Raw genomic sequence first — 137,829 nt, 5'->3', positions numbered from 1 at the left:
TTTAGACTCTTGAGCGATTATGAGCAAGAACAATGTGCCACAGATAAACAAGCCCTCACATCTTGGAAGTCTAAAACGTTTGAAACGTAAAAAATATATAAAAATAAGACGAGCCTCCTTATCGTCGGCATGTGTTTTCAGCATGTGTACCGGCACAGACAGCCTAACCCCATATGCACCCACTCCCTACTCCATTCTGTCCTTTGCACAAGCGTACTGATAGAAGCGCTGCTGCCGTTGTCTAAACGGAGGTATGCCAAACAACTCATTCTCTTTTTCCCTCTCGTTTCCTTTCGTGTTGAGCCAATCTGACCCCTGTCTTGCACCAGGTGTGCATTTCCTTGATCCCGCTCTCCTTCAACCCTCCCCTTCATATTTACACCCCTGCCGCCCGCAATGAATGATTCACTTGGAGAGGCTCCCTTCCTCCATCAGAAAGCTTTGCAACTATACACTACAGCCCAGCCTCCATTTCTCTGATCTCACTATGTTGTGTAACGCTTGAAAAACCCTTGCGTTCTCGTACTTGTTTCTTTTTTTCCACGCTCTCTCTCTTGCTCTTTCTCTGAGTTACATTCAGTATTGACTGTTTATGCTTTTTAATGTTGTGGAGAGGGCCCGGGGCTTGCGGATGGGGGAAAAGCGCTCTTCTTGACACACTTACGCCCCCGTAGTGAACTCTAGCTCCCAGCACTCTAGCAAGTACACAGACCTTCTTTTTCCTCTCCCTCTCTCCTCTGTCTCTTTCGCTCCCTCTTTCTTTCTACAACTGGGAGCTCCTCTGAACATCAGCACCCCGTGTTGCTCCACTCCAAAGATCACCTTATGGAAGATTAAGATGCTCAAATGCTCAAGCAAAAATATTTACACAATAACCCCCCTTTTGCATCAAAGCGGAGGCAGTAGAGTTGAGTGGAGTGATCTCAGGGGGGAGTTGGATGGCGCCAGAGAGTGCAACAGTCACCTCTGTGCAGAGAAGGCCTCGGTCAAACCTGACAGGGAACAAAAGTGATCTCTCCATCTTTAGGTCCTCCATGTGTCTTCCATCTGTCAGCCCACCTTCAGATCCCCTTTTGACTCATACTCTCTTTCACACACTTACTTTACCGATCGATCTGCTGAAATCTCTTCAGCCCAGTTGTGATGAGGAAAGACAACTGCAGATGATGCCTAATGTGAACATGCAGACTATAGCAGTTATGTTTCTGCTGGTATATTTAACTCGCTTATCTTCTTAACTGGCTGCCAGAATATATTTTTCCTTAGTCAAGCATCTTCATTTTGTGTGGGTATTCTCAGTAGAGCTGTGTAGAAAGAAAGTGCAGCGTACGTATACGATGAAGCCAGAGCAGGTAGCCATGTGATGACCGCTGTGGGCAGCGTGGGTCAGCCTAGTGTGTCTTGGATAAGTCTCTGGGCTCCCTCTGCACGGCTAACAGGATCTAAATACAACGCGAAGTGTCGTCGTATCCCTGCAGCTAATGCGGAGCGACAGCTAGCTGCTCGCTGAAAGGCCGGTGTCTGCTCTTTGTGTCGGCGCTGATACTTGTGATGGCCATCTTTAACCGTCTTCAGTGAGTGTGGGCAGCCCGTGTATTATCACTGGATTTTCTTGCGTGTCCCTGCTGCTTTGATATCCAGTGATTGACTCCTCACTGGCATTTTCAAGAAGGAAAAAAAAAGAAGGAAACTTCAATTCCCGTTTATCTTTCAAGTCCCGTTCATCTGCTTAAAGAGCATTTCATGGTCAAAAATTGCGTTCAGGCGCCTCTTGTTCTAGAGGCAGCCACTAATAGAATCGGTTTGAAGGCTGTTTGGAGTGTGTTTAATGAACACTGTTACACAGTCAGATCCATCAGCGCTGGCTCTTTGGCGTTGACAACCAGATCCTGTAATGTCGATGTTTGGAGATAATGCTACAAATTAAACAAGCACATCTGTCCCATTGTGCCCACAAGGGAATATACGTTACAGTTCAGGAAGCAATGAAATACAACTCCATCCCAACATGTGACCAGATAGATAGCTATGATAAGAAACACTAAATGGGATTCTAATGTGAATAAAGACGGGGTCTGTTTCTCTTCCTTAATCACAGAGCCCGGTGACAGACCAAAGAAGATGCTTTCACCGTCAGACAAAGAGAGAGGCTGAATTTGTGGTGGCTAGCTGGGACACAGACACAGCCCCCCTCTTCCTGCACCCTCCCTTTTCAACTAAAGGAAGACATCATTATGAGTAAATGACATGAGGCGGTTGGTTCTGTTCCACTCCTGGCCCCCCAAGGACTCTTTTGCCCCACTGTGTAGCCCGTTCCCATCCAGCTTTGCTGCTGGCCACAGGCCTTCAGAAGCCCGGGCTCAGGCTGCAACTCAAAGAGATGGACGCTCGCACATTATTGATTGGACACTCGATAAAAGGTCATGGGGGCCCTCCTCTGCTGTGGGGTCCCGCGCTGTGAGTAAGCCCCTCTTCATCCAACCACACACACACACACAGCCCTGTCCCCTGCATCAACCACCTGGGGGATAAGCGTAGCCTGCAAACAAGCTAATCATTCTCTCCCTTTTTCTCACACACACACACTGAACACACACACACACACACTGAACAGCGCCTGAGTGGCTGACAAATGTCAGAATGGCTTGTATGGGATTTTTAAGAAAATTATTTATTAATTGAACTGGTTAATTAGGTCCCTGAGGCTTGCACGCTAATTGAGAGCCACAGAGCTGGCGAGGCAAGAAAGCCAAAACAAAAGCGATGGCTCAAACAAATAGACAAGCGCTTGAGAGTGGCTAACGCTCACACTCAACACACACACGCACACACATGCACACACATACACACAGTCGCCCATAAATTAACGGAAAAAATAAACAAACAACTGTTTACATTTTTTCTTCTTGGGCTTCCCCTTTTCCTCGCATAATGTTGTGACCTGCCAAATGTTCTCCTCTTCTTGATGTTCCAGCGATGGAGAGAGGCGCGCAGCCACTGAAATCTGCCACATTGCACAAAGCATCTGTCTCCACACAGCGCCCTGCATTCATTAAGTTTGCACCAATTAGCAGCCATAGCTCATAGCACAAACATCCATTTGTGCCTCCCACTTTGAAAAATCTTCCTAAAGTGAATGTGTCCCTCAATATGCCCTTGTGTCACCCAACTTTATCTTCACAAAGTCTCTGTTTCTTGCATAATTAGAGAAGAAATCCATTTCTTCTCCTATCTTCTTTCAGGCTCTGTCTTTGTCCCTTTTTATATCGCGCTCGAGTGCACCTTGAGAGCGAGTGTGCTTTTGTCAAGAAATCACACCAAGGTTGTCTGAAAGACTTATGAGATGGAGTCATAGGCGGAGGTTTGGTTCGGGGACCAGAACACAGAGAGAGGCACACTGACACTTCGACAGTTACACCTGTTTCAACAATTATCCGGCTCTCTGATAAGAGCTGAACTCCTTGGATGTGTGCTTCGTCGAGTTAACTGAAAGTTTCCATTGGTGACAGAGTCTTGTGTATTCTAACTTCCAAGCCCCAGTTCCATAGCATTTGAAGGTTGGGTTATTGTGAAGGAAAAAAGAAAAGTAGCGGATGCTGAACATTATAAATAGATCTATAAACCTTTTTGTATTTTAATTTAAAGTGCAACATAGGAACATAATATTTTGATCTGTGGAGCAGACTTAAAAGACACATGGAGCTTAATTGGTAACCTCACTGCAGTATTGATTCTCCATGTCAAGTGATGGATGATTTCTGGATTTCTGGTAAAAGCTGTTGACAGTGAACATCTAGGTTGGATGGTGTTTTATAGGGCATATACTTCAAATTATTTCCACGAGTAGATCCTATTGTTTCAAATCCCACACAGCCGACATTTATATATAAATATACTATACTTTTGTTTATCCACACAAAACACATTTGAGGGGGTTATAACACATGTTTCTCGATGTGAAATTTGGCAAACCCGCACACATTGAAATTCTAATTATCGTAGCATGTTGCAGTTTCTACCAAAGGTCAATGTTTGATATCAGGGGTAATTTTGAAGGCCTTTAAACCAGTTCTCCTTAACATTCATGAGCATACATGAACCCAGCAGCCAGAGCGCTATCACATTATGATTACCCGCTTAACACTACCACGTTGTGAAAATTGCCCCCGCCCCCTCCCCAAGTAAACTCTGCCTCTGACCTGCATTCCCTCACACTTGAGGGACCGCTTGAGCTCTGTCTCGGAAGGGAGAGTCGGATGATGGGGCACTGGGGTCAGATGCTATTGAGCGAAGCTTCAAATAAATGTATGAATAAATTACTCGATAAGTGAACGGCTGGACTGAAATCACTGGAGAAAACCATAGATTTGAACCTTGCAGAGTAGTCATAGAGAAAAAGGAGAAGGGAAAAAAATTGCTCTTTTCTCAGTTTGGAAGCTTAAGATTTACATTTCTGAGCAGAAAAGCAGTTTTTTTATTAATAAAAAATCATAAGATAAAGTCTCGATTGAAGTCAAATGTGTAGTTGTGCAGAAAAGGGAAAGACATCCTAAAATTGGTCTCTAGTCTCAGTTTGATCAACTAAAAATCAATTGTCTTGGTAGAGAAGCAAAACTGCAGAAGATAATAAAGTCGAGCCTATCGTGTGTGACCCAAAAGTCAATACAACACTTTTAGAGATAGGGTAAGGAGTTCCAACATCCAGTTGTCTGAGGAGAGTCGCTGCTCCTTCGTGTCGAAAGCAATCAGTTGAGATAGTGTTGGCATCTGATCAGGAAGCCTCTTTTGGAGGTTCTCTGGGCTCGTCCAACTAGTAGGAGACTCTGCGGTAGACTCGGACCACCCTGGAGACTTCATGTACCTCATCTGATTTGGGAAGATCCCCCAGGGGGAACAGGAAAACGTTGCAGGGGAGAGGAAAGTTTTGACTTAGTCTGCTGCCATTGCGATCCCGGATATGTGACAGAAAACAGATGGAAGTCACAACATACATGTAATACAAAGGCCTTCAATGACAAGTCCAATTACTAATTCTATGGCGTCTGCTTTCTTACATGTTTGTAACCTGCAGACAAAAGGAAAACATCACCAGGATAAAGTCTTCTAACATGTTCAGCATCCGGAGGCTAACTTAAAGGCAGCAAACATATTAGAGCCAGAAAGTGAACACAGCAACTGCCTTGCTTTAGCCTTTAGGGCTTTGAAGTCGCTGAATCCAAAGGCATGCTACCTATGATACAGATCTAGTGCTTCAGCCGACACAGCTTGCTGCGTGTGTTGATCATGGATGTATGGCGGTGATTCATTCTTGTCCCACAACTGTGACTGGCAGGTGCACAATGTGAAACAAAATTTAAAAAAAAGAAAATCTAAAGAACTTTGCTCCTGTGAAAATTGTTCACTGTGCCACAGCAGTCGTGAAAGATGATTATTGTTTACAAGCCACTGAGTCAAAGTCAAAAATGGATTCCATAAAAGATGATTAGTAAAAGCAATTCAAGTTGTCTAAATCCAGTGTTGCCAACTCAGCCCGATTTCCTGCCTAACTCCCATTAAAGTGTGTTGTATACAGCTGGTGTAATATGCATGAGAAGGCCAGGATTAATATTTGAAAGGAGCAAACCGGAGTGGCGTACTGCCAGGGGCTACAAGGTCCTCTACGCTGGTCCAACAATTACCATATGGACAGCAATTTTATAAGTGCGGTTATATTTTGTATCAGTCTTTAGATGTTTCTCTATGTGTTGGGGTGTAAAACATAGATACATTTAAATCTGAAAAAAGAAAGAAATCATTTAATTATTAAAACAAATGTGTTTTTATATAGACTGCAATACCTACTATAAAATCAATTTATATTCAGTGTGATTGTAGCCTAAATTAGACTATCAATCCTGACAACAAGGCAGCATCAGAGAATATGTCAGCGAAGCTGATCTTAGTGGAGCTGGTAGACGCCACAATAGAGGAAGTCATGAGAGACCTGATCCTGGCTTTGTACTGTATTTTTCTCAAACTTTACTGTAGATGTGTCAAAATATAGCATTTTCCTTCAACTCAAAAACAATGTAGCCGTACGCATATAGGACAAGTATCTACCGACACGGTACATGCTTTTAGGATAATGTTTGATATCACTATTAAATGTAGCATAATTTGCAGAAAAGTTTCAAAGTTTTTGCGATCGAGCAATTATTGTGTGAGCAGGATGGAGTGCTCCAGTAATCCTGTCAGTGATTAACTCCAGTAGCACAGTTTGTGAAACTTAACATATGAGCATGTTTTCAGGTTTTCAGATTTCGGTACCGAGTCACAGACGTGTGAGCTTAAAAAAAATAATGGCTCTTGCTGTTTAGATTTCAATCGCGACATTGAAATGAGAAGAAAACATCTATCCATAAACATCTTTCCTTTTTTAGTTTGACATCAGCCACAGTGTCATCTACAGCTGTGTCCATGCACAACAGATTTAAGGGTGTGCTGTGACTGTGTCTGTGCCTCGGCCTGATGAAAATCCCCTCTCCACAGCGAGGCCCCGCCGTCCCAATCCCCCTCAGACTGGCAACGATCGATCTCTGGTTGTTATTGACATGACACCTGCCGAGCCGGGCTTTAAGCTATCGAAAACCGATGTGGCAGATCAAAAATAGGACGCCAGCTTTCATGTTTGTAAACAGTATCGATTTGCATAATAACCTTAAAAATTAGTTCCCCGGATTAGGCAAGGACAAACCTGTTTCAGCGTTTGTTATGATGCTCGCAGCATATGCCTAATTAGAGAGAGAAAAAAAGGCAGAGGCTGTGATCGGCTTGAAAAGCAGGCTGTGATCGGCTTGACAAGTCGGTGCATCGCTGTCAACACCTTTTGGTTCGCCACTGTTAATGAAAGCCATTTTCCATTAAATAATAAAATAAAAACACACCTCTAGACTTCCTCGGCAGACAAAAGCGCTGATGCGTCACTTTTACATGGATGCAAATTATTGCTGCGTGTCACAATCATTTATTCATGAGGAGGCCTTCTATCTCTTGGCGGGTTTACCTGCGCCGTGGAGGTGCTCTTTCCTCCATCGTGCCACGGCACTGAGATAGACGTCAGCCTCCAGGAGTGACGAGGAGACAGATGTACTAAAGAAACAACACGAGCACCACTCGCTTCACCAGACGGGTCCAGTTTAAAAGCACTGAATTATGTATCTTAGCGGCTGACACAATCACAGAGTGACATGTCAGCATTGAATATCTCCATTTCCTGTCTCAGACAAACCGTGACCTTGTTGGCTACCAAGGAGCATTGATTAGCGGCAGATGCCGACAGATATTCAACTAATGCCAATTATATTGACATTTATAGAGAGCTCGTTAAATGCCAGAACCATCAACTTCATCCGGTGCCTTTAATAAATAGAATACTCACATTATAGTATCAAGAATTTAAACCTGCAATTCTATAATTCTTGTGTATTTTGATACGTTTGCACTCCAGTGCTGCAACACAGGCATCACAACAAAAGATGCTGCAAGGCAGAGATGAAGGAGCCTTCCATTTCAACTCCCAGTTGTGGACATTTTTCGTATAATCCGTTGTAACACCATTCCTGCTGCAGGAATTCCCCAGTGAAAAATGCAAAAGATTAAAAAAAAAAAAAGCACAAGTTTATGGAAAAATAAAGGGCTAGTGGTGTCTGACAAGCCTTTAAATCTAGGACAGTCATCCCAAAGAGGACTGCACATACTCATTGCAGGGACATAAAAGCAGAGTTTTAACTGATCTACGAGGGCGATGGAGATGGTAGGCCATTAGTTGGATGGCGTTCTTATAGCCTGTGAAGACGTCTACAGCACCCCACGTGTTTGAAAAATGTTGCACCGGTTTTTATACTAAAAGCTTTTTTTTATAAGAACCAAACATATTTATTCTGGACGCGCAGATTCAGGGCGTCAGAAAAGACTTCGAGGCAACCGGATAGAAAGATTTCATCGATTCATACAGGCGCGGTTTCTAATTTGTTTCTTCACATTTTCTTACAGCTTTACTATTAGCTATGAATCAAAGGTCAACAACGATACATGTCAAAAGCAAGATGAATCCACGGAGAGCAGACAGAGTGTACATATAGATGTAGAAGGAAAGCTGAAGAAAAGCAAGAATCATAACAACATTCAAAACCTCATGGCTGGCTGTGGCAGACTACCACAGCCAGAATGGTTCTCCCAGACCCACCTTAAGAAAACAATACCATATGTGCAAGCTTATTTACGAAGTGCTGACACTAGGGTCTGAAAGAATTAGTATTCTGTTCGGTAAATGTTTTCCTCTGGGCTCTGTCTTTGCAACAGCTTACAGATGTTTCAGCCATGCAGAGAACGCAAGACTTTTCCCACCACGGCATGAATGAAAAAGCATGTTGAAGGTTTTGCCCCGGCCAAGCTCAGAGAGTGATCTACAACTTATACTGTGGTGCACTTTGCTAAGTACTATCTCCTGCACCGGCCAAGGTTTCAGCTGACATGGACGCTGTTTAGTGCTGCTTCCATGGACTCCGGTGCATATTGTTCGGCACAGCTTTGTCAGGCTGGCGAGTCTCCAGCAACAGATACTGGAAGTAGTGAAAACAGACTACACTGCAGGAGTGTAAACAATATGTTAAAAGCATTATATGTCTGCTGATGAATTTGATCCTAAATCCTACTAATTGTTTGATGTTTGCTTGTAAAAAGGCTATATGTGTTTCTCTGTCCGCCTCTCTCACAGGCACACACAATCGAGGAGTCATAAAATGAAACGGAGCCAATCTTGTTTACAAGGACCAGCTGACTGCAGCGGCTGCTGAGTCCCAGCCCTGACTCCCATTTACTAGTGTAACAACCCGTCATGGAGGGGAGGGAGGCAGGGGAAAACATTGTTATCAGCAGGCCAGATAAACCCCCTCCAGAGGTAGCGCTGATAGAGAGGCAGCCCCGCCGCTGGGCAAATAGAAAGATCATATCTGGTCTTTGCACTGACGCGGCCAATCAGCCCGGCAGAAGCATTGAGGCTTCCTTGAAAAGGGGAGATGTGTGGAAAGAGGAGACCAGAGCATCACCGGGTCTGCTCCTCTTTTTAGATGGACTTTTAGAGGAGAAGCTGGATCTCAGCCGCCTTGTAGAGACGGCTGAGAGCAGAGGGTGCCTTTGCTGGAGCTGCAGGGCTCTGGGTTGGGTGATGCTTGTGTGTTGAAAGAGGTTGCTTTTACAGGTGGAAAGGTTTGAGTTTGGGTTCTTAGATCCTCTATTGGTCACCATCTCTATATAGCTTCAGAGCTACTTTGCAGAACCAAAAGTTTCTTAATTTAAATACTGCTGTGTTGATCGACTGTTTCTGGACATCGACCCTATGATCAATAATAATTGCGGGTTGGCAAGATTTTATATTGATTGTTAGTATTTTTCACATCTCTGGATATAATTGCACCCATGCAATTATAGTTATTTTAAATGACTGGTAAGTAAATCTTGACCGTGACCATCTGCCACCAAAACTGGCCTGCAGTATTTGATGAGATCAGTAATGACATCAGTTCACCAGCTTCAGTCCGACAGTATATCATCACTCCTGCAGACTTCTGTTTTAATACTTTTCAGAGAGACTTTGAAGCACCTGTGTTTGTGATAGAATATGGAAAACACACTTTTTGAGGTTTGAAAATTTACTGCCCTCAAATTTACGATGTTTTTCCTATCGTCCTTGCTGTAATTTGTAAATCCAAGATTTCACTGCTAAATGGAATTTATTCTTTATTTTTTTATTTCCAAGCATTGGCTTTTGTGGCTTTTATAATTGAATTGACTAAGGTCAATTAAATTCTCTATGTTTTTTTTAACATCAAATTAAACAGACCAATAAGAAACATTTTATTAATGTTATATATTACATTTTCTTGCTTTCTATCCAGCAATCCTGTCTCTTACGTTCCCTCCCAAGATTACAGTAATTTTCATGCTTTTCCTTTGCTTACATTTTTCATGAATGTGCCAGAAAGAAGGCAAGCAATGTGTCCTCTCTCCTCATCCACGAGTGAATTAAAGCTTTCCTTTGGGGCAAATACTTTGGAGCATCAGCCTGACATACCTCATTCCCCTCTTATCCAGTGTCTATAAGATACACTCAAGACCTGAGGTATAAATTAACTAGTTATTTCATCTCGTTATTAGTTTTGAGAGCATAATTTTAGTGTAACATAAACTTTTTTCTGATCCTTTACTGCCCGATGATTCATTTTAAAAGCGCTTTTCTATCATGTCATTCAGCTCTTACTGAAGTCAGCTTTGCGACCGCGTTAGAGACGGGCACTTATGAAGTTGCAATGATTGTACTTGAGTCAAATATTTCAACACTCTTTGCACTTCTATTCAGCAGTTTGATATATGATAGTGAGAGGCCAAGCTCCTCTATGACAAGCAGGAGGCACATTTCTAGAGGCGGAAAGGAGGGCTGCAGGGTGAAGAGGCTACAGCTGTCATTGCTCATCTTAATGGCATGCCGGAGTGTGCACACACATGCACATCAACACGCGCAAACCCTACACACACACCTGCAAATATGGGGTAAACGAGGAAGCTTTGGATGTATGCGGATGTATGCCAGAGAGGCCTCGCACACACTTGCATACACATAAAACTGCGCTCTTTCACGCGCACACACATGTAAAATGTGCAGGAAATGAGGAGAGGAGGCTTTAGATGCACATATAAAAACGTAAGTACTCGTGTGTGTGAATGCATACTCTCACAGACATTCAGATGGAATCACATAAACACACACGTGCGCTGGATTTGTACACAGATATACAACGCTCTTGCACAGGATGAATTCATATTCCTTAACATTCAGAAGCGAGTATACACGGATGGCACATACTGTATAGCGCACAGACACACCTTCACACACCGAGCATTGCCTGTGACAGATGTTGGCAGGAATATTGCCAGGAAGAAAGCTCTTTCATTTATTTTTATTCCCTCTGTATTTTGGCATGCCTATCTCTGTACACAGTGTGGCCATGTCACCGAAGCTGTTTCTTTTCTCTTCCAGTTCCTCTGTGCACGTCCCCCCCTCCTCCCCACAATGTTATCATCATGAAATTGAAGTCATTTGTGCCAAGAGAGATTAGAAGAGAATCGGGGAAAGCGAGGGGGACATTAGCAAAGATATTTTTGTCAGTAATGAGCTAACTCTTTGTTATGCGCTGGGCTAAGGAGGTCTAATGATGACGTTTGTACCAAGAGGAAGAAACTGAGTCTCCAGAGTCCACACACACTGCCAGAAAGCACGGGCTTTGGTGCAACTCTTAACTCTATTCAATTATGCAGATGAGCCTATTGGGCTAGTGTTGGCCGTCACTTTAATGATGACGTGGGTAAACAGACATAGCTTCCTTTTCTGTCTGTAAAAGTCCCACCCCAGCCCCCCTGAAAGCCCCTTTATTTCTTATTTTGCACCCGCAAGAAAGTTAATTGTCTTAGTCATTAAAGAGGTATCAGCTGTCATGCCACTGACAAAGACCGAAAAGAGAAGGGAAGGCAGAGGGATGTGAAGAAGAGAGAGTTGAGAGGGATTTATTTTTTGCCTTCCAGGCTGATGGCAAAGAATCTCCTAAGATGCAATCATGATATTTTGATGCGGGATGAGGGCTCATCAACCTCTAAAGGCGAAGCCTCTTTGGAGATGTTTCTCTTTTCTCCCCAGCGGCCACCGGGTGGCAGAAGAGCACAAGGAACAGGCCGCTCTTTTCAACAGCTCCGCTTCACTCACCAGAACATCGAGGGGAGGCTGTTTGCCTGCTCTCAAACCAACTAAGAAACTGCCCCAACAGCCTTGGAAATTATTGTTAGACTGCAAGAATGCAGATATGCTTCATGATCAAATGGCTGCAATTGTATAGATGCAAATGCATAAATATGCAAGTCCTTCATTCATCTTTTTTTTTGAATAGTGCAACAATAAACTAAAATGCAAACAGAGTCTTGTGAAAGTGTGGACTTAGATAATGAAAGGCATAACTCAAAGCAAGCATAACATTCAACCCCATTCAGATACATTGATTATACTATATACCTTCAGCATGTGATCAATGCATTAAGCTGAGGACTTCTTCAGCCAATCTGGCTGACAGGAGTAGGAAAGGATAAAAGTGTAAATATATGAACTTGATACAATTTATGTGATGTAGTTTGTCAAAGAAAAAAAACAGTTTTAAGTAGAATTTTCTTTAAGTAGAACTAGTATAAAGCAATCATATTTTGATTTAGATAATTGTTTTGATTCGTAGCTCATAGCTGATAATTTTTTATTTATTTGATGAACATGAAGCAATAGGGTGGTCTACAATGTTTTATACTGTGTATATGTTTTGGTTTTAAATTATATGTATTTAGGTGTAGCTGACATATTACAATTTTATACTTTGTAATGTATTTTAAATACTCTTAATAAACATGAAAGCTGTTTACATATCCAACAAAAGCAAAAATCTGTATTGACATGTGTCAGGTATTACTTTCTCTTTGGCAGCTGATACTCACTATCTGTGTGCATGTGAAGTGCATCTAGGATTAAGAGCAAAGTAAAGAAAATGATTGGTGATATTTCATTACAACAGGCTCTGTCGGATGCATTGTCTTTAAGGACCATAATTTACAGTCTAGCCTTGAGGTGGGCACCGATCAACCTGCAAATCAAAGCGAGACGTCATTCAGAAAACATTTCTTTTCTGTAGTGTTTTTGTCTTTCTACTGATTGCACACCAGATGCCTTGAGCTCTTGTGACTGAAGACAAATTAACTAGGGAATGATTGTCACATCAAAGTCTCTCTCGCTCCATGCTATTCATTTTAAGTCTCTGGGCACTGAGACCAAAGTTGTGTCCTTAACGTGAAAAAAAAAGAAAATCTGACTTTGGCATTAGCTCCATATTTTTTCGCTTGTTCCAATTGTCTGCTCATGTATTTTTCCGGTCTGCCCGGAGGAACTGGGGCCACTGAGTACCAACGGTCACCACAATTCACCCCTTAGAGACATCCTTTATAAAGTAGCCAAGAATCAGGGCTGCATTTCTTCTGCTACAAAGGTGTATTGTATGAAGGTATTGTCACTCACTGTGTTCGTAAGTGGATTCTGGGTAGAACCAGCTCCTTGAAAAATGTCCTCATGTATTTTGGTCTAGTGTCAGATTGTGTACAGGGGGAGGGGGAGGGGGATGTACACAATGCAAAAGCTGCAAACTACTTCTCTCTTTTTTTCTAGTCTGTTCTGTCTTTATCATGGACCGACATTACAATTTCTTAGTCTCGAGATGTAACAGCGTACCTGCACCCAGATTTGCATCACACCAGTAGCCACACAACAAAAACAAAACCGCATTTAGGTGACATCTTCCAAATCAGAACAACCTCCCCTCCCCGGCTCCCCTTCATAAAACAACCCTCCAGGGAACAAATACTAAGTGAAAGCATGTAGGTAAGCGAGACAAACTGTGCGGGAGAGATGCGGCCATTGTGAGTGTTTATTGGACGCCATCTTCTTGTGATGTGACAGGGGGTCCGAGCCTCATCTCTACATCGTGCATCTAGGCGCTCTCAGCAGGAGGCTCGCGCTCCCCTTCTCCCCGGCGCCACTGCCAGCCGTCTCTGCCGAGGTGGTGTGCTAATAATTTAAACAGCCCAATCAAAGGCAATGCGATGTTTCACACAAGGGAGAAAAAAGGAAGGGAGGAAAGTGATTATTAGTGTTTGGGAGAGGCAGCCAGAGTGATTGAGCTGAAGGGGGACTTTGATTCTCGGGCCTCTCGTTTTTCAGAATGGCATTGGGTTTAGCCGCCAGGCTTCAGGAATCTGGTGAGCTGTCAGCGCATGATGGTTCTTTTTTTTTTGTTACTGCACGCTCAAAGCCACACAAAGAGATTCACTCTTAACAGTTTATTGAAGTAAGCCAATACCATGGCCATCCATCTGAAGGGAAGGAAATAGGTTTTGTCTTTTAGGACTTTTTCTTAAAATTCTATTTTTGTATTGTTGTTATTGTTTTTATCCTGCGCTGCTCAAGAAGAAAAGTAGAATTTTGGGAACAGTTTGAAAGAAAAAAGCCACTTTGAAAATCACTTCTGAAGAGTAGTTAAAATAGTTAATGTTCAGTTTGGTTTGTTGTTAGGCTACATTAAAATCACTAACTGGAACGAACACACACACACACACACACACACACACACACACACACACACACACACACACACACACAGTAAAGATGAATCACCTTGGCTTGTCAAAAGGTTGGTTAATAGACACATTTGATGTCACGCAAAGCCCAATGGTGTTGAAAGGGTTTTGTTAGTGTGTTGATATCACCTCCTGTGCATAAAGCTCCTCTTAAAACAATAAATAGCAATGAACGCATCCAAAGCCCCTGCAGTTTAAACTATATCCCTTTGATATAGGATACCTATTACTGTTGGCTTTATCTAATGGATTGGATTCCCACACCTCATCCCTCCGGTGTTTCAAAGCACTGAAACCTTCAAATGTAATGTGTTATCAGCACATTAGCTGCTCCAGAGTCACTATCAATGGCATTTTTTTCTGCAGGGGACAATGTAACACAGTTGGAAAAAGGGGAACAACCTTTGAACTGACTCAGACTTAAACTTGCTCATTGGAGTCGCAGCATTCACGTTGCTATTTGTTCAATTTGGTTGATACTCAAAAGAAGATGTTTCTTGTTATTGATTGGAAACTTACTGTTTGACTAAGAGTAAATTTTATTGCTTTATTCTTGTCCAGTTGGTTTTCTAAATCAAGCCATTCCCCCTTCACTTGTAGGTTTCCTTTGCTGTTGGACAATCTCAGTGAACATTTTCCTTTAGTTATTCATGAAATGACCATAGCTGCAGAGTACTAGTCACCTAAATACTGTTGGATCTCAGGGAAAAAATAAATTCTCAAAACAGTTGTTTGACAAATAAACCTCATATCTACCATGTTAAAAAATTGCTACGGGGTCAACATTGGTCACTAGCCATTATAAAGTCTCAATGTGATACAATTTGTAATCAGATCCTGTTACATTAACATAATCATACCAAATGTCCATTTTTTTCGCCAGTTCCTGCCAATAAGCCAATTATCAGCACATTTTGGATGACAGCAGCATCGAGAATTCACATCTGCAGTGTCTGCATTTCCCTAAAGACAGTTTGCAACTTCTACCAGAAGGCATCTGGATCAGCGGCGCAGCAGTAGCTTTCTTTACAGCGCCTCCTATCCTCCAACAGCTGTGGTTGGTTACATCTTAGCTTACCTGCTAGCTGCAGCCAAGTTACATGGTTTGACAATAGCTTTGATATTTTTAGGGATGTGATTTATTTAATTGTTTGCTCACATTTGAAATGCATTGAGTGAACACGGCACAGCAGACTGCCGATTCCCTAATCTGAGTGACTGGAGGTTTGTTAATTGATGTGTGGCAGCAGGGTTTAGTTGTTATGGAATTATACTAATTCAGTTCATGCTAATTTTACACTACTAACTCAAATTGAGAATGTGGTGATAATGTCTTTTGTCATTCAAACACTGGCGATAGTGTATTGAATTGTGAGTTGAGAGGCTACAGTTGTATTGCAATAGCCGTCAATTATAATTACTTTACCAGACTGGTTTGTCAATATGTTGCCAAGCAGAAAAATATGACCAAAACCAAAAACAATTCACCCTAACCAAAGTAAATTATGTAATTCCGCTATCACAAAAAAATACAAAGATTAATGTCAGAGCAGTTTCTTAGTTTTCTAATAAATTAGTAGTAGTATTGCAAAAAACAAAGCTGTCCGTTTTTGCAGAATAGTATACAGAAATGTGCTCTTTTCATCTCATGTTTCCGACCAGATTAAATTGGACATGACATTATCCAGTAGCATGTTGACATAACTTATTACCCTGGATTCCAGCTGTTTAAGCATCGAGCCAATTTAAACAGTGGCAGCTGTTAATGACCATCTAACCCATGTCATCTGCTGGCCACAAAGGCATTGAAGTAGACAGCACACAGATTAAATTGTCCACCACCTGTAATTTTCCGCAGAGGGAGGCAGATGTTTTGTATCTTGTCTGGTTTTGTAGCGGCGTACCACAGATATGTCTTGTTGAGGTGGCAGAGGAGCGCTCCATTTGATTCTGTATGTATCATAGAGTACAGTTCCCTTCCCACCTTTCCTGACTTCTATATTTCTCTGTCCCTCTTTTTTAAAATACAAGTGGTGAAAATGGCCCTACACACTCCAAATTTAGCACCACTCCGTACTTTTGGTTAGCCTCAGTGGCCCACTGATTCACTTTGAAATGTTCCAATTAAAATAAAGGGCTAATTGTTAGTTAGCTCAACAATTCTGCGTATGTGGGCTTTCTTCTTCCTCCGCAGACAGAACAACCGTCTCCTTCACGTCTATAGGCCAACGCAGCTAAAATTATACGTGGCGTGTCTGAATGTATGCGTTATGTTTATCCCCTTAGAGTTGTCATTAGGAAGTATGCAGTGCATGTGAGGTCTTGTATGATAACAGGGTTAGTTGCTGTGCTGTGTGTATATTGCACTCTATATAGATCATGTCTGTGTGCACTCTTCTGTGATTGTGCTTGAACGCTGAAGCAAAGCGAGCAGACATCTCCAGCAGCAGCCACCAAACAGCTCCTGAAGGGGCGGTCAGGCAGCAGCTGTTTGTTTATTTAGATCTAACTTGTAATTACGTCTGCGACAGACTGCACCACGTAGAAAAGACTTATTTGGCTCCACTCACCAGCCAATCGTCAAAGGGCGTTCGCTGTCCCTCTTGATTACAGTTGTGGACTGTAGCCGTGCCATCCCAACGGCTCTGCGGAAAGTAAGCCTCAAGATCTCATTTAAGTAGCAACTGCATGTGACTCAACTGTTGTGAATGTGTTGGTATGCGTAAACATTTCACATGACAGAACAACACTTTTATCTCTTACTATTAAATGGGTCTCTGCTAAGTGTGTGCCTCTGAAAGTGGAGGTCTATAACTAACGGGAGTAAGTGTGATTGTAGGCTAGGTTAGCACATAATGCTTTTTATTGTTAAATGTGTTGCAGAACAGTCCGGTGATGTGACAAGACTTTTGTCCAGGTCGAGGAGGATTTTTGCTTATGATACAAACTGTATGTAAATGCCCCGTCTACAAGCGCTGGATGCTTGCTGTGTTCCCTCATTTGGCATTCATAAGCAGTTGTGACGACCTCATCAGTTAGATGGAGCTGACTCCAAGACGGAGACGAGACAAAACCACAGACCTCAAAACGAGGTGAGCAAGAAGACAGAGACTCAACTTCACAGGAAAGCGCGCAAACTGAATCCAATTCTCCCTCTCTCTCTACCCCGTCTCTCTCTTCTCCCCATCCCCTTTCTTCCCTCGCTAGTTTAAAGTTGTCCTGGCTTTTATTTTGAGAAATATTAATTTGGTAGAAGAGTGGTGTGTCGTGTCTGAAACACAACACAAAGCAAGAAAAAAGAGAGAGGGAGAGTGAGAAAAAAGGGGGGGAAAGAGGGGAGAAAGAAAGAGGCGCAATGCGTGCACATTTCTCTCGCTTGACGTTTTGCTGAAGTTTGTACGCCACTTGAGCCCGCCGTTTCCCTCGCTAATGATACCAGCGGAGCCTCTCTGGGGAATGGCGTCCGTCGTGCGCCTGGCTTTCACATTTCCAGCACCAGGTATTTTGGGATACGCAAGCGGGGACTATGAGGCACATCATTCCAAGAGCTCATCGGGCTCTCTCTCTCTCTCTCTCTCTCTCTCTCTCTCTCTCTCTCTCTCTCTTGCTTCCCCTCTCCTCTCCAATCGGCTTCACTCCTCTCCTCTTTCTTGTTGTTGTTGTACTTCTGCATACGCAGACATTCTCTGTCTCACTCTAGTTCTCTGTCTTTCTTTCTTCCTACCTCTCGTCCTCCCTCTCTCTCTTACTTTTTGATTTGGTAAGGATGATTTCAAGTGTGGAAGGGAGAGAGAAAAAAAATGCGTGCACAGGAGAGGGGAAAAATCTTTTTATTAACTTATTCATTGTATGTGAAATCAAGAGGTTTTTTCCTTTCTCCCCGCCGCTCCCTTTCCCCCTTCCTCTTGGTTAAGGCAAATGAATGTTTAAAGAGGTAATTTACTGGGCCCTGGCAGGATCCACATTGTGTATTACACAAACAGGCGGCAACAAAAGGAAATTCTAATCTAGACAGTAACACGACTGCACAGAGGATCCTCGGCAGGGGGTCCAGATGAATTATACAACAATCTGTGTTCTCCCTCGTTTAATTTAAAGGTCTGTTTTCAAGGCTATTGCAGGCTCTCACTTCAGAGGAGAGACTTGGCCCGTTGAGGTCAAGCCCATATTGACAAATATCAAGAGGCAAGAAAGGAGCGCTCAAAACGCAGATATGAATAAGTAAAGGCAAACAGATAAGCAAACATAAAGCAATAAGGGAGAGGGGAGGCATTAAGGCATTCGCACTACACTTGCCATGAAACATGGGGGCCCAGACAAGGGTTTCCAAGGAACTGAAAGAAACATAAAAACTGTAAATGTGAAGGCACTTCTTTTTAAATGGGAAATAATTGTTTGTTTGATGGCACTGCATGGCTGTCAGGGTTTTCACACAAATATACAGTAAAGAAGGTGTCATTTAAGACACCGCTGTGCTCGAAGGCCTGTTGGACCTTGGCCTTGAGGTAAAAATAGATTGCGTGCATAAATTTGTTGAGATGCTGCTTCCAAAAATGGTACAGGGCATTTCATGAATTTTAGTTTGTTACATAATAGCTATGTGATTGTGCCAGGTACCTCATGGTGCTTTTATTTTTAACTTCCACTGATGCATTTTCAAATAACTCTGAGTGATGTATGAAGGCTTTGAACACAAATATTCTTAGAAGAACAGCCCCCTGCTGGACAAATTTTTTTTCCACTCTTTTTCCTTTTCAACCGTCTCACTTCCTCCGCAGCTTTAGAAAAGAGAGTCAGATGGTGACAGAATTGCCCGGCCACCCTGAGTCACCTCTTGTCGCCACTGATTTCCTTCATAGTTCATGGGAGGCCACACACTGCAGCCTCCGCCTGCCCACCTCCCAGTTCATCATACCTCAGACAATCAACAGGTCACCGCCCCCTCACCCCTCCCTGTGGCTGACCACCAGCCTGCTTCTGACAGGATGAGTTTGACCTCTGACCCTTGAGCAGACAGCTCAATCAGCTTTTTATGGCACTAGTCATAGCAGTGATAGAGAGAGCATAGCCACATCACATGTTCTGTGGGGGAAGAAAAAAACAATGGCAGCCCCGTTCTCAATCTCTTTCACCCGTCCTTTCTCATTTCACATAGCTGCTATGGTAGGTATTTATTTAATAGCATGACACGACAAATCACCTTCACTCTCCTACGTTACTCACAGCCTTTATTTTTCTCATATCGAAAACTGTGTTCTTAAAGAGGCTTGTGTAGCTTTTATTTTGCTTGCCCATACTTTGAAAGTCACAACCCAATGTGGAAGACGATGATTTGATTGAGGACGTATTTAAAAAACAGGAGAACTCTGATGCAAATTTGGCCCCTAGTTTACAGCAGAGCTGCTAGTGATGTTTAGTCCCCTAAGTCCTCTGAGCACCACCGCTGATTTAACCTCCAGGGATGAGCAGCCCGTGATCACAACGCTCAGAGGAAGTTAGCGGCCTCCACTCTCCAGAGGCCAGCACTTCCTCTTGATTTTGCCTGTTCTGTCAAAAAAGAAAAGGAAGGTAAAGATAAAAAAACACCCCTGCTATGCTGTGTGTGTGGGCTTCACACAACTGTAAAAACTGCGTCATCAGCACAAAGATGAAACTCTGAGTGTCTGTGTGTGCGAGTGCATGTGTGTGCATGTGTGTATTTTAGACAAGGTGCCTGCCCTGGAGCTAGATAATGTGAACAGAAGCAGATGGGGAAACTTAAACGCACACCCACTAGGGTATAGCAGAGCTGGCACAAAGTAAGAAGAGGTCTTAGAACATCTCCCAGCACTAGTGGATGCCAGCACTCTCACTAGCACTGAGACTGGATGACAAAGAGAGTGAAAAAGAGAGAGAAAAAGAGAGCAAGAAAGAGAGGATCTATGTGTGTGTGTGTGTGTGTGTGTGTGTGTGTGTGTGTGTGTGTGTGTGTGTGTGTGTGTGTGTGTGTGTGTGTGTGTGTGTGTGTGTGTTTTGTGCAGCACCTCTACTTTTTGTTCTTTTTGCATATTTATTCTTCTCTGGCGGCCCTCTGTCCTTCTGTTTCGTGTCTCTGTGCCCCGACATGAAGCATATCTGAGTTTAACAAATCCAACCCAGTACAGTCCACATAAAAACATTGCATTTTCTGCCATTTGTTTTTGTTTGTTTTCTTCAAATGCAATGTTAAAAAATAAGCAAAAGTAAAAATGTGGAACTTGGATGCTGATTGTGTCCAAATGCAGCATGAACATGATACATTTGACTTTAACTGAAGACCATGATCATCCAGTATATTTAAAACAGAAAGCAAAAGCACAGACTTTAACGTTACTCAATTGTGAATTAGCATATAGTAAGTTTGTCGAGGAGGATATGCTCCATGCCTGTGTATAATCCCATGAAACTCTGGATCAAATGAGTTTACACATTATAAATAGTTGATTTGCACTCACTTGATCGGTTAACCCCAGATAAGTAACATGATTTCAGTCCATCATGCAAACACACATTGGGCCTTCACTGGAATACAACTAGGCCTTACCGTTAATTACTGGATTATTTGAATGTGAAAGTAAAAATAAAAAAGGGGGTGTGTACTGTTTCACTGTATATATACTCAACAATTGTGTAATACATGTGATTATGTTGCTCTGGATGTCTGTGTTGGGGCAGATTCTCAACTCACTGCCATTTAATATTAAATTAAAAATCAAAGTGTTTTGAATCAAGCCTCCAAATGGTTCATAAAGGTGTCCTTCAAGAATCGGTATTAGGCCCACTGCTATTTCCACTGTACATCAATTATATGTATTTCCCCACTCAGCACTGTAATGTTCTTTTTTATGCTTATGATACCATATTTTGTCCCCCAGCCCCACCGCAAACGATACCCTCCCCAGATGGCAGTCTGCTTTTGATGAACCTCAAGGCCTCGCTGTTTGTTTTAAGCTTGTTCTTCACTCGCAATGCAGACATTTCTCAAGAGCTAATGTTCCTTAACCAATCCATGCTCTAAATGGAGATCTAATTGAGTACAGCATAATAAATATTTAGGAATTTGGTCATATCTTGCTCCAAAATTGTACATTTTAATTTGATTCTTAGATTAACAAAGAGTTTCCTTTTGAAAACCGAGACGCTAATATACTATTCACCATACTGTGTGCATTGGATTATGGAGATATCCTGGATGCTGCTTACCCTCAAGCCACTGGACGCTGTCTACCACAGTTCCATTTGATTCATTATACAAGATAGCTATCGCTTACCACTGTGAGTTTTATGAAAGGGTTGAACAGTCATCAGCATTCCTGTGTCTTTATTTAAAAGGCTTTGCTATTAAAGCTGCAGAGATCCACCGTCCTTTGTTGAGTTCAGAAGACACTAATTCCCCTTAGAGCCTTTAAAGCCTTACTATTCTTTAATTATATACATATTATAATATTTGTGACTAGTTTACTTTGCCATGTGTGTGGTGTTTTTCTCGAATTAATAACCTTGTTTTGATCTTCTGTATATGTCATTTGTTCTCAGTCTCTATTGCGAAAGAGACTTGATCTCAATTAAATTTACTCAATAAATACAGCATAGCTAACTAACTAACTCTGCCTGTTCAGCAACCATGCAAAAAGCACTTGTCCAAACCTTTAGTCATGCATCACATTTTGCAAAGCATCCGAGTCACTTGGGACCAATCCGTTAGGCCCATAAATCAGCTCTGGTTCTCCACACGAGTCAGCCGAAGCAGGCCGGGGGTAAAAAGGAGGCCAATGAGTCCTCCTCCCACAATGAGATGCACATGTTGCTGCCTGGTGGGTGGGTGCTGCAGAGGTCAGAGGGGGTGTGTAGGTTAATAATGAGGTGAACTTGATCTTCTCCAGTCCCAGAGAAGACTGGTCGCTCTTTCCCCCCCGAGGGGAGGAGACCATTATCTCAACAATGTAAGGAGAGGAAAGTGATGAGGGAGAGAGTGGTGTTTTTTTCTGAACTGCTGGGTCAGATAATGGTTGGGAGATTAAAGAAAAATGGGTTATTAGTCGTCGTAGTAATGACAACATTTGTAAAAGTCAGAGTCATGCTAATAATATGCAGAAGAAAAAATAAAAAGGGAACAAGGTAACCAAGGCCATACTATATAATTTACAAGTTTTAGTACAGAAAGAGAATACAACACTTTACCAAACTACAAAGCATACAAACATGAACACAAATGTTAAACACAAGCAGCTGTACAATAACTTTGCTTGAATGAAATGATTTAGTATGAGAACAGTTTTGCTTTAAAGAAGAAAACCATCTGTTCAAAGTGGACAAGATTACAAGTAATATATGTAGTTCCCTTTGAATGTTCAGAATAATTGTATTCTGTAAACTCCATTGTCGTACTATCACTGAGTATACCTTGACATGATATGTCTTTTTATGTCATGCCATGAACATAATGTGGAATGTCAATCCTGTATAGTAAGCCTAAATGTATTGTTATGTGATACAAATGTCAGCTATAGTTATTGTACTAATTTTAGCAGTTTTAATCCAATCATTCAAAGAAATGTGGAGTTAAATCATTTCTATAAACCTGCTCCTATATGATGTCATCAGAGCGACCAAGCTTTCTGGATTCTGGGATTCCCAGCGGTGTCTTTCCGCCATCATCAGCGTCCAGTTATAAGCCAGTGGGCAAAGGTGATCCCAGTGCTGATCTCCTCAGGCACATTGTTCCTGAGCTTAATGGTCCTTATACTTTTAACACACTTGACCTTCAGTCTAGACTTTGGAATGACCAAAAGGGTCTCGGTCTTATTCACACATTGAGCCACCCTGCTTTTATTAAATCAAATATTTGATATTTATTAAACTATCTGTTTCAGGGCAAACCATTCTGCACTGTTAATTCAGTTTATGAAGAGATTACTTAACACACATACTGTATTTTTTCTACTGAATTTACAGGTTTCATGAGCTAATTACAATAACATTTTAGGTATTTTAAGATAGAAGCTTCCAGTAGATGCTGAGACAAACAGGATTCTGAATTGGCTTTTTCAAGAGCAGTTGAACTACTTTATGTTTAAGTGTATACAAACATGCCAGTGGCTAAGTAGCTGTTGATATTAAATAAATAAAAAATGTAGGACTAAATGTATTAGGGAGCGCTTTTGTGAATTTAGCAGGATAACATCTAGTGGTCAGTTAGAAGATCTTATGTGAGATACAGTATAAGAGCCAAAGGCACATTCAGTTCCAAGCAGCTCAACAGCTGAAGGCTCTGAAGTTACTGATAGCAGGGCAGCAGGAGAGAGAGCCATGAAGGCAGTTTGGGAAGAAAAAAATGATAAAACCCATAAGTCTTCTGTCTACTCTCGCAAGGTTTAAATGGTATGATGAATTCAGGGGATATTTAAACTGTAGTAGTATATTTCCCAATGGCACAACAATGTATTTGAACAACATCTTGGACATTTGCAGTAAATGCAATAACTCATTTATTGTATCTATAGTGTTTAATTCAAATGAAACAGATTATAAATCTTAGTTATGGATAAAAGAGCAGTGACGCGGATTGCTACACTCTGTTGATGCCTCTTAATGCCCTTCAGGTAAGGTCTGGAGATTGCCAATGCTCTCTGTCACTAAAAGCCAGACATAAATGTGTACACACACACACACACACACACACACACACACACACACACACACACACACATATACACATATCCCACCCCCTTGTAAGAACGCTCAAGTTTGATTGATGAGGAAATAGAGGGCAAATTGCAGTGTCCATCCTGATGGATGACATCATTTGGCCCAATGTGCTGATCATGTATGCCAAACCAGCGCTGGTCCCCCTCCCTTCCTCCACTCCTTTTTGCTTACAATTGATCAGTGGGAGTTTTGTACACCAGGCTCCTTTGAATGTAATGCATGAGGAGGGAGAGCAGTTGACACCGCTCTTTACTGCCTGTCCCAGTCCCTCAGCCCCCTCCCTCCCTTCCACTCTCCCATCCATCTTTATCTAGAGGGGTCCAAGCCATGACAGATCCAGTAGCACTCTGTTTGTTTACCCTCATACATAGACCATCACTCTGTGTTAAATGGCCCTTCTGCTTTTAGATGGATTATTGTTTACACAAGTTCAATTATAGGGGGTGTTAAATGGAGACTTATTGAAGGGGCAACTAAGAAAGATGGGCAGTGATTGTCAGTCCTTGATATGTTCTGTCAGTGTTTGTTCTCATCATCAATCTAGAGCAAACATTGTCAAGCCTTTCATTTCTAGCCACCTTGTTTGCCAAGGAATTTAGTAAAAGCCTGTTCAAACAATGAGTGTCAACAATAGAGACACATATCCCAATTGATTTGAAGCAGCCTTGACTTTTTCCACAAGACGATGAGACAAACCTTATAATGTGGGAATAAATCTGGAGAAGACCTCTGACTGAGGTGAGAGGGGTTGTCACATCCTTTGGCACGGGAGAGCGATGCATATTCCTCAATCAAAATACCTACACGTGTAAAACATCTTTGCCAGGCCTTGTTCTCCCAGAGGCTTATTTTGTGGAAGCCATCCAAGCGCCACCTCATATTCAAATGGGATGACAGGTGAGGAAGAGTTGGAGGAGGAGGAGGAGGAGGAGGAGGAGGGGGGTTGGGAGTGGAGATGTCTTGATTGATGGGCCGATGGCACGCGGTGGCGGCTGAGTTTATGAGCCAGAGCAAATCTGAATATTGAAAATTTGGCCATCGTGTCACACTCGCCATATTACGAATTATTTGACAATGCATTATGTTGGAGATCTGTCACGCAAAAAAGATGAGCATGCCCTCCCCTGTGGCTGAAATTACAACCTGCGGTGCAGTGAGGAGTGGCTCCCCGCCCCACTTTGGGAATTCTCTGTGGACAGCTTTGACACGGGGGCCATTGACAGGGGCCCTCCTCACTTACTCAGAGTTAGCGACTGCCAAAACAAATGATAAAGAACATCAGTATGCATGGATTCCACTGTCGTCAGATTTGTACTGTATTGTTTGCATGCATTTATTTCCATCATAAAAAAAATGACTTTTCAAGGCAAAAAATAAAATGTACATCCATAGATGCCTCAAATTAAACCCCATGTGACAGCAGAAACAACTGTTGCGTAATCTCAATCCAAGAAGAAAATATGAGGTCTTGGTGACATGTCACTTTAAGCTGATGCTTCCACAGCTCCTCCTTCTTGTCCAGCGCTTTACTGTTCCATGGAAACTATTTGGCTTCAACATGCCACCCCCATACCCAGGTTATTTTACACTGCAACGACATGGTGCTAACTAATGGCTTCCACCTGGGCTTACTGGATCAGACTTGTCCTTCTTGGCTCTCCACTGCTGCTAATCTTAGCTCTCTGAGCAGCACGTGACCATGTATTTCCCATAAAGGATGCTTCATCTGGTTACCAGAGACCTGGCCAAACTGCTGTAATGTGATTCATGTACGAGTGATCTTTGACTGCCGTGTTTGTGTGTGCAAAGCATGTGTAAATATCTCATTACAAGGTGTCAACCTGTTTCATAGTTGGACATTTTAATGAGAGAAATGAACCCCTAGGCTGTTTTCCTGTGTTCTTTGTTCACTAGATGTAAACATAAATTTAAAAAAAATGAATAAAATCCTGAGCTTCATAACACTTCAGCTTGTTTTTGTTGTGTGTTTAGCTTGTTGTAGTGCATGGACTGAACATGACGATAAAGGGTGCGCTGTAATGACTTCAAGGTATTAATCTGACATTCATTTAGATGTGGGCCGTGGTCCTCCAAATGGTGGAGGAAACAAATCATTGGCCCTTTAATAATAATCAATGCCTGATCCCCCCCGCCCCCTCCTTTTCCCTGTGCATCATCTGGTGTGCTGTTTGTGTGTGTGCGTGTATATGGTATGGTGTGTGGTGTTTCTAGGTGTACTCTGTGAGCCATGTTTTTTCCTCTGGGGGTCTCTTTGGCTGACCCCCCGACCCTTCTTTCTCTAAGGACAGCCAGCTAAGAACCAAGCAACATATCAAAGAGTGGGGGGGGCACAGCCAGGCCACTGGGTTTCTGGCAAAATCATCTCAATAAATAAATATCACAAGACACCGCTGGAGGGAAAAGCTTTGATGTGGGGGGGTTGAGCCCCATTCTCTCTTTTCTCTCTCACTCTTTCTCAACTTTAATACAGGCGCTTCTACTCCAGTGTCTTCACTCACCGCCAAACCCTCACTTGCTCTGACAAAATGGCTCATGTGTGCTCCTGTATACACATCTCAGCAGCGCCAAACGTTCAGGGGCTTGTGCTTTTCCTCTCAGAGGAGGTGAGAGTTGGAGAAGCACAGTTTTGTTATCAATAGATCCAGGGCGCTGGATTGGTTGCGAGTAGCTGGCAAGTGAGTTGGAGAAAAGCCTTTATTTTCTTCAACAATGTCGAGATGCTATGGAGAAAAACAAGTCTTCGCACTTTGCAAAGATAAATTAACTGTAATCTGCTCTTGTATTTAAGACAGTCTGGAGTTAAATCATCTGGGAACGTTTTCAGTCTTGGAAAAGCTAATAGCTGAAGAAATGTCCTGATGTAAGTGTCCCAAATTTGTTCAAGGGAATTGCAACACTTCTGCCGGCTGTTGCCTCAGTCTGTCACCAGACAGAGATGCTTTTTTTTATAGGGTGACCCCTTGGGGATGAATCACAATTTCTACTTTATGGACGAATAAATACACACAGTGGACACAATGTACGCTATTATGTTTTTCCCTTGCAGAATTGCCTCATGCCTGTGCCTGCAAACACTGAACTTAAGAGCATTGGAAATAGCCGACTACCCTAAAACATGTGTGGTGCACTTTCCAGCAAAAGATGTGAAAAACTCTTCAACGTCAAATGCTGTCTGCAATGTGAATGGCCGAACACACAGCTGACAGCAGCATTGTCAGGTATTGTGTGTGAACTAAAATGAAAATAAACCAATAAAATGTGATGTTGTGCCGGTCTCTAAATACTCTAAATAAAAAAAATATTAAATTATGTAGATCACAGTGAAAACTCACAAAATGTATGTTTTTGTCAGCTTTTCTGTTGTATAATTTAAACAAATTACTTTAAATACATCTTTAAATGCATACGCAAGGTATGTCAAATTGATCAATCTATATATTAGTATAAGGCAATAATTCAATATAGTTATTTATCCAGTTTGAGTTAAATTGTATGAATGATGGTGTGATCATATTTTGTCACTATTTTACAAAATCCCTGTCCAAATTAATGTTTGCAAATTGAAACACATTAAATTAAATATTGTTTGCACATGTAATGGATTTATCTGAACGTATTACTGCTGCACTCAATTCACTGCATTAAAATGATTATTTTGTGATTATGCATACATTTCCCATATTAATATACAAATACAAATATTCTTCATATGATTATCATAATAACGATTTTAAACACATGTTTCGATGTTCATGTTTTAGAATGATCATACCAATAAAGTGCAGTAAGAAAAAACAACATTTAGTCTTCAGTCAAACCCAATTTTGATTGAAGGACTAAATAAAAACACATCTTAAAAACAGTTTGTTTTGAGGTTGGTCTTCACTATGATAACTATCCAAGCACAACCCTCAAGACTGTTTCCTGTCACTGGAAAATCTTTGTCTAATAGTGCAACATGAATAAAAGACAACATGATGACATGACAACCCGATGAAAGCAGATGGAGGAGGTGAGAGTGGATTGCCTGCAGGGTGAAATGCAGGTACAACTAAGCTCAGAAATTGGTCAATAATGCTTTCCTCTCACTATTGAGAGGCAACTGAGTGGAATGTGGATTTGAGTGTGTGTGCTCTAATACGCTGAGCAGTGGGGGGTTAAACTGCCTGTCCCTGGGGAGCATGTTATTGACTGTTGACCAGCCCAAATTAATTTTCAACAAGCCTCTTCAGGGGAACAATGGAGATGGATTATTGTTGCAGAGGGAGGGCCTCATGTGCTTTACTCCAAGGTACACTAAGTGGATGACTGCCCTCTTAATAAGCCTCCACCTCAGTTCAGCTACCGCTTTTGTTATCAATTGTTGTCTGTTGCACTTTTTTGTTGCGAGTGTAAGCCATGCACAGTCGCTTTACATTTGAACATGGAAATGTGTTGACAGAAAATAGCTTTCATTTTCTTCTTTCCCCTAATATTCTTTTTCCGATGACGCTGAGTGCAGTCGTTATTTCCAAAGTCTCGTCCTCATATGGATTTAAATGTGCCTGTGTAGTTGATGCGCCTCAGCTGAGGAAGTCAAGCAGCTGAGTTAAACAAGAGGCCTCATTGTTAATTTGAGCATCCTGGCTTATTAGTTTGGTTTTGATCTATCGGAGGCGGCTGGGTGTCATCCCATCGCTTGTTTTCCCTCTCCCACTTTGAATGGTACAAGTGACAAAAGGCCTCCCACACACAGTCGCTGGCGCAGTGTGATCACTGCACGCTGAGACACAGGGAGGTGTCAGCACTAATCTCCTTTAAAATGGCTCTCTTGTCTTACATGCGATGCTCGCAGCATATCCTCAACACTGTAATTGTGTCTACTGGATGAGACTTGCCGTCCCACTTTTGCAGCACTTTTGTTTCATACAGTGCGCCACTGAAGTTTTGATACATTGTACTTGACTGAGGAGTTGAAAATCAGTGAAATGTTTTTACCTGCTATTCTCAGCCACATCAGTGTGTCTTGTGCTTTCTAATCTCCGATCACTGAAGGAGGTAATAAGAAGCAATATGCAGTACAAAAAATACAATCTGCTCCCATTGTCAGCCTTGGGATGAAACCCTCTTGTTCAGCATGTACTCAGGCAAAGTGATTGTTACATTTCACAAGGGTTTAGGAATATTAATTGTTTTTGAGGTTTTTCTTTGGCAGCTACTTTAAATTGATTGCACAGAGGTTTTACATCCAGGTCTGCACCCAGTGCATTAACGCTTAACTCTCCCTATGTCACTGTTAAGTTGTCACACACTGATGTATCTGCTGCAGTCTTTTTTCAATAGCAAGTAATTCTCTGTAAGGCCACTCTGTTCATGTTTGCTTGCAATGCGTTATTTGACAGACAAACTACAGTATGTTTGGATTTTTGTGTTTATAATATAATCTAATTTGAGTTTAATTTACTGCACATTGTTAAACCACATTGCAGCTTTCTTTGCCAATGTTCCGTCTCAAAGGAGCTACCTTGGTTCCATGTATTTCATGTCCCCTTAGCCTCTCAGTGTCAGCCAGGTAGAGAAAGAGGAACATATCTTCCACATTGACAGTGTCCTCTGTGTTATTACACATGTGGAGCGGGGTCAGCTCAATAGCATCGCCTCTCATGCAGAAAGAAAACCGTTAAAGAGAGGACAATGCAAGCCGCTCCATTAATTTAACACAAACAGAAACTCAGAGATGCAGCCGTTTGGCATTAAGATAAGACCTTTTTAACTGTGGAACTTTTGACTTGTAATCCCTGAGCAGCGAGCGTGGTTGGTGGTTCTCTGCAGTATTCTGTAAATATGAGAGCCCACGGCTGAGGTAGTTTTCCCAAGGTCACAGCCTGTGATGATGAGGAGCAGAGCTGACTTGATGCATCTGGACTTCATTATAGGAGGCTGGAACAAGCACTGCTATCATTCCTGCTATCTGCTGAGGGATATGGAAGACAGCTGCAGAATCCATCTTAGCAGGGTTTGTCTTCCATCTTTCCTCATGTTTCGGGGTTCGCCTTCCATCTTCCTCTCATTTTCCCTTTTGTTATTCGACTAACTTCATCTTTATCTCCACGCCTGTCTCTGAAGTGCTGTGTGTTTATGCAAAATCCATGTTTGGCATACTTGTCGAGACTGAAGTGAAGATTGAAGTGCACGTCAGTGCTTTAACTTCAAGTCTGCCTTACTTGGATGATTCCCCCCTCCGCCACACACACACACACACACACACACACACACACACACACGCACACACACACACACACACACCAGTTTCCCCCTTTCACTTTGCTGAGAAAGTTTTAGCTTCCTCTCCCATGCCTCGTTGATGCCCCGGAAAAGTCAGCGCTAAGTCAGAGCTCTCCCCGTCTCGCCCCCAGGACAGAGAGCACCTAGCCACATGCCTCGTAGGCTCGCCAGAAGCTCATCGCCTCTGAACTGACTGATTGCCACTCAGAAAAGAAGAGAAAAAAAACTCCCACACTGTTGCCATTCTGTCATTTGCTGCCATGTGCGCAAACATGGAGCACATCAATAGAGCATATTCACTTACCCCCTCTCCACACCTTCATCAAGCCCCAAAAAAAAACATTTCCCGAATGTCCCCCCATGCGCTGCGATTCCTCCTCCTCCTCCCTATCTACCGAGCCTGCCTCTCTCTTTGCCCGTTGTAAATTTCGCAGATGAAATCAAACAGACTCACGTTCGTTGGCGTGACAGAAGCGGAGCACTGGACTGTGTAACTAAGACAAAAAATCAATGCAGCCCTAAGTGGGAGATCAAACTCAATCTGTAGGTTTGGATTGAGCCATAGTGTCTTCATTCATATCTATCATTCATATCAAGAAACAACAGGGATCCATTATTGATATCTGGCAGCTAAAGTTGCATCACCTTGAGAGTTCCGAAGGTGAAAAACAACATAGCACGACTGGGTGTTTTTTATATTTCTTTATTTATTTCTGTTTCACTCTAGTGAGATGTCACTTCAAACACAACCCGACCAAGGAATGTTATTATGCTGAGAGAATGTCAGCCAGTTACAATAGGCTGCTTAATGAGGTAGTGTGGCAAACTTTCAGGCAGGCCATAATATGAATTATTTGTCATTGGCTCTCTCTGTATGTGTGTGTGTGTGTGTGTGTGTGTGTGTGTGTGTGTGTGTGTGTGTGTGGTGTGTGTCTTTGGAAAGGGCCCAGTGTAAAGCGGGATGAAGGCAGGCCTTGATGGAGAGATGTGGCACTAGCCTGGGGGCTCGCTCCACTGTGAGGGTAGTTAGCTCGCTGCACACCGCCATCATTAGGGACTAGGGCACTTGTGCTGGGAAGGTGACACACACGCCTACATGCAGACAGCAGCACACACACCTAACACCTGTATATAAGCAGCACCTTTACTTACTCACTCTCTTAGTCTTGGCCTCTCAAGTTATTTGTGTTCTGTAATCACTACCTAGTCCAAGTATGAAGCACTTTTTAGTCAAGATGCCGATGAGGCTGTTAACAATGGACAATAAATACATTTGAATATGATCAGACTGTAAGTAAACGTAACAGTATATTTCTGTAGATCATCCATAGGGTGACCTTTATGTGACCTTATGGTGACTTGTCAAAGTTTCTGGCTTTCCAAATGCATTTCAGTCCCATTTTCTCTGCATGGCTGTTTTTGGCATTTTTATGAGATTTCTTATGTCATAATGTACTATGATATTTTCAATGACAATTTCATGACATGTTTTATCGTGACCTTTTCTATGACCTTTTCTACACGCTGACATGTGTTATTACTTGTATGTGTCATACTATACTGCAGCAATTTTTGTTGCTGTTGTTGTATAGAATTTTTATGGCATACCATATTATGACATATTTAATGGCATTTGTATAGCACAAAAACAGTTTTTATGACACTCATTTATGGCAATTGTTTTATATTCTATAGCTTTTTTATGACATTGCCAAACTATAAACTATGATATTCTTTATAGGATACTATCCCATGGCATTTTTTATGATATACTCTAATATGATATTTTCACTTTTACATACTATAATATGATATTTCTACGAAATAATTACATCTTTCTCATGATATATAATACTATGAAACATTGTATGATATTTGTTATGACACACTATACTAAGCCTTTTTACGATATGTTATGGCATACTAGACTATGACATTTTGTATTGCCTTTTAATGTCATACTATAATATGACCGACTCTGTGATACCTTTTTATGGCATTCTATACTCTGACATCTCTCTGTCGATAATAATATTTTGTCGATGGACTCATGGCTTTTGACTGGAAGGAAGGCTTTGACATGTAGCTTTGTGTAAAACACTGTCTCCTCTAATCTTTCTTAAGATGTCTGCCCCTCCACCCTGGTACCCCAATCACCCTGGCAACCAGAGAAAGACACGCAGTGTGTGTACGTCTATATGTGATCATATAGGCCCTTTCCATAGATGGAATGCTACATTTAAAAAAAAAAAAATATATATATATATATATATATATATATATATATATATATGGCAAAATATAATACTTTATTCATGACATTATTTTATAACATGCTATGATATTAATTATATAGTATGACATTCTTAATTACATTTTATGGCTTATGGTATTTTTCATGGCATTAATGATGACATGGTATATGATTCTTTTATGGCATACTATATGGGATTTTTATATCATACCATATTAGAATGACATTTTTATTGACATTTTTCATGATAAACTATTGTGTATATATATATATAATTATATAATTATATAATTATATTGTTAGGGCATACTATACTATGATTTCTTTAGGACATATGACATACTATACTATATAGATGAAGCATGGTGTTAGTTCATGCAGGACATCACACGCCCCGGGTGTAACAAGCTAACAGCCGGCTGATTGAATCCTTGTTTCTAATCGGTCACACGCCAATCACAGCCCACTCTCCCCTCAAGGCGGTCCATTCAAATATGACTCCCTCCTCCCTGATCCTCCCTGGAGCTTTGCCAACCTCCACTCTGTTTAGTTCAAAAAGGGTAGAGGCTTAGATGCTTCATCTTGCATAGGATTGGTTGAAATGGTATTCAAAGTCTTACTTTGGGCTCATTCCTGTACACACAGGGTGCTCCCTGTTGTGGCTTGGGAGCTGCTTGGTGAATTTAGGGAGCATTTTAAGAGCAGAGCCACCACCGCCTAGTATAACCATGTGTTGCAAAAAATGAATTAATATCTATGACGACAATGTTCTTGACTGAATTATATTTGTAGTTAGAATAGACTGCCATTCCTCAAGTGGCTACTTGAGGCTGACTCGATCCAGCGAGTCAATCCCCAGAGACCACGATGTTAAAATGCCTTTTACGTGAGAGCAGAAATAACCATGTTTTCAGCCTGGTTCCAAAAACTGTTTTGGTCTCCATAGCTAGTATCCTCCTCCATGTCAACTCTACAGGGGGATGAGGTTGACTTTTATATAACTCGCCCGTTTGAATAATATTCAGGCTTAAAGTTAGGCATAACTTTGCTCCTGCCAGATACAGTGGTAGAACAATTCAATCAATCAGTCAATTCAATCTATAAATAAGCAATGTTCATCCACAGGTGGCATTGATTTCCACTGACAAGAACATTGGGAAAGGTATAACAAAAAGGATATAAAACACAATGTTCTTTCTCACAAGTCTTTAATTTTCACATTGCATCATGCAGGTGAATTATACTAGCTAGCAAGCAACAGACACAGCAACTATGTGTTTGTGTTTCTCTCTGACTGAGCTCATAATTCACGAGAAACTCCTGTTGTTTCTGTGGTTTTCCTCCAGCCTCTCTCCTTTTACATATTCCTCCATACGCCTTGGTGAAGGACAGGTATCATGTCAAAAAGTGATTGTCTGCTAAAAACTGATCTATGATAGCGAGAGCATGCGCAGCTTCTTAAATCTGTCTTGCCCAGTTTAGAGTCGACAGCTACTTTTATCTGGAACAAACAGTCATAACTATATGTCCGTGGCAATAAAAGCAAAAGAATGTCTCTATGAAACTTTTATGTTTTTCTTGTAGCCAAATAAAGCAAAACCATTGTTTCAATAATACATGTTTTGTTTGTCAAATATCCTTGTTTCTATTTGGAAACTACACTGAATTTAAAATAAATAATAAATCATAATTTATATTACTGATGGGTTATATAAATGATCTCATTTCCATTGAGACTGCATTATTTGACCTGATCAGTGACCAGATAACAGCCACATTGTTGTCTAGTCATAGCTATAAACTGATCATACATGTGAGGGTGCTTTTAAAGCAATTGGTTGTCTGTCCGTTCATGCAGCATAATGTAAGGAACACGATGGATATTCAAATATATGTCTTCTCTCTGTGCTCTTGATCAACTGTTGCCACTGCTTGACTTTTGGTTTCATACATTAGATGTTGTGGCATTTGATCTTAAAGGAGAACAGCAGGATTATGAGAGAGACTGAAGCTGAAAAATAAAAAAAAGGCTCTCCATGTTGTGGTCTGAATTGCTGAAATGTTCTCTGATGGAACATCCCTTCACTCTCTGTTGCTTATTCCTCTCCTCTGTGTACTCAAACGCTGCTTTCATTGTCCCTTTATTCAGAATCTATTGTTGTGCAATACACACAATATGGCCTTAATGGGTCCAACATAGTTCTGATTAAAGATGGCCTTGTTACTGGCACGCCACAGGATAGTCCTTATGGGAAAGTATTGTGCTCCAAATTGTACCAACATTTCCCTTGTGTATAACCCTTAGTTATTTCTTAGATAAAAGAGGCTCTTTCAAATTGGAGGAAAGAGAAAATCTCTCACCAAATGCCCACCTTTCATGTTCATCATTTTGTTCTTCAAGGTTAGAGGACAATTGTTACTGAATAAAGAGTGGGCTGATTCTTTAAAAAAAATTGTTTTGAAAAAAAAAGCACATTCAGTCTACAAGTTACTCATCAGTATGTATTCAAATCGCCAACAATGTATATATAGACAAGTTGTTTTCATTGTAAAAACTAATTACATATGAGAATGAGTAACCACTAACAGTTCTAACGGCAAAATGCTTTTCCTTTTACAGGCTCCTGCCATTCGAGAGTTATGTGGTGTTAACGCGAGAGCGAATTAAGATCAAGATTTATACCTCATATAGAAACATATTGCAAACATGTAGCAACAGATTATGTATGCATGTATATAATATTATAATTACATGTATAATGTCAGACCTTGCTGTACCGTGTGTTTTTTTACCATCACCTCATTGATGATCTCCTCTTTCTCACCCTCTTCTCCAAAGTGTGAAACCATAATAAGTATTGACATGACCTAAGAATCCTTTAACTCTGTGTTTTTTTCCTACAATCCTGCAAAAAAAAAAAGGATTGATCCCAGTTCATCCTTGGACACACACGTTAAATCTTGAGATCATGAGATACGGTCAAGAGCAGCACAAACGGCACTGGCTTAGTATTCCAATTCCCAAACAATTTCTTAAGTGCTTTTTGAACCAATGAATGTTGTTGGCCGAACAATGGTCCTCTTTAGGGAGCAGCGCATCAACGTGCATGAGGAGGGAATAAGAACGTTCTTCTCCCTGATGAAGGTCGCAGCAGAGTCTCAATGCATTGGAGTTGATTTTAATATGTTCTCTTGAGCTATCCATGCAATTCAGGCACTTCAATTGTTTTGCATGAAGAGCGCTTCGAGAACTCCTTTCACATAAAGCAGCCAAAATAAAGAGCACCTCCGAGAACTCGCCTGCACACAGAAACCGAACAGTAACCCTCTTTCCTCTTTTCTTTTAACTTCATAATACACTTATTTGGGGTGAAGAGAGGAATGTCATTATGGAGGACAACATACATCTGTGAATATGAAGGAGATGCTGTGGATGTTGGCGCTATACGCTGCGGCCATTCCTTCAACCTTTCAATTTCTTCTACTACAGTGATCAGGGTCAGTGGTATATACATCTCTTTTTTTTTAATAACATCCATGTTTTTTTTTTAACCTATTTAATGTTCTGCAATGTCTTCTGATTTGTATGCTTGCCTGCAGCGATGGCCTTCAACATTGTTCCTCCATGCGACAGTGACATAAAAAAATGCAATTTCTTTACTCAAGCCTTTCCTGCTTCTTGAAATAAATTAGAACCGCCACAGACGCTCCCGTGCTATACATCGCTGGTCTAATGGTTTATAGTTCAAGGGTATGGCCCACACAAATGCATTACATGTGTATATTGTATACACTCAAAGAGAACAAAAAAGAGTCCTGCGTTCGCTTGATGACAACTGAACCCATCCCCTTGGTTTCACTTCTTCTTGGCTTTGTATTCTTCACTAAAGGACGGTCTATACAATACGGCCCTGTTCGAGTAAAACACGCACACGCTTGTATTTCAGCGACACTTTATTGCTTTTTTCATAGTTTGCTTGAATGCTTCGTAGACTTAAGCAAACTTAATAATAAGTTAATGAAAATACATCCATGCTGCTCTCCTCAGCATACGGAGTGAATCCATTAAAATGATCACTTGCCAGCATATACAATCAGAGACTGTTTTCTTGATTTATTGAAAACATCATGAGACAAGCTTGCTTTGACTGCAATGTAACGCCTGTGTGCTGCGTCTAATACAAAACATGTGTACACGAAATCCCTGACATACCTACTGATAGAACTCTCATAGCTAAATTAAATGATAACTATGATAAAGCATCCAACGACCTATGAGCGGTTTTGACGTGCTGAATGTGTTGATGTCAGAATACAAATGGCCAGCCATAATACACACAGAAGATAATACACAAGCCCCTTTGTCAGCAGCCTTGTCTATGTGTTCATCAGCAAGATGCTGAATCTCCTCCAGCTCCAGAGGTGCTGCTCTGAGCGAATATTGAACTGAAATGAGTTGCAGTGTGAACATAAATCGATCCCACACCACTCTAAAATATGTACTGTGCATTTAGCACAATGCAGTTCATTTGCCTGTACTTCAAACCCTCCATCCATACCTGACAAAGAGTACCACATATTGATCATGATCCTCCTCTCTGTTTGGATGGCCTTGTTCAGGTGTGTAGCGCTTCCTCTTTATCAGTAGTTGGTGATTGCTCCTATAGGTGGAATCCACACTGAGCATAACATGTAATCACAAGCGGTCACACAAGCTACTATTGAGATGCATTTAGAAGCACGTTGTGAACTGAAGTCTGTCTGTTTGTGTTCTTAATATTTAAACAGACAACATAAGGCTGTACATTTAAATTAAAAAAATGGGACACTTGCCTCACTGATACATCTGTTAAAAAGGGGGAAGAGCCACTGTAGTGAGTGTAAGTTATCCCAGGAGCACTCGAATGCTGGTAAAAGGACACGATAGAGAGAAAACATGAGTTTGCAGTTCTCTTGGAGGACGTTATAATGTAATGTGGGGAGTAGAATTAGATTTTCTGATACAGAAAATCTACACAGAATAGAAACTGAATTGCTTTTCTTAATGTACTATTTTGAACCAACATATTACCTGATAAGACATATATTCCAGTTGGTTTTGTTATCTAAATTCTTGATTTGCCAGCAGACTGAACATAGAGATCGAGGGGAATTCGCTTGTGTCAGATGTCTCCTGCAAAGAGGAGACAGTATTCTCTTTTAGCTGATAAAGTCAATGTTCACTTTAAAAATTCCACAGATGTCAGAGTAAATATTCACACCAGGAAAAAGGTTTGTATTTAAAATAACCAATAAAACGGAAATGGCTAAGGATCTGGACTCTGGAGTCAAGAAAACACTTGAGCCGAACTCTTAATCCTGAAGTGGAATACTGAGTGTTCAATTGGTTGAAAGCTGCACTTAGAATAGCTCATATGAAACGTGGTGTTCAGTTTCCATGTGTGCAAACACAAAGTAGTGAAAACAGTGGAGTTACTTGAGCTGAACTGTTCTAAAAGTTCCTCTGTCTGAACTTTTTTTTTTTTTTTCACCGCATTACATTTTAGACAATTAGAGTTACGACTACAATGACCTTCTCATTGATTATGTCTTGCTATCCGTTGGTGCTCACATTAGTAATGCTGCGTGCACTCTGTTTACAAGGTTGCTGGGTTTGAATATAGTTGCAGCAAATTGCATTTCATGACACCTGATAAAGTATTTATAATGTTTAATTATAATGGCATGAATCTCTATTAGACTATTACTTCAAGGCATCTTAATGACTGGTGTTATTTCATGACTCTGTTATGAACTAGAGGACAATTGAAGCTGAATAAGAGCTACTTGCCGAGATGCTGTTGCAACAGTTTCTCTGCCAGTAAATTTCCAAATAAAAGGAGGACACAAATGTGCACATACTAAGTTGCTTTTATTAATACAGAACTGCATGCTACAGAGACTGTACAGCATAAACATTTATTCATTACAAAAAAACATGGTTTTGGAACCATTTAAAATAACAGGAAAAACAAACAAACAAAAAGATAAGAGCATAAAATAGAACAGGAACATCACAGCCGTTAAGGAAACATTCAAACTATTTATCATTAGCATCTTAATAAACCAGAGAAGAAATCGACAGATTACAGTCGCGTCATGTCAACTACAATGGCACCGAGTGGATGGTTCTCTTGTAGCTTTTTTTACAGCCTCTTGCAACATCAACATGCCTATTTTTTCCTATCTACCTATATGTAGTAGTGTACTTAAAAGTGGCAGTTTGTGTATTTTTTTGTATTTAATAGTTTTTTTATGAACTTCCTAATATACATAATTTGGCCCTTGTGGGTTTATACAGTATGATGTCCGCCTTTTTATTAAGTTTAAATTTTTATATTTGACAATTTGCTACCAAACACATTTGTTATAGCAACATTTATACTACATACATAGCAATCTATGTAACGTCACAGCAAAGAATGGTATCGAAATAAAAATAAAAACGACAAAAAAAAAGGATCCCTACAGCATGGTTTAGAGGGGCAGAGAAAATTATCACAAAATTTGGCACGGAAAATCTGTACACGAATCTACAGTCTGAGAGATGTGACTGTGCAATAAAAAAGAAGGGCTTTAGACACTTTTCCAACTACTGAAGACACGGCACCCACTGTCTTGTTTCAAGTTTTCTTTTCTTCTTTTTGTAAAATGGCTTATAGACGCATTTCTTGAAATGAAGTTGTGCATACTTCTGTTCATGAGATCTACACATTACACTGAGTGGAATCCAGGTTTTTCAGCGAGGAAAGAAATCAATAACAAAAGATTTGCCTTTTAAAACCTCCTTGTAAAAATGGATCATTCATATATAAGTCGCTTACCTTAAGAAAAAATATTTGTACAATGTATTAAGAAAAAAAAAGTCAAAAAGAGACACATACAAGATACAACAAGCAATCTCTAAAGCAATAAATACTACTGGTCCTAGCGTTGTGACATTTTGAATTTAATAACCCTCAACCCTCCCACCCCGACCTCCCCTCAAGCCCACCCAACTTGCCTGACTCCGCCCCAAAGGTAAACAACAAAGAAAAAAGACAACGCAGTGGAAGAATGCATATTTAACACAGTAATCCCCCCTCCCCAATATTCTGTACATTTAAACAAGAACAAGTAACATCACAATTAAAGTTGTTCCTCGAAGAGGTGTCGCCGCCAGCCTCATGCCCTCCTAGAGTTTGAACAGATGTCAAATGATTGGTTCGCAAGCTCGTATTTAATACAAATAAAGAAGGAGAACCAACTCTTTCAAGAAAAGGGCTCATTGAATAATCTAGCCTACCTTTTTATATCCGTCTTTTAAACATTTTTGAAGTTGAACTAGATAATTTTTCTGTTTGCACTGTTTAACACTACAAAAAAGACAAAACAAAATCCATAAAAATGTTGGCAGATTCACAAAGCTATACTACAGCTCATTGTATCATTTCTTTATAATAATTTGATTTTCTTTTTGATAATGATGGGTCAAATATTGACCAATGAACTTCAATAAAACAAAAAATAAATTTCAAAGCCTCATGGCACAGAAACATAAAGAGAAATGAACCGACAGCAAGTGAAATATAGCAGAGAGAGAGAGCCTAGAAGTGTGTGTGAGCGCATGTGTTTGTGTGTATGTGTGTGTGTGTGTGGGCAGAGATAGAAAAGAGGAGAAGAATAGGGTAGACTATTCTATAGACTTGGTCACTAGCGACAGAGGCTGGGGGCCCGTGGAGGAGAGGAGCGAGTGGGAATGACACAGCGATGCTGAGGGCCGGGCCATTGAGGACGCCACAGAAGAGCCCGGCTGCCGCGAGGATGAGACGTCACCATGCTCCAGGGCTCCGTTGTGGGAGGAGGCGCCGGGCGTTTTCCTAGCTGCAGCAGAGTTTTCCAGCTGAACCAAAGATGGCGGTGGAGGCCCAGCCAGGCGGTGCGGGTGGTGGAGTGGCTGGTGGGCCGGTTTCATAGTCAGTGAGAGAGGTTGCATTTGTTCAGTCTGAGGATTGGACTCTTTTGAGGAGGGGGAGGGAACCACTGAGGAGGGGGAGGAGGGGGGGGAGTCTAGTAAGCTTCCGTCCGTAGAGGGAGGACTGGCACAGCTGCCTTCACCTTGGATGTAGCGAATGCACTTTTTTTTTCTCCTGAGGGACAAATCGAGAGAAGGAGAGCGTCGTTTAGCATCGCATCTTCAAACTGCATTGCCTCTCAGAACCGTTGCTGACTTAAATGCACCGTTGCCTTTTATTATTTTTTTTTTTGAACAATCGTTATTTCAAACTGGTTTTACATAACATGTCGTAGTTTGCGGGTGCATTTAAGTAGCTCGTGCTAAGACCAAAGGTGGTAGAAATGACAGTCAATTATCCAAATACTAAACCATCAAACAGGACAGACATGAAGGAGAGATCACAGGTGAAGCGGCTGGGAAATGAAAAGCACAGACAGAGAGGATGATGGCGATGAGGAGAGAAGATTAGATGTAGCGATGGTTGCTCTCTGGATGTAAACTCAGCCTTTCTTACAGCTACAGCTGGGGATCAGCCTGTTCTCTCCAGCAACACAAGGTTACTGGACCTGTCTCCCTCGTCTACCTCTATCTGGCCCTCTTACTCTCTCTTCTCCTGAGGGGACGGAGTTTGGATACGAGGCAAAAAAAAAAAAAAGTCAACAAGATCCACACTACTCCGCATCTGCCCCACAGACACGAGTGTGTGTGCGCGAGGGGTCAAGGCATCATGTTTGCATTCCTGCCCGAGGTCGGGACCCTCCCCCTGCCTGCTGAGTCCTGAGGCCAGACCCGTTGCGCTCAGTGGAACCCGATGAACGAGCATGGGAGGGCGGGGGAGAGGGAGATGGGAGGGAAGGGGATTGTTGCATTTGTCTGCGGCGACTCTGCTGCGAAGGCTGTGTTCAGATTTGGTTAAGGGGGAATCTCTGCCCACCTCATCTTTACCCTGACCCTGGCAGTGACCCCTCTCTCAGCTCTCCATTCTATCACGAGGATGCCTGAAGGCCGTGAAGTATTAGTAGTTAAGACTCACAGGGACAGGGAGTCGGCATAAAGAAGACTAAGGTGTTTAAACAAAAGAAAGAGTGGGGCGTTTGGATCATATGAGGCTGTTACTGTTTAATTAAGGTTGTCAAATCAAACCTTTTCCTGTAATTCTGAAGGGGGAAAAGTCTACAAACAAAGAGAGCCGACTACTGAGAATGAAAAGGATGAGGGACATCGACAAATCACATAAAAAAGGGCTCACGAAACCTTGATCTCATGCTAGGGTGAAAGACAAGCATGCATTTCCCGAATAACTCGACAGTACAGGCAAACAACACCGGACAGTATAGAACACTAGAAAAGTCTAGAAAAGAGGGGGATACGGCCGTTAGAGCTTTCTACACCGATACTGCAGCGCTGGGTGCTGCGGAGCATCGAGCGGCCGTGAAAAGGTATCATTTGCCACTACATAGACATCGTGCTCTGGATAACTGTCTGTCAAACTGCAACAAATGAGCTAATATCCATTTTTTAACAGACATATCGATTCATAGTATGTGCCTGTGTATGTTATTGATTTTTCCGTCTCGGGGGAAATTACACCAGATGCATCTTTTAGGAAATGGAGCCCAGAGAGAACTTTTAACCTCTCGGCTCCGAAAAGGAAGACGGAATTATCGCGCTGTCCACCCTCCTGATCTCCTGTTATTGTTATGGGGAATAATGTAGTGTTTTTGATAATGTGTGTTACAGCCGGGAGGGGAATAAGAGAGCCAAGTGGAATCGCCAACAATGGCGGACTGTGTGGAGGAGGTGGGGCAATTGTGATGCCCTTCTTATTTAAAAGAACATTTTAAGACATAGATAGTCTCGGTGATGTGTCAAATTATTTTGGGACATTCAGCACATTCGCACAAAACTAAGAGCTGTCCTTTAAAATAGGCTTATGAACTGCTAAGAGCGACCTCTCGCAAAGTGCGGGAAAATTCAAAAATATTCAGACTAAATTTTGATTTAAAGCCGCCCCATGTAAACGATTAAAACGATACAAAGGAAACGTGTAACAGCGGAAACAAACAATGTGTTGCAATGGTGGGTGTCAAGAAAGAGGTGGGGCAGGGTGTGGTGCAAGCCAGACACAGAGAAGGGTATTACTGAGCAGAAACAAATACCTACCATGAAAATATTCCCAATTCAAAGACTGCTTGTGTCAGAACAGAAAGACAACAGGTAGGGACTAAGTAAGGGTTATTGAAGAGGAGTTTGGAGGAAGAAGAGGTGGAGAAGGAGGAGGAAGAGGGCACAGAAAAGAGTGTCACTGAGCAGGGCCTCAGAGAAAGCAGGGCTTAATTTGTAAGCATTACATTGTTATTCAAAGGACGCCAATTAGAACATACATGACATGGAGAGAAAATGGATTTCAACCGGAAACAAGTCCGATTGTAATTGAGATGTTTTTTTTTCTCCAAATTACACTCGGAAACCGTGATCTGGCAGCACGATGTTTTTGTTGAGATTAAGTATTCAGTAATCTTATTTAGAAATCCATTTTCTGCCACTGGGCTTGAACCGAGTTCAATGAGGAAGAATTGCTGTGAGGGAATTTATAGCAGGAAGCTCCTCATTAAGGAAAAGGAGCAGAGCAGTTTGCCATCTGTCACCACAATGATGGAAACACGTTTGAGAGGGATATCTGAGCAAATAATCAAGCAGAAGAAGCTGCTCATTGTGGATGTCTTCCTCCCATTGGTTCTACAGCAGTTATACCTGCATGGTTTGCACCATAAACTCAGCTGGTCAAGCCCGAACAAGGCACGACACTTCTTTGGGGTATTTGCATCTGTTAGCCAAAGAGGTAGACACAAACATACACACAAAGACAAATAACAAAAGAAAAAGAAAGAAAAAACAAAATGGACACGTCATTACACAGACAAAAACATGTAGCCAGGGCTTAGGTTTAGGCTGGCAACACTGGGATGTCCTCCATATTGAACAAGCCATCAGGCTCCAGATCCTCCAAGCCCCGACCTGCCAGTTTAGGATTTCTGACCAATGTCAGTGAGGCTTATTGTACTGTACATCCTGCAATGAAACCCCTGTAACCCCCCCAAAAAAATGTTGTCTCATCAAAACATACGCACAGGCACCATTCATACAAACATTCTAGCATATGCTGTTAACACCCTTCAACCCATACGGCAGGTAAAAAAAAGAGTAAAAAATCAAATAGTGGGAACCTAAAGATAGACCGGCAGGGCGTGGCTGGAGGAAGCTGAGAGGTCACGATAGCCTGGCAGGACAGACAGAGGGAGGGGAGAGAAGAGGAAGAAGAGGCGGCAGCAGCAAAGAGCGAAGGAGGAAGTCCCAGTGTAACGTTGCACAGCCTTCACCTGGCCCTGGCCAGTGCAAGCACACACCATACACACCTGCACGGGCCACACCAGTTATTCTGTTGATCGAGCCCAAAGCGCGCTCGACACTTCTTAGGAGCGCTCAGGTCTGATGCCGCAACAGTGAGGGGAAGCCAGCAGAGAGAGGAGATAAAAGAACCAAAACCAAAAACAATAAGGAACAGAAATCAAAAAGAGGAGAGAAATAAAGAGGAACAAAAAACAAGTAACAGTGAATCTATGAAGCTTGGCTCATTGTGCAAGAAATCCCCCCCACCCTAAAAAAAACACCCCAAAAGCCATTCTCAAGTGTGCCTTTAAAGACAGGGCTGAACACAATTAGTGTGTTTCAGACATTAGTAAAATCAAAATGCATGCAAATTATAAAATCAGGACATTAATATAGAAACAATTGCTTTTAGTAACCTAAATTCTGACTGGAGTTAAAGCTGAAGATAAGATGCTTATTTAGTTGAGACGGAATACTAAATGGAGCAAACGCAGGTTGGATTATTTACTGCTGGGTGTTATCAGTGCACTATGGTTTTAAAAAGACACGGTTAAAGGTGGTATAACTAGGCAGCAGGAGCAGACTGCTAAAAAAAAAAGCACAGTCATAAGTTAGCCTTATAGCCAGGGAAAGGTTTAAAGAGGCTGGAACGGGAAGAGGGAAACTACTCCTTAGACCTGGCATCAAACAGCATCAACACTGGCAGCTCAGACCAGTAATTGTGATTATTATTATCAGAATTAGAGCTGAGTGACAGCAGAATATTGTGGCGGAGGGATTGAGACCAGGTCTTGGTTGAGGAGACGGATCTAAAGGGAGCTGCAGCTACTGAAGCGTACAGATTAAGGAGGTTCACCCTGACATCCCATCCTTCAGGTCATACTCCACGATGATAACTTAACTTCATGTAATCAGTTCCTCAGGCATACTGCACAGTGATTGTGTCAAAATACAGAAAACGCTCTAGACTAATGAGCAACATGAGTAAATTTAGTTGAACTAAATTAAATATAATCTAGTTTGAAGTTGTATAAACAATAGCAACATTTTGAGAAAGGGAAACAGCAAACAAGCAGCAAGAGTATATTTAGATTTTTTTTTTTTTTTTAAACCTGCCTAATATTAAACACCATTTGATAAAATATAATATACATTAAGAAAAAAAGAAGAAATAATAAAACAAGTTAGTAATTTAAGACTCAAAATGACATTAGCACCTGTAATCGGAGGGAGTGAAAGGCAAGGGTTTGGAAAATATTCTCTGTGTTCTGAAAAAAAAGAACAGATAGAGAGGCCTTCAAGAAGAAATCCGTCACCAAACGAGCGCAAAATACATAATAACAAGTCGCCATTGCTCCTCACAATACGATCAGAAGAATATGAATCATAAGAATAAAAATGGATAAATCATAGAATAAGCAAACCTCCTTAATTTTAAGATGTAAGTGATTTTTCTTATGTTGATATAAAAGCATGCATGAAAGCAAGCAAAGGGGCAGTCCAACAAGCACACACACACACACACACACACACACACACACACACCCAGTACTGTAGTGCAGTCTATCTGCAGGGCACAGGCATTATCAAATAGAGCCACGCACACAACACTAGCAAAGTTAATGGCTCTCACAATGCTTCAACTTCACATTCTCAAAACATACATATCACAATACCAGAACGCTAAGGGGCAAAGTGGGGAGGGGGTGTCAAGAGGGGAGGTGAGGAGGAGTGTGTGGGGGGGGTCATGCATATTCAGTTGTTATTAGCTGGGGAAGGCTGGGGGGAAATGGGGCAAGGGGGGTATTACAAGCAACTCTACCATTTAAATATTGCATTGGGAAGCATAACTATACAAAAAAAGAAAGAAAAAAGCCAGGCACAATAACACACACTAAAAAAAAAACATAACACAAAAAAAACTAGCTTGACTTTTATCTTGCAAGATGTCACATCTGCCTGACACATGATGGGGCTCTTCTAATATGAGAGATAATTGCAGCTCACTTACCATTGCTCTCTGCTTGCTGCTTTTCCCTTTTTCTCTTCTTCCTTTTCCCCTGTTGGTTAGCCGCCAAAAAAATAGAAAGAAAAAATAGACACAGACAGGAACCTTAGTTATTATATTGCAGAATGCCCAAAACATGAAACAGAGAATAGGACTCTTCTCTGTGTTTACTTATTTATTCATTCTGTCTCTGCCTTTTGTTTCTGTCTCTGCCCTCCGGTTTGTAACAGCCACTGCAGGCCAGTTCAGAATCATCCCTCCTCTTTCTGTTTTCTGCTCTTTTATTCTTTCTCTGTAATCTTTTGTCTTATTTTCCTCTGCTCTGTGAACATCTAGACATCGTGACAAGCCTCTGTTTTGGAAGACCGATTTCTCAAAGGCTGCTCGTGGAAGACTCTTGTCGGCTTGATCCCAAAACTGGGCAAAATTGATGAGAATCCGAGCACTTAAGTATCAGAACAAAGTGTCTGAGGCGCAACACATTCACAGAGGATTCATATAAACAACATCACGGTCGGACTTTGTTCCAAATATGTCATAAAAAGGTGGGCTTGCCAATTTGCCCAGTCTCAGATATACATATCAAAAGAAAATTAGAAGAAGAAAGTAATCTCTCAGGTTAAAAGCAAAAGAAAGAACTCTTCCTGGCCATGTCACCTAGTGAAAGGGGAAAGACCAGCCCGTTACGACTTGTAAACTTAAACACTTACATAGTTGTCTCGTGCTGACCAGCCGGGATACAGCTGCATGTGAAGCTGTCGCTCTTTCCTGGCGAGCTCGTAGTACTTGGCCTGCTCCTCCCGCGTTAGGGCGTGCCACTGTGAAACCACAGACAAGACACAGGAAGGAGATTGTTTTACAATGAATTCAAAATGAGTTTAACTCTACAAGGCTGTGAACTGCATTCGCCTTGAATACAATCGGCAGGAAAGATGGATGGGGAATCCGCTGTGATGAACCCTTCAGTTGGACCATTACAGGTGTCGCTGTGTGTTTAGTGTTGGGTCTTACCCTCCGGCCCAGGATCTGGTTGATGGCAGCACTTTCCTTCAGTGTACACTCAGCCACCACCTTGGCCCGCATCTCCTTCATGTAGAGCATGAAGGCATTCAGAGGCTTCTTTATGTGGACCTGCTTCTTCTTCTCCTCTTCCTTTTTAGCGTCTGACTGTTTCCTGTGGAGCGGCAGAGGGCAGAGAGGTGAGCGAGATAAACTCACGACTGGTTTTTAAATCCTGATGTGTGGGACTGAACCGTGTTTGGGGCAGCAGAAGTGTCTACTCACGAGCTGAGAGAGATGTCACTGTGGGAGGACTCCTGCTTGACGTTGGATGTGACAATGGCTGGGTGTGGGATGCCCGTGGCGTGCAAACTGTGGTGAGAGGGCACCATGTGTGGGGGGAACCTAGAGGACAGAAGACTGTGTAAATGGACACGGGTGAAATGAGGAGATGGAACACATGTATACACAGGACGAAAAGGGGCTAAATTCCATTTCCCTCTTTCAATGACACAGGGATTATTCAATTAATTTCATATAAATGGAATTGGCCTTTAGCTACAAGAAAAGACATGCATGCACATACAAATATCCGCGTGAATATCTACTATTCAAAATGAGTGTGAGATCAAATGTCACACACATTTAATTTGCGAGCTGGAGCTATACACTTTACACATGAGTATAACAGCAAACCACCACCATCAGTAAAAAAAACACGATTTGGAAGCATGAACGCTATATTGTGTGGTAATAATTAAGTGCAATTGCACAAGGGTGAATCTCTTAAATGCTATTTTTGAACAAAAAAAGCCATACAGGGAACACTTGAGGCAAGTGCCTTTCTTCACCTTTATTTAACCACAACCTCATTGAGATTTGAAAATTCTATCAAGAGTGTCCCAACCAATACAGGCAACAATTCATGTAATAGATTCAATGAAGCGTGTTAGCTTGAGGGCTCGAAGCACCTTGAACTTCTCCATTCATAGTTAAGGAGAGACTGTGTAGGCTGAATATATCAGTGCCACGCATAACTTTTACTGGAGCCGTAGGCGCAGAAGAGGTTTATATTTGCCTTAACAATTGGCATCTTACGGTTGCTGCGGGATGAGATTATAATTTCATCCGTAAATGACAAATGCTAACTGCACAACTTCAAGTCATTGGTATATTTGCGGAAAACTGCATTTCGAGCATTTTAGCGCTGATATGAACATGCTAGGTCTTGGAGCTTGAACCATTCTGTGTTATCAAGGAATATTGCAAACTAGATTAAAATGTTCTATCAAAGTCTAGTATCACTTCAGGAATTGGGGCTTTTATTTGCTTTTCTGCCAGTTCAGCATTGTCAGCAGCACAGACGTTTTTATCTTCATCCCTCTACGGCTCCTATCATCACTCCATCGTCTCCGACCGCTCCGCACATCGAGGCCAGAAACCCTTATTTATGAAATCGTTGGCCAGACCCGCCATGAGACACTGCTGTGCTGTGCGATGTATGACACTAATTATTTGTGTCAGATTATTTCAATGTGTACGCTTCTTATCTGCATGTGTATGTTTACGGCGCGGTTCCACATGACCACACACAGATTTAAGAAGAGAGGAGGATGAAGGAGAAGGGAAAAAAGGAGGAATAATTCTTTTTTTTTTTTTAAAGCAGCTCATTATCTGGCAGTGTCTGGCTCCATGGCTCCGAGCCAGAATATAATGATGAGGATAAACTCGCCAGGAACAACTACTTTCTGTTGGAGGCCATCTCAGGGGAGTGCCAGTGCGCTCCCCCCTCAAACTCTTTCCCTCTTTTTCTCCTTTCCCCTCTTCTCCCTTCATCACTGACACATTGGTGTTTGTGCCATGTCATCCGTTGATGGGGAGCTCGGCAGCAGTGGCTGCATATCGCCCATCATTAGGGCTGCTGCATTTTCCTCACTCACTCTGCTTCCTCTCTCCCTGTTCACCCTCCCTCCTCTCTCTGTGCACTTGTTAAAATTTCCTCTGTTCCAAGTTCTATTTCTTCCTTCTCTTCTTCTTCTTCTTCTCTACTCCTCCATGTCCCCTCACCACCTCCGCGCTCCTTTCGCTTCCTCTCTTCGCCCCCATCCCCTCCTCCTGCTGCTGCTGCTGCTGCCACTGCATGGCCCAGGTTATGGTTTAAACATGACGGCCGTCCCTTTGAAGCGTGGGGGCAACATCATCATCATCATCATCCGGGCTAATCAGCAGCAAGCAGCACCTTGGACCAATTTAACCAACACAGAGAAGGAGACGCAGCAGAGACCCCCACCCACCCACCCACCCTGGGGCTTCTACGTCTCAATCTAAAAGGTAAGAATGGCTCGCGGTGTTGGGGAGAGGGTGAGGGGGGGGGTCACTGGCGCAGCGAGCCCAGTGTCAGCCAGTGCCATTTAATTGCCAACGCGAAGCAGTAGCCCCCGTGCCTGTTTAATGTATAATGACCCGGACGGTGCGCTTCTCCCGTTCCCAAGGAAAAGAGAGGGAGCATGATGATGGGGGAACATATCAAAGGGCAGGCTTAAGCATAAGAGGCAAAGGGGCCTTCACGTCCTCCTACCTGTCACACACACATTCACCCCCCGCCACACACACACACACACACACACACACACACACATCCTGGGACCTGCACTGGCTCCAACAACATTATCAAAATAATGTCTTTCATTTGCTCCGCTGACTGTCTCTACTCTCCTTGGCTTTTTTCCCCTCATGTCCTAAAAGAATGCATTTTTTAACAGGACCTAGGTGTAAGGTGCTCATTGCAGGACTACGAGGTACCAGGTTCCTTTCCTGAATCCTAAAGCAGTTCGGGCTACGGCACAGGGGACTGATACTGAAGCAGCGCACTCCTGCAAAGAACTGGCTCCCGACAAGAGTACAAGGCCAGGATGTCTTTTCTCTCCGATTTCATCCAGTCAGCCATCTCCTTACAAATCGTTTGAGCTATCACAACAGTCTAGTCCATTCTTTGAACAAAACCAACTGGCTGAAGGCTATGTATGAAAGGATTCTGCCATTTTGCTGACACAATTACACCGATTCTTTACTAGATATTGTCAACAAATTGATTTATTTCCTCGGCCCTGTCCAAGACAGACTTCAGGTTTTTCAATGGAGATGTGTTAAACACTCCCATTCTCCAGAGAGCTCCCAGAGCCCTCCCTCTATTCGGTTATACTAATTCAATTAGGGGCCTCATCACAGGGCATTAGCTCTTCCCCATGGCCAGTCCCCCCCCACACCCCAGCTAGTATATTCAATTAGCTCCACTGGAAATAAGATGATCACAATGTAGAGGCTGTCATTAAGGGACCAAATTAGCAGTCACTTAAAGCCCAGGTTGGCTGGGCACCGCTGCCAGATGCCAATGTCTGGACAAACCCATTGTCTGACCCTGTGCACCTGAGACTTTCTCTGGAAGGGCTGGGAGGGGCGAATCGGACTCTAATCCTTCACCAATCTCCAGAACGAGTTTAAATGTAACATTTGATGCAATTAGGTATTCATATTTAAATGACTAATGGGACAGTTTAACAGCTAAAAAACTAAATTGTCTGGGGGAGCTTACAAGCCCAACTTTCCCTTATTCTCAGGGCTGGGCTTTCAAACATGTCCCCCTTGCGTCTCCTCCCTCCCTGCATCTACATGATCCATCAATGTCACAGAGGTCTAAACACGCCGCCCTCAGGAACTGCTTTTCCAATCAGGCTGTAATTAATCTGAAGCTTGGCCTCATCCCTAGACTCTACACCAGCCTGGCTCACAGTCCCCTGCTGCAGGGGCGTGTGGAGAGGAGGAGGAGGAGGAGGAGGAGGAGGAGGAGGAGGAGGAGGAGGATGGGGGAGTGGAGTGGCAAGCTGTTTGTTTTTGTGTTGTTGCTTTTTAGGGCTTTTAGTCATCTAAAATTAATTATTTTCGCTTTCCACACAATATAGAGGACACGCATCCCTCAAGGGAACAGTAAGTAGTTTAACACCAACTGACAAACACACACATGTATACAAGATGGCAACAAATACACATACCCCCCATGGGTGCACGAATGTCCACAGCAGCACTTGAGCTGGACCCTAATGGGCTGAACCAAAGCGCTAGCCAAGTGTCAGGCCACGGCTTATATCATCTAGTCCCCATCAAAGTGTTGCTGTGTTTGTTTATCTGTCTGGCTGCTCAAACTCACAGCATGGACATGCCCCAGCTCATTTCAGATCTGCCTGACATGCAGTGGGGGTAAATGTTCTTCAGGGGCCTCATTAGAAAATGATAAATATAATTAATATTTGAGCACACTAGCTGGAGCCCCACACTAGAGAATTAGCCTTTTGAACACAGAGATGTGGAGTGTGAGCTCTCCTTAAGGGATAAGTTGCTGCTCACGCGAGTGTGCACGTGTTGCTTGTGCATTGCCCTCACAGCCAACACAAACACACACAGATGCACGACTAAAGGTGTGAGTAAGTGTGTGTGTGTGTGTGTGTGTGTGTGTGTGAGTGTGTTTAGCTCCTAGGTCTCAACTCACCTTGACATGGATGCGTTGACAGTGAGCGCAGTTGGGTAGGGGTGTCTGAAACCCCCTGCTGAGATTGGATAAACAGGTTGACCTTGCCTGGGAAGGGGGAAGAAAAGAAGAAAGGCAAAAAGGTAAAGGAACAGGGTTGATGGAAGAGGAGAAGTTAAAGCCCTCTGTCTCTCCCTTCTCCCCACCGTGGGTCTCTTTATTCTCATTTGATCAGGACAAAAATCTAGGGGATTGCAGAGCGCAGATCAAAGGGAGGAAAACTCTGAACAATTTGAATGCCACAAATCTTGATAGCGATGGCTAATTAAATTTCATAACCCTTCGCTCTGTGTCGACAGAGCGGGGCCCGGTTCCTCCCCGAGCTGGAACTAGGTGTTTTGTTGTGATAATTAAAGACGAAGCGCGGGTCTCTTTAATGGAGCCATCACGCTAATTGAGGTCTACACATCCAAAGACAAACAATAATGAATGTAAATTTATACCAAAATAAAGTGCAGCAAATCAAAGGGCGCCATGGCTGTGCTCGGGGCCTCTCTCGGTATTTAGATCGCGGTGAGAAAACATTAAATTAACAGAGCTTAATTTGTAGCCTTTTGTCATATTAACAAGTGTTGACAAGAGTTACCAGGGGAGAGCCCCCGTGTGGAATTGTGGGTAAAATACGGGCAATCACAGTTCATTACTCTAATTGGACCTTACAGGGACATGCAAAATAGTATTTGCCTCAAAGTGGCAAGTTGAGGTTGGTGAGGGCCCGAGGAAGCTGCAATGGGCTGCTGTGGTCCAGGAGTGTGTCAGAAAGCTAAGCGATCAGTTTAGAGTTTTCGAGGCCTTGAACAGAGAGAAGACCCACCCTCGGGACCGGGAGGAGACAGAGACAGCTTCCATAATTTACTTTGTGTACATAAAGAACAACATCCTGCTACTATTGTTTGCCGTTTCTCTCGTTTTTGATCTGGCTTGATGTAAAGCGTATTAATCGTGACAATAGGTGGGTGTTGGTAGCCTTTTTTTTACACAGCTATGCAGTAGAAAGAGGAATACAAAAAAGGATTTGCTTACTGTGGTACTAGCCATCCTAACGGATGGGGGATCTGGCCGACAGCGCCGGGTGACAGTGGGTAATAAGGAGATATATCCGGAGGATGTGGAGGCCTTGGGATTCCTGTGGAAGAGAGAGGATAACAGGAGTAGGTAGGAGGTGGACAGACAGGATGATGACAAGAGAGAAAACCAAATCTTTGTCAGCGCTGAATTCATTCTTTGTTGAGAGTTTCACATCTGAACGGGGCGCACATCACAGGGGTGCAGATGGGAGGATGAGGAGGAGGAAGAGGGCTTGTTGCTCGCATGTACACGGTGCTAAATCACACTTCCTGATCAAAGGCCTTTGAGGCGGCGGCGCCACAATGTGTTGGAAGAGGCAGAGGGGAGAGAGGTGAGGAGAGAATACCAACACGATTCTTCTTGTCACATTTGTTTCTGATTCAGAAGATTAATTGTATAAAATGTCTGAGGTTTAGAAGTTAACAAAACAGAACAATATAATTAAAGCCTTGTCTGTGATCAGAGTGAGGCTAATACAGGAATCCAGGTTGAGTCAGGCTGGTTTACATTGACTCACTGGCTGGACGGATATGGGTTTCATCCGATATTAAACATGAAAAAGCAAATATTAAAGGGATGCAACTGTTATAGATCATGAGCACAAAATCAGCATCAATGTAACTACCTGCTTTTAATTGAGGATGTGAATGTATGTATTGGCTCGTTGGTCTCCATTCGTCCCAACTGATCCTCAGATTTAACATAAAAACAGTGCAGACTTTTGTTTGTTATCTCCACAGACAAACAGTGACAAAGATGTCCGATTAAAGGACAGTCCGCGCTGAAGGAATCACAGCGTCCACGGTGTTGCTCGTGCTTCCTGTGGCAGCTGACAGGCTAAGAAGCTGCATCGACAAGCTGCCCTGAACGAATGCCTTGAAAAGGTCTCGTACACAGCCGGGTGTAAAAATAACTTTCTCTCTCATGGCAAACTTAAAACAGGGAACACTTGACATGTGTAAAAGCACAGCAGGGAGGTGTGTGCGCTCAGGAAGTGGGGGACTTTCATTCTGGCTGATGTGCGTTTCTTTCACAGCTGGCTCGCCCGTGCAGCTGTTGTTGCACATATTTCGACCAGTGACGAAGTAGAACAGATCGATCTTCACGGATCAGAACTTGGCCGGTGTTGTTGGTTACACCCAAAAACTCTGCAGCTGATCCAGGTCATCCAGGAACTGGCTTTTGAGGAGGATTCTCTTCCCGATGGACAATGCGCTGCGCTGCAGTCTGTGTCTCAGCGGTTAACGTTTTTCTCGGAGTAGCGCTCTAACAAAAGAAAATTCAATAAGAAGGAAAGCCTTTCAAACATTATGCCATCGCCACCCAGCACTGAAGACCTAATATAGCTCATTAATTAATTAAAAACTGAGCCCAATTAAGCAGCCCTATTAAGCACTACATTAAACAGCAGCTGGCACATTATTTCCCCTTTGTAAGGACCATCATAATAAGGGAACATTATTACCTAAAACATTGACTGAATCCACCCGAGACCACTGAAAAGAAAGAAATTATGCCTCGCACTGAAAGTGCATTAACCTGAAAGGATCGGCTGATGAATGGTTGTGGGAGAGATGCGTGGGCAGAATCTGACTTCTAAACGTGGACAGTCGATTATGAAAAAACGGTATAAATCCCAGCGCTTGGGTCACGTCTTTCATTTCGAGGATTTTTGCACACCGAGTTGAAGACATCGTTCCGAGCAGAGGGTCGTGAGAACTCAGGTATTGAGATGTGAGGACCTCCACCTACAGTGGCTGTCTTGTTTTGAGTCTTGGCAAATGGAGTTGCGGTCATAAGAAGTCGTCCTGGTGGTTTGCTGAATTCCATGTTTTACGAGGTGGTTTATGGGTCACTGTTCAGGTTCTTGTTCTCCAACGTAAGACCACTTTCCACTGAAGCCGTTAATGAGTGTCAGAGCCAAATCACTCAGTCGCAGATGAGAGTTGTCAACAAGAAGTACTTTAGCTGTGACTTTGCCTCACTTTAACTAGCACAGTCTTGTTAACAGTACTAAATATGTTTCTGAGGTCAATAAATAAGCACTAAAAGGACACATTTGACATTTCTAATACTTCCTTTCATAATACTTCCTCACAAAACACATGTGTGATATCCATATTGAATAGTAGTTTAAACTAGCCTACGCCATAGAATACCTTTATTGTAAACATGCCAATTTAATTATCTTTTAAATCTTGAATTGTTTTTACAGGGCAGACGGACAGACAGACCGACGCCATCAAGACAAACAAAGTCCTGCATATGAGAAGCCATGGTGGCAGGGCATAATAAAACATTTACACACCCATCGGTGCAAACACTATTTCAGAGCTGAAGTGCCCTCATATGAGGAGAGCTGCTTCTGTGGTTTTCACAACTTCTTGAAACGTATCAGTGTTCAGAAGATTCATCCTGACACCTTTAAAACACACCACTGTTTTCTAAAAGGTGTGGAGGATTGCTGACTTTAAATACAACAAATACACAGCAAAAAAAATACCTGTTTTGGGATCCACGTCTGTCTGTAGGTGAGGTGGGGGGTTCCCCGGTGTGAAGTGCTCATTGCTGTAGGTGATCAGAGGCGTGAGAGGGTGCACATGGTGAGGGTGCTGTACCACTGGAACCTTATTAGACTGAGAGAGAGACAGAAAGGGGAAAGAAAAAGAGGCCAGGGTGTTAATATTTGGGTTCGGGGTTAGAGATTGCAGGCGCCTGCCACAGAATTACAACTTGGTCGGAAGGCTCATCAAATAAACGGTACTCTCGAGGCGCCAAACCGCCAAGCCACAGGGAAAACAGTGTGGTTTGTGATAAAAAAAAACACTTCTGTGGTGTCACCCTGGAATCCTGTAACACAATCTACAAGGCTTGGGGGGTTGCCAGTTCAGATTTGGGTCTGATGTGTGATGAGGCACTTTTAACCACGGTTGCAGTCAAGTAATCGATCATCTGTAAACCACAAAATCAAGGCAGCGCGTGTAAATCCACAGTCATTAGCAGCTCCAGTCGGCGCTCGGCTCGCCTCTCCTCCTGGTCTCCCCTCTTCCCTCATCTATTCCCCCAGGGCCCGGTTCACGGAGGGTATGGGGTGTATTGTAATAAAAGGGTTCGGAGAGAGGAGGTGGGGCTGAAAATCCATTTCTGCATTTTTGCCAAATTAGTTTTAGCTATGTAATCTTCTCTTTGTGCTCCTAAGTGGTGCAGGCCCCCTTTTTTCAATTACCCAAAGATTACAGTGGAGCTTTGGGGTGTGCTGCCGTGGGCCCCTTGCGTTAACCGGAGCTCAGCCCCTCTCATCAGGCCAGGCTGAGACAGACACTAACACACACACAGTCCCCCGACCACAAGATAACCAGATTAGAGCTCTGCTGTAGATTAGGCTGGTGGAAGAGGCTGCTCTCGCCTCTTTACCCACACATCCTTATCCTGCCCTCAGCAGTCAAAGAAGCAGCACTAATCAGGCTTATCATAACATGGATGATATGTTCAGGGGGAGCGGAGAGGCGACCAGGAGAGCTGCTTATGTGTGTGTGTGTGTGTGTGTGTCTGTGTGTGTGTCTGTGTGTGTGCTCAATCTGCTCTGATAGGCCACACACCCTCATTAGTGACATTAACCCATGCAAGAAAGGGGAGAAAAAAAAGCGCTCCACTGTGGCACATTTCCAAAAGACTTTGAAAAACATTAATAGGACTAGATGTTGGCAGGGGGGCATACATACAAATGACGCTCCGTTGCCCGACGCTCATTGACAATACAAATGCAAAGCCGTGGGCCCACGGCGAGACAGATGAGAGCAGAACTTAATGCTGCAAAGTAATCATTTGCCCGGCCAAAGTTAATTTCGGGCCCGTTCAAGAGCTAAATACACAAACAGTACATCGTACTACATTTTCACTGCGTAGTTAAAGCTGTCCATCTGTATGCCCCGTAAAAAGCCCGGCCATCTAGACTTCTATTCTGTAGTGGCAGTGGTGGGGGAGTGGGGAATGGGAGGAAGGGGGGGGGGGGCATTCCCTATTGCCATGGTCCCAATGAAAGATTAATGAACCCCAGCAGAACTCCAGGGAGGCAGAGAGACTCCTGGGACTCATTCACAGCCCTGAGCTGAAAAGGCTATGGAGAAGAGAAGCAGAGAGGGGTGTGTGTGTGTGTGTGTGTGTGTGTGTTTGTGTGTCGGGGGGCTGGAAGGGGCGGTGGGTGGAGTGGGATTCGTTAAAAAAGAAACACAACCGAGGCCCTCCTCGTTGCGTAGGGGCTCCTGATCTGATCTGCACATCTAGAGTAGTGCCAAATGCAGCTGATGAGTCTGCAGCTGAATGCAAGAAGATGGTCTCGGCCTCCGTCCCTCTTGCTCTTGCCCCCCCCCTTCCTATATCTCACCTCCTAACCTTCTCCTTCACGACTCCCTGCTCCTCCCTCGGGTAATGATGTGAAAGAATGTTGTCAATTCTTCGTCTCTTGGTGCTGAAAAGCTTTAGTGGCCATTTAAATGGGTTCTTTTGTCCAGGGGCCCCGGCCATTGAGAAGACGGTTCAAAATGCCCATCCACTGAGTCCACATTTAGACAGAGGGTGTTAGAGAGGGTGTGTATGGGACTGCGAGACACGGGGAGAGCTAGAAGCCAGCAGATTTACATCATAGTCACTTGTGGTATACCCCCCCACTGAAAAGCCCAGGCCAAGGCAAAGAACAACGGGCTGGGCTGACCGCTGCCTCCAGTCGGCTCACGCTACAGACGGGGGCTGGATGTGAAGACAGGAAAGTGCTTTGGTGGCTTTTGCTGCTTTCCAATGAATTGTCACCCTCCACCACCCGCCTTTCATTCTTCCTTTTTACTTTCCTTTAGGTGTCTTTCCTTCTGCTGGCATGGGTGAAAACTATCACCCACAGTGCTTATCACCCAAACACATACACGGTCAGTCAGCCGATGTGGACTTCATGGGGTCTGATGTCTTCACTCAGTTCACCTGCTCACTCTACATATTACGCGACCATCGCACACGTAGTAGCAACCACTTTGTCTGCCGCTGACGTTGAGGCAGCACCCGGTGGTCCCTGCGTAAAGGAGGCCCAGCACCTGCCCCGTGGTCGCTGCGGGACAATACAAGCGCAGGACTCGTCTGGCAGGCTGCTGGGTGCTTCAGCCGCACAGAGCCCAAAGAGGGCCGAGAAACAAAAGCAGGCAACGTGGGAGGCTTTACTCTCCCTGCTCAACAAAAGCCAGGGGAAAAGAAAGAACACTTCCTGCCCCTACACCCCCGCTGACTTGCATCCTTCCCACCACCTCCGTCATTACAATAAACAAATATAGCAGAAGACAAACAAACGCCCTGCTCTGCAGTCATAAAGAGCAGGTTCTCGAGCCTCAAAAAGAGATTTGGCATTCAAAAGACCCTGCAGAAAAATTTAAAAGCACACTCTTGTGAGAACATCAATGAGCACATTGACTCTTTCCTCATCCAGGACACATACAGCGCCTTCTGCTGAGAAAGGCCAACGCTGTGAAGTGCAGGCAGCACACAAGTACAGCAGACACAAACAGAAGCAGTGGTTTGCCGCCTCTGGTTATGTTATTGATATTGCCATGGCTCTATTTATTCTGTTCTTCTATTTCCAGCTGCAATGCTCACATGCTCAAAATGCTTATATTCCTGAATATGTTTTGTTTTGTGTCGTTAATCTACTAATCATTAATAGCGAACAAGCACCACTATTTTTTTTTGGGGGGGGGGGCGTTTAAAAACTTTGAACAAAGTAACTCTGCAAGTGTTAAACTCATGTCAAAAGCTGCAGCGCTGGTTCGACCTCATCGCTATCTTACGTGTGAAATGCTTCCTATGCCCGCTGGTGACTAATGCTGTTGCGCCATCGCTTGAAAAGAGCCAAATGAATGAGCTGCTTCAAGTCGGACCTCTGGGGAAAGTGAGGGGTGTACAGGAGAAGGCAGAGGGGGTGAGAAAGTGACAGCAGGACGGAGTGAGACAAAGGGAGGGAGACAGAGAGGTGGAGGTCAGACAGGAAAAGCTGTTGGCCTTGCATTTCCTCCTGGTGGCACCTCGCAGGGCCAATTTGAGCCCTAAATGTGAAGGTGGTGACCTTGCGGGCCCTGAAGGGTGGCCGGGCGGGGGTGGGGTGGAGGGGGCTTGAGCCTCTGTCTCTCTGCTTCATGTCATGATATGATGAGTTGTCACAACAGCTTGCGGGGCGCTAATGAGCTGTAGTGGGGCCGGGGCAGGGAAGGGAGGCCAGGGAGAGAGGAGATGTGGGGATGACAGTGCTGTGATGGATTGGGGTCCTCTCAGGCCTCCAAATTCCAAAGCAAGCAGAAAAAGCTGCCAGAGCGCCTTGAGCCTCTCCCAGAGCGTGCAAGTGGCCCACGTCCAAGGCACATGGAGTGACACCATGCAGAAACACACACACACACACACACACACACACACACACACACAGAGCAATACTGGGGAAAGTGTCAGAGAAGAGTAATTTGTATGTGTGTGCGAGTATGTGCACATGCTTGATTTGAGTAAAAGTCAAAACTGTGCTGCCACCAATCTAATGAATCATCTGGTATCATTCAATGCCCTCCTGTTGAAATCTGTTTACACATATGACTGTTGTTTTCCTGTGGGAGGTATGGAGTGACCCCTCCAGGCTACAGATCTATCAAACTAACCATTCACACACATACACGCACACACACATATATATATATATATATATATATATATATATATATATATATATATATATATATATATATATATATATATATATATATATATATATATATACCCCCACACACACACACACACAAGCCCTGGTTGCACTCAGTCAAATCCATCCACAGATTCAAGCAGACAATCTAAAAGGAATATTTGGAGATTAACGGCAATGGGATATGAAATGCTCCGACAAATTAAAAGGCTTATCAGAGCCACGATCTGCCAGCGTACCACGCTGATGAAAAAAAAAAAAAACCCTGCTACATTTCAGAAATAATATTTCTTGGTTAATCACTGGAGAGAAAAGAACTCTCCACAATATTAAGAACCTGGGAATTGTAGAGGGGGAGCAAAAGGATTTAAAAAGCAGATATGGAGGTGTTGATCAGTTTTCTCTTGCAGAGAAGATGCGTCTCTGAGGGCAAGGGGCTCCCGAGACCACAGTATATTTAAAAGTTAATCTATTCACTTTGCTGCAGTGACATGCCGACTGCTTGATCAGAGCGCTGAACAAAAATATTATGTGGGCCAGAGCCTTTGCTCCCCTTCCTCCTGCTCTCTTCGCTAGCACTCAAGTCGTTCGTCACCATTTATTTTTGCTTCCCATCTTTGATAGTCGGCACATCAAATAGAATCACAGAAAGGACATGTTCTGATATGTCACAGACAAATAAAACTGCGCACAAATAGCTTAACTATGAAGTGGTATTTGGTAGAACTGTTGTGCTCTGTGAAGACAAATCGCCTCTTTAGAAACACGTGTGTTAAAGCTTTTCCTTTTCAATGTAAACAGCCTCTTGAGCTCTCGTACCTGAGTTAAAGGGCTTCTCTGAGAGGTGATATTGTATCACAGTGTTAAGAGCCAGACTGAATTCTGCCTTTTGAAATGCAATCAGCCCCTCAGAATTTCAGTTGAAAGCCAGGCAATTAAGAATTTGAATTGGATGGCAACATTAACAAAGAATATGTTAATCTGTGAGGTTATTGAAATCTTATTTTACATTTCATGGTTAAGACATGAGCTTGATCAAATGATGTTTTGTCCAATAAATAATATTCCTCTTGCGAGAACCGTGTTTCTGAAAATGTACTTCTTTTAAATTAACTTAGAGACACTGTTCACAACATTCATTAGTTGGGCCTCAATCTAAGATTATTGATGGCATTTAGGGTATTTTTTAAAAGTGTGTCAATTACTAAAGTCTGTGGAGCATCAATCCATGGTCATGTGCATGCATAATTGATATAATTATCACAAAGCAAAAGCCAAGTACAAAAGTTTTCTATATGGCAGCACATTTTAAACACCCTCAAAAATCAGATGGCCACGACTCTCCACCCAAATACCAACCCCCCCTCCCTTCCCTTCCCTTCCCCTCCACAACAACAACAACAACAACAACAACAACAACAACAACAACAACAACAACCTGTCAGAATAATGCTAAAAGCCTTCCGTGGTAAGAAAAAGCCGAGACGGTGAAGAAGCAGGGGAGCAGGACCGCGTTACTCACCCAGCTGCTCAGATTGAGGTGCCAGCAGCCCACCTGCTGGAGGAGCGAGAGCCCGGGGCCCAGGACTCCTGCCTCGGCTCCCGTCTCCTCCGGCCCGGCTGTAGCTCCATCCCGCGGGTACATGACCCTCTCGGTCCCACCCCCGCCCCCGTCTCCTCCTCCTTCCACCTGGCCCCCCCAGCTCCTCCTTCCCTCTCTCTCTACGCCGCTTGCTTCTCTTGGACGCTTCTCTCCTCCACTTCTCCCCTTCTTTGTCTGTTTCTGCCTTGGCTCCTTGCTCCGCTGTGTGCGAGTGTTGTGCTGGGCATGTGTGTGCGCGTGTGTGTTTATCGTCCCCCCTCTCTTTGCTGTCGTTGCCGTGACCGACTGAACATTGTCCCCTCAGGTTTCCGACATGAGAGAGTGTGTGTCTCTTAAGACGTCTAAAGCAGGTTCAGGGTCTGAGGCCTAGTTTCCCCGTAAACACACAGTCACCACAATCCTCCCCACCCACCCACATCCATCCTTAAAAAAAAAAAGAAACCCCTCACTCTAACAAAAGAAGCTTTGCAGTCTCCTCTGCTTCTCGGTGAAAAGTTTGATGCCGGTGACAAGAAGCTCAAGAAGCCAGAATGTGGACAGAGAGAAGGATAAATTACTGTGAGCAGATTTTCAGCACTGCAGCAGTCTTCCCACAAGCAATACTCCAGAAGAAGAAAAAATACTCACAAACACACACACACACACCCAGAAATCAGTTATTACCCAAATCCCTGCTGTACGTTGGGCCTGTGTATGTGTTTCTTAGAGTATGTGTGTGTATGTGTGTGGGCTCTGCTGTGCCTCCAGGATGCCCAGAGACGAACTGGCAGCTTGAAAAGCTTTGGCTACAAGGTAAAGCGAGCAAGGCGAGAGATGGAGACAAAGAGGAGAGAGCAGGAGAGGGAGAGAGATAGAAGGGGGGGGGGGGGAAGGAACAAGACACAAGACACAACAACATCCACAAAGGGAGGGCAGGCTCAGCAAAGTGTGGCCAACAGTCACTTTATCTGTGTGATGCTGACAGTCCCCTCTTCATACTCACTTTCCAGGGGAGGGGGGGGGGGGGAAATTCTTCACTCTGACACGGACGTGGCACCTTTCTCCGCAATCCTTTTTATCCCCCCCCCCCCTCACCCTTTTCCTAAACAATACCTTAGAGTGGAGAACAATCTTTCTCTTAACTCCCCCCTCGACTCTATTCAGGGTTCATGTGAACAAGGCCTCGAGCCCTGCTCACTGCCCTCTTCTCCCTATTCTCTTCCTTTCTGCAACTGTTTCACCTTCAGATCCGCCATTCTTCTCAATACTTAAGTCAAATGATAAGCTTCGCATGGTCAAGACTTCCTTTCAACAGGCGCAAAGAAATTCAAGAGATCTGTTTGACATCAGAGCACACAGACACACACAGGGTGCATTCAAGGAGATTCCATCAAACACATGAGTTTTGATTTTTGGGAAACTAAACATGTTCCTAAAATCTGCCACGTTGTTTTCAAGAAATGTGGGTCAATAGAAAAATCTTAGGGTGGCTGAGAGAAAAGATTTGTTACCACATTCAATGGCAATATTAGGGAAATATAATATGCTCTAGAAGCGACATAAAGGATCAGAAATGTTAAACCCCCTCGGATAAAGACATTGTATTTTTTCACAGCAATTTAAAATTGTCACAACAGAATAAACCGTTTCAAATTTTTATTTTTGCATTCTATGATTAACAACCGTATCAACCGTTTATTATCTTTTATAACCTCTAACAACCCAAATTAAGACTAATTACCATGACAAATTAAATATTTATAAAAAGAAATAACCCAATATAAACACAGTAAGATTTCATATGTTTTCAATATAACCTGAAGGTTATTGAAGGAAAATACTAAAGAAAAAATATTCAACTAAGGGAATTAAGACATTTTATGAGGCAAATAAATCAAAAATATGAATGTTTCCCAGCTGAATTAATGCATTTGCATTTGCAAAAATGGCCATAGAAACAACTAAAAACATAGAGACTTTTCTCTCAATACGCTGCTCCTTTCTTTTGCTCGTGCACTCGTTCAGCCTCTCTGTCACTGTTAGGACCCGGCTCTTCCCCTGGCCTGCAGCAGGCAGTCCCGAGGCCCATAAAGCCAAAACAAAGCCCTGGGAATGTCCTTTACACAGCCTGGACAATAGCGTCGCGGCTCCAGCTTGACAAGTAAAAGAGCTCCGACAAGGCGGTGGCTAATTGCCTGCCCTCCCTCTATTCAGCCGGCCTGCCACACTCCTGCCATCTCCTTTTGTCCCACGTGTACTTTCTTAAGTAAACTGCCAGTTCACCAGCAAGTGATGGACAGCTCCCAATCACCCGGCGACAATGGCATCAACGCCAGAACACAAGCGAGCACGGGGGGGGGGGGACGAATAAAATACTCTGTCCCACTCCACTGTCTGGGATGTTCGCACGAGACCAAAAAGTGTGCAATACAAAAAAAAGAAAGAACAAAAACTTTTACAAAACAAGGAATCGGAACGGCCTGTGACCTTAATAAATTATTTTTTTTTCACAGATAAATTTGAACAATGCAGAATAAAAGCGAAGAGAGAAAATGCCTTTAACTAACTCGTCTTACTTTCAAAGTCCTGGTTATCTTCTTTTAGCATATGCTATAATAATTATGGTATAAGTATGTTATTTCCAAAAATCAGATACTAAAAGATTTTAGATATAAACTATAAAAAATGTTAACCCTGAGTTATTAATGTTAACTAAAGCACAGAAATAGCAGATGCAATCAAAATCCCTAAAATCTAGATGTCAATAAAACATATATTTGAAACTGCTTCAATATAAATAATGGTATTTGTCAGTTAGATTTAATATAATGGTGTTATACCATACAATAAACAATAAAAATATTTAGTTTGAAGTCTTAGAATAATACAACCCTGTCAGCCTGTCAAGACAAAGCAATCAAACACTGCCTTTCATTATCCAAATTGTCAATCTGTCACTTAGCAACATAAGTGTTATAAATTGCCAAAGAAGCCAGAAAAATATCCATGAACACATGCAATCAAAACATTATATTTAAAGCCAAATAAGCACCATAAAATAAAGCCCAGCTGTAATTAAAATGTTGAAAAGTCTTACCATTTAAAAGAGCTGTATTTGGGATGCTGCTCTCTTCTCTTCCTGGTTAAAACAAGCATGCTGGCACTCGTGGTGGTGCACAGACTCCAAGCAGACTCCCACCACCATGTCAGCCACTAATCCACTGGGGGGCAGCACCTCGTCTACGGCAGCGCTCGCTAACACCCGATGGGTTAAGCCGATAAGAGAGCGGCCGGAGGACCGGGCGAAAGCACTGACTTAGGACGGCAGCCCTTCAGGTCCCAGGGCGAGGAGGACCACGCTGGCCGGAGCGGGCGGTTCACTTTCAGCCCCCTCATGCATTCAAACGCACACTTAGGCTGCGCTGCGCTGCTCTGCTCTGCTCTTCTCTTCTCCGAGTCTGACCGGGACCCCCTCTTTCCCCCTCGCCCATCTTCATATCCCCCCTAATAAGCTCTTTTGTGTCCATCTCTCTTTCTTTGATAAGTTGAAAGAACAACAAAAAGAGGCAGCGAAAGAGAGAGGCTTTCATTCAGCGGCTTGGCAGAAATAAAGGTAGTGGAGTGCCGTCTATAGGAGTTGCCCTAACTTGGCTAAACTCAAGCAGCGGGGTGTCTCTCGTCATGTCATTAATCCCCAAAACTAGCCACGCTCCATTCACCGCAAGTCACACTAAATTAAATACAAAATCAAAAAACACAAATGCCGGGCAGGAAAAGTGCCAGAGAGAAAAAGGCGAGAGAAAGCGCTCCGATCCGGGGCAAAGGGTTTGTGGTGTCGCAGCCACGCTGCCCCTCGGTCGCCACAATTTTTGATGTAAGAAGTCACGGAGAAAACAGCCACAGAAAAGACAAAAAAAATCACCGAAAGAGCAGCTTTGTAGTGCAGCTTTCGCACCTCCAACTATCCTGCCTGAACTCTCTGAAGACAGCTGAGAGGCGAAAAGGAGCCCCACTCCAAAGTCAAACCTGCCCCACAACAAGCCAACAACAGCAGTTAAAACAATACCCAAAATACCGATAAATGGTTACAAGCCCTGTATGGTTTTAGGGAGAGCTGGCAATAGAAAATTCAACCCGGCCAACTGGTGGCTTTAAGAGAGGAAGCCCACTCTTAAAGCCGTGATCCGACCATCCACCATACCACCGCTGTGAGCCTTTTAACCACAGCAGAAAAAAATGACTATTGATCTTCAAATAGCGATAATTGAAAAGATCAAAAAGATTAAACAAAAAATCAAGAATGTGCTGACTTACCATGTTGTGCTCCCCGTTTGTTGCAAGTTTTTGTTTAAATAAAAAAAATCTTTGCTCAAAGATGCAGCATTGGAGGTGTCAAATTGTTGTAGCCGTCTCTTGATCGCATTACTTCCACAGTCCTGGTTTCCAATGCGTCTGAACTTTTTCCCTTTCTCTTTTATTTTGTTTGTGGTACCTAGCCTTTTTTTCCCCTGCTTAAGACTTTAAAAGCCTTCAGCTCAGCAAAGCAGCACAAATTATCTTGCCACCTTGCTCAGCTCTGATGCTTTGGCCGCTAACTTTGGAAGGCCCTTTACTACTGCATCAAAATTAGCATTGTCAAAGCAGTTAATGAATATTAATATTGTATTTGTCATTGGAGCTGGCCCATTGCTGAACTCCAAGTCATCCATCAGGGACAAGATTAAGCACACAATTATTTCTGACTGACAGGGACCAAATCTGGAAGATTTTTTTTTCCTCCAACAATTTAAAGAAAAAGACACAACATCATCTTAAGGTACCTCCCATGAGACGAGACAAGATTAATACACTTTTAATGAAGCAAGATTTCATGGTGCATGAACAGCGGGAACCTCAAGAAAGAAAGGAGAGGAATATAGAAATATTTTGACTCTTAATTTTAACAATTTTTTTAAGGATTGAAATCATAAATTACAAATAATTTTGATGACGGAAGACAAAATTAAAAGTCAAAGAAGATCTTTTTTTTGTCTTTCTTTCTTTCTTTCTGTCTTTTGATCAAATACAACGGATTTATTCTCCTTGATTTTCTTTGTACAAGAAGATCTGCATTTGCTTCTTTTTTTTCCACCTTTGCTGGAACATTAATAGAAAATAAGACGTACAAGCGCTACACCGTGAACATCGCTGGCGCTAAATTTAACATGAAACATTCATTTAAAAAACCCCGGACCGCCACGCACGGAGCACCGACCGCTGAGGACCACACAGAGAGCCTCCATCAGCACCGCCCGCTGCAGCGTTCCAGCGCTGCTCTCTCCCTGCTCCGCCACCCGCTTCCCACAAAACAGCTTCACACCGGGAACACCGCGGCTGTCAAACACGGCTCTCTGCACAATTTCCCCAACCTTCATCAAATATGTCACAATGCACAATTCTAAATACTTCCTACATAATGATGTCATTCCAATTTACCTCGTAACAATTATGCCAGGAACTGTTTAATAAATATAAACTCTCTCTCGTAGGTGGAATAGTTGAAGCAAAAGCATTCCTACCGTAAACTGTCTTGAAGAATTAAGCAGATGACGTGCCATCATCTTCACTCCTCTCTATCCAAAGCTGCACTGTATCGTGTGCGTGATTTTTTTTAAGTAAAACCCTTTTCTCTTTTCTCACATTTTGTATAATCTGAGCAACACAGAGTTGAGCTTCGAATCAGGATCCGTCCCTTTTTCCACAATTATCGGATTTGTTTTCTCCGTTCATTGATTTCCGTCAGAGGAGCGGCTACATGAAAAATCGTATTTGGGTCAAATAAAAACTTATTTTCTTATTTCCTTCTGAAGAATACTACTATAAAAATAAAGGGAAAAGCACTGAGGGGGGTCGCGCAAAAAAAAAAAAAATGGCAGATGTGGGGCACTAATGCCAGCAGCCCAGTGAATTGGTGTGAGTGCGGGGGTCAAGCTGCGGGCTCACCTTGGAGCGCCGGGCCCCTGCCGACCACCATGCCGGCTCCCTAATACCATTAGCAACCCCTAGATGAACATACTAAATTGGCCTTTTGTTCTCTAGGTGCTGATCCACCCTCACCGACTCAATGGTGTCACGGACCCAAATACAGATGGTGCCTTTTTCTGAAATGAATAGCGCGCTTAAGAAAGCGCTCCGTTTTTACGGATTCTCCCAATCTCCGAAAGCCGTCGGCATCGGCTTTTTTTTTTTTTCTAGCGCTTCATTCTCATATATAACTTTAGATATCACTTTGTTATATTTTTCCTCAATTTTATTAATGTTAAAATGTCCCCTAAATATGTATTATTATATTCACATACTTTGCTCTTACAATTCAGAACGTATACTTGCAAGATCTCACAATGAGACGTCTCGTGAATTAGACTTGATCCAATTCAGCAGCAAAGAATGATAAATGTAATAAAATTAGGGAGCCAAACCAGAATTTAATCAAAAATAAATTCAAATTTTATAAACATTAATTTGAGTCTTAATAATTATAACACTTATTTTGAGCCTTACAAATGAATACATTTGCTGGCCAAAATTTCAGAGAAATAAAAATATCTGCATTGACGGCATTAATTCACATTAACAAATAACATCTTTATAATACAAAGATTAAAAATATGAATCTAAAAAGCAGATCTCACAATTCAAAACGGCAGCGTAGGAATGCTAATTATTAAACTGTAATTACACAAATGACGGTTTAATTGTTGTGACACGAGCACAGACACTGATTAAGTGTTTCACAGAAGGTTGCCTATGAAAACAGGCACCGAACACACACAATCCCAGCGCGGCTTAATTCGAGTTGAGAGCCTAAAACAGGTCCAATCTAGGTGAGGAGGAGAGGAGGGAAGAGAGAGACGAGAGGGAGCAGGACAGGCGGCTCTGTGGCCCAGCGTGATCACATCAGCGCTAGTATCAAATTAACTCTCTGACTTTGAAAGTTATTGATCTGCTATTAAGACACTAGTGAACTTGATGAAGTGAGTGCTGTAGGTGACTCTGAGACTTCAAAGTCTCACACCAGCCACATAAAACAAGCCACTTTGATCCCCTCTCCGCTCCTCGGATCTGGAGAGGGGGCTTCAGAGGAACCCCCCAATTCTACTCTCCTCTCTTCTCGCACTCACCCCGGGCCCGAGCTGCAGCTCCAGCTCTCCCTTTTCCCTTTTCCGCATCTGCTGATGCCCCGAGAACCGGCAAAGCTCCGGTGCCAACACAATGTTTAATCGCACCACGTTTTTTACAGAACAGTCAGCAAGTTGAGAGCACAAGCAGTGAACAGTGGCGCAGACAGATCTCCTTTCTGATTCACCAGGAAATAATAAACCAACACAGAAAATGCAATATGATGTCAAAACAACTACGGGAATAAGACGGCCACGCGAGCGCGCTCGCATTCAAATTCAGTGTCGATAAGAAGGGGATTCTTCATGCCAAATACGGCATGTAATAAGGTTGGCGATGAGAGAGACAATGCAGAGTGGGAGATAGCAGCACCATTGTGTGGTGAATACATCCCCCTCTTTGCTTAAGGCAAGTCTTCCCACTACATTAAATACTGTGTTCTGCCAATCACACCTGCCTTTTTTTTTTATTTTTTTTTTTCATTTTGTGCCACTGGGTGGAGGTAGTAGTTAATGTTTTCAACATGCAGCGCATCACTTGAATACACTGAAGCAGGCACAAATCACAACCGGCCCACAGAATTATTCCTCTCTACCGGCTAAAACCACTATGGGACAAATTTAACAAAAACAAGAAGAAAAAAACAAGAAAAAACTCAAAGAAAAAATACATCTTTTGGTCCTCATGTTGCAGACTGCGAAGACTGAGAAACTAAATCTCGTGCTTGACCTCCACTGAGCTGCTAACTTAGCAGGACTGAGTAAAATAAATATTAACGGCTAAATTAATCATCGGCAAGACAGTGTTTGCGCTCAGGCTCCAGTGCTCTCAGGCGCTTTGTGTGTGTGTGTGTGCGTCTGCATGCGAGTGTGTCTGCACTTGGAGTGCCGGTACTAAGCTGCGTCTGTTTAATTAAGAGGGGTAAAACAGATGACAAATGCGAGACAGTTAAACATTTAATGTGTGCTTATCTCCCCCCTCATTTATTTAGTTGGGAGAGATTCAGAGTGGGTGGCGTTTGAGAGCGATGTGCCGGCAAAACGCTGGTGGAATTAGAACGCAGCCCCGTGCACCGTGACAAGTCAGCAAGCAACACACAGCCTGACAATTGTTTTGACATTTCCAACCTAATTCTGTTTGATGAGAAAGAAAGGGATTACGAGATAAATCAAATAAACACAAATACGGATTCTGCTATACAGCTGCTTGTGAATAGCAACACAAAAAAATGTAATAAATAAATGAGTTTCAACATAAATGACACGGTGTCACTTAATTATGGATGGAGTATTTATAGCACCCGTGCCTAAATTATCAAAATAAAACCGTGCAATTAAAAAATATTCTTTTTTCAAAAGGGTCTAGTTTCTCCTTCATTTCACCTGAGAAAGATTAAAAAACATTTTTCTGTATGATCCCCATTGTGTATCTGGTGCTGATGCACATTGCCTAGAGTCAATGTCAAATCCCAGCTCCGGTAGTCCCGCAAAAAATACAGAACGAACAGTGCCCGCGGCACACACACCCCTTTACTCAACCCACTTGCAATATCTCCTCCAAAGTTATCACTTCCAATGTGACAATGTTAAGATTAAAATAATAAAAAAATAGATATTATATATATATATATATATATATATATATATATATATATATATATATAGGGAGAGGGAGAAATAGATAAAAATGGGTGGCAGCAGTGGGGGTATGGCTGGGGAAAGAGAAGCAAAAAGAGGGAGAGGGAGAAAAGGAAGAAAAGGAGGAGGAGGTGGAGGAGAGAAAAAAGCCCTGTGCCACGAGCATATATAAGAGAAACCTTCACCAATTAGTGGGGAGAAACGGGAGAGGGAGCTGCCGCGGCGTCGGCACTCAAAGAGCCAGGCCTCGCGGCGAAGCTGTCATGTCGGCAGGATTGATCAACAGGCCTGCTATTTCTAATGGCATGTTGTCATGAAGCTGCAGCCATGGGGAGCCACCTGCCTCAGTCCTCGCACTGTGTGTGTGTGTGTGTGTGTGTGTGTGTGTGTGTGTGTACTGTATATGTGCAAGTGTGTTTGTGTGCATGAAAGATGGGGTTGGGGGTACTGCAGCAGCCATACCTGTTCTGTGCCCATATATCTTTTACTAACAATTTAAAAACAGCCTGGAATCCTCCTCCCACTCTCTGGCAGTCTACCTTGCCTTTCCCTGAAGGTGGAAGAAATGTGCCAACCTGGATTGTTCTTTATTCTCACACAGCAGAGCCAAGCTATTGTAAAATCCAACACAATGGATACAAAATGTATACTGTGTTGTGTAGAGGTTGAAAATGTAAATGAAAGCAAACGGTTTTGGTTGTTTCCGAATGATAAAACGAATAGTTCAGTGCAAATACAAATTATAATTTTTAATCAATTTCACACCATTCAACAAATTAATTCTTCCTCAGTCGTATTGAAACAGTGCATTACATGCATAAAACTATCCTGAGTTATCATCTGAAAGGCATTGCATTTGATTATCGCCCATTTCCTTTTTACGAAGAAGAAGAAGAAAAAAAAAGCTGTCAAATAATCAGCGGACAATAGGAACTCGTCTGCAAAATGTCATCGCAGGAAAAGCACAATCAAATGCACGGAAATTGCTTTATAGAAAAGAAACGGTCGCGTTGTCCTCGTTTTTCAGTAATACGCCAACAACAAAAAAACGGCTTCCTTTTCAGCCTCGGCGGCCAAACAAGCCCGGCCTTCGCAAACAATAAAAAAGTCAAATAAAAGTTACAGAACTTGAGAGTTCAAGGTACGGCGGGCTACTTGGAGTGCGTGTCACGTACAGTTAACCTTTTTATCGGGCGCGCCTGTGGTCTCATCAGTCGATGAAATTCTTTGCCCGCGGCGGTGGCTTAGCCGAGGGACACGGACCAATAGAAAAATATTTCATTGTGTTAGCATTTCAAATGGCGAGTGGAGGGTGGAGAGGAGGGCATTTGGAGGGGCGGTGGGGGAAGAAGCTCTAACCGATCGTTGCCAGCGGAATTAATTGCCTATTCTGAGAATAATGTCCCTTATCCACGATCCTCGGAGGGCCGAACGCTAGCGGAGGCCACTTTTTTTTTTTACGTTTGGTGTCTTCAAAAAGAAGAGCGCTTAGGGGTACTGGCCGTATTAGGGGTTTAGCTCAGCCCCCTTTAGGCCAGGAAAAATAATCAGAAGCGCTGAACCAAACTCCACTAATCCGTTCCCCAATTAAAAACGTAGAACCCATTACACTTTACGTTAATGTGAATCGCCAAATAAATACTTTAAAATGAACGATACGTTTATTAAAAAAAATTGGCAAAATCTGACTAATAATTGCATTTCTCGATGAAATTCACTTTAAGAGAAAGAAACATGAGAAGTAAAGCGCCGATGTTTGTTTGGCTTTCAGCCAGCTCCCGATAAATGGCTCAAGATGGAGCGACCCCGGTGGTGCTTCTATCCCTTTATTTAAGGGGATTTAAGTTCAGGCTCTGTTACACATTGGCCAAGCATATGCAATGACCCTAACTGATATTGGTGCATCTTTTAGCCACATCTTAATCTAACCTTTGTTAAGCTCCGTGGCTTTTCAGACTCAAAACAGCATTAAGAACGAGTATTGTTTGGAGCGAGGAAGGAGGCAGCCCTGGGAGACGACTCCACCAAAAGGCTGGGCTCGGTTTAGGGCAGGAGCCCTCTGGAAAAACAGCTGCTTATGCACTCCAATCAGTGGGAAAATAAAATCAAAATCCGGATTTTTTTCTTTTTTGGAGGTGGAGGGGGCATCCCGAACGCTCCATCCCTCCATATCGACCTCTACGGGCCCGTTCGTGCTAGGTGTCGATTTCATCCCTCGGCAGATGGACGGGCAAATTCGCAGCAGTCCCCATTACACGCCTCTCTTTCGCTCATTGTGAATTCAGTCAACGAAGTCAATCTTATTAACTTCCGCGCCGGTTCACACATGACATTTTCTTCAATTTTCTCCCCGACATCAAAAACATCAATTAGCAGCTCGAAAATGGGAAGGAGCGAATGACAGAGTCCGATAACGGCGACTTATTTGAAGCTGAGGGTAAATCTATTCTCCAGTTTTGAATGTGTTCATTACAATTGCATGTTCAAAGAAGACCTCCAAATAGCAAAGAAATTTAATTTATCTCCTAGAAATGTCCAGAAATTGTTTTTTCCCTCTTTTTCTTTTTTTTTTAATCCTGTGTCTATCTCTCAGCCTCAGTGGGTGACACAAAGCATTGTGGTGCTGCATTTTCTTTTTCTCATTAGAACAGATCACAACTCCCACAGAAGTTGAAACCCTATACCGTAACCTCTAGAGTAACCCGTAAAAACAGTTTTAACAGTCCACCATTTCATTAGGAATAAAAGAAGGCGATAAAGTAGCCAGTGACCTACAGTTTTAACAAAAATATTACGATGATGATAAATGCAGTATCTACTTATCAACGAGGCAAGCTATTATCAGATCAGAAGAAATACAATGCTGTAGAGGAAAGCTTTGTCTTTTTTTATCGTTGGTATTCATCAATCGTCAAAATTAATCTTCACATTCGTATTTATCATTGATTTATAGATGTACGGATTTCTTTATAATATATAAAGTATTATTGCATTGCGTTTGCCTTGCATAAATAATGTCAGAAGGATCCTGTGCTAATTAAATGATATTCACCTTGGTAAATGAAATAATATATTTTTTTTGTAAATTATCTTCAAGAAATTAAACAATTTAAAGACTAATTAAAAATGTACTATATATAATATTGGTTATCAATAACAACTGCTATGTTCTCTTTATATCAACAAAATGAAGACTGTATCCTCTCAAAAAATAAATAAATAATATATTTCTAATATAGTGTAATTAATAATCCAACCTATTTTAAAATAGTTCTGTATGTATTTTTGCTTGATCGAGTAAATGTTTCCTGCTTTATTAGAAAATTAAATAAATAAACACATGCTCAAATCCAACTTCCATTTCATCCACGGCCTCATTGATCATTTCCTGCTCCTCCACATCACGGTTACATCAAAATGTGAAATACAAACCTAGACATTAAAGACGCTCTCATGGCTCAACCCTTCTGCCACCATCACTGATGAACGTGTAACTCAATAAACCTTGGCCGGTAACCTTTAAGTAAAAGGCTATTTTTTGCCGATATACAAACATTGTCAGACGGCTTCCTCGTGCTTGAGTTACATCGCCGAGAGGGTGAACAAAAGCAACTTTAGTGGCTGTGGAAAAACAGTCGTAATGCGAGGGGGGTCGCTCGCACACGGAGCCGTGCGGATCAAGTTCCTCCGGCCCATTGATTTCTCATCTTTTGACGTTATTTAGTTGCTTTTTATTTTCTTGGCCGTCTTTTATTCCATGTCATAAAAGACAGAAATGTCCAAACAAGTGATGTTGGGAATATCTACTTTCTGTCAAAAGAGCAGGCTTTTCCCGGCATTAAAGCGACCGAAGGCTCTGACGCAGTGCCGAGAATCGGCGGGATGAAAATATCACTCTTTATAATGGAGGCTAATCAGATTTCGGGTGCCGTTTGCCTTCTAGCTAGAGGGAGATGGAAACGCGCGTAGCAATGGGGCTGTAACCGATACACTCCCGGTTCATCGCCATCCTGACCTCAAGACAAAAGGACCCCCCCTCCCCACACACACACACACACACACACACATCTAATCTAGATGGTATATAAAGCCAAGAACAATTGGTTCACATAGTCAAAATCTGAATTAATACAAAATGTAATTTTTGCCCTAAATTCTGTTTAGGCTGAAGGGACAAAGCGAACGCGTTAAATGCAAAGAAAGGCGAAGAGATGCATCTGAAACGCGGCTGTCGGCTGAACGTTGACCACACAGTGCTGATCAGTTCCATTAAAACGGGATTTGATCATCTCCCCCCGTGCGCTTTCACAGCCCGGCTTCAGATTAGATCACTGTGAAAATGGTCAAATGGTGTGTTTATCTCACTGTAATTATTTTTGATGCGGATGACAGAGATTGCTTGTTTGCATGTGGCTTGATGAGTGTGCACAATGCGAGCCCAGACATGCACTCAAAAATGCACACGCAGACACACACACACACACACACATGCTGGGGTGGAGAGCGCTGAATGGTTTCCTCTCAATGCCATTAACCCATTAGATTGTTTCAATGAAGGCCTGAAAATAATGTTTTATGTGCAAAAAAAAAAGAAAGAAAAGTCAGCGCATGGCGCACATGCAATTACTGCGCCGTAATCCTTAAGTTATGACTAATATTAATGCTCTTTGTGGGTGACACAAATGGACTTTGAATGAGATTGAAAGAGAAAACCCCATGCAACAATGGGGCGTTTTGAGCTAAGCTTACTTACATTATACGCATATACGTAGACACATATGTTGGTGGTAAATATACAATTTTTTAGCTCTCCCTCTTTGTCAAATTCAAGGGTGCTTCTAATGAAATATATTTTGCAGAATAACAACAACGATAAAATTGGTATATTGTAGTTGCTGCTTGCTGAAAATAATTTGCAGAACAACTCCCCTGGCATTCATTTAGACACTAAGTGAACTGACCTCTATCGTGTTTCGGTCTTCCCAGCTGCTGTTGCACTCAGGATGCCCCTCAACCATGTGGTGACCTTGAGTGAAATTGTCTTAATCCCGCAGGGCAACTTTAAGAACTCCTGCGCACTTTTTGCCCTTCCAAAGCTGATAATATATTCAGAGTTACATGAGATCATCTGTGTGATGGATCCGTCCCCGTTCTCAATAATCATCTCTATTTTCACTTCACTCGAGTTAGGCTGTGTTACTAGATTACTGGCCCTTCGTATCTACCTTTCCAATTACTTTTAAGAGTTTCGGATGGACAAATTTGTGCTTTCATGTCCCGTGTTAGCGGATGAGTCGCTGCTTCTGGCCATGAAAGGAGACTTTTTAATGAGCTGAGGTGAGGTTAATTGGTTCGCTAAGATCCTCCAAGTCATGTGCCTCTATATGAAATTAAGTCCATTTCCTGGAGTTTCTCCGGACGTATTTAATAACAAACACTTCAGCCCAATTTTCATTTCCCACAGAGAGAGGGGGGGAGGGGGCTCGAGGGAAAGGGTTGTGGAGCGGGGCGAGTTTGGTTGTTTGTGCTCGTTTTATTCGCCTTCACCATCCCACACTGCAAACGCTATCTCCGTTTCTGTTTCTTCAAAGACCACTGGTGTAATGTCAGCTCCCATTCAGAATTTGCACGAATGTCCTGTTGCTTATAACTGCAAATACAGCAGTGTCTTAACACAGATACCTGAAAGCTAATTACCATACTTTTCTCAGCATTGTTTGTAAAAATCTGCAAATCCGTGAAGCTGGACTACCGTTGCTGTGGTTGCACAACTTGCATTACAACATAATTACATGCAAGAATTCACAATTTATCGGAAACAATACATGATTCACTTTGTGAAGTTAAAACACCTATATTACATTTAATTATCTGAAGTCAGAATGCAAGAAGACACAATTCAAACATTGTGTCAGTGCATTAGCTTCCCTGCATTTATAAATGCTTAGTTCCAAACATGATTGTGTTTATTTGTTTTGCTGTTGTTTTAATTTGTCTAACAATAAAGGGTGGATTTTTCAGCACTCGGGTCAATCACTGCTGTTGAGTAAATGCAGGGGAATCGCTCCGTCTCCGCTGCAATAGAGTAATCCTCCGCAAATCACTGGACCTTTCACTTGCTATTAGGAACTACATGATGTGAATTGGCCCAGACTAAGAGACCTTGTAATCAACACTGGTGCAAATGTGTTAAGTTCAGCGTCTCGTTGAGGGGGTTCAATGGTCCTGACAGTGTAATTACGGGTTGCCGCCACAATACAGCGGCCAGCGCACTCAACACTAATTCAATCCATCTTCATTTCCAAGCGCAACGCCCCTACCGTTGATGGATAGTTATCATTAGAGACTGACAAAGCACTGAAACAACTGAGGCGTGAGCAGCAAAGCGTGTGTGTGTGTGTGTGTGTCGGGTGTAAAGTCAAAGAGCAGGAGGATGCGTCCTCTCAGATACACACTATTGCCCCAGACAGCAGGATTATATATTACTACAAGGATGAATACAGAGAGACGGGATGGGGAAGGAACTTTGGGTCCGAGACCAGGGGTTTGCATCCTTCACACACACACACACACACAAAGAAATAGAATACCCACATAGAGCATGTGTACGTGTGCACAACAGTTTGGCTTGCTGTGACCCCGACACACTGAGAGGCTACGGCTCGACTCACCAGCCTTTTATAGCCTGCTGCTCAGACACACACACACACACACACACACACTGAAACACACTCCCGTACAGGTCTGGGCACCGTCTGCAACCAAACACTAAACCACAGGCTGTGATTGAGGCCGACTGGTCTGCGCCTCTATATTTTCAGCCTATATATTCAGTCCACCGAGGGCTGTATATCTTAATTATGTGCTCTGCCTCTTTTCCTAAAAGAAGGGGTGACAGAGTCGGCTAGTCAGGCACTGAAGCAGCAGGCCACTTCTACTATTTATGGGGCCTCCAGCTCAGCCACTGCATCATTACATGACTTTTAAGCTTTGGACAAAAACACAGCGGCTGAATCGCTCTTTCCTGGCATAACGTGCTCGCACGCCGTACACAACAGAAATCCTCCCGTTTGTGGCATTTTTCCGTATCAAGCTGTATAGGCCTTCAAAAGGAGATGGAAGTCCAAAAACTTTTCTTTTTTTTTAACGGGAAGACTAACTGTGAAAGGCTGTAATGAGTAAATAGCTCAGAGGGTAGAAGAGGGAACAAATGGCCAGAAGAATTTTAGCACAGTGCTGTGCTCAATGTGATTATCTCCTTTTTCCTTGCGGGTCGCAGCTTTAGGGGTCACCACCGCCTTATACTCTCCATCTCTCTCTCTCACACACTCACACACACACACACACACACACACACACACACAGGTTAGGCTTTGCCATTTCAATGACTCAATCGCATCTGGAGCTCTCCATCGATTGTGCTCAGTGACCCAGCAAAGGCCCATGTGGCGAGCGCCTGCCCCACCTCTCCGAATTAGAGCACGTTCGGATGGAAGCCGGCACCGTGGTCGCACATGTCCGTTAACCAGGAGGTGGTGCTACTGGGATGTGGAGCACCACTTCATCTTTTTTGCTCATGCCGCTGCAAAAAAGCAGCCGGGGGATTTGTTTGGTTGGGTTTTTTTCATAATAGCGGGGATTTAAAAGGCTTTTCTGACACCTAGAGATGTAGACACGTCCTCAAAGACACAGACGTTCTCTGTTTTACTATCGGTGTCGATTTAGCGGCAGAGAGCGCGTGGAGGTTCACAGTCAGGTGACGCTGCCTACTTGAATGCATAAGAATTCTCAGACTTGTGAGCTCTTGTTCGTTTGGCTCGGTGTGAGGAATGAATGGTTTGCTGCATCCCTCCTACGTCAGTGCACATACACCCACACAATTAGATGTGACGCTTACTCATGCGCATTCCTAATGTGCCGCCGTACACTCGCACATATTGTACATTTTGTTCAACAGCTTTGGCGATTGTACGCATAAATGCAGGCGTGAGCTCAGCGGCCAATGCGCTGCCGTAGACGGGCTGGCCTGCTTGCAGACCCTGCAGTTTGTTTAGCAACAGTCCTTTTGACGACGCCCGAAGGGTGCAATTAAGCCCAATTAGAGCCTGTCAGTTTTATTAAGAGGCACAGACTGGCCAGGCTCGGGGGCAGTGAGGGGTAGAGGAGGGAGGAGGAAGAGCAGAGGGAGGAGGAGAGTCTGCAGCACCGAGCTACTGCTACTCTCGAGACACTTGGCGAGCACCACGGAGAGGAAACCGGTGTAAATATACTGAACGCCAACTAAGCAGATACTAAACAGAAATGACAGACGAAACGACTAACTGGTGTTACCGGTAAAATATTTGCCAAGGGCCGATCAAGTTTTCATAACCATGTCAGGTTCTTGCCGGTAACCTCGGGTGCTCTCAGTTCAAATACATAGAGATTACCTTTATGATGCCACAGAAAAGCTACTTTAAAGTACAGTTTTGTGATCAGAGAACCTGAAGGGATCAATGGATGACAAAACCAACTCATCTATAAATACTCACTGGCTACAGTGAATGCAGACATGTGTGGATGCAGATGTCACAAAGCATTTTCGGAAGGGGGATAGGGGGGTGGTGGCTGTGTAGTTATGTGAGCCTGCCCTGATACATTAGTGTGGTTGTGAATAGAGCAATACAGCTGGCGTGGAACAAAAAAACTGCAGCATCTCTTTCATCAGCAAAAAAAAAAAAAAAAAAAAAAAAAGAAGGCAAATGAATATATCATTCCCTCACAATTCCTTTCCCATCGACCCCTCAACAGAGATGTTTACAGATAGCTATCATTCCCCCTCTTTTTCACATTTGCGCTTGGACATGTTTCAAAAGACCGGGCCTTTTCATCTCCCCTCTCGCTGTGAGGAAATTTGCTCCTTAATGGCTTTCAAAACAGGAAGCGCAGACAATAAAAGAAGGGAGAAGTGAGAAAAACGCTTCGCTCCCCAGTCCCCCCCCTCCCCCTTCAGTCGGCGCATCCTTTGCGGCGCTGAGTGCTGCAGCGCGCTGCTGCTGTGCCAAGGTGCCAACTGTGCCAGTCACACTGACCTCCATCTGCAGGCAACTTGATACTATCTCTCCAACCGCCGCGTACTCCCACTGAATGGGTTCACTCAGTCACAGTGAAGTCTGAATGCCATTCAAGTCTCAGGCTCGGAATTGTGTTTCGAGTTTGTGCGCTATTGTATTCTTTGTTCACAGCTGCTGTGTAAAAAAAAATCCTTTATCACTAAACTGAATACTAAACTGGTTGTATTGGAGGAATGCACACAGGAATACATTACTGCCAATGTGCAAATCATTGCACTATTAGGCAAATTCTAGCTGATTTTTCACAAGTCTTTATCAATGACCCTCCGAGGAGTAAGCTTGAACTGCTACGGACCGGCTCAAGTTACTACTTAAAGGCTCTCTTGCGAAGTACCAGGCTTACTATTTTAATAGTATATGTAGGTGTCTGTTTACTCATGTTGTATTCATAATTCCGCCTCCTGCAGGGCATCCGTGTCCACTGAGTGCCCTTGAACATGCCATGAGTAGTCTTTCTGCGCCTCAACTAAAAAGAGACCTGAAAGACAGCTACACACGCTTCCGCACAGTTGGATAAAACAAACCTTAACCACACAACTCAACCTCACCAAAGAACTTGTTTTTTTTTCAAAAGATGTTCAGAAGAGTGCTTTTTTTCTTCTCTCTCTCTCTCTCCCTCGTCTTTGCTTTTTCTCTCCCTGGGTAAAACAAATGCATCATTTTTCAGGAAAAAAAATAAATATATATTTATATTTATCTTTACTCCCTCCCATTGTGCCATTTCCGTGTAAGGAAACGTTCCCTCCCATTGATTTTCTCCCTGCCAGGGCCCTCCACACACAAGGCGCTTCCTTGCCGGTGTCATCCTCCTTGTGCCGTTCTCCTTTTAACTATGTTTTACTCTTGTGGCATAATGCTCGACTGTCAAACTGGCGTTGGGGAGAGGGGGGTGCAATGGGAGGAAAAACTGATACACGAGCTCAAAAGTTTCAGCTATTGATTTCTTTTTGATGCAGATGGGGGGAAAAAAGAGAACTGTTCAAAGCTGCGGAGAATCTTTTTGATCACCCTCACAGTGGAGCCAGTTGGTAATGGTGTTGGTAGTAAGGCACAAGGATTGTCCGTGTTTGTCTGTGCATTGTGCTAGGGTTCAGCCTCTGATTTGGCGCGGTCAGAGGGCTTATTAAATGCAATGACCAGCATGCACTCTGGCATGCTTGCTTCAATAATGAGCGCAATCGTCTGGAGAAAGTGTCAATTCCGATGGAGATTGAAGAAGGTAGCCGATCAGGCCTACAGCTCCATCTCAGAAAAACACTGAAAGAACTGCAGGCTCGTGAGAAAACCCAAATTTGGGCCGGACCAGGCTACTCAAGGGACTTGCCAGGTTTACGGAGCTAAGGAAGCGAAAACTGAAAATGTGCAGCGCAATAAATGAGGGAAAAAATGGGGGGAATATTTCTGAAATCAATATGCTCGAGACAGAATGCTGAAATCAAAAGGTATCAGAGAGCCATGTGCAGAAATCTGAGAGATGGAGGAGAAAGCTAGCAGGAGTATTTTCCAGCCACTGCAGCTCCTCATCCACAGCTTCAGCTCCCTGCTCTGTCGGCCCTCTGTGATGTGCGCCTGTGTCCACTGGGGGCTACAATTAGCCCATCAAACTCATTCCAGCCGGGAATCCACACCGCCTCTCCAATCCCCTTTTCTGGTTCTCCGATGCCCGGGCTCCTCCAAAGAGACAGGCAACTTGTAAGACTAGGGGGAGGTAGCCTTTGATGTGCCAGGTTCTGCCGAGGCCTCCCTTTTTGCTCATATCAAGGCTGAGGAGATACAACAATTAAAATGGCGGGAGAGGCAGGCTGACACCGCAGCGTGCTGCTCGTACAGCTCGTGTGCCATGTGCTTGCCTGTGCTCCTTGGACCATCGGTGGGTGGGGGGGAAACCTCAGCAATAGAGCAGATGTCAATGCCCCAGTGACTGGTGAAGCAACGAGAAGTAACATACAAGTTATGAGTTCTCTATGCCAATGAAAGGAATCTGTCATGTGGCTTCTTCTGGCTTCTGATTGGCTGGCACTGTTTCCGTCTGTTTCAGAGCTCTCTGCCCTGTGGCAGTGGTGCAGCATTTCACAACATTTTCTGGCCTGTGATCCTGTATTTACTTTAGTTACTTCACTTACATGTTCACATTAATTGTCTAAATAATTCATGAAGCAAAATTTCAATCTTTTCCATATTTCAATTGTAAAGTTTGGCTGCTTTTTGTTTTACATAATTTGATATTTTATACTTTTGGGTTTTGGACACAGGCCATTTGAGGACTTCTCCTTGAGCTATGGTCATGGGAGTTTTTACTAATTTGATTATGACCCTCTAGCAATCAAGAGTTGTTATATTCTTATGCAAATATAAGTGTGGTATAAATCTGTTGGGGGTTGTATTCCAGCAACAGTAGGTAGCTCCAAATAGAATACACTCCAGTTCAAACGTATTGAAATATTCTAATATTTCAAAAATATATATACATTCTACCTCTGACCTTTTCTCAAGAGAGGCCATGTTGTGTCCAGACCCCGAGCTGAACAATCTCTGGGCCTGTGTTTCAGTCGGCTGCTGCTTTACGTGAGACACAGCTCCACGTCTGTCTCTGCTCTAGTGGGGCTCGGTGGCAGACAGCCAGGTAATTACACAGCGCTGACTACCGGCCCGGGGACTACGGCCCACTGCCACACACACATACACAAAAACACGTATTTGTATGTGAGTATACAGATCACACAACCCCACCTGCACACACACATGACATCTTTCTCCCATTTCTCTCCTCATACACACACACAAACACACACACACACACACACACACACACACACACACACACACACACACACACACACACACACACACACACACACACACACACACACTCAGGCCCCCGCCAAACACAAGGACTACATTATGTCAAGGAGGATTACAATGACTCCAACCTGACCTGGCTCTCCGCAGCTGCTCTGCCTTTGGCCTGAGTGTGCCAAAATGTACTGTTTGAGCTAAAAGACTGCACACAGTTTAAACAGGTGTGTAATTATGCAGATACGCAGCTCATGTGTGGTTTGCCTTAGTTGCTGCAGTGGAGCACGAGTGAGTTGGAGTCAAGCCCAATATGTCATTTAGGGTCGGTGATCTATTCACTTTAAATTCCCTCAATCAGGAAGTGGTTGTTTTTTTTATCCACAAAAGATACATGAATGGATAAACTACTCAGTATGCATATTCAATCTAGAACAAAATGTGGAATTGTGAGAAAACTGCTTTAATCTCTTTTAATTATTGTTGATGACGTCAGCACTGTTCTTCCACCCCAGAAAAAAAGAATAACATTTACCATATTGAGCAGTCGCCCAGGTTGTTACTGTCACATCACATGTAAGCAGGTTTTATCAGCTCCGTTTAATTAATTTGCTTTCGTCGTCATGCATGCACAAAGATCCCAGTATGACATCACTATTTCTTAACACCCTTGCAAGAGCTTAAGGGATCCAAACACAATGGTGCATAACAGAGTCATGACCGACTCTGCCGCCACAGAGTCGCTCCAAAAAGCAGATATTATAAATTATCTTCAGGGCTGATTCCATCAGTTTTTGTGATCCCAAAAGACTTTGAGGAAGTAGTACTTAAAAATAAAAACATCAAGAGCGCAGTGATAATTCATTATGGTAACGTCATTACCCCCATTATCATTAGGTCATTACCATTTCAAAACCTTCATATGAGGTGAATGAATCTATGGCTGACATTAAACTACAACAAGGGTTTGCCGCTTGATTACAAAAGCACCGAAAAGTCAGTCAGCTGGGCAAGTCAACGGCACCACCGAAACAAAAGGAAGTCATGCTTCAAGGAAGCAGGAGGTATTCTCTCTCCCTTGTTGGTTATTCCAGACTTTATCCAAAGAAAAAAAAATGGATTCCAGTGAATGCCAGTGAGAATCAAGCGAGGTATTCATGCTGCCAGTTGATTTAGGCACGCCTCGGTACACACCAATCAGCCCGGCCCCGGCCTCACCAGCCACTCACTTGTCTGCCATTCCAACACAAGATGGAGACAGTGCCAAAAGTTCCAATTAAAATATCCATTTGTGATGTCTGTGCAGAAAAAAAAGAAGAAGAAAAAAAAAAAAACTGGTACCAGGCTTTTTCGATAGCGTAGGAGAAAATACAACAAAAGCTGCCAAAATTCTGTGGACAAGCCACATACTTAAGAGTTTTCTGTCTACACAAACTAAATAAGTATGAAGAGTGTGTGTAGGCAGAATGTGTGTGCACGGGAGAGGGAGCGTCTTGTTATGGAGGAACAGAGCATGTTGCAGATAAGAGGGCGACGCTGTTCAAAGAGAAAGGCAGGCCGGTAAAGTGCGCGCCGATTCGACATCATCGCCTTACTGTCCCTTAATGAGCCTGGAGAGGAAGTCTGGTGTCCATAGAATCCGCTCCTGTCTCGCTCCAATCACGCTGCTGGGCTTTTTTATTCAAATCTCACACACAACTGTCACACAGCCAGTCTGGCCGCGCTGTTTATCGTATTCCAGGAGGATGTTAACAAGACAAATGAATGAATAAATACACAAATAATGCGTTTAGGTAATGTTAATAATGTATGAAATGGAAGCTGCTTTTTGACAGTAGCGCTGCACTAAGGATTTTTTCCAACTTTGGTGACAGGCTTGTTTATTCTTTTCCCAGCATGCAATTCTCTGCATCTTTTCCCAGACGACGTCTGGCCAATGGTATAGCACATCTCGCTGATGAGGGAAAAGTGGTCTGACACATTATTTGAGACTTCTCTCCCATGAAAAACAAAACTAAACATATACCGTCAGGATTGAGCCGTCTCTCCCTTCATCCAAAATGTCAAGTATGATGATCCTCCTTAATCTCATGGAATCCAGGTCTCCTTTTCACCCCATGACACTTCCCTCCTGCTATTACATGACTGATTTCAGTGACGTTTTAACAGGCCATTCAATTAGAGCACATTTTTTTGGAACGACTGCATAAGTAAATACGAAAGCATGTGCACACCTGCACAGGTATGCAGGAGCAGTCAAACCACAGGGTCACGTGCTGCAAAGAAGTGTCCCAAACCTCCAGGACTATTGTAAAAGGAAAAAAACAAGAAAAGAAAAAAAAACAGGAGCGGGAGGGAAAAATGCTCAAAGACACTGACTGTGTAGGAAAATAAGTCTCTCATCAAATTTCTTCCCTGGGCCGAGACAAAAGCAGGACCTGGCACTCAGGCACCTTCGACTACACACACTTGGAAGACGGAGAAGAAGAAAATAACAACACGCACATCAAAACCGGAGCCAAACAAATCCAAGAAAAGTTCAGATAGGTCTTCAGTGGAACTGCCAAGAGGAACGAAATCAAATAAATTGGGGGGGGGATAGTCTCGTTCAGGCTGGCCCGACAAACCGGAAAACATTGTTTAGAATATATGAGGAAGGTGACAGAGGACAATGCTAAATGACTCAGAAAGCAGATACCCAGTGTTTACCCTTGCAAACTCCAAAGAAAAGCCCCTCTCCTGTTATAACGCGGGTGGGAACACAAAACTGAATTCAAGGCGGCTTAAGTGCTCTCTGGAATCACTCAGCATTCCTCCGTCTTCAACACACAGACACACACACACACACACACACACACACACACACACACACACACACACACACACACACACAGACCAAATTTGACTGTGACAGTGTATTCATCCATAACTGTGATTTGTTCTTTGGGGAATTTGGCGGGGCTTCATATTCTCCCCCATCTTTCCCCACTCCAGTCCCCATCTCCTCTCCCTGTCCAAAAGGCTGTCTCCATCACTCTCAATCCCAAGCCGATTGTACATATGTACACAACAGACAGTCGCCATAGCAATTGTGGGATCGCTCAACGCTAAGTCATTAGGAAGCCAGAGGGATTCACGAGGCGGCGGAGAGATCTGATTAGAATTGAGGCCGCAGCAATAAGTTCTCTGCTGCGTTCTTGAAATATCTTTTGCAGTTTGATTAACAGTTGTTTTTTTTTGTTTATGCTTGAAATCTTAAATACTATAATCTTAATTTATCTTGGCACTGCCCTGGGTTTCAGCCCTGGTAAAGAGTATACATATTTAGGCTACTCTTCCCGGTGCTACTGAATTCAGGAAGTGTTTGGACCATGCACACAGATTGAGTGAAGCTTTCTTAATTCACATCCATGCTGAATATTCTTAAAAGGCTTTGTTATGGTACGTCAATGCACAAAAGTTTTCCGAGAGACCGCTAAAACTTTGACTTGTGACTTTAAAGCCAAAAGTTTAACATTAAACTCTGACAACTGTATTGTGAACTCAGGTCAATAGTTTCCCTAAAGAAACTGCCACGAGCATTACTTATGTCCCTGATATCGAACAGTGACTCACACAAGACGCTCCATGCAGCCTGCAGACTAAAATATCAGACAAACAGCTCCCCCCTAACCTCTCCTCTGCTATCACAGTTTTAGTCTTATTGTTGTAGTAAACTGACAGCTAACTACATACAGAGAAGGCCTGACTTTTCTTTGTTGTGATTGGTCGGCTCAAAAATACACGAGAAGCATGCTCCTCTAAAGAATGAAACTTTTCTCAACTTCAGAAAGACTGTCAGTTTATTGACACATCCTCACTTTTTCTTGACTAAACAAAGGGTGCACCTACATCACATGCATGCATACATACAATGCACGTGTATCAGTGTCATATTACTCTTACTACATACTACTCTACATTCTGCAGGCCACCCCTGGGATATGCACAAAATCACTTCACCCAGTTTTCAAAAGTTCACTTCCAAACTTCCTGGAAAAAAAAGGGGCAGACATTTCTGAGGAATAACAAAGAGGGTTAGTTGGAGTAATAACATTTGTGTTTAATCCCACACAATTCTGCCTCGTACAAGAGTGAGAACGGCGAGCCAAGGGGGACTTGCAGCGAAAACAAACCAACCCTCCTGCAGACTGATGCATTAGCAACGTGTACAACATAATACAGTGTCAGGAGTTTATCTATAACAAATTACTCAAAATATATTCTCTTGATCACATACCTAAATTGAGAACGATTTCAGCTAAGATAAAGTGTATACCGAGACAAAACTTTCCATGCATTAACACAGAGTCTCCCCATTTCCTCAGCTGCCCTCCTGCCCCCTTCTTCTTTTCCTACATTGTTCCCCCTCCGCTTTGTGGCTCAGCTCAAACCTCAGCCCCTTCCACGCTGCTGCTGAGAGGGAAAGAAACGAGGTCACGAATCGCCTTACTCCAGCCTGCGTCCGTATGGTCACAACTCCCCTCCCCTCCCCTCCCTTCCGCACCTTCCCCTCGCAGCACCTCTCACTCAAAACCTCATTCCATCACCGTGGCCAAATCCGCCTCATCCATTCTCCCTCCTCCTCCCCCGTTTCATTTCTTCCCTCCTCTCGTCTCCACCCCCGCCCTTCCTGCGCCCTCAGCCCAGTGCTAATTGGTAAATCTGTTGAACCATGCCAGCCCCAACAATGAGACACCTGGAGTTCTGTCAAAACAAATTCCCCTGTGAAACGGCCTCCAGTGTTAATACAGTAGCGTCGGGAGCTGCCGGGTCTGTTGTCGCTCACGAGGCCGGGCCGCAGAACGGAGCCGGAAATTGCGCAAACCGGGGAAATTCACGAGTGGTTCACCGTAAATTTGATTATTTATCAACACTTCTGAACCTTGATCCTAGTTCTTTGTGCGAATGAACTATGACCAAATCACGATTACCACGTCTCTCTAAAAGCCTCCTGAGTTACGTTGTTGTTGTTTTTAATCTTCTTTCCCAGGATCCAGCCTGCAAGTCTCTGGGTTAAATGAGTTCACGTTGTCGTATGCAATCACATGAAAGTTATAACCTGACCTAGCTCTGACTACCTGTCATCTAAAACTCAAGTCACACCTTAGAAGCAACGATACTACATATACGCTGGTGTAGACAAAGGTGTGTTTGTCAGTCATACATGCAGAAAGACAGGCACACCCAACAGTGATCCTGCCAGACCTTGTCAAACAAGTTCTAGCAAAGACGCTTGTATAAGAGAAGGAGCGGAGGCCCGGCAGCAAGTCGACGAGAGGATTGTTTTTCTGTTGTTACTCATGTTTCCTTTAAATCCTCATCAACAACACCATCACATTAATAGCTATTAGCACCATAAAGCGCGATTTACCTTGTTTCTCTCTTTTCTTTTTTTGACTCGTGTTATTAACTGGCAACAATGCCCTGCAGGGTGTGTAAAATCAACAAGCAATTGATTAGTCAAACAATTCAAGCAGGCAATCCACAGAGCCATGGAGATTAATAAATTGCCCTTTGGGTATCATAATGCCAGCATCTATCCAGCTTCACACAGCTGAACGGAACAAACCAAAACAAGGCTCGCTGAAGGCCTCAGCATGTCAGCTCGCAGACTAACTTTACCTTTCAGGTCGACTTTCATTAAATTACAGTTTGTATTCAAGTGCTTTTTTAAAGGTTGCAGGACAATGACAGAGGAATCTGGACTGTCTTGTATTAGATAGCGTGCAGTGTTACTTCACTTTAAGGTTAGGTCATACATTCAGGCCCAGATGCTGTTTATAAAGACAGCGCAGCAGCTTCTCAATGAAGTACAAACACAACTAAAAGACTGCCTTCTCCTGCTGGTGGCTTGTAGGCCAATTCCAACCAACTACACCCCCAATGACTCCCAAAGCTAAACAGGTCGTTGTCATTAAACATGAACGATCCAGAGACTGAGACCGGTTAGTCATAAGACAAATAAAGTTGGCAAATAGAATCCTTAACACACAGAAATGAGTAAAGAGCCAAACAAAGATAAACAAGAAAACACCTTGACTACCCGGTGAGGCCTTCTTTTAGTGTTTCACATTTTAAGGAGGCACTTGAAATGTTTGTACCATCCAAAATATCCCTCCCCACAAACATCGTATCACCTGATTGACATTTCAGACATTAAAAAGCACACCAGCAACAAAGCAGCAGCACGGAATTATAGCACAAAGCACAACACAGCATGATTATCATTATCATTATCATCATTATCATTATCATCACCAGTATTGAGGTTATTTTTGTTTAAAATCATCAATTATCAGTTGTTAATTTGCGTGTGGAATCAGCCAAAAAAATCCAACAAGATATTTTTGGAATTCAAAGGTCTCTCACCAAATGAAATTGGTGAAGGCTCAGATCTGACTGTCCGGGGAATTCCCAGCAGAAGGGCCCCTGAAAGGCAAAGATGGATGTTCCCAAGTCACACAATTATATCAGCTCTCCATCTCTCCATCTCTCAATCCCTCTCTCTCGCTCTCTCTCTCTCTCACACACACACATACACACACATATACACACGCACACACATCTGCACACAATCCTAGCCGGCCAGGTTTTATGCAAAAGAAACATGTTCTCCCTGGAAATAATGCAGGGAGAACATGTCCCTGGCTTTTTAGTAATTTAAACTACTACCTCGTCTCTGCTGGCTCAGCATTCTCCTGGGTGCATGTTCGGCCACATTATTATTAATCTTACAGAGCTAAAATGGGAGAACACTGGCTCTGCACTGGTTACATGGCTGTTGGCACTGGCTGGCTGGTTGTTAAAACATTTTTTTCACTTTGCTAGAACATTGCATCTCCTCCCCATCCATACCTTCAAAGATGTTCAGGAGCAGTCAGTTGCTCTGGGGAGCCACTGTCACCACAAAGTTGTAGCTATCATGGTCCGACACAGAGGAGTAAATAATATCACCTGAGTGTCAGAGTCATGTGTTTCTTGATGTTAAATTATTAAGTAAATGGAAGTAAGAAAGTGTGCCGACTACGGGTCCCCAGAGCAGTCATGTCTGCTATTTGCATCGCTTCACTGTGTGCACTAAAGCTGAAGCTGTGAACTGCTTAGTCTTACTAGCTGGTTAAATCCAAGTGTCTTCAGAGGAGGAGGGATTCAGAGGTTAACCTGGCAGATCTGTACCTACTGCTCGGAAGAGCAGAAATTCAGATATTACATCTTTGTTAGAAATGTCAGGAGATGATAGAGGACAGGGGAAGGAAGAAAGAGGAGGAAAATAAGGAAAGGGAGTTATTGATTTCCTAAGGAAGAAAGGACATGCTAGTGGAAGTCTCAGAACATGAGGAGAAACGCAACAGGGCATTTAGTTTACTGAAGGGCTCCGAGACCTAAGAGCTACTGCGCAAGTCGCTTCCTCTGCAACAAGATCACTGGGTTCTATTTGTACTTGTGCTTGACCCCGGGGCCAGCTAGATAACTTTTCATAACAGCTATGCAGTAAACACTGTGATTATTGGTGAAACACACACACACACACACACACACACACACACACACACACACACACACACACACACACTTACAGATACAGATATGTATAATCCTTTTAAATGTGCATGTCCAACACAGAGTCACACATCCCTGGGGTAGTTTAAGTTGACAGAGGTTATTCAACGGTCAAATAACACAGCAAGGAAAAATAGACGACAATACCCTAGAGCTATTTACACACACAAAAACGAACACAGTCAATACAAAGAACTGCTGTTCACATTTCCTACAGTAAAATGTTGTAATGGAGAGGCTCTATTACGATGTTCTTCGCACATTCAATGTATTATTTAAGTTATTTAACCCAAAGGACAGTTTATCAGGAACCTTCACTTTCAAATGTTTCGGGGTTCTGTTAAGTCCATAAAGTAGCGAAAAGACTCTTGAGTCATTCCGCGGTTTTGTTGCTGACTAAGCCAACACTGAGTGGATTGTCTGTGGGAACAAGCGTCCGTCCAGACTGCCGGACGGACACAATGACTGAGGTGCTCTCATCTTCACTGTCACAGTTCCCAGGCCTGACGCCACGTCTCGATGGCCTCAGATTTTGGCCCGAGCCGATGATGTAACCGTGACCCCTCGAACAAACGTCTTGTCTGGAGAAGACAGTGAGCTACGGCTGACCGGCACAATGACCTCTGTCTGAGGTCTGGATCGCGTGCCCGAAAGAGCAGAAATCTCCAATCGCGATGGCACTTGTAAATTAAGATAATGATACGGTAAATTCGATTGAGAAATATCAATCCTATATGCCAAAAAGTGGCCACAGCAATGAATAAATACATTTGTGCAGTATGGGCTTCCTCTTGCAGCAAAGGTTAAGGGTGGATGGATGCATGCGCAGAAGGAAGACAAAAGCGGGGGAGAGGTTATTTGGAAAAAGCGGCGCAGTTTAAGGTCGGCATAAGCCAGGATAGAGAAAGCCTTCTAGGTAAAGCCTATGGACAGTGTGTGGGTGGTGCCTGCTGACCATGGGGTCGCTCATTAACAGCTGAGGAGGCCAGGCATCCCAGAGTTCTTGGCAATTGTTTGGCTAGCCCAGGTGCATGGCCCATTCAGACCACAGGAAGCCCCCTTTATCCCCATTACTCGAAAATGGACAGCGACACGGTCAAGGAAGGTGAATGTGATCCCGGACGCGTCTTTTCTAACACAAACCGAGAGCCGCATGCCCATCCAGTCCTCTGGCCCATTGTCGGGATCCACAGAGTCATTGTGGCGTTTCTTTTCTGAATGCCTGGCTATTTTGTTTTTGTTTTTTTAATAATAATCAAAAACACGTCAGCGCTTTCAACAAAAGCCTCTCTCCAGAACACATTCTTCAGGGGAAACAAGACTGAATGGGAATAAAATAAGTATGTTCAGGAGTTGTAAAGGCTAAGGTGGGAGGTCTTGCAGGCCATAAAAATGGCCAGATTCCATCACTTCCTCCACACTAATTACCATACACTTGGAGCAAGTGCCCTCCCTCTCTTCATCCCTGTGCCCATGCTTCACTACCTCTGACACGCACGCACACACAATAACGCACAGTGAGGCGCAGTTGGGAAATGGTTAACACTCCAGCCGTCCCCTGCTGCCAGTGAAAGCCCACCAAACAATGGAGACATTGTTCAGCCAGGACGAGGCTGTAGACTCTAAGGCTGTGTGAGCGTGCGTATGCACGTGAATGTCAGGAAAGTAGTTTGTGTGCGTGTGAGTGTGTGAGTGTGTGAGTGTGTGTGTGTGTCTCTGTGTATATGCTCTTAACATTTGCACGTTTCTGCCCCAATTCCCAGAACGGTAAATTCAGAAACGTGATTCAATAAGAATGACTTCCATTTTAAATACTTTAATTACTGTTCTGTTGATTATAAGAAAAAGCTTGATCAAATGACTGTGAGATGAGATGGTTTAATACCTTTCAGTCAAACGATGTCATGATGATATTAGCAACATGAGCCTGGACTCCTGCTGAGTCCCTTACTGCACTATTGTTGATGCTATCAACACACTCGCATGTTAAGTACTGGATTTACAAAACAATCTGGTATTGTATATTGTGTTACTGGGTCAGTAATCACTGTCTAAATAATAGAAGTGGAAAAACACAACAACATACACTCTCACACCACTTCCTAAATTTGGCCACCCGCTTCAAGCTGATTCCACAAAGTCTCTCTCTCAAGTCCACAATGTCAAATTAAAACATCACAATAAAAAGGCAAGTTGACAAAGCCAGGACTGTTTAGGATCCTTCCCTCAGGAGCTGTGTGCGGCATGAAAAAAATGTTTCTTGGACTCTCTGCCTCAAAAAATACACATCAATAGGTGGATAAATATTGAATAACTTTCAGCCAATGGCATAAAAGTTCAGCGGCGGCAGGTTTTGAGGCTGCCTGCGGGGTGGTCAGGCACTTCAAAGGGTCCCGCCTGGCCCCCTTTGAGGGCATGGTAAACAGGGGCATACAGCGCGCCCTCAGAAAGACCAGACTGCGTGAGGTCACTTCCCCTTTTTTCGGCTGATCCTCTCGCATTTCACCTCGCCTTAGCCTTCTAGTCAGAAATGAGACCGTCTGTCTGCATGTCCGTCCCTGTCCATCTCTCCTCCAACTCCAACAACTTTGTCAGAGGCCTTATCGACAGCCATCTACGCCTTTCCCTCTATCTCTCACTGTCTTTCCATTGTTGTTTCAACTGTCTCAGGGTCACTTGGGCTTCAGATTGCTGTTATCTAGCAGGCCGATCCACGGCTTCTTATCACGACCAATGTAGACAGGCAGAGATCAAGGCGCCTGGAGTGTTTCTTCGCATTTGTAAACAAAAAGAAACTACCGTTTATGGCCGGATTTATTGATAAGGAGATCACGTACCGGAACATGCTGGCCTACAACTTCTGGTATATAAAAAAAAAGGCTTGACTGATTGAGTGACACCAGCGGGAGTCCGTGTGAGGTTATCATTGGCATTCACAATGCTGTCCACAGTAATCTGTCTTTTCTATATGTACAACAGCCAGTATGATGCAAACCAGGGAAACATTCAATCACACTTCCCTCTCAGTCAGAGGTGGATGCCGGAGCGGGATGGCAGGAGCAGCAACTATACAAGCTGCATTTCACATTCAATTTGATCACTCGGTGCTAACAGCGAGATGTGTGCCTATGCAGCGATGCTGCAATTCCTCTGATCTTACCAGCCTGTGTGTATTCTATCAAACAGATCACACTAGGGCTGGGCAATACGACCACAAATATTACAATATATTCTCTCATATTGATCAGTGTCAGTACTAATCACCATGTCAGTTTAATAGGGCTCCCTCTGCTCCATTCTGCTTTTTGCCTTCTGCTTAGAACTAAAGCTTGAAGAACGAAAGAAACCAGAAGGTTCATTAAAATTTCAGAAACTGAGTTATTTAGCATCAAATCCAACTGTTTTTGGTTTGTTTTTTTACCCTGCAAAGACACCTTTAGAATTTGGACGAGTCTCTTAACTTAAGTTTTAGTAATGGCTAAAATTGCAGAAACCTGAGATCCCCATCATGACCAAATTCAACACTTTATCTTTGGCCCAAGTCCTATCTGTGCTGAAAAATAGAATTACAATGACCTAATATAATGTGAATGTCAGTCACTTTTTATATCAACATGTTTGTTTTTACATTATGCTAATCTATCACTTATCACCCATTTTTGCATAATCTTTTCATATAATTCACACATTGTGTGGTTGTGAATGGATCTGTACTTCAGCAATGTGCAAAGCGTATTGTTTCCATCTGACTGCTTGTCCATCTTTGTTGTTTCAAGTTTGTTTTCGCCCCACAGCCACTTTTGTGTTTTGGTGTTGCCTCTTTGTTCCCAGCCTGTTAGTGTTGCATGCCTGACTGTTTGTATTAGGCTACAACTAGATAGAGCAAAAAAATAGATGCTTGAATTTGTTGTTGCCAAAATAAAAAAGTGCAAAGAATATAGAGCAATGTAATATAAAAACATACGTACAGGAATGTCTATAAAATGACGCCATTAGTGTTGTTGTGAGAAGTTGGAGCTATAACCATTACACTTTACTGGTGTTCTCAAACTTCCTTTAAAAGGGAACCGTACAGCAGGAGTTTAGCTGGATGTGAGGTGGTAAGTATTTACAGCCATATGACTCATAGCAGGATAAAACCGCAAGTATTTACCTGCAGCTTTTGCTGCCTACGACCAGTTTAATGACTTCATAGGAGTTGGGACTCTTTTCTCAGCGTCTCTTAAAATAACAGAGTAAGAAGAGGCCCCTGAACTCTTTGGTATAAAAATAACACGAGCATCGCAGGGAAAGATAAGGAGGGCCTAAGCTGGGCTTGTTTTGTTCAGAATAACGCTGTCATCGCTAGCTCTTTGTCTTAAATGCAACTTTTGACAAGGTTTCTGTTTCAAATAAACAGCCTTGTCGACTCCTGCTATTTTAGGACGTGCTTAACTTAAATGGGCAAAATAGCAACGAGGCTTCGGCTTGCCAACTTTCGAGTGTCTGTTGGAGATGGTATTTATTACAGACCATAAAAGTAACTGAACTGATCAAATGTCAAAAGTGACTCAGAGGGACACTCTGTCTTGACGGTGTAATTTGTGTGATAAAAAAATCATTGCTTCCCTCTGTGTGAGCTCCATGACGACTGCTAACTGTGTTGTTGCACAGAGTGCATAAACAAAAAAGGGTCAGCCGTGTATTATTAGCCCCAGCGCTGAGCGGCTACCACAGGAGTTGTTATATTCATGAGCACCCAAACTTGGAAAGCTTCTTCGTCTAAAATCATTAGCCGCATTTCAAATGTTCTATTTCCACAACATTATGTAGATGATGTCGATGCCCGACTCCAAAACAAAAGTAACAACTGCGTCCAATAATGGCCCCAGGCCTCCACGATCACCTCGCTAATTCTGCTCGATCCCCACACTCATTGATTTTCCTGGCTCACTCGCCCTGTGACCACATACGTACACCTCCATATGTTCAACCTTTCCGCTGACCTCCTGAAAACTTTATGCCTCTAGTTAACTACTAAGTTCACGTTAATGTGTTCACTCTAGGGCTGCTTGCCTCTTAGATATTGACATGCCTGGGGTGGATGCTATGTTATGTGTGTGTATGTGTGTACTGCGTATGCCCCTATGGCTGACCAGCCAACTCTCCTGCCAGACTTCTCCAACTCCATGGATAGGGTAATCAATGTTGAAGAAACGCCCACACTTCCCCTCAAAAACGAGATATTAGCAACCCAGCATTAGCTCATTCTTGGGAAGAAAAAAAGTTGTCAACATAAGGCTCGTTTTCCATAAACTTCCAGCTCAGTACAGGCCGGGCTGGTTCATCCTTTTCTCTGGGATCACTGTCCAAAGAATAACTGCTGCACCGTGGCGTCCGGCTCCTGAAAACTCGCTAACAGACAAAAGCTCTACTCTCTGAGATCCACACAACAACTTCCATTGTCAGAATTTGCACGTATAACAAGATTACAAGATTATATAAAAACTGGCTGGGCGTGTTAGTGACTGATTTAAGGGTAAATGCAAACAAATGTGCATTTTTTTTTTCAACCAAAACATCTATTAATGGGGAAAATGGGAGAGCTTTAACGCTGAAGACGTTTTCAGGATGGACGAGAGAGGAAAAGCAGGGTGTGTGTGTCTTTCTGTCATGAATAAGGGCAGAAGAGCTGGTGAAAGAAGAAAAGTATCGGGCGGAGTGTTACTTACAACAATGTGTGCCGGTGACGGGGACCGGGCATCTTTAAGTGCTTGTCTACTTTGAAGAGCTCCTTGTTGAACATCTAGCAGGGGCCATTTCATCTGTAGGTACTGAATGGTAGAAAGGAAACAGAATGGAAAGAAACAAACAAAACATGTTAACAATGCAGAAACCAAAAAAAATAACAAATTAAAAAAAGACAAAAAGGGAAGACGACATTTCTTGACAGGTGTGTGGGTGTGAAAACTCAAAAACATGGAAAAGCAAATAAAGATCTTAAGGCGGATGGTGGATGGGGTGAAGATGCATGTGTCTGAGCGTCCAGCAGGAGTGCACACGGTGGCCGTGTTAACCAAATTATTACACACTTTAGGAAATGTACTGCACAAAACTATTTTGGGGGGTAGCCAGGCATCTACATCGAGTGAGCATAAAAAAAGGGGGGGATGGGCGGGGGGAGCGATATTTCCTTTTAAAAAGTAGCTGACAGATGACTTTGGATTACATAAAGTCACTAATTTGGAGTTGGGGGAGAGCAGAGGTTAAAGGTACTGTACACGGCTCATGGCCTTAAGATGACCTAATGTCATAAATGTGACTGTTGTCAGACTTTTATTGGAACCCATAAAGAGGTTAAAGCGTGGCGTCTCACCACGCTCCTCTGGGGCTAAACCTCCTGACTGCTCCCATAAATGATTGACTTGGCCTCTATTAGAAGTCTCTCTCTCTCTCTCTCTCGCTCTCTCTCACACACACCCACACACGCACGCACAACCGCACACACACAGAGAAAGACAGATAAGCAGAAACAAGGGTCATGAGAAACATCTGTCTATGTTATAAACTGGGTGGAGTCCATTTAATTTGATGACATGTGCCGTGTTAACTGTTAACTTAAATGGTGTATTACCTAAAATATTCAATTCCCGCCCGTCCCTGTCATCAGAAAAAAACTTTGCACAGATTCATATGAAAATGAATTGATAGCACAAAATTCTCTGTGGATTCTGGGCAGCTATTGGCTGCCTGGTGTTGACCTTGCTGTAGTATGTGGCCCGGACTCTGCTTGTCAATGTCACTGCCACCTAGTTTGAGGGAAATAGGTCACAGCAGCTGTTTCGGCTCTGAGGCCTTTGGAATGGGTAAAGTACTAGAAGGTGAAGAGCCGGAAAGCACATGAAGAGGGGAAACTACTGAGTTACATTACATTCAAATATTGCCCTCATTGGCCACCTAGGTGGTGTCCTTGGTGTAACCTTGGTGCCATAGATACTTCAATTGGTACCACAAAGGCAGTCATGTAAAATGAGCCTTCATATGAGCTGCTCTGTTACACACCAGATATTCCCTTAAAGGAGTCTGACAGGTGAACTTGAACTTGGATCTGTGCCGATGACGCCGCGTGGACATAAACCCTTCAACATGATCAAGAAATCTGAATTCTCCTTTCCACATGTTCAGAGTGAGGTGCTCCACTTCAATATGCTTTCTGAACCCTATTCAGTCATATTGCATGAGCGATTGACATCATGTCGTTCTTTGCAATAATACCCCCGGAAAAGAAAGTTTTTGCCGGTTTATAAATTATAACTTAATTGCAATCGTCATCCAATCCTCTAAAACGAGAGTGTTGCCATCCAGTAATGGCTAGTTTGTACGCATGTCTGAGGCTGTGTGTGTGTGTGTGTGTGTGTCAGAGATGGTCAGAGAGTGAGTGTGCCGCGACCCTTCCTGAGACTGTGTCTAAATCAGTGGTAATTAGCGAGGAGTTCACTGTGGGGTGCCTGCCAGTGGTAGACGCTGGAGGGAGTTATTGACTCCACGTCCTCGGTTACAGCCCGCGTAAGGAAAAAAGAAACACTTTGCTTCCTGGTCTTTCTCCACCACTACCATGCATTTATGACCCCAAGACGGGTTTTATTGCTAAAAAAACTGGATTTGTTTATGCTTGTTTGTATGTCCTGAGAGTGGAAAAAGGTAAAGGTTGTTAAAAAACTCCAGAGATGAGGTCTTGTGGGTTTTTTATGGACCCCCCACACTGGGTATTAATTGCCATGGAGGGGGGAGAGAGGAGGAGAAGCGGTGGGAGGGGGTGGTTGTAGCAGTTAAAGAGGAAGAAGAGAGTGACGGGGCTGCTGTCATGTATGAGGTAATTCAAGACAGTGTCCATTGGTGCCAGGGGGGGCTAGAAGACGGGGCAATGCTCGGGAGAGGGGTGGTGGTGGTGGGGGGGGATTGTAAATCCAGTCATGGGAAAGTCCTGCCATTGCGTGTGCACACATGCTCACACATGCAAATATTCAAACGCAGCTGCAGCCGGGGAAGGGGTCGAGCGAGAGGACATTCTGAGTAGGTGGGTAAGGAGCGTGAAGGTGACACCCCTGAGTGTGGTGGAGAGACACTGAAAGACAGCAGCGAGAGGGAGGGTGGCGCAGCGCATGCCCTTACAAGTGGCTCCACTTCAGGCCTGCTATTGCAAATGTTCTCACAGACTAATCTCTCCTGCAGGTTTTACAAGCATGCCAAGGAAAACGGAGCCCTGGCAAGTGCCCCGCTTTCCAACCCCCCCGGCCTCCTTCCTCTTCCTCCGCCAGCCCGCCTGCCCTGCTAACCGACGCACCGCCTGGGCTTGAGTAGGCCGTGACCTCTGACCCCTCTCTGTTGCTCCAAGCCCCTCCCTGCGACCTGAAAACTCTCCCGCTATGAGGGGGGCCCCCCGGGTAACTCAAGAGCCATTCCAAAGTGACAAATTGCTCCGGAGTTCCAGGATAACTCTCTCCTCTCCTCTGTCTCTCTTCCTGCCCCCCCCCCACACACACACACACACACACCCACACACAAACACGCCCCCCTTTACAGACCCCCAACCTGTAAGAGCCATCCAGTGACTGCTGCAGCAGACGGCCTCTCCCCTCTCCCTTTCAGCCTCCCCCTTTTCTCTGCCGCTACCCTGCGCCCCTCCTCGCCCGGCCAGCCCCACAATGGGAGCTGAATGACTCAATTGTCTCTGATGAAGTGAAAGACAAGGGAGTCCTCTAAATCCTTACAGAGGGATGAACTCCCTCTCACTGTTCCGTTCTCCGTGTCCTCCGCTGCTTTCCCAAGCACAAGAAGGGAGTCAGTGGTTTACAAGGGCTATGACTAATGATTATTTTAATTTTTTTTTTTTTTATCTATTAACAATTTTGTCGTTAAAATCCGCCAGAAAGCATGCCTCTTCCTCGAGCCCAAGGTCCCGAGGGGATGTCTTCAAATTACTTTTCTTGTTTGACCAACAGTCCAAAAGCAAAAAGTAGACAGAATCAAGTCACTTTGGCATTTCTCTCGAACCGGATTGACAAAACACTCTGTTGATCAATTAATCCGCTACTTGTTTCGGCACTTATATTTTTACTATATGTTCGAGCAGGTGCTTGCTATTTGCACGCTGGACTACTCACCCGTGTGAGTTACTGCTGCTGCACCGAGGTCTGGCATGTCCTGAGTTACAGAGCGTTAACCCAGATCCACACTGACTGTCATCACAATGAAAACAAGCTGGGGCCCTGGTCCCGCTGTCACAGCTCGTGGCAGTGGAGAAGCAGGCCGGAGACAACTGAAGGGGCATCCTGAGCGCTCACACATCATCCTCACACGTCTGCACACCACCGCCTCTCGCCACTGGTTGTTACGAATTCAACAAGCTGGCACAGAAGCAATTTGGCCTAAAACCTGGCACCGGTGCTAGACTCTGATCCGCCCAAATATAAACCATTTTTCCCACATCCTATCAAACATTAACCAAACGTCAATACAAACTATTGACAAAGAATGGGGGGGGGGTACTTTACTCATACATTTTGTAGTGAGAATGACGGACACAGATAGTGCAGGATTGCTCTGGCAGCATCTGGTCAGCAACCAGCTCCTTTTCCATCAAGCCCCCATCTAATGTGTTTATCACATGCGGCCTGGCGGCTGGAGCAGCAGCCACCGCACGGCTTGTTCGTTTTGTTTTGGATTAAGAGCAGAAGGCTTCAGACCAATCAAACAAACAGAGCTCATTATGTGCCAAATGTGGCTTCTAAACACTGGTCCACTTTCCAGCAGGGGACCATGGGACAGATGATGAGGACCACTGGGGCTCCATCAGGCATCCCAGCCATGTGAGCAATGCGAGAAAGGAGGGGAGACAGGCAGAGGCCGACAGACAGACAGACAGACAGACAGACAGACAGACAGACAGCCAGAGAGCAGCTTGGGTTTAGAATTTAGCATATGGATACTGGGTGTTGCTCTAGAGAGTCCAGCAGATCTTCGACCCATCTGTGGCAGCCTCGTATAACAGACATGACATAGCTCTCCAAAGTCGTCATCGGCGGCGTACACATGTAACACATGTGCATTCACAGCGACTTCCCCTCCTCCCCCTCCACATACTGTACATGCTTACTCACCCATTCACACCTGAACAACAACGCTCGCCCACATTTGAGCGCACTCTGGTCGACAGGCCCGGCAGCTCCTCTGGGAGAGCGCTCAGAGATGGGATTGACAGCTTGCAGATTACACCAATCAGACCGCTATACTAAAGAGCTTTATTTAAGTCTGAAATGATCAAGGCTGGTAAGAGGAGCCCATTCAAAGCTCTGCAAGTAAACTGCACCGAGCTTAAGAGATTAGTCATCCAGTTTGACTACAATTTTATCCCTTTAAAAACGAGAGCTGAGCATATTGTCTTGATCTGTTGCGGATATTGCCGGCACTCACAGGTGCAAACGAAAAGGAGCAAGCACGTGCTTTTTACAAAACACATTTGTTATGTAATTTGTCATTTTCCTGTAAATGAGGCAGGGAGATGCGTAGTACGACGCAGACCCTTTGAAATCCCCCTGGTTAAAAGAGAGATCCCCAGCCCGCTCAGCTGTGTGATGCATTGTTGGGTCTGTTTCTGTGGACCTGTCTGTGGAGGAAGGACTTTACTGTATAGCGAATTCAGTATCATAACATATTGACAAAATTGGGAGAAAGTTAGCAGACACAAGAGCGCCCATCACGACTGCTTTGGTTCTACTAATGCACATTTTATGAGTTGATATTAAAGAAGAAGAAAAAACACACCCCACCTGCTCTAATAGCCAGAGGCATTTTGCAACCAGGAAAATAAAAGTGAAATGTGGGAAGGCCTGGGGTTTGTGTGCCCTGGGGCGGGAAGGGGTCCGCTGGGCCCATATTTACTCCAAAGCCAGAACCGCTTGGGGGTTCCACTGGCCCCGACAGCACTGGGGCCGCCGACCTGACCCAAAGCCTCCCCTCCTCACCTCATCTACCACTACTCCATTTGCCAACTCTCTCCACCTCAATCTCCCCTTCTTTCTCTTTCTTGCAGAAAAAAACAAAAATAAAAACATGGAGAATGTGCACATGACCTCTCCCTCCTCTCCATCAAACTCAGACTTTACTCACCGCTTAATATGAGGCTATATGAACAGACTCGTGAAGGTACTGTTGCTCATAACATCTCATCTTCGACAAAAAAAAGTGTCTTTGTTTTTTTAACTGATCTGTTTGCCATCCTTTCTTAACACTTAATTCCATGAACACTTGACTTTTTATCAAGCCTGTTCTGGAAGTTAGTTTCGCTCCCTTAAACACTGGTTCACGAGATAAGTATGGCTTTGCTCCGACACTGTTTACTGAGCAAGTGTGGACAAATGTGCTGTTCAAACACCAGCTGATTGACCGGAAAGTTTCAAAGGATTGCGCAACACGTAGCTGACGGAATGTGTCTCCAACAATCCCAAGGAGACAACCGTTTCCCACTTGTCAAAACGTTTAGCAAAAATGTACCTTTAATTAAAGAATGAAAATGATGACAGACTATGGTAGAAGACTACACGCACACCTGGATGCACATGTGTTCTCAAAGGAAGTGTGAGGGTGACATGATGGCGATCCAGAACACACCGACTTCTCAACAAGCCTCAGAAAGTAAACAGCGTTCCATTTCTGACTTTCGCGCCCCCTCTCCCCTTCCCCACTGTCCCTCTCCCTGGGTCATTACGAGTGCCTGTTGGCTGCTCTATAAATATTGTGGCAGGGAGGGTGAAGGCCAGCAGGAGCTGGCTGGTCTTCCGTCAGCCCCGCTAATGAACAGGCGCTCTGGCACCTTTAGCATCAGGCTCTGCTTCCAGGTGCTTCTCCTGCTTCTTCTATATGAGTGACTATTCCCCTTTCTTTCTTTGCCTTTACTCGGGCAGGAACACGACTATGACCACTGGGGTGACACACTGCGTTATATGTTGTGAAACTGGCAGTTCTTATAATTGCAGTGTCATAAGTGCAGCGTAATCGAGATGTCCTATTTACTCTTGTTTGTATTAAGTGAAATTACTCGTCAATACGCCCTAGTCTTGTTAGTAAAGGCTCAAATTTAAAATATCTGGATGCAAAGTGCTCAGTTATAAAATAGCAAACGATGAAGCAAATTTTGATACTAAAACATAATTTATGTTACTGTTAAAAACTACTTTTTGTATAAAGGTGCTTTATGCAATCACCAACATAATAAAGTTCTACTTTCCTTCTTATGAAGATTGTCAAGTCATCCGTGAAACAGGATATCTAGATGTGCTTATTCAAAAGGCAACTGGATTGACTGGTTTAGTCCTGAGAACATTTTGTCAATTATTAATTATGAGTAATAAACATTGTGGATGAGCGTTTACACGTCTTCACAATTAAAACTGAAAATACAGTGAAACACATTGTTGTTGTGGTAGAGGACCCACAGCTCAGTGGAAGTAGGCTGATGGATCGGCAGGCCAAAGATCAGGACCTGGACCTTCCTGGTTTGGAATCTCGTACACACTGACCTACTTACAGGCTACACGGGAGGTGAACAGGCACGTCTGCAGGAATAGGTGTGTCTGAGCCCCTTACGCAAGGCCAGGCCAGGGGGTAGGAGGAGAAGAGGTTGGGCAACTCATGCACACACTATATGCGTACCTTTGTTTGCAGGAAGCAGGGTTTGGGCCGTGGAGAGGAGAGTGGAGTTAAAAAGGTGAACAGCAGCTGAGCTCTGCTGAGGGAGAAAAAGTAAGCTGATTGCAGCGCCCACGTTCTGCTGGAGAACGCTGTATTTGGTATTGTGCTGGAGGAGAGCTGAACGCTGCCCTTGATGTTGGGCGTCTGGTTTTGTTCTGCGAGAGTTCACTATGAATTAGTTAAACGGTAGACTGGATATAAGGAAGCCATGAAACATGCCTCAGAGGGAGAGAATGTGTACACTCTCAGGCTTCACAAAGACTTCCGATATAGTGAAAACACTATACGCTATCACACAATTCCACCTACGCATAGTTATCAATCAGAAAGCATTATGTTGAAGGCGTCACACACACACACACACACACACACACACACACATACCAACAGGCAATTAATCTTCACAAAAGCATCATACGAAACCAACAAACAGCCAGTCTGTTCTGTGTCTCTTTCACACTTGCACATACACCTTGAAGCAGTTCAGCCTCCATATTCATGAGGCCTACTCCCTCAGCATAGCTAAAGCCCAGGATTTTAAGGGTTTCAACTCAAATATAAGTTTGGCTTATGGATTCAATAACCCAACCATCCAGGCTAATTCATCAGCGTTGGGCCATCTATCTTAGGTTCAATTAGCTTTAAACGAACGAATCGTTGCGGTTACGCAACATGATATTTACTATGATATCGTGCATGAAAGAAGGAAAAGAAAAATCCCACACAAGCAATTACATGAACACTCACACAGTGGGGTACTGCCGCTTTGCCACGGTAGCTTAATGAATAAATAAGTAATAAGGGCTTGGTTATTGGTGCTCATTAAAATGGTAGACGCTTCCATGACAATAAGACCTGAGGAGGGTCAGGCCCCTCCCCACCCTCCAAAACCTGACCACATGGCCTCAGCGTTCACCTCCAAATCAACTCTGTCAGCGATGCAGCCCCCATCTTACCCTCTGTATCTCCACTTCTTCTTTTTTTGACACACACCAGCATCTTCGTGAACACACACACACACAAGCACAGGCTCATAAGTACACACACACACCTCTCTCATGGTTAATTACCACTTAGCTCAATCACGTGGTGATCCGTCCATAAGAGCCCGCCCCCCCTCCCTCCCCCACAACACAAACAGCAGCACACATGCCAATTATTGATGAATCTTTAATATGCCGTTTTACAAAGTCTCCATCTCATTTCCTACCACTGAGCAGAGGATTACTCTTCCGATAGGCCAAGTAATATAAATAGAAAACGTCTTCAGCGTAATACATATTACATGCATAAGATTGAGTAAAAATAAATTAATTTAATGTAATATCACTGCAGGGTTGAAACAAAGTGGCCTGAGCCATTTGGGGAAGACAGCTAACTATTTTTTTTGCTCTTCTCGCCTTGCATCTCTGTCAAGCCCTGCATAAAACCCCCGCACAAAAATCCCACGCCGCGATAACATGTCAATAATGAGCTGAGGCCATCTATTGATCAGCTTAATTTTGCATCTATTAGCTAGGGAACGGCTTGCTCCGGGGGCGAGGGAAGCCAGGCGCTAACACGCACCGACAGGCTGGATGGAGATCATTACAACTGATGTTCACACACACGCTGTGATTGACATGGAGATAAGGCAGGGGAGAGCCCGGGCTCGCACGCCTCCCCGCACACTAAGCTAATGATACACCAAACGTGTGCTTGGTGTGTGTACAGCAGTGTGTGTCTGTGTGTGTGTGTGTGTGTGTGTGTGTGTGTGTGTGTATGTGCGTGCGGTAGCATGATAGAGAGCGTCTATCTAGAAAGAGAGTTGGAGCAGGGAAAAGAGGAGAAGAAAAGCAGGCCACACGCCTTTGCTAATTGGCACAGTCAGACAGGGAAGCTCATGAAAGACGAAAAAGGCATTTAGTAGAGCACCTCAGCTTTCTGGATCGCCTTATCAAGTCTGTGTCATTTAAATACAGTTGACTACACCACAGAAAAGCCTGGCATTGGCCTGGAAGGCAAAGCTTCATCTGATACCGCCTTATTTTGGAGAGTTTGCATAATGAATTTGAGACATTCATCATTATTGTTTTCCTGTGAACGAATGATTGCAAGCTTTCTGTGCCCTATGTCAACACAGCAAGCTGCTCTGGTTGCTTTCTCCTTGCAGCATTTTCTGACACGTTCTTTTTCTCACATTCAGAAGAAGCGACGTAGACAGTGAGGATGGATCCATACACAGAGGGGGCGTGCAGAAAGCAATATGGTGCGATGCCCTTTTCCTCCAGCTAACCTATCCACCACCGCTGCTACATTGGACCTGGCTTGGCATTGATGCAACCAGCTGCAATGTAGGGATGCTGCATGTTATCCACACAGAGAGGGGAAGAAAGAGAGAGACAGGGAAGGGCCGGGCGCTGGAATTGCACCTTTTCCCCTCATCAGCATCAAAAAGAAACGACTGAATCTGTGTGTACCCCATCTGTATATCTGAGTTTTCCGGGGAGGAGGTCTTGTTTTGTGCTAGATAGGTTCTATGGAGGTGAGGTCAGAGGCACGGGAGAAAGAAAGAAAAAAAACACAAAAAAAACCTTGGCTACAACTGTGTGTTTTTGTCAGCTGAGGGATGCAGCGGAGGGATCGAGGGAGCAGCGGGAGGAGGGAGGGAGGGAGGGAGGAGAGGAGGAGAGAGGAAAAAAAGCCCTCAGCCAAGCCATCAAGTTGAACATTGAACTTCACAGTAGTAGCTGCCTTTCTATGCCTCTCCTTTTGATGTTACCTCCAAAGCAAAGGATCAAAGGCTTGGAGTGTGGCGTGGGGAAGTCCCAAGCTCTTAGCCTGCCAGCCTGTGATATATGCAAAAGTCTACGCCAAAAGAGAGAGAGTGGGGCAGAGAGAGAGAGAGGGGGGTGGTGGGGCAAGGGAGCAGGGGGAAAAAAGAGAGGAAGCTTGCATGGAATGTGGCTAAATAGTATGTTTTGTGTCTAATGAATGACAAGGGGATGACGCAATCAGCCAGCTAGTTACAGTGTGACGTAGAGCGGGATAAAGTGCACACACACAAGTTTTAGAGAGGAGGCGTTTTGATGCTCGCAGAGGGCTGGGCATGAAGGGGGGGGGGGAATGGGGCAGAGCGGAGCGGGGGGTTGCTGGCAGTGTTTGTTGCCCAAACCCCCCCGTCCTCCCCCACCCTCAACAAGCAACGCGGGACAGCCTCTCCCCCACTTCCACCTCGCACCAACCCCCAGCGCCTCTCCGACATCAAGGGGGTGAGAGGCTGTGTCGTCTCGACATAAATATACAGTGTGCCGTTAAAAGCGAGGACTACAGTAAACACAGTGCACATGAAATCCTGGTTGTCTCTCACTGGAGCACAAACACTCACACAACACAACACACACACACACACACACACACACACACACACACACACACTGTGGGCTCAGCTGGGCCAAAGAGGGGAGCAGAGGTGTGCTAAATTTGACAAATCTCTGCGAGACAAACACACACACAAAAACACACACACACACACACACACACACACACACACCCTTTCCCCAAGGCTGTAGGATTAAGAGGTCCAGCTGGCTGACAGCAAGCCCTTCCTTCCCACGTATCCCGTGGATCCCCCACCCCTCACACAAAACCAACCTCCACCCCTCAACAGCCACTCCCACACCTCCATCCCCAAGCCTGCCAGCCATCCAGCTCACCGAGCATGCCAGGAGTTCACACCTGAATTTGACATCGATCGACCTAGAGACCTTTTCACCTCCCTCCGCGCCATACACATAATCACAACATAGGAAAAAGAGACTCCAGAGTATTCAGGGACGTGGATATGTGGTGGATAGAGAGGAGAACCTGAGGGGGAACCATCTACAGGACATGTAGCCTAAACTTCATCAGCATATCGTCAACACCGTTTATCCATCGAGCCCTTTGGTTGAATTCGGCAAGTTACAGATTCCTTGATTGTCATGGCCTTGAGAAATTGAGGAAAGAGGAGAATAAGGAGTGGAGGGGGTGCTGAAGATCCCATAATGAGCCCTGTTGATGGGGGAGTAAGAGAAAGTGAGGAGAAAGAGAACGCTGAAGAGGGAGGAAGAGTTTAGTGCGATCTTAAACCCCCTCCGCTCCCCACAGCTGCCAGGTTATTTTACAAATGTCTGGAGAAAAATATGCAGCAGGGTGTCAATTGAGTGTTCTATCATTTTGTCGACAGGGAAGCATGTGCACTTAAATGTGCAAGAAAATAAGCAGTCCACCATTTAAGATGGCTGAAAGTACGGATTATGTTTTTAGAATCGGTTTTAGCACTTGTTTTGTTTTCACGTGGTAGCATCTATGCCTGGAGGGAGTGAAGATGTGAGAAAGAAGTGGTCAATGCGCGAACCCATCCTGGATGTTTGAGGCTGATATCAAAAACACTTCAACACGGTCTTAAACAACTCACTCTCCCAAAAGTCCAAGGTTTTGACAACAAAACATATGCATTCTTAATCTTCCTCGTTACCTCCAGGGTGACGGGGCATGATTTAGGTGAAGTTTGGGTGAAGGCGAAAAAAAGAGCGGCAGCGGCAGGGTCTCATTCTGGTTGTGATCGCAACCAGAGGATGCTAAAACTGTGCTTAGGGCTGCCTTGCCCCAATGGATACCTAATGAGAGCAGAGAAAAATCTATCCGACGATTCACCATGATACCACTGACAGAGGCGGATCGCTAGCACGGATAGGGTTGGGCGGGGTGTAGAAGGATGAAGGAAAATAAATAAAATAAAAACAGACAAGGCAGTGGTGTAAGGGAAGAATACGAATTAGGTAGTGAGAATGGAGAAAGGAGAGAGCAAGAGATAGACAGGAGGGGGAAAAAATTCACAATGATGACACGTAAGTGCAAAGAGCGATTAAGGATTTACTTTCAAAAGGACTCCCATTGATCTTTTTTGATAGACCTGCAATAAATCAAACCGGATTGACTCGCATGAGAACCAAGCCTAATCCTTTAGTCAGATCCAGGAGAACTCCAACCAAACCAGCTGTTAATTTAGGCTTTACAAGATAAAGCGAGAGAAATCCAACCTGATGTACCCTAGGGCAGAGGCTTACATCATCTCTGTAAAGCAATCAACTTATTGCCAGTTTGGAGAGGTAATCAGAGCACATACTGAGATGGGAGAGGGAGAGACGGGAGCGATCGCTGGGTGGAGAGAGGGAGGTGGAAAAAGAGAAAAGGGAGATGGCTGAAGAGGTTAGAGAGAGAGAACAGAAGTGTAAGAATGTCAGAAACAATGGAACATGAACATTTAGTCTATTTGACAATATGTCATTTCAAAATGAAAAACTAAAATTGTATTTTTTTGTCAGCATGCTGGGCAGATGCTCTGACTGAAACAATGGAACTTAACTTTGGAACAAAAAAACACGATTACACAGAGTACATCGGCAATTATCCTTAGAGGGCGAAGATGACGCTAGCTGCAAACAGTAGCTCTCTGGGCTGGGACTGGAGGCAGACTTCACCTCCCTCCTCCTCCTCCTCCTCCTCCTCCTCCTCAAAACCCTGTAATTTCCCTGGAGGCCGGCCCAGACCTTGTCCCCATCCCCAGTGGCCGGTGCCACCTCAGCCGGGCCCTGCCAGCCGCACTGTGGCTGCACCATAGCACAACCATAGTAATTAAAATGGTTATTTTTGTTTGGGGGAACAAGCGGGATTTCTTTTTTCCAGGCACTGGACGGAAGTTTTGCAAGACACCATCCAGCCCACACTGAAAAAAAACTGTCTTTTTCCATTTTGCCTGTGTTCGTGTATGAACTGTATGTCATCAGCATACTACGGGGGTTTTAGTTCCTCTTCTTGACTGGGTGTGGACAACGTTGTGGACCACAATGGAAGGACGCAGAGGATGAAGGCTGTAAACCACACAAACACCGCCCCACCATACACACACTGACTGAAAGACTCATTAGCGTACCATCTCCCCTGTCTTTAATGTCCTGTTTACAACGCAAAACAACCAGATCAGGACTGAAATCCAATCACAAAGCTTTGCAGGGCCTCGCAGGAGAGCTGAGGAGAAGCAGGCCTTGTAATCTCTGGACACTGTCCAAGGGAAACCAAACCTCACGAGTCAAAACAAAACCACACATAAAATCAGAGTTAAAACAGCAGCCTCTATTCAGCCTGTCGTGACCCCACCAGCACACACACACACACACACACACACACACACACACACACACACACACACACACACACACACACACACACACACACACACACACACACACTTTGGGCCCAGCGTCTGTACCCTCTCCTGGTTACACTGTGTGCACACAGGGATCACGGCGACTTCAGCGGGGCGCCTCTCACATCGCTAAATTGACCGAGGCTTGGTGACTTGGGTTTTGACACGGGCTCGATGGTGTGTGTGAATACATGCGCAGGACACGTCCATGTAAAGGAGACCACTTAATCTCTACTCACATCAGCCTGTGCTATCTTTAGCAGCTGGGCTAAACAGCCCCCCTGTCCCCCCCCCCAAAAAACCTATCCAGCCTCCACCAACTTTAAATAAGACGGCCTAGCTCTTTGGCAGTAGCTGCCCACTGGCACCTCCCTCCACGGCCGCAAGGTCACACGTTTAATTACACAGAAAGTAGTAATCTCACCAGACAGATGGCAAGCAGGCCGGCTCTCAATTACTTTATACCCAATTGAATCATTACTGATGTTATTTGCTAAATCATGGTGCACCACAAAACTGGATTTACGCGACAAGTGGAAGGAGGCGGGGTGGGGGGGGTTACAGGGTCGTGGCAGTGTTAGTGACAGAGAGGCAGATGTGCCTCTTGCCAAGCAACTGTGACAGAGATCAAAAAGGCGTGAAGAAGACAAGCGCACGGCTGTGTTAACTTTTGCGAGAAAAAAAATTGGAAGTTTAATACCACAGTGATCAGTGCCAGAAAAAAAGCAGACCCTTATTTTTCCTCGATACCAAAACTGGTCGAGAACATTGGCCGATGTGGAAACAGTCGGCTCCCGGCAGCCCAGTTGAGGAAACCGCATGACAAGCCCAATTTAAAACGTGAAGAAAGTGTCTGTCTCTTAAAAGTGAGCCAAGGAAAAAAGATTTGGGTTTTCTAGACTTTTTTCTTTCTCTCTTTAGCACAACCAGTGTCATTGGGGAGCATCCCATTGGGCCTCGGAAACCCCCAAACAGCAAAGTGTGAGCGGTCTCATCTCAGCATCCGCCCTCCCCCCGCACCGTTGATGCCTTACTCACTCATCATTTCTCAGCTCTTCCTGCCAATAGCTTCTGTGAACAATTAGAGTTCGACTTTCCCAGCGTCTCAGACCACAGCGTCTCAATCTTTGGCCAGGGAGCTCCAAAAATCGAGCTGTCCGGCCAAATAACAAGATTCTCCTTAAGTTCAGGCCCGAGTTTTGCCATTTATTCGTCACAAACTGCTAGTGAGGCCTCTCAGCCTGTTTAAATTTTAACCACCGACCATAGAGCTAAATAACAGCTAAATAACAGCTAAATAAATGCCCTGGCTGGACTCATGTCAGGAATTAAATGCTTTAACAGTTTGGTTCAACAGCTTGAATAGCTTTACGACCGTGTGTGAAAACTACACGCAGAAGACATTTGTCCTACTGGTGACCGTAATAAGACTGGCAGCTCGCCACCGACTGGGAACAGTTGTGTCGAGAGGCACGTCTACTGCTGTAAAATGATCTGCGGGAGCATATAGAAAACGTCCATGCATTTTTCTTTTCTTTTTCTAAGTCAGTGTGAGGAATTGCCCCGGCCTATAGACGACAGCCAGCAGTTGTTCTCCCATGAGGGTGGGCAAGCATCTGGGAAGAAGCGAGGAAGTGGATCAGGAGAAGATGATGACTAGATCTGCATATGTAGAGCACTGGATTTTCAGATTGCAGGACTCAAAGTGATCCCAAAAGGCGAGTTCTAGAAAATTTGAAGAAAATGTCGATGGAACTTCCCCTCGAAGGCTCAGAGGGCTTACAGTAATGGCTCCCAGGCACGTCTACAACCCCACGAGCCTGAGAGGACGGGGGATGTTTCCTGTTCCACTTCCCAGTTGAGACATTGCTCTGAATGGGAAAGAGGCTGCACCACTGTTTAATACCACAATGGTCACAAGGCGTCAGAGACATTAAGACATCAACTGAGAAGAGTGGATGGGGCATTCTTACATGAGGATTTCTCTTCCCTAATTTTGAGTTATCAAAAAGGACTTTTGAATGTAAATGAAACATGCAACCAGGTAGGATTTAATCTGATGATCACACATCCAGAGCAAAAACTCAGCATCAAACCAGAACAGAATAAAACATTTTAAAGAGGATTTTATTGATTTTCTTACTAAGAATTAGGCAACATATGTTACACAGTGGAATATAACACTGAAGGATGACACATGACAGGTCTCAAGTCTGCAATGATGTAATCATAGCATGTGTGCAGATCTGTTGCCCATCTCCACAAATACGGGACATTGTGGATTTGCTAACTTTCCATTGCACAGATTTTTGGCGTTTAAATCTCATTCTCCAGCTCCTTCAAAATGCAGCTGCAAAGCAAAACAACAAGATCAGCTGGACTTTAAAATCGTTGCGCAATGTTTCATTCTTACCTATACAATCTCTGAATACTTGACGCATGAGAACCGAATCAGTCCAGCTGTGCAATTATATGTAAGATTAAAACAGCTTGCTCAATTCTATAGCATTTAAAACAGAAGCAACCGTGCTGAAAGTTTATTTTAGAGCACATAAAAAGTTGCACTATAGAACTGCAAGAGTATGCATGGTATATAGAGCGCTGCTGAAGGTGCATGCACAGGCGCATTTGGTATGTTTCAGGCTTAAGCCACAGGACTGCAGCGAGGCCTGCCCATTTGATCCCCCACCGGCAGGGAATTCTAGCTGATGCTGTCTCCCGATGGCCCACACTCCACTGTGGGCCTTGCAGGCTTTCCCCCAGCTGCTGAACGGCAGGCTCGGGCGGCAGCACTCTGGCACCTGTCTTTGACAAGCCTCGGCATTCACACTGACTCTGGTTTCCTGAAGCCGCCTGGCAGTCAGGTGACAAATGCTAACACACGCTTCCTCCGACACAAGACTGCAAACATGTACGCACACCGGCAAACCAAATCAACAGAACCAAGAGGCACTTAAGTGTGATCTCAACCACTTTAAAAAGCATCGGCATAGTGAGAGAGGTCTTAGCCTCTCATGTTTCTCTGTCTGATAGCGAAACCCGGCCTGAATTCAGGCTGTGGCTTGGAGCTGTAAACCAAAGCTTCCCTCAACGCCTCTCACCCGCCCGGCTATGATCTAACCACAGTTTTTGCATACCGCTCAGCTTGTGTAACCGTTGAGTGGTTTTGCTCCAGCGAGACAATGACTGTGTAACAGACTAAGCGGAGCGAAGCCATCTAATGTCAGTGTGTCGCAAGAGTTGATAAACACGAGTCCGTCCGCGCTCAAACAAGAAGCACAGACGAAAATAACTTGAAGCGTTTAGCAGCTGGCGAGCTTTCATGGAAGTATCGTAGGTGAGACTGCAAGTGCTCGGGCGAGAAGGAAAGAGTTCTCAGGTGAGCGGGTCACCGTGGAGAGGGCTTTGCGGGACCCACACTGTAGTTATGACTCAATTTGAAACTCACGAGTTCAGAGAGAGTATGAAAGTCAATCTGGGTGAGAGTGAATTGTAACACTATCAATATTAGAACTAACCCTACTACCTCTTTTTTTCCTTTCTTACCTTTCTAAGTATTATCTTTCTCTCACTTCTAATTGATTCTTCGCTAAGTCCTGCCCCTCAAACGCAGAACGGCCAATTATAGCGTAGCAACGGCTGGCTCTGATCAGGTTACGACAACTATGCGGATCCGCTCCACAGCCTCTCGCTCCACAGACTCTCGTGCAATCAGTTCACATCGTCTTCATTTTCAGGAAGGTTTGGTCGATTTTGAGCTTAAACGTTGTGCTATGGTGAGACTCGTTACCCGGAGAGGTTGGAGGAAGATGTGCATTTCTAAAATGATACATTTCAATGTAAAAACCTCAGGAGCTAACATTAGCGGGGTATGTTACCACGTCATTAACAAGCATTAGCATGTCTAAAACCAACACTACTTTACAGGACCAGGGTTGTTCCTAGTTTTACGGACTTCTGTCTCGATCACCAGGTGAGATGGTGGTTCAATTTCACACTGTGATCTGTGGGCTTTAGCTTCCTTATCTTTTTAACCTTTTATTTTCTGCTGAATCCTGTTTCACATCCTGTATATCTTCAAACGTGTATCGTAAATCCTTCTGTCTGGTTTCTCTCCAAAATCACTTTTTTGTTGTTTTTCCAAAACTTTAAATATTTATTCAGGGGGGGTGCAAATAGTGACAGTGTGCGCTCCCATGCTACCTCTGACAGCTTGAAGGAGTAGCTGCCAGGGGAGGGTCGAAAAACGTAGAAATCTAAATATTTGTTGAGCAGTTACTTCATTGATTGACACGAGAAGCAGAAATTAGGTTACAGATCTGCTCTTCTGGGACATTTAATTACTATGAATGGTCACAGCGTGGCCACTACTGCTGCATATAGAGAAAGCAGTCATTAAACTCGCAGGATGTGGTTGGACGACGGGACCTGACTGAACTCTCGTTATTGCGAAGCATTGCGGTACTCACTCTGCCGCCCAGCCGACCACAGACACGTTTCTCCACCTCATTTGCAAAGCAATCCCTCTTCCCTCTCACTCAGTGCACTCAGTGCATCTTTTTGTCATTTCCATGTCCAGGCTCCATTTGTTTTGTCCGCTGAGACGGAAAGGGGGTGAGGAGTAGAAGGGAGTAGGGAAATAGGTCTCAAGGAGACTGCTCTACAACCGACGAGCATCTTCACGTGTAGCCGCCTTACAAAAAAAATAAAAAATACACACCCACATTCACCCAACACACTGGGCCAACACACACTCACCTCTCCCCCGCCTGACTAATGTGCCCCGACACTCGTACATCACCCGTAAATTGGCCAAATGAATTAACCACGGCCCCTGCTTAGCTTTACGGGCTTTAAATGGATTTTCTCCTCTCCAGGTCTGCCCAATAATTGCATTTATCCATCTTGTTGAAGCCAGGTTTACACACTCGCGATGATCATGCCAATCCCCCGGATGCATTTTCCGCTCTGGTGGCAAGCGCGTGAGAGATTTGTCATCGGATCATAACAGGTAATTTAAACAACAATTAGCTTGACGACTCCGCCGTATGTCAATGTCTGGCTCCTTGTTGGACAGGACCTTCTATCTCTTCATCTGTCTGTATATCTCTTATCCCTTATGTCTCAGTGTGATAAATTGAGCCTTGTAATACTTTTGTATCTATCGCCCGAGCCTCCAGGTTAAAGCAACAAACACTCACAGTGGGGAAGAAAGTAGTGGCCAGGAGTCTTCATTGTTCACAAACACGCATGCAGACAGAGAGCAGAGGCAGGGTGAAGGCATAGCTGTGAAGCCCAGCATCAGTGGGGGTCATCTCCACACTTGTGAATGTTTGAACAGAAGTGCATTAGACACTGGGGGGGCCCAAAGGACAATTCAGCTATGTAAACATGCAGCAACTTCCTTCCCTCAGCTCCTCCAGGCCTGCACTGAGACAAGCCACTGTTTAAACAGCACACACAGCATTCCTGTGCCTGGGCCCCGGCCAGCTGCTGCATCCTCACTGCAGGCCTGCCCGCCTGCCTGAGCAGAGACAGATACAGGCCTCACAACAGCAAGGGTCATCCCCAACAGACAAAGGGCTTTTATAGACATGCAAAACTGGACTCATCTACTAGAAATGTGCCAGAGCCCTGCGCCGGCTACTTAAACACTGACTGACGGAGCCCACGCTGACCTCCCACAGAAGAGAGATTAGCTATTAAAAGAACTGGAATCGTCACGTCGCTAAAGGATCCATCTTGAAATCGTAACCACTTGACGCCACCTGTAATGACGAAGCTGGAATTTTATCTTTATTCCAAATATGCAAAGTGCGGCTGCCAATAAAGATAGAGAGAGCAGTAAAGTGGAGATAAAGAGCCTCCTGGTTCTAAAGGGCACTGTGACGTGCATCACATGACACAAAGGCCACCCCCGCTCGGTGATGCTCGTCTGAAATCTGAACTTTCATTATGACTGAACAGGTGTCAGATTCATGCCTTTGGCTTGCATCAGAGGAGATAGCAAAGTAAAATAGCACATAACGCTCAAAAATGTTTCACATACAAATCGCGTCAACAATTTCCCTCCTGCTGAAAAATAATATGACTTTGGGAGAACATAAGGATTAAAGAGTGTTTACATATAGCCAAGACAAGTTCAATCTCTCACTCCAACAGTTTTGAAAAGGGACTGCCACAGGGAAACATGCTGGAATAATATTTGCGTCCGATTTTGGGTCAGGACCCGTCATAAAACAAACCAGGATGTAGAATAATTATCCGCGGAGCACACCCGAGCCAAAGTACGTAAACTCGAGTACGGGAACATGTGCAGCTCTAATCTACATTTAATACTTAACACAGAGGTCTACTAAATCAGCTGTCATTCAGGCTTGATTTTATTATAGGAAGACAACACTCATTACTTCCTCCGTGTGCCAAGGCCTCAGCAGTGGACGCCATCAGAGCTGCCAACCACGATGCACTGCAGGTCATTATCCCAATCAAGCAGTTAATTCAGGGTGACGAGACACAGGGCTGGGCAATATATTAATATAATATCCGTATTGCTTAGATATCGTCTTCGATTTTGTATCTCGTAGAGATAGTTGTCTTTTGCTGGTTTTAATAGCTTCATAACAGTGAACTGATGTCATTATGTTCTAGTATTTCTCTTTTCTTCCCACTTAGTCCTTATAGCCAAAGGACTGATGATTATAGTGTAAATATTTTTGTAAAAGTACCAATGGTCAATCCTACAGTATCGTCTCAATATCAATATTGAGGTATTTTGGTCAAAAATATTCTGATATTTGACTTTCTCCCCATCGACCCACCATAACTAGACTGCATTGTTTTCCACCGCAACCAGTGTCTGTCAGTTCGTCTGTCTGTCTCTCTGTCTGTCTGTCTGTCTGTCTGTCTGTCTGTCTGTCTGTCTGTCTCTCTGTCTCTCTGTCTGTCTGTCTGTCTGTCTGTCTGTCTGTCTGTCTGTCCCTTCTGGCTGAGCGGTGAAGGCCACCCATCTCACCTCGGGACAGTTGTCCAAACAAGACGCTCCATTCACTCTGACCCCCGGAGGGAGGAAGCCAATTGACAATTCACTCAGTGCTGTGAGTCAATTTGTTCACTTTTGGAATTGACCCCGAACCCCGGCCGACCCAACGGCCTCTCACTGGAAGGGGAATGAATACAAGGATGGGTCAGGGGTGGAATTTGTATTTTTTAAGGCTAAAAACATGCTCAAAAAATGTCTAAACATAGTAACAACAAGTAATAAGTGAGGACCCATTTTGAGGGAACAAAATAAGAAAAACTAATACTCTTTGCAAGTCAATATAAAACATAATTAATTTAAAATACAAAGCACTGTTTACAGACTGTATACAATAACATTGTTATTTATTGAAATTTGCTTGATGCTGAATTTTGGAGCCAAATAAACACATTACATTATAATGGTTGGCACTGGGATGCTCACATGCTCAGCGTGGGCTGCGTGTGGATGTGACAGACTGTTCACATGAAATGTTAGCTAGTGCTGTACACAAGTTGACAGCTGTCTCTTTACAAGAGGCGCATTAGTATTGTGGGTAAATAGGTTTCTAACAGCTGGTTTAAGGGAATTTACCCTTAATCTGTTTTCCACTGGAATTAGTTCATCAACTAGAAGATAAAAAAAAAGAGAAGAATCCAACGCGGGTCCACGCGGCACGCCAGCGTAAAGGGGTTACATTTTATTAGCCTTGTGCATTTTAAAGTAATCTCGCCAACATCCCCCCCCCACACACACACACAAAATCCTACCATAAGCCGCAGATTAGCAGATTCATTTATTTCTGCTTGCACTCTGAAACCTCCCTCACCTTTTGCGGGCAGTTATGAATCCAGCACCTTACACGACAAACAAGCAGACCATCGGCTCATTAGCCGACTCACTCCGCTTCCCAAAACACAGACGTAATCGCACACACTCCTCGGAGCTTATCCTGCCACAATTAAAAGTTTAATTAGTAGATCAAAAATACATTGACTGGAGTTTTATCACCTTAAACTCCTCCATTATGTGTTTAGCACACACAGAGTGCCTCCTCCCCATCTGAGCCATTTTGAGCAGATTATCGGCACACAGAAATTCCCTTGACGACATTAAGACTGGAGATACAAACTGGGTACAAAAACAAGACTGCTGAATAACAACATCTGCATATTAAACTGGATGTCGATAAACTCATTTTGATACCGCACATAGTTTGATATTAATGTTTAATATGTTGTAATTACATATTACAGAAAATAGGAGCTTAAACTACCACAGGATAAATAAGCTGAGGTAACATAATTGTTTATGTTGAGAATGCCAGTATTTTCTACCGCTGCTGTTTGATTATTTGTGTAAACAATTTAAAAGGTATTAAAAAAAAGACATTAGAGTGAATGAGATTCTTCTTCTGTGGTGCGTTCCACAGCATTCTACCACATCCATAAAAGGCTGGTGTACCACAGGTGTTCACTGCACACTGGCATGGCTAGTCATTATCTCGCCCGACATGATCATTAAGAGCTGTGATGGCAGTGTGGCACCTCCTCCCTGCACACACACACACACACACACACACACACACACACACACACACACACACACACACACACACACACACACACACACACACACAGACACGAGCTCTGGAGGGAAAACATTTCAGTGGAGCCTCAAGCACTCCCTATCAGTTGTTGTAAAAAAAAAAAAAAAGGGGTGAGAGGGGAAGCTCCTTTCCCAACGAAAAGCATGTCAGCGCTGGTGCACTTTGACCTCCCAAACACAGTCCACGATCCGAACAGAAGGCCGGCACCGCCAGAATCCCGCCAGCTTCACAGCGGCCCTCTCGCTCAGAGCTTTTAAGGCAAATTTGTCGATGACAATGAGTGTGGGAAGGGCGGAGAGCGACGTGGAGGAGAGGGGGGGGGGGGGGGGGGGGGGGGGGAGAAACCACACACATGAACACATGCCTGCTCGTCAAGCGTGGCTGAAAACTGTAACTCGCCTGCTCCAGTGTGTGTTCGTCTCCGCTTAGTCCCTGCTGTGTTTTTTGTTTTTTGTTTAAACGGGAAGATAAATGTGAAGCCTAGGGGCACTATTGTTTGGACATCTAACCAGGAACTGTCGCTGCTCTCATTGCCCTGGCATTAACAGCAATTATGCGCTCTATTCAGACGGCTTTTGTGCGTCCGACCCTCGCACACCACCACCCCCCCCCGCTGTCGCCCCTCCACTCCCACACACACACACAGAGCCCAAACACACATTTCCCGCTTTTCTCTGCCCCCTCCCAGTCCCCCCCCCCCCCCCCCCCCCCCCCTTCCCTCTCTCTCCGCTGCTGGTGAACTCATTTGGCTACTGGAGCACTCTGGTCCCATTATGAATGAACTTAGAGAAATATGCACATTCAAGGAAAGGGGAAAAGGAAGAAAGAAAAAAAGAAAAGAGAAATGCACATACCAGAAGTATGTTTGGAGTGATACCTGAGCTTCACATAACATTCTGTGGATTTCTTCTGCTCAACCAAAAATGCACTATGGTAAAACATATGGTTAAATGTACAGCTGCACAGGACAAAATACTAGAAGAATTCTTCTCAAATTCTCAGGTTTGGTAATTATGACACTTCGTAAAAAAAATACCAATTCTACAGGTAATCATCCTGAGACTAGCTAATCCTAACCATAACCTTTATATCTAAAAGAGGCGATCAATAGTTATTTTAACCTTATCTTTTCAGTTGGATGCAGCGCAGCAACGATTATAATACAATCTCATCATCTATAATCTATATCACCGTTTTCAATAAGTCTTTATTCGAAACAGCTCAATGTAAGTTCACCCTATTGTCTGGAAATCAGAAGAAGCTCCATATTCTACCAACCAATACTGTCAACACGTGTATAGATCAGCTATGCACTGACCTTCAAGAATTTAAAATTCCAAAAGAGCAATGTGTTCAGAAAAAAACAGACAGGAAGTTTGGTGGATATTCATGTTTAAAGTATAAAAATACCGACTTTTCTTTAAAAAAAGAAATTCAATGAGAAAATGCTCAAAGAACAAATGCATATCTGGTTCTGTGCATATCTCTTGCCAACAATTCAAGGGAGTGCAAAATGTGCTTCCTACCAAGGAAAAACTGTAAATAAAAATAAACCAACATGCTCCGTATGTGGATACACATTTAACTGGTGGCTACATGTACGCACACACACACACACACACACACAGTAATTTAATTTCCATGTTTCAGGGAGCCCCAAATCCTGTGGGCCAGGAGCAGAGCGAGCCTATATTTAACAGATGACAAAAGTTGCATTCCAGATGTACAGTACTATCTTTGTGTTGAGCTCTATAGAAATGCATGGGAGAAAGAGGAGCGAGGGGGGGTGCGGCTTTGAGAGGAGGTGGGTCGCAGTGGGGGCCTGTGTGTGTGTGGGGTGGGGGGGGTGGGGGTGGGGGGGGCACCAGTGCACAGCTGCTAAACTAATGCCTTTTTTTCCTTTGCTCAGGCACAGAAAAGCAGAGTGTGGTGGCTTACTGACAGAAACAAGCACGGATACAGGAGGTGGTAATAGATTTATCTATTCTGAGAATAATTTGTTTTACCAAAAGAAAAGGAAAAAAATAAAATATCCAGCCTGTGCTATGACTTAATGAGTAACAGGCATAATCTGCTACATTGAAGTCAAAATTAGGCATCAGATTAGCTGTCATTACATTAAAAACAATGAAGTCAATGATTTAATTTAAAAAAAAGGTTCAGCCCCAAACCAGACTTGACTGCAGCTGAAGGTTGGCTACACCCAAGCCCAGCGCACACCGCCACCAGGGAACCACCTCATCCCTTTGCACTAGTTAAAAATCTGATTAGAAACACACTCACAAAGTGACTGTTTTTTTTTGGGGGGGGGGGTTGCCTCTCCGTGGTGTTTCAAGCAGAGTGACAGATCGACGGGCGCGTAAGCTCTCACACGCCTCAGCCTGCCAACATCATCAGCATTAGACAATTAAGCCCCGCTAGCTGAGAGAAGAAAAAAAAAAAATATATATATATATATATATATATATCCTCAGTAAATATTTACTGCACAAATCTTTTCCATTCATTCACCAGGCACGAACAAAACCTTACTGTACTCCCTCTCCCTCTCTTTCTGAGTCCCCCCCCCACACCACCGCCTCCTCCCAAACCCCTACATCTGCGATTCATTGACTTTACAATTTACCACATGTCGAGATGGGAGAGGTCGAGCCTCCATCTGAATCACGGCACAAATATGCAAGTGATTTATTGTTTTAAAAACCCTGGGCCGATTTAGTGCAACTCCACTTTTCCTGAGCATTACTCCTATTGGCAGACCATGAACAATTACAGTTCGGACTAATTAAGCTCTGAGAATGTGCTGTGCACCGCTAATGTCTAGCAGGCCCCAATTTTTTATTTAATGGTGCCAAACTTTGCTTCCCAGCCCCCAGTGCCCCCCTCCCTTCTCTAACTTAACTCCTCAAATCCAAAGCAGATTGTGCTTTTTATGACTGTTTATTGAGTCGGAGAAAAATAAGGACCTTTTCTTTCTGCTCTCCTCACATAGGATGAGACAAACAGCAGAATGAGGGAGAGAGAGAGAGGAAGAGATGGAGCACAAGCAGAAGTAGTGGAAGGGAGAGAGAGAGAGGGGGCGCTTCCGCCATACTTTGTAAACAAAAGTGATTTGCAAGACAAAAGGAGCGCAACCTTCCAACTAAACTCAGAGTGCATTTTGCGGCTAGAGGCACAAAATGCAGCCGCGTTGTGCCACGAAACCCCCCGCGGACACCAATTAGGTCCTATTAACATGTAAAGCCAATTTGATAAGGTGTGGGCCCTATCCTTTAAATCCGCATTAAACCATCTTTCCTCTTGTCACAGCCAAGAATCCATTTACAGCAGCCGAACACACATAATCCATATGATATACCATTGTTATGCTTATGCTGCTGCCACGTTTAGGAAAGATACTGTCTGTCTGTGTCAATTATAACAGATAAGGCCACAGCAATGTGTGCACGTGAGCACAAAGGAGGTGGCGGTTCATTCACTTCGGCATGTTCATTACAATAATCTGACCAGAAAATCCTCCATTATGTCTTTTCTAAAATAAGAATGATAAAGGAAGAAGTCCGCCTGTATGAAAGTGGATGTATTTTTCAAGAAGGTGAATCCGCGGCAACACGAGCGATCCTGGCACGAGCACAAAAATGGAACAAAGAGGGAAAAGAGGAGAAAAGCTATTGTTTCAACCACACAAAGCCTTTCCACCGTCTTGTAGTAGAATCGCCACGGGTTCTGGGAGCGTCTTTTTTCACTCTAAACACAGCGGTGGATGCTTGGTGTTGCGTTTTCATCCCCCATTTGCCCCCCCCACCCACCCACCCCACCCCACGCCTACTTTCTTGTTCTTTTTTAAACTACTCGTAATTATACGTCGAAACTCAAAACCTCCGCCAAAAGTCTCCAGGCTTGGAGAATTATGGGGCCAGGGGTGGCGTCAAATATCTTAACATTCATAAGTCCGAGAGGCAGTAAATAAAGCCGGTGGATTTACGGCCCTGCAGCCCGATGCAGGAGAGCTGGCCGCCCAGATCCTGCTCTCCCTCCCTGAGCCTCGGCGTCTCCAGACCTGTTGAGGTGTGATGTTAGCCCACAGCACCGCAGTTAACCCGCCGCCTTTTTTCACAAGCCCTGTGTTAGCATCGGCAGGAAACAAAAGGTAGACGGGGAGAGGAAGAGAGACAGAGAGAGCAAAGGGAACAGGGGGAAAGTGAAAGGAGATAGAAAACCGGGGTGAACTGGGCAGGCCACTTCTCCAATTCAACCTGCACCCAGGGATCCAGCAGGCCTTTGTGTGAGGTTTGAGGAGGAGGGAGAGGAGAGGAGGAGAGGAAGACACAAGGGCTTTTAAAGCCCGGGCACAAAGTCATGTCAAACTGCTAAATGATACTAAATTGTGAGCCTCCTTGGACTTAGATGGTAGGAAAAACTAATTCTGACTGATTATGGCTCCCAGAGGTCAGACACATTATGATAACCGCCACATGCAGGAATTTCTTCCTTTTTTTTGCCCACTCAAGTCATGCAAAAACAAAAATCGCAGAAACCAGGTAACATGTCCAGATAGAGCAGCAGTAGTGCTAGCAGAGAGAGAGAGAAAAAAAATCTAAACTCATAAGATTTGTATTCTCTGAGAAATACAGAAATCCATTACCTCAATTTAAACCATTTATATTAAATACAAAAACACAGATAAAAAAAATAAAAATAAAAAAGGCCTAGATGTTGAAATCCACATCCTAAAAATAAAATATCACAGCATCGCCCAAGCCAAGAGAAGCAGGAGAAGATAAATGAAGGGAATAGCAAGGAGAATCAAACCCTTTCATGACAGGACATAGAAAGTCTCATTCCAATAATACACGCAGTCATATTCAGTGCCGCACATGACATGTTAGGAAGCAAGACAGCTAATCAATGTCCAGGTGAATTATTTATGCCAGCTTTAAGTCTAATACATTTATATTACAGCGGGCGCTGACTTCAAAGCTCTAATGGCCGGACACACAGGGCGCTGCAGACAGTGGGGGCCGGGCTGTACAGTGGGAAGATCACTGCAAGCCGAAAACCATGCTCATCATCTACAGTCACTGTTCAGGTACATCTTTGAATTCAGCTGTAATAAACGTCTGCTAATATGTGAATAAAGCAAATAAAACGTGTCAATAAACAGCAGTGTTTTTTAGATTTTGCTCTGACTTTATCTTGCATACAAGCAAGTGGAGCAGAGAGGGAACTAAACAACAGGTAACAGCATGGAGCATATATTTAAATTTAAAAAAAGATCCTTCTTTTTCTAAAAATAGTAATTCAGAGGTGGAATTAAGAGTCAAAACTGTCTCGCCGCATCCTCCAGCCGCGTTGCACAATTTGCTGCTTTTCTAACTGCTGCATGGGCACAATGAAACGAGCGCTCCTCGACTGGTGCTGGGCACAGTGCTGTGATAGGCACAAAGAAAACTACAAACCTCTGCCACTGAGACAAGGAAGCGCCTCAGTTCAAATCATGTGTGTTGTGAATGTGTGCGTTTGTGTCAGTGCTGATGAGAATAATGAGTGACTAATTCTGCATACCAGCCAGTAGCGTTAACAAGGCTGGCTGACTGAGAGGGAAAGAATGGCAACATGTTCTCATAAGTGCATTTTCCGGGAATGATAAAATCTTTTTTTTTAAACTATATAAAGCACCCAGGCGTAGAGAGAATTGTGTAAGCAGCAAAAAATGATTTTACGTGAGAACTTGAGCGACTCAAAAGCAGAAATTGTGTCAAACACAAAAGAAAGCATTATGTATCACATGTGCATTTATTTTCAAGGTGTGCACAGCGCATGAAAAAAATGTAACAAATATCAGTTTCGTTAGCCAAAGCTGAGGTGGTGGAGGGGTCATATTTCCTAATGCCTGGTCTTTGCCTTAACCTTGTAAAATGAGATGACAGGTCCTAAAGCGCAGACTTGTAATTGCAACCGTTTAAAATAGGGGGGCTAAAAAACACCCATGGTTGAGAAAATGATGCCGCTTAAGGATTGCCATTGCCCAGTGGGACTAGCGAGGTGCTGAGCAAATGAGTAAGTGTGCATAATTATAGCATGGCTGATTGTGTCTAAATAACATGAATTTATTTATAAATATGGGTTTACATAACACATGCTTTTTTTTTTACCTTTTTTTTTTTTAAGACAGTGGATTCCTCAATAGAAACAAAGATGGTGCACATGCAGACCACAGCAGAGTTGCATAACCATTTCCATTCAATAAAGCACACTTTTGAAAAACAAATACACAGAAGAAATAATTATTTTATGCTTTGTAAAAAAAATATATAAAATGTTAATGCATGCACCTTTCACATAATGTCTTCATAGGTTTTGACACATGCAAATCACTGTGAAAGGCTCATTTGCATATTGATTTTATTTGTGTGGTTTTACATTGCTTCAAACTACTTGCAGTGTGTCAGAAAGCCAGCGTAAAGGTCTGAATGCTCATGCAGCTTGTGAGAGAAAAAAGGGCATGTTTGATGAGGCTGTGCAAACACAAGCCAATTGCATTATTCAGTGGGTTAAAAAAAAAAAAAGAAACATGCAATTGTAGCCTGGAATACATGAAACCCTATACAATAATAATAACATAATTATTATTATTATTATTATATAATATAATAGTTTTACCATTCCTCGTGCATTTAATTACAATTTCAGGGCGAATATATGTAGAAATGTCAAGTGCACATGACCTGCCATAAACCCATAATATCCATTTTCATTGCCCTGCGTCCTAGCGCTTAGCACTGTTAGCATGCTAGCTGCCGTCCACCGCAGCCAACACGGGCTGCGGTCGAACATGCGTGACAACACTTTACTGTACACTTTACACTGCGGGAGTTGCTAAACTTGGCGCTACGCTTCTATCGGCTGCACTTGTGGGACGACGACACTCCGTGTCCACCCCGGGAGCCCGGGAGAGTGTGCGCGCGCGAGAGTGAGTGAGTGTGCGTGTGTGTGTGAGTGTGTGTGCACATACAGTTGTAAATAAATGAACTTACTGTGCGTGCTGTTGGAGAAAGTGATCCATTGGGAAGGTAGGGGCTCGTGAGATCGGGGATCATTATAAACGGATAGCCCGGGTACGGTGGGCTCTTGAACAGCCCTCCATCTTGCCTTTTCGCAGCTAACATGGCGGGGGGGGGGGGAGAAAAAAGAAGAAAACTTTTTTTTTAATAAAGTGGCCTTGATAACTTTTTTTACCCCCCCTTTACAAAAAAAAAAAATGCATGGTAGGAGTAAAGCGGAGGAGAAAGCCCCTCCGTCTGGCACATATACTGTCATGGTTGCAAAATAGGAAAACAAGAGCGGAACAATAAAGCAGAAACTCACCCTCCTCTAAACTTTCTCTTGTTTTGTCTCTGAAAGTTTCAGATCTAGGCGCAGGCCGTCTTTCCGCCTTGAAATGAAATGAAACACAAGGGGTTGCGTTAAAGTTAACACAGCGGGCGACGAGGGTTGCTGGTGAACTTTCCTGTAAAGTGTCTCTATCAGCGTGACAATGTCAGAAACGTAACGTTAGGCCAGAGCCCCGCGGTTACCGTGCAACTTACCTCCGAGTCCGACGAGCTGTTTTGATTCGTTTCCGACTCGTTTACAAGCGAAGATTTGACATCGGCTAAATCCCTTTCTGCCGAGGAGTTCTCCGAAATTTTCTCTTCCTGCTCCCCTTCGTCTTTGAAGGAAATCATTTCATCGTTTGCACCCAGATCGTCCCCTCCGCCGCCGTTGAGCTGCGGCATTTTTCCCCGTGCAGAAATTTTTTTGTGTTGGGTGGAGGGTGGGCAAAAAAAAAAAAAAACACGAAGTTTTAAACCCTTTTAGATCACGGGGATCTAGGAAAGTCCGAGTTTAAGTTTGGGGTTCTTGTATTGGCGTTTTCCACCAAAAAAAAAAGCTCTGGCGGGTTGGTACAAAACTAAAAAAGAAGGGGAATCTTGGCAGGAAAAAGGAAGCCGGAGAAGGAGCCGAGCCGCTCGGATTGAGTGAGTTGAAGTTGGTCGGAGTGGTTTTCAGTTCAAAGGCGGCGCTGATTGACAGATAGAGAGGGATGGAAATAGAGAGAGTCTGGATTCAGGATTATTGACAGGGAGAAACACACAAGAAACTAATGAGATTCAAACAGGGAGGGACTTGAAGTGACGTTTTCATAAATAGGAGGAAGAAGAAAAAAAAGGAGAGAGGGGGGGAGAGAGAGAGAGTGAGTGTGTGAGTGTGTGTGTGTGTGTGTGTGTGTGAGAGAGAGAGAGAGGGAGAGGGAGGCTGGAGGAAGCCGGCGGACGACTGCAGTGAAACGCATGTGAGGAGGAAAAAGGCAGTTTGGGAGCAGGACAGTGATGGTGAAATAGGAGGAAGATAGGAGTTGCTTGTAAATGTGGATTAAACGCACATATGGGCGGTCTCCCGGTGGAGGGAGCAGAAAAAAAGAAAAAAGAAAAGAGGGTACTTCCTCAGGCTGTTTGCAACCAGTTTGACTCCACCACTCCCGACCAGTCTGTCGCACTGGAGTCAAATTAAGTTACAGCTTAAATTAAAAAACAAACATTTCTTTGCAGTTTATCACATTGAGTCTCTACTTTATGTTTTCTTTATAAAATAGAGGCCTATCAAAGCAGAATACAAGCTGTTACTCCAAGCTTGTTTTCCTATTATATATGCTTTGTCAGTGCCTTAGATCTATTTTTCATTATATTAGATAATGTTTCCTCAGATCTATTTTTTGGGATGGAGGGTGTTATTGCATCCTGCTTTCTTGACAGGTGTGATGTCCTCTGGGACTAACCTGAATCCCTCACTGGCAGCACAGACTGGGCTGGTTTTTTTATTTTTTATTTTCACCCTCAGCAGCCAGACTGGACACAAATAACTGATGCTCCAATTCTGTGTCTTATTCTTCCACAAATACAGCCTAAAAAAGGCACATCTAAGACTATGCCTACTGAAGGGGATTGCAGTTAATTAAAAATATAAGAAGATATAATTTGACAACATGAAATGATAAGGTAGTATATGTCTCCAAAACCATATTTAAATGTTGTGACCTGCTTTTGTTCATTTCACATGCACTAAGTTATTCTATGGAAATTATCTTTTTATTTAATGTGTATCTAATATTTAAGAAAAAAATGTAATAACAAAGAAAAACCAGCTAAAATGCAAATGATATATTCTGGGTAAAAACAGATAAACACGTAATAACATTTTTTAAAAAACCTTTCCGTTCCATTTAATAATGTATATAAAAGCAATAGGACATGGGGGGAAAAACCTAATGCCTGCTCCTGCTGAACAAGGGGATTGTGCACGAGTGTGTGTTTCTGTGTGTATGTCGGTGATGAGCTCAGCACCGGTGATTCACTAACCTTATCTCATCAGCTCAGGAAATGCAGTTTCTATTATAGCCGATATTTGATGGAGCAATCACAAAATCAACAATGAATTTCAAATGCAACTGCGAGAAGCAGAGCTGATACATACATCCAGGTGACACTTACACCGTATTGCAACACGGCTGCGCAAATAAATCACTATAAGATCAAAACAAGACATAGAATTGCTGATTAAAAAAATATTGTTTCATGTCATCGTGCTGTTAGACGCATGAAAACAAATGTTATGACAGTAATTCCTCTGTATGTGCTCTCAGCAGTGTTGTCAAACAGCAGCGAGGAGGAATCCTGTGTACAGTGTAGCACTAAAGTGTTGTGGATGTGCCTACCAACGCACCTCGACCATGAAGCAAGCACCTTGGAAGCAGACTGCTCCGCTCAGCGATCGCTGCTGTGCTTTATACTGGGAGAGGTGAGAACAGTGGTAGCTGGCTGCAGCCCAGCCAGCAGTGTTAGGGAGCAGGGAGCAAGGGGAAGGGATAGCCGTCTCTGGTTCTCATCCAGTGTGTCTGTGTTTAGGCAGCCGGTGGAAGAGGAGGCACCCCGCCGCTCAGGGCCCTCCAAACCTGAGCCCACACAGACCAGACCAAAGCAGAGGAGCTCCAGGCTGGCCTCTCCCCGGATTGCCTCAGCAGGCACCTGAGAGTTTACTGGGGGGCTGGCAGCGTGTTATCATGCCTGCCGTGGGGACACCTGCCTCTGATGCCGCCCCGGTGATTCTAATCTACAGGACCCTTTAATAAGATGATGATAGGCTGCATTTGCCACTGCTGCTCTGAACGATGGAGCACGGAGCACGCTCGGCTTTTGTGTTGGCGTTATTCATTTTGTTATGGGCTTCGCGTGCTCACCTCTGCTCCGTGTGCATGCTGTGGTTTTGGTACAACTGGGGATTGTCTCATCCATGCACTTCCACGTCTCGGAGTGTGGAGGAAGTCAGAGGCATCTCCACCGTCTGATCACAAGACTCCAGCTCTCTATAGTGTAGTCTTCACCTGCAGCCCTGATGATGAATCCATACACTGATTCTGACCTCGGCGTGTTGGAATTGTTCACCATTGGATTTGAAGTCAGCAATAATCAGGGACGGATTTAATTATTATTCTGTCTCTGTGGCAAATGCAAATTTAAGCTATAGTAATAAAGACTCAACACAAGCACTTATACATGTTGCTTTCATTTTTTTACATCTCATTTTGTTACCTTACTGACAGCTCTGTTGGAATTATTATTGTACTCTCTATGTTTCTGGGAGCTTGGAAAATAAACACTGTAAGTGCTCAACACAGTTTTTTTGTGCCTTTTATATCTATATATATATGATGTTTGCTTTATTCTAACTTGTCCATGCAACTTATATTATATAGGGCATAAACAAAACATTGAAATTATTAAATTTATTCTAAAATTTATTCTAAAATGCATTTGTTTTTGACTTGAAATATAACAATCGATACAATACACACAAGATGTACCAATAGTTTTGCCTGAATGTTGCATATTCTTATATTTTTAGGATTGCACTCCTACAGGTAGCCAGGAAGCATTTAACATAATACACATTTCTGCTTTAATCATTTTGGGATTTCAAAGGATTCTTGGGACATGATTTATTTTAATGTTGAATAATTAAATAGTCAATCCATAGTCAGTAAGCAGTGTTTAACACCGTGAATCTCTTAAGTCCTCTAAATCCCACTGCACATATGTTTATGTTTGTTGATCCTGTGCTTTAAAAAGGAATAAATAAAGAAAAGATAAAGAAGCTGTCAAATTAAATTAATGTATACTGTATGTGCTACCTAATTTACACAGTCTACATGGACAAGTATATATATATATATATATATATAATATTTTACAGATCAATTTATTGATTCTTTGTCATGAAATTATGCTTTTGGAAAGTACAACTTTCACTAAATGTTTTGTAATTTTAGTTTAACAGCGTTTACTCTTCTTTTACATCTGTGGCTAAATCAATGTCTGGGAGGGAAAAAGAAGAAAGAAATGCCTGGTCAACTAAATTCAACATAAGTACTCAAAGAAACAGATTTGAAAAATCCTCACAGAGAACATTAAACTACTTTGAGAAATCACATACTTTCCTGTGAACACCCTCATTGTTTCATCTCGAGCAGGGAAGGTAGCAGCCGCACACAGTGTGCATCCTCTGTGTTTGCTAACAGCTAATTACCCATCATGCATCCAATGTTGCCAACCACACCAGCTAAAAGGTCTCTCAATGCTGATTAACATATTACTGCTGGACATTTTCGCTTTTTTCCCTCACAGAAATATGCTTGTTTTATGGCGACTGTGGTTTGATTTATTCCAGTAATGAAGTTTGTTCACTTGATAATAAGTGAAACTTAACATTTAACTTTCGTTGCATTTGTCAAGTGCAAATTTCTTCTATTGTTGGGAGAGATGCTGTTAAGTATTTTGGCATTTTATTGTCAGCACAGCTCATATAAATTCTATCAGCAGGATAATACTGTAGTTAGCCATAATTACATGTATACTAATGGTCCTCATCATTTTCTGGAACGGCCAGGGAGGAGAAATAGACTTCTGATTTACCTGGTTATGAAAAGACTGTTCATACTGTATATTAGTCATATATTAATATAATATTCATTAGAGTAAAAGCAAATCCGACAACAAATATCTAGATTGTGCTTGCGTTTATGCGTAAATGGTTGGTTGTTGGTTGTGTGCATACCTATTACTGTGCTTGTTAAATTCAGCACTTCACTGTTCCTTTTGCTGAATATTTCTTTGTGTACTTATTTTATTACTCTGAGAAATGTGTGTATTGTATTTGTATTCTTTACATCAAAAAGATGCGGAAAGAGTTGCCTGCTTGGAAAATTAATCATTATTGATGTACTGCACAGTAGCTTATATATTTCTCTCTCTCTAAGTGTCTTTTATTGTATTTGTAGAAAAGGAGCTTCTGTGTTCCCTTGCCCCTCAGCGCTCCAATCATTTGACACAATAGGACAATACATTTGATGAATACAAATAACAGCTTTATATGCAGGAATCATGCTCTTAAGTCCTTGAATCTAAAAAGCAAAATGGTCAGAGTGTTATGTTGACCAAAACCTAGGTTAGGGTTGATGGTAATATCCTTTTCACAGACAGAAACTGTTGTAATTGTTATCGGTTAAGTCTGTACATGTCAATGAATATACTGTGCTTTCTGAGAGTGAACAACGTCTGTGGCATTTTTGCAAAAGCACATTCGTGTTGAAACACTTTTTTTTATAAATGAATTTCCCGTCGGTTTACAATCCACAACACAAATCACAATGAAGACCGCGGAGGAAGAGAATAACAGTGTAATGAAGAGTGAGTCACATTGGCCTGTGACTCTGCACTCATCTAAAATCAATATCACCCTCCAGAGACGTCTCAACTAATATAACAAACAGCTCAACATGCATTTCATTAGGTTAAAAGTTTATGAATCAATAACCCAAATCTCAGGATGGAGAGCCTCATTTTTTTCTTCCCCCTGTAAAAATCCCAGGAGTGGGATCAGGAGTGTTCTTGTGAACAGCCTGGACACTCATGATTTATGCAGGCACACTGCTTTTCATATCACTGTAGGTATTGGACTCAAGCGGGAGCTGAGTGTCTCCAGAACTCATCCCATGCACAGCATCGTGGGAACCATATTAAACCGGCTATGGGAGCTGTCTCTCCCGTCGCCTCCAAAACAAACAGCCAAGCGCTTTTCAGAAATGGACGCGATAGTCATTAATCAAGGACCGAGGCAGGTCCTGAACTCTCTAAACATGGAATCCACCGGAGAGACGAGTCAACCTGCAGTACGAACGGCACAGACACCGCTCACCTGTCCGTCACGGCAGCATCTCGCAGGGAGAGGATAGCCGAGCCTCTGCTGGCTGGTAAATGTTACTTAAAGGTCAATGGTATACTCGGCCAGTGGGTTAATGGCTTGAGTCATATTTTCACACTTGCTTTACAGGCACGTAGCCAAAAGGGTGTTTATACGCTGATTTGTGTCTTGATTGGAAGAGAAAATGGTTTGTGTTTGCCACTGGACCTTCTGGGGAATCATACGGAGCGCACAGTTATCCACCTGCATGGCCCCATGGTGTTGATTTTATCACACAGAAATTCACAGACAGACTGTATAATGAAACCGGAAACATAATCATGGATGGGTAAACCCTCACAGGGGTTCATCTTAAGAATGCGTCCCCTTGTGAAGAGTTGGACTGTTGGACATAAGCTCTTCACTCTGTGTTTCCAGTCTTGATTGCTGGATCCTGGTCATTTTTACGTGTTTCGTTTGTCCGCTTGTGAGCCACTAATGACAAAAGTCTGACACCAAATTTAATCTCTTGACCTCTGTGTTTTTAAACCTTTGACTGCCAAAACAAAAAGCCAAAAGCAGATGCACGGGACAAATGCAGAGAAAGTGGCTTCCTGTTGACCCCTGCTTTGTGATTGAGGAGCAAATTGGAACACTCCCTTTCTCTGAGGGTCTTGTATCCAGGACCCTCCACATCTCCGGGCTTTTAATGGGGCGAAGCCCGTTGTGATTGTTGGTTAAGAGATGGGGAGCATCTTATAGAAGGCACTTTCTCAAACAAGAAGCAGCAGGCCTTTTTGTGAGAGACGTAAAAGCAGGAACAGTGTCATCTTCATGTTCCTGGCTAATTAAAATCACAGTGAGGGCAAGTTGACCTTTCGGAGCCTGAATGAAGGGTCATTATGTGCAAGATGGAGGCAGGTTGTCTTTGTGCGACTGTGTGTGAGTTTGTTGGCTGTTGTGTGTCTAAGTTTGGCATGTGCATTCATTTCAAGCTTTATGGAGGGTTAAATATATGCATTGACTTTCCTCCATTTTTTTACAATCAATGAAATCTTATGATATTGATATAAAAGACAATACATTGTGCAGCTCTTACTCCTTGAATTCCAGTTATTCAAGAAACTTTAAATAAATGAAGGACAACGGTTTTGCACACATTATCGTGTGTCATCTTTACAGAAAATCTAATCAAACCGTGGAGAGGAATTTCAGGAATAAACATAAAGTAACCTTATTCTCATTTGAAAGTTTCACTGCTGCTCATTTGCTGAGTTATAAAGTAACGGCTATTTTTCTTTCAATGCTATAAATGATTGGAAAAGCAGAGAAACAATTGCATCTTTAACGCTCTATATGCACAGTTATTAACGAGCAACACGATGGAGACGTGACCTTGAGGCATATGAGTCGCCTCTCAGTACAAACCAGAGCGCTGTCGTGTTCAATTGACTATGTTTTCATTAACAGAATGGAAGACGAGGCCATTAATGAGACAACAGTGTACGTTCTTTGTTCAATATGAGTCAAAAGAAATCTAAACACCATCCAAGGTTAAGTTGTGAGCAGGTTATAGTTGATGCAAAGGCTCAAATCTCTTTAGTCACATATTTCTGCCACTCTCTCCTAACAAAGAGAAAACTGCACATAGACCTGAACAAAAACTAATTCATCCGACTGTGAACTACAATCTGTATACATTCAGCATGAGCTTTATATCAGCTGTTGTTTAATCCAGTATGATTATATAGGCTTTTCTTATTCATCAACATGTGTATTACATACCATCATAGCTCTACACAGCCCACACTTTAGATGTTTATACTATGCACACTACAGGATCACATGTATATATGCCTCAAACTTAAACGTTGTTGGGTACATCTGGGTCTGTCTAAGGATAAAAGGTTTTAAACTCATCGTAGCATTAGTGAATGATCCAAGCTTGACAATTGTGGAAAAGAGAGTATTCAGATAAAAGTATTGTATTCAAAATCTCACTTAACTATAAGGAATCTAAGTTGTTTCTTTACAGCTCAACAGCAATCAATGAATCAAATGGTCTGGCAAAAAAAATATCTGGTTCGTGGCTGTTGCAGAACTGTAATAAGCCCTTCCAGTCAATTCATTTTTTACGTTCATGATGATCACTTTGAGGAAGTGGCTTATGCATAAAGTCTGAAGGTGTGGCCAACTTTGCGACTTTCTCGCAAGATTCAGGTACCTTAGGGGGGTTAGATTACCATCTGTGTGTGGAGTATCAAGCAGCATGCGGAAATGCTTTAAAAAAAGTAGATTGTTGAACATAAAAAATAAAAAAACAACAACAATAGCAAGCAACATAAATCAATTTTGAACAACTCACATTCTACAGCATAATGAGAAATATGTGGGTAACTAGCCTTGACCCGGCAAACAACTGGATTAAAAAAAAATCCCCAACCTATTGTAAAGTTAAGGACATAATCATTCAACAGTTTTTTTAGGTAAAAAAGTAATAACGCAGACGTGAGAAGCAACAGCAACAACTACAGTGGTGTAATTCCTCTCTTTTTGTTGTCAATATGACACACACTGTACGCTCAAAGCTGCTCTGAGAGCTCTGTTGTGTGCATGTTTGACTCTGATGGAGGGATGTGAGTGTATGAAGTTTAAGGGCATAGTTGGTTCAGATATTGATTTACCTCTCAGGTATTCCTTTTTTTTGCAAAATTGATCCCAAAATCGTTCATTATCATACAGATAGTTCTGTGTTAGGCAGATCAGATACAGCGTGAACACACACACACACACACACACACACACACACACACACACACACACACACACACACACACACAGTTAAGGCCCCAAAGCCTCATGCTTCCTCCTCAACAAGAGTTTTTTGGGCTGCAGCCCTCTTGGTCTTCTTCAAGGATCCTAATTGAGAAATTAATGCAGAAAAATCAATTGGCCTCAAGTTTTGTGTCCAATAGACTCCTGAAGGCTTCAAGTGAGCAGCAATCAATGTTTTCCACATGGGTGGCTCCAAAGCTCCCTCACTCTTTTGTTTATGTGCTCATAGCTGGAGGATTTTGATATGTGAATTTCATTGAAATAAATACTAATGAATTTTCCACCTTTCCCTATCCCCTGTGATGCACTATGTATATAGCCGGGCATGAAATGATCTCTTTGGTCAGCACTTAAGTATCACTTAACATAAACAAGCTTCTTAAGAATCAGGATATATTGTGCAGAAATTGTGCCCTTATCGGCAACTCTTTTTGAGCCTGCCTTATTTACACTTCAAAATGAGGATCTTTTAACATTCTGTGATCATCCGCGGCATTGTTGAAGCGGCGCGTTTTGAGCATCCCTCTTGCCTAGAGGACATCAGCTCATTTAGGGCCATTTTAAAGCGCTGCACATCATCATCAGGTCAATGAAAAAGCAACCTTGAATTCCCTTTGACACAACTGTCTTTTTCCAGCATCGAGTGTGCATCACTTTGTTGTACGACTCAAGGCAAAAAGGCAAAACGTGAAAAGATGAGAGGTAAAAATCTTTAATTATTGCAACAATTTCACCTCAAACACAACTGGCTTTTTCCTGCTCTTTCTCTCTTTTATGGTCAAAATCTCAACAAGAAGAAAACGGACATTTGCTCGTGGTTGTTGCACAGGGGAAAACGAGTGCCATGTTCTTCTTTGTGCTCGTTAACCACCTTCCAAATTCATCATAAGCCCCGAGATCAGATCACAGTAATATTTGATCAATATTAATAAGGATAGGCAAACTCCTCCAGTAATTACCACAGTCTCTGGGCTTTGATTTCGACCATTACTAACGCCTCTGCATCTTTAGATTAAAAAAAGCGACCCCCTTTTATTTCATAACATTAAATCCCGACATGCATCTTCTAAAAGCTCTAATAAGACAAAGATAAGATTTGCATCCCCATACAAGTGTCTTTTTCAATTGATTATGAAGCCGCCATTGATGTGCGAGAAATTGATGTTTTCCTCTGTTCTTAAGGGCGGCTAATAGAAGGGGCGGGCTTCGAGGAGGAGACTTTGCTACTTTGATCTTCAATCAGTAAAAAATTCCACTTCTTCTTTGTCAGTCTATATTTGGTAAATAACAGTGACAATCTGCAGGGCCTAGAAATGGAGAGAAGGAGAGATGGAGAGGAAGAGAGATGTGTTGAAGAGATAAGAGGGGTTGGTAAGTGGGAGAAAGAGGTAGGACAGTGGGAGAAAAAGGGCATAAAAAAGGAAAACGGTCGCTTGTTAAATTTAGTGTGTTAAACAGTGAGATAAGACTTCATCAAGACAACATCGCTCCCCTCAAAAATCACCACAAGGTATCGTTGCGACACAGTCCCAAGACACCAAAATAGATGAAGCCGTCTGGTGCTCTCACCTCACACAGTGGAGGACGGGAACTATTTCTTGCCTTGTTTATTTTGGGCAAATCTGCCCCCCTCCCCGCCACGGTTCTGTGAGTGACGTTACATTATGACACACACACAGTAGGCTTCTAATTAGTCCCTATGAAAAACAACAGGTGGATGTGAGAAAAGTAATAAATCGTTCAGCCAATATGGTTGCCAACAGGACAGTTTCTCTTTTTTTGAATGCGTCTGCAGAGAGTAATTGTTGCTGGACAGATGCACAAGATGTTGTGTGCGCCCCACGCATTTTTTTTTTTTTTGCAGCACTTCATTTCTGTCGGGCATTTTGTAGTCAAACTCTCAGTGATGTCGCTCGTGGCTAAGTATGCGTACCCTGGGCATGAGAAAATAGGGATACAAAAACATGCCACCTTTAAATTACACAAGCAGAAGAAATGAGAACATGGTGGACGACATTGTAAAAAATACTCTTATTGGCTTTCGTGCCAAGAGTTAGATGAGAAGATTGATGTGAAGATAATCTGCCTCCCTCCAAAGCAACTCTGTCTCCGGGAAGAAATATGTTCCCATACAAATAAAAAGCATTCACAAGTACTTTTCGGGTCAAATGTATTTCCTACGAGACTACAGTCGCAGTTTTAAACACATGCTTACTTTTATAAATGGCAACAAAACTACTAGGTTAGGTTTAGTAGCGGATTATGGTTTGACTTAAAATAAGTGTATAATATGTTTGTTACGTAGCCTGATGATAAATGTCACATTAAAATAAGTCAAGGTTGAATTTCAGCTTAACATGGTACACAAATAGGTCTCTTGGGTGAAGGTCCTGTGTTTGTTTGACCCATCCATCAACCCTGACCTTTGTGATAGGCCTGGGAGGAAATATGTTTCCCGCAAAACGTAGTTGACAATGCAGCTTTATATTTACGTCCATGAACTCAAATATGAAAAGGAGAATTTGTGGTTTGGGTTAAATGCACTATGTCTTGGCCAGGCTCAGTTACTTTTGTACTATTAAACAAAAGAGAGATACAGTGTTGATTAGTGAGTCTTAGAGTTCCTGGTCGGGAGGAGGGGGGGAGGGTTGGTTTGAACCTTTTTACAAAGTCAGGCTACTTGTTTGTTTCCATTTGCTTACAGTCTTTTATGCTAAATTGAGCTAACCGCCTGCTGGCTTAACCGTGCAAACGTGAGAGCGGTATTGATCATCTCATCTACCTCTCGGCAAGAAAGCTTCATCATTCCTCTAAGCTATTAAATACCGTAAAAAAGAAAACGAAAAGAAATAACCCAACTCATATGATCCACTCCAGAGTGTCCAGTTTATAAGTTTAATTTGTGATTTCTCAAAAACAGCACCTAAATAAAACAGTGCATTTTAAATATTGCATGTATCCAATAAACATTAGAGATGCTATGCATACCAAGAACAAAATAAGCTTTCAACATGTTGTTTGTTCTACCATAGATTCATTTCTTTGTTGTGTTTGCAGATAGAAGTTGGAAAACTGGTCGTCAACTCGATCTATCAACAGGTGAAGTTGACAATATATATATGTGTATATATATATATATATATTGTATATATATAAGTTAGATATAAATTAGAAATGAGAGAAGGCAGAATAACAAAGGCTTGAATCGAACACTGATATTTAAAAAAGCCCAGAGTGTAGTTGAAAGGGACACGAGACAGGAGGCGGGAGCTGCGATGGTGAGCTGGATAGACGGAGCTGGAGATGAAGCCAGAGACAGAGGGAGCTCAGTGGGAGGCTGTGGAGAAGCTGGGGGCAGGCTCCAGGCAGCGGAGAGGGCAGGGAAGGATTCATCATCCAGGATCAACAACAGCACACTCGATAAACCCCCACGGACGCCAGGGAGAAAACCTAATATGCCTTCAACACATGCAAGTACTCATTTACAAATGTTTACAACCTTTAAGGAACAAAAAGAAGGTGATTTGATGCCGTTCGATAACAACCCAGCAACAGCCAAACAGCAAACTGGGGTTAGACCTGAGACAGAGGGCAAATACAGCAGACAGTTATTATTTTTTCCACCTAAACAATTGTCAAACAGTGGAGGGAATGAGAACAATCAACACAGTATAACGAAGCGCAGAACAGTCGGATTCACACTTTCTTTAAAAGTAACATGAAAGCACTGAAGTTACAAAGTCAGTGTCACAAATGACACAACCTTTTGAAGAGTATAACGTTTTGGAGATATCCAGACCAATAACACTTGACGGAAAAAGACCAGACGCTTGAAGGATGTCAGGTTAAAGAGTGACTTATTTTCTTTTTGCCATTATACTAATATTCTATCCTAACTTAACATCATATTCATACAGCAGCTCTTGATGAAGTGAATTAGACTTCAAAAGACTTAAAAGGACTCTGAGATGTAATGAATATTCCTGTTTGTAATGACTTTGTATTCATTAGAATAATTTTACAATGGTTCATATAGTTAGTGTACAGTTGCATGTGTGATTCACAGATAATGAGAGTGCATGACCTCACCACAATGTAATTGTAGAGTGATATTGATTTTCAAATGTCTAAGTGATTCATGAATATGGATTGAAAGAAAAGTCACAAAAAAAAAAAGAATCGACAAGACGCACACTACGGATAAGTCTGACTTCATTCCCTCCTCAAAGTGAGAGGATGTGAGGTCGTGAGTGTGGCGAGGCGCTGCTGCAGCTGAGAAGCTCCGGTGAGGACTGAGGGCTTCGTGTAGCGGTTACCGGCTCACTGAAGCCTCTGACCCAGCGACCACCAGCCTCTCAAAAGTAACTCAAGCCAAAAGTGAACATAAGAGGCTCTTTCTTCCAGCCTTGTTAGAGCTTGCATCCATAAAAAAAGCTCTGCTGGTTAACTCAGTCTAAAGATGGCTGAGTCCTCCAAACATCTCTGAACAAAACTATTAAAACTCTGCAGAAAAATCCACACAAGCAGTCCCTGTCCCCCCAAAAAATGTTTTATATAGAGTAATGAGGGCTTGATAAATGTGCGCTGTCGCTTACACAGTGGAAAGAATTAGATTTTAATAAGTTTCTCATTGCCTTTACTCTTAAAACAAAGCTGGAAAGTGCTCATTCTAGTTCTGTCTTCCCTGAGCAGCTTAAATTCAAATAGCAGCAAGCGGACAAAGAAGACGTATAAGAAAACTTTGACGTCTTTTTTAGGGAATGAAAATTTCAGAAGGGCTGTTGCTCTCCGATCCCTGCAGGTCCATTAGTGGCCCCGTAGCCCACCGCGACGGGAGGGAAAAACCTGTGTCAAAAAGTCTGTTTTCTAACGGAGCCTCATCTGCATATTTGAATAATACATAGTGCTTATAAGCATATTAAATGGCA

General features: G+C 43.4%; 1 protein-coding gene across 2 annotated transcripts; it reads right to left on the bottom strand.

The window, feature by feature from the left end:
• Positions 1–38,410: 38,410 nt before the first annotated feature.
• On the bottom strand, positions 38,411–124,569 carry tcf7l2 (transcription factor 7 like 2; the record flags this gene model as incomplete). 2 transcript variants are annotated; one of them, XM_079237701.1, is made up of 15 exons in its annotated part: positions 38,411–40,686; positions 43,970–44,042; positions 45,161–45,211; positions 45,955–46,003; positions 46,662–46,769; positions 46,963–47,125; positions 47,236–47,355; positions 51,494–51,580; positions 52,556–52,658; positions 55,104–55,236; positions 88,013–88,072; positions 94,915–95,016; positions 123,829–123,953; positions 124,160–124,226; positions 124,381–124,569. In XM_079237701.1, the coding sequence occupies 15 exons, from the start codon at positions 124,567–124,569 to the stop codon at positions 40,230–40,232; spliced, it is 1,887 nt and encodes a 628-aa protein (XP_079093827.1). The 2 variants fall into 2 exon arrangements, with proteins under 2 accessions (XP_079093827.1, XP_079093828.1); XM_079237702.1 differs by lacking the exons at positions 38,411–40,686; positions 88,013–88,072 and adding an exon at positions 42,735–42,777 and having other exon boundaries at positions 47,236–47,370.
• Between the last annotated feature and the right edge of the window lie 13,260 nt (positions 124,570–137,829).

This window comes from Taurulus bubalis (genome assembly GCF_910589615.1).
Source record: "Taurulus bubalis genome assembly, chromosome: 2".
Classification (NCBI taxonomy): Eukaryota; Metazoa; Chordata; class Actinopteri; order Perciformes; family Cottidae; genus Taurulus; species Taurulus bubalis.
Note: the sequence above shows the minus strand (reverse complement) of the source record. Positions and strands in the feature narration are given on the sequence as shown.